The 121896-nt window shown below is 37.0% G+C and overlaps 23 protein-coding genes, 1 non-coding gene and 2 pseudogenes across 41 annotated transcripts in view; 11 read left to right on the top strand and 15 right to left on the bottom strand.

Moving 5' to 3' along the window:
• Nucleotides 1-297: 297 nt before the first annotated feature.
• On the bottom strand, nucleotides 298-6672 carry LOC105178887 (ATP-citrate synthase beta chain protein 2). Its single transcript, XM_011102458.3, has 17 exons — nucleotides 6498-6672; nucleotides 5107-5226; nucleotides 4886-4988; nucleotides 4249-4314; nucleotides 4047-4170; nucleotides 3798-3932; nucleotides 3454-3514; nucleotides 3283-3359; nucleotides 2536-2691; nucleotides 2291-2419; nucleotides 2064-2196; nucleotides 1847-1974; nucleotides 1626-1731; nucleotides 1383-1459; nucleotides 1164-1234; nucleotides 691-975; nucleotides 298-597 (listed from the first exon to the last, which is right to left on the bottom strand). Exons 2-17 carry the CDS (start codon nucleotides 5204-5206, stop codon nucleotides 522-524), a joined length of 1827 nt encoding a protein of 608 aa, XP_011100760.2. The 5' UTR covers nucleotides 5207-5226; nucleotides 6498-6672; the 3' UTR covers nucleotides 298-521.
• Nucleotides 6673-8537: 1865 nt separating this feature from the next.
• Nucleotides 8538-11869, bottom strand: LOC105178888 (uncharacterized). 2 transcript variants are annotated; one of them, XM_011102461.3, is made up of 13 exons: nucleotides 11713-11869; nucleotides 11439-11590; nucleotides 11263-11311; nucleotides 10743-10889; nucleotides 10571-10671; nucleotides 10425-10494; nucleotides 10220-10310; nucleotides 9962-10031; nucleotides 9736-9831; nucleotides 9534-9633; nucleotides 9316-9402; nucleotides 9152-9243; nucleotides 8538-9072 (listed from the first exon to the last, which is right to left on the bottom strand). In XM_011102461.3, the coding sequence occupies exons 1-13, from the start codon at nucleotides 11759-11761 to the stop codon at nucleotides 8935-8937; spliced, it is 1242 nt and encodes a 413-aa protein (XP_011100763.1). In that variant the 5' UTR covers nucleotides 11762-11869; the 3' UTR covers nucleotides 8538-8934. The 2 variants fall into 2 exon arrangements, with proteins under 2 accessions (XP_011100763.1, XP_011100761.1); XM_011102459.3 differs by having other exon boundaries at nucleotides 10425-10497; nucleotides 11713-11868.
• Nucleotides 11870-13160: 1291 nt separating this feature from the next.
• LOC105178889 (TPD1 protein homolog 1) lies at nucleotides 13161-14470 on the bottom strand. The gene is made up of 3 exons (XM_011102462.3): nucleotides 13868-14470; nucleotides 13685-13771; nucleotides 13161-13595 (listed from the first exon to the last, which is right to left on the bottom strand). The coding sequence occupies exons 1-3, from the start codon at nucleotides 13941-13943 to the stop codon at nucleotides 13294-13296; spliced, it is 465 nt and encodes a 154-aa protein (XP_011100764.1). The 5' UTR covers nucleotides 13944-14470; the 3' UTR covers nucleotides 13161-13293.
• Nucleotides 14471-16720: 2250 nt separating this feature from the next.
• LOC105178931 (uncharacterized) lies at nucleotides 16721-22491 on the top strand. 2 transcript variants are annotated; one of them, XM_020699449.2, is made up of 4 exons: nucleotides 16721-17437; nucleotides 17830-18017; nucleotides 18537-20397; nucleotides 21606-22491. In XM_020699449.2, the coding sequence occupies exons 1-4, from the start codon at nucleotides 16934-16936 to the stop codon at nucleotides 22146-22148; spliced, it is 3096 nt and encodes a 1031-aa protein (XP_020555108.2). In that variant the 5' UTR covers nucleotides 16721-16933; the 3' UTR covers nucleotides 22149-22491. The 2 variants fall into 2 exon arrangements, with proteins under 2 accessions (XP_020555108.2, XP_020555107.2); XM_020699448.2 differs by having other exon boundaries at nucleotides 21594-22491.
• Nucleotides 22492-23317: 826 nt separating this feature from the next.
• On the top strand, nucleotides 23318-26674 carry HCF107 (high chlorophyll fluorescent 107). Its single transcript, XM_011102463.3, has 8 exons — nucleotides 23318-24216; nucleotides 24347-24490; nucleotides 24570-24875; nucleotides 24956-25015; nucleotides 25127-25372; nucleotides 25600-25710; nucleotides 25877-26053; nucleotides 26153-26674. The coding sequence occupies exons 1-8, from the start codon at nucleotides 23629-23631 to the stop codon at nucleotides 26513-26515; spliced, it is 1995 nt and encodes a 664-aa protein (XP_011100765.1). The 5' UTR covers nucleotides 23318-23628; the 3' UTR covers nucleotides 26516-26674.
• A 582-nt stretch (nucleotides 26675-27256) lies between these two features.
• On the top strand, nucleotides 27257-32787 carry LOC105178892 (Nucleic acid-binding proteins superfamily). Of its 3 annotated transcripts, none has more exons than XM_011102466.3 (13): nucleotides 27257-27618; nucleotides 28072-28258; nucleotides 28553-28625; nucleotides 29209-29356; nucleotides 29696-29796; nucleotides 30208-30348; nucleotides 30476-30617; nucleotides 30709-30846; nucleotides 30980-31128; nucleotides 31362-31436; nucleotides 31609-31747; nucleotides 31962-32234; nucleotides 32389-32787. In XM_011102466.3, exons 1-13 carry the CDS (start codon nucleotides 27334-27336, stop codon nucleotides 32536-32538), a joined length of 2001 nt encoding a protein of 666 aa, XP_011100768.1. In that variant the 5' UTR covers nucleotides 27257-27333; the 3' UTR covers nucleotides 32539-32787. The 3 variants fall into 3 exon arrangements, with proteins under 3 accessions (XP_011100768.1, XP_011100769.1, XP_011100767.1); XM_011102465.3 differs by having other exon boundaries at nucleotides 27258-27618; nucleotides 29696-29805; XM_011102467.3 differs by lacking the exon at nucleotides 30208-30348 and having other exon boundaries at nucleotides 29696-29805.
• A 102-nt stretch (nucleotides 32788-32889) lies between these two features.
• ALDH22A1 (aldehyde dehydrogenase 22A1) lies at nucleotides 32890-38492 on the bottom strand. Its single transcript, XM_011102464.3, has 14 exons — nucleotides 38151-38492; nucleotides 37628-37671; nucleotides 36811-36903; nucleotides 36545-36672; nucleotides 36009-36131; nucleotides 35365-35518; nucleotides 35020-35123; nucleotides 34866-34944; nucleotides 34641-34736; nucleotides 34387-34524; nucleotides 33920-34135; nucleotides 33636-33827; nucleotides 33367-33510; nucleotides 32890-33292 (listed from the first exon to the last, which is right to left on the bottom strand). Exons 1-14 carry the CDS (start codon nucleotides 38260-38262, stop codon nucleotides 33140-33142), a joined length of 1776 nt encoding a protein of 591 aa, XP_011100766.1. The 5' UTR covers nucleotides 38263-38492; the 3' UTR covers nucleotides 32890-33139.
• A 955-nt stretch (nucleotides 38493-39447) lies between these two features.
• On the top strand, nucleotides 39448-40761 carry LOC148786785 (UPF0481 protein At3g47200-like; annotated as a pseudogene).
• An 889-nt stretch (nucleotides 40762-41650) lies between these two features.
• LOC105178893 (universal stress protein PHOS32) lies at nucleotides 41651-43226 on the top strand. Its single transcript, XM_011102468.3, has 4 exons — nucleotides 41651-41894; nucleotides 42491-42600; nucleotides 42703-42821; nucleotides 42902-43226. Exons 1-4 carry the CDS (start codon nucleotides 41717-41719, stop codon nucleotides 42978-42980), a joined length of 486 nt encoding a protein of 161 aa, XP_011100770.1. The 5' UTR covers nucleotides 41651-41716; the 3' UTR covers nucleotides 42981-43226.
• Nucleotides 43227-44194: 968 nt separating this feature from the next.
• LOC105178933 (uncharacterized) lies at nucleotides 44195-45130 on the top strand. The gene has a single exon (XM_020699476.2). It carries the CDS (start codon nucleotides 44195-44197, stop codon nucleotides 45128-45130), a length of 936 nt encoding a protein of 311 aa, XP_020555135.1.
• A 639-nt stretch (nucleotides 45131-45769) lies between these two features.
• Nucleotides 45770-47120, bottom strand: LOC105178895 (F-box/kelch-repeat protein At3g23880). Its single transcript, XM_020699475.2, has one exon. The coding sequence runs from the start codon at nucleotides 47015-47017 to the stop codon at nucleotides 45941-45943; it is 1077 nt and encodes a 358-aa protein (XP_020555134.1). The 5' UTR covers nucleotides 47018-47120; the 3' UTR covers nucleotides 45770-45940.
• A 1747-nt stretch (nucleotides 47121-48867) lies between these two features.
• On the bottom strand, nucleotides 48868-51478 carry LOC105178896 (ubiquitin-conjugating enzyme E2 32). Its single transcript, XM_011102470.3, has 5 exons — nucleotides 51248-51478; nucleotides 50215-50346; nucleotides 50016-50100; nucleotides 49685-49848; nucleotides 48868-49611 (listed from the first exon to the last, which is right to left on the bottom strand). The coding sequence occupies exons 1-5, from the start codon at nucleotides 51356-51358 to the stop codon at nucleotides 49213-49215; spliced, it is 891 nt and encodes a 296-aa protein (XP_011100772.1). The 5' UTR covers nucleotides 51359-51478; the 3' UTR covers nucleotides 48868-49212.
• Nucleotides 51479-52654: 1176 nt separating this feature from the next.
• On the top strand, nucleotides 52655-55441 carry LOC105178897 (scarecrow-like protein 18). The gene is made up of 2 exons (XM_011102471.3): nucleotides 52655-53027; nucleotides 53157-55441. Exon 2 carries the CDS (start codon nucleotides 53695-53697, stop codon nucleotides 55372-55374), a length of 1680 nt encoding a protein of 559 aa, XP_011100773.1. The 5' UTR covers nucleotides 52655-53027; nucleotides 53157-53694; the 3' UTR covers nucleotides 55375-55441.
• Nucleotides 55442-56744: 1303 nt separating this feature from the next.
• LOC105178935 (DELLA protein RGL1-like) lies at nucleotides 56745-59051 on the top strand. Its single transcript, XM_011102526.2, has one exon. The coding sequence runs from the start codon at nucleotides 57072-57074 to the stop codon at nucleotides 58578-58580; it is 1509 nt and encodes a 502-aa protein (XP_011100828.1). The 5' UTR covers nucleotides 56745-57071; the 3' UTR covers nucleotides 58581-59051.
• Nucleotides 59052-59228: 177 nt separating this feature from the next.
• On the bottom strand, nucleotides 59229-60262 carry LOC105178898 (bZIP transcription factor 53 pseudogene; annotated as a pseudogene).
• A 1632-nt stretch (nucleotides 60263-61894) lies between these two features.
• Nucleotides 61895-61966, bottom strand: TRNAH-GUG (transfer RNA histidin (anticodon GUG)). The gene has a single exon. It is a non-coding gene; the product is annotated as a tRNA-His (tRNA).
• Nucleotides 61967-62283: 317 nt separating this feature from the next.
• On the bottom strand, nucleotides 62284-65523 carry LOC105178899 (antigenic heat-stable protein). 4 transcript variants are annotated; one of them, XM_020699451.2, is made up of 4 exons: nucleotides 65337-65477; nucleotides 64610-64706; nucleotides 63391-63506; nucleotides 62284-62876 (listed from the first exon to the last, which is right to left on the bottom strand). In XM_020699451.2, the coding sequence occupies exons 2-4, from the start codon at nucleotides 64613-64615 to the stop codon at nucleotides 62558-62560; spliced, it is 441 nt and encodes a 146-aa protein (XP_020555110.1). In that variant the 5' UTR covers nucleotides 64616-64706; nucleotides 65337-65477; the 3' UTR covers nucleotides 62284-62557. The 4 variants fall into 4 exon arrangements, with proteins under 4 accessions (XP_020555110.1, XP_011100777.1, XP_011100776.1 ...); XM_011102475.3 differs by lacking the exon at nucleotides 65337-65477 and adding an exon at nucleotides 64825-65321; XM_011102474.3 differs by lacking the exon at nucleotides 64610-64706 and having other exon boundaries at nucleotides 65337-65523.
• Nucleotides 65524-67126: 1603 nt separating this feature from the next.
• On the top strand, nucleotides 67127-79949 carry LOC105178900 (WD40/YVTN repeat and Bromo-WDR9-I-like domain-containing protein). Its single transcript, XM_088885798.1, has 25 exons — nucleotides 67127-67438; nucleotides 67655-67732; nucleotides 68429-68780; nucleotides 68878-69032; nucleotides 69190-69429; nucleotides 69905-70014; nucleotides 70110-70187; nucleotides 70264-70370; nucleotides 70458-70552; nucleotides 70629-70744; nucleotides 70974-71077; nucleotides 71155-71232; nucleotides 71363-71441; nucleotides 71563-71731; nucleotides 72231-72301; nucleotides 73577-73657; nucleotides 73746-73816; nucleotides 75325-75421; nucleotides 75495-75554; nucleotides 75859-75913; nucleotides 76017-76408; nucleotides 76593-78440; nucleotides 78555-79127; nucleotides 79208-79266; nucleotides 79474-79949. The coding sequence occupies exons 3-25, from the start codon at nucleotides 68434-68436 to the stop codon at nucleotides 79667-79669; spliced, it is 5181 nt and encodes a 1726-aa protein (XP_088741924.1). The 5' UTR covers nucleotides 67127-67438; nucleotides 67655-67732; nucleotides 68429-68433; the 3' UTR covers nucleotides 79670-79949.
• A 303-nt stretch (nucleotides 79950-80252) lies between these two features.
• LOC105178901 (serine carboxypeptidase-like 50) lies at nucleotides 80253-81837 on the bottom strand. Its single transcript, XM_011102477.3, has one exon. The coding sequence runs from the start codon at nucleotides 81797-81799 to the stop codon at nucleotides 80492-80494; it is 1308 nt and encodes a 435-aa protein (XP_011100779.1). The 5' UTR covers nucleotides 81800-81837; the 3' UTR covers nucleotides 80253-80491.
• Nucleotides 81838-82781: 944 nt separating this feature from the next.
• Nucleotides 82782-85161, bottom strand: LOC105178902 (uncharacterized). 3 transcript variants are annotated; one of them, XM_088885720.1, is made up of 5 exons: nucleotides 84933-85161; nucleotides 84709-84844; nucleotides 84234-84438; nucleotides 83995-84059; nucleotides 82782-83075 (listed from the first exon to the last, which is right to left on the bottom strand). In XM_088885720.1, exons 2-5 carry the CDS (start codon nucleotides 84756-84758, stop codon nucleotides 83009-83011), a joined length of 387 nt encoding a protein of 128 aa, XP_088741846.1. In that variant the 5' UTR covers nucleotides 84759-84844; nucleotides 84933-85161; the 3' UTR covers nucleotides 82782-83008. The 3 variants fall into 3 exon arrangements, 2 of the variants coding, with proteins under 2 accessions (XP_088741846.1, XP_088741847.1); XM_088885721.1 differs by having other exon boundaries at nucleotides 84005-84059; nucleotides 84709-85161; XR_016067776.1 differs by lacking the exon at nucleotides 83995-84059 and having other exon boundaries at nucleotides 84709-85161.
• A 1688-nt stretch (nucleotides 85162-86849) lies between these two features.
• On the bottom strand, nucleotides 86850-88808 carry LOC105178903 (outer envelope pore protein 16-2, chloroplastic). The gene is made up of 7 exons (XM_011102482.3): nucleotides 88558-88808; nucleotides 88407-88458; nucleotides 88193-88279; nucleotides 87917-87948; nucleotides 87779-87812; nucleotides 87480-87547; nucleotides 86850-87239 (listed from the first exon to the last, which is right to left on the bottom strand). The coding sequence occupies exons 1-7, from the start codon at nucleotides 88684-88686 to the stop codon at nucleotides 87096-87098; spliced, it is 546 nt and encodes a 181-aa protein (XP_011100784.1). The 5' UTR covers nucleotides 88687-88808; the 3' UTR covers nucleotides 86850-87095.
• Nucleotides 88809-89253: 445 nt separating this feature from the next.
• LOC105178904 (binding protein) lies at nucleotides 89254-102174 on the bottom strand. Of its 2 annotated transcripts, XM_011102483.3 has the most exons (24): nucleotides 101749-102174; nucleotides 99857-99937; nucleotides 99652-99751; nucleotides 99487-99571; nucleotides 99325-99374; nucleotides 97721-97800; nucleotides 97439-97495; nucleotides 96973-97072; nucleotides 96808-96885; nucleotides 95894-95958; nucleotides 95660-95728; nucleotides 95497-95574; nucleotides 95324-95419; nucleotides 94115-94185; nucleotides 93862-93939; nucleotides 93631-93721; nucleotides 92940-93035; nucleotides 92182-92396; nucleotides 91981-92095; nucleotides 91272-91403; nucleotides 91065-91172; nucleotides 90882-90991; nucleotides 90650-90754; nucleotides 89254-90571 (listed from the first exon to the last, which is right to left on the bottom strand). In XM_011102483.3, the coding sequence occupies exons 1-24, from the start codon at nucleotides 101791-101793 to the stop codon at nucleotides 90061-90063; spliced, it is 2616 nt and encodes an 871-aa protein (XP_011100785.1). In that variant the 5' UTR covers nucleotides 101794-102174; the 3' UTR covers nucleotides 89254-90060. The 2 variants fall into 2 exon arrangements, with proteins under 2 accessions (XP_011100785.1, XP_088741860.1); XM_088885734.1 differs by lacking the exons at nucleotides 99652-99751; nucleotides 99857-99937; nucleotides 101749-102174 and having other exon boundaries at nucleotides 99471-99573.
• A 1609-nt stretch (nucleotides 102175-103783) lies between these two features.
• Nucleotides 103784-111103, top strand: LOC105178905 (dihydrolipoyl dehydrogenase 2, chloroplastic). Its single transcript, XM_011102484.3, has 15 exons — nucleotides 103784-104307; nucleotides 105356-105502; nucleotides 106019-106153; nucleotides 106331-106448; nucleotides 107221-107345; nucleotides 107472-107597; nucleotides 107671-107751; nucleotides 108420-108482; nucleotides 108809-108883; nucleotides 108966-109044; nucleotides 109128-109228; nucleotides 109619-109732; nucleotides 110203-110316; nucleotides 110437-110508; nucleotides 110695-111103. The coding sequence occupies exons 1-15, from the start codon at nucleotides 103993-103995 to the stop codon at nucleotides 110740-110742; spliced, it is 1713 nt and encodes a 570-aa protein (XP_011100786.1). The 5' UTR covers nucleotides 103784-103992; the 3' UTR covers nucleotides 110743-111103.
• Nucleotides 111104-114068: 2965 nt separating this feature from the next.
• Nucleotides 114069-114831, bottom strand: LOC105178937 (large ribosomal subunit protein eL29z). Of its 3 annotated transcripts, none has more exons than XM_088885673.1 (3): nucleotides 114696-114831; nucleotides 114458-114578; nucleotides 114069-114365 (listed from the first exon to the last, which is right to left on the bottom strand). In XM_088885673.1, the coding sequence occupies exons 2-3, from the start codon at nucleotides 114557-114559 to the stop codon at nucleotides 114282-114284; spliced, it is 186 nt and encodes a 61-aa protein (XP_088741799.1). In that variant the 5' UTR covers nucleotides 114560-114578; nucleotides 114696-114831; the 3' UTR covers nucleotides 114069-114281. The 3 variants fall into 3 exon arrangements, with proteins under 3 accessions (XP_088741799.1, XP_088741798.1, XP_020555125.2); XM_088885672.1 differs by having other exon boundaries at nucleotides 114665-114775; XM_020699466.2 differs by having other exon boundaries at nucleotides 114670-114744.
• Nucleotides 114832-116185: 1354 nt separating this feature from the next.
• Nucleotides 116186-118096, top strand: LOC105178906 (small COPII coat GTPase SAR1A). Its single transcript, XM_011102485.3, has 3 exons — nucleotides 116186-116455; nucleotides 116743-116874; nucleotides 117585-118096. The coding sequence occupies exons 1-3, from the start codon at nucleotides 116327-116329 to the stop codon at nucleotides 117903-117905; spliced, it is 582 nt and encodes a 193-aa protein (XP_011100787.1). The 5' UTR covers nucleotides 116186-116326; the 3' UTR covers nucleotides 117906-118096.
• Nucleotides 118097-118265: 169 nt separating this feature from the next.
• Nucleotides 118266-121896, bottom strand: part of LOC105178907 (calmodulin-binding transcription activator) — a 9062-nt gene continuing 5431 nt past the window's right edge. For all 6 annotated transcript variants that reach the window (XM_011102487.3, XM_011102486.3, XM_011102488.3 and 3 more), the window contains 5 exons: nucleotides 121372-121803; nucleotides 120252-120946; nucleotides 119391-119937; nucleotides 118812-119120; nucleotides 118266-118742 (listed from right to left, as the gene is read on the bottom strand). In XM_011102487.3, the coding sequence (XP_011100789.1) occupies nucleotides 118698-118742; nucleotides 118812-119120; nucleotides 119391-119937; nucleotides 120252-120946; nucleotides 121372-121803 (2028 nt within the window). In that variant the 3' untranslated portion in view covers nucleotides 118266-118697. The remainder of the gene's footprint in view (nucleotides 118743-118811; nucleotides 119121-119390; nucleotides 119938-120251; nucleotides 120947-121371; nucleotides 121804-121896) is intronic.

Raw genomic sequence — 121896 nt, 5'->3', positions numbered from 1 at the left:
GAAAAGTAGGGAAAGGTAGCAAGATGAGGTTATTAGTGGGGCAAGCTTGTCTATTTCCCCTTCCAGTTCCAGAATAGAGAATACATTCCTCCCCCACGTGAAATATGTACCATAATAGGCCCCACTCATCCTCTCCAATTATATCCACTCGATCATCTTATCTTAGCTCAACCACTCCTTGCACAAATTTACAGATTAATTAATATATGTACAATAGTAATTATTATAATATTTAAACAAAATAAATTTTGAAAATTTTGGTATGTATACGAGGAAGAATCAAAATTTAGACCAAAGTTCTTCATGAATCCAAACTAATTGTTGACTGGCACTTTTGCGAAAGAGTTCTCTTTTGGTCACTATGATTTAAACTTAAAGATAAGTACTCAATCTGCTTTCCAGCAGTACAAATAACCGAATTAACTGAAAAATTACACAACAAATTAACAAGAGGGAAATTTTGAAAAAGAATGCGCATTGTAAGATACGCAGAGATTAGCCTGTTGGTATCTATAAAAGTTTCACTTGGTGTAGAGAACATCTTCCCATGGGTGGCGGTAGAGTGGCTGCTTCAGTCTCTTTTGGTCGAATGTATGCCTGAATTTGGAAAAGACAAAGTCACCATGTTGTGGGTTGCGGATGATAAATGTGGGCATGCAAAAAGATTAAAAGGTTGAACATGAAACTCACCCGATGAGACCAACGGAACGAGCAAGCACAAAGAGACCATTCAGGTAGCCGATCTCAACAATCTCATCAATTTCTTGCTTGGTGAACATGCCACTGCCCGCAAGAAGATCCAAGAATAGGGACCCGATGGCACCATCAACATTGAGGACTAGGTTGTTTGCTTTCGAAAGGGTATAGGTTTCAACTTCAACAGCATATTCCATGTACTTAACAGACGGAAAATTGGAGCGTGCAAAACGTTGTAGTAGTTCGACCCTCTTATCTCTGTTGTCACCCCTCTTGATTCTTTTTGAAAGGAAAGAAATGGAGCATCCACATATCAAGATTTGATAAACTCAAACAAGTAAAAGATTACACGCAAGAAGCATAGAGAGTTCAAACAAGTTCTTCATTTTTATTGTTGAGGACATAAGGTACTATTAGTTGGACTGCCATTGAAAATCAAGTATCCAGAGAAAAGCATCACAAATTACCTGTGCCCAATACCAGGAACACGAATGCCCTTCTTTTTCATGCTTTCAACAAATTCATAAGGTGTAAGACCCTGAGAAGACACAGCACATTTAATATCCCAGAAAGGAAGGAGAAGAGACAAAGCATATTAACACACATAAAATGTCAAAAAGCCAGGAAAGATCTACTCTAAGGCTCTCTATTTTCTCAATGGATAATAAGAAATCACGGAAACTCACCCTATCATAAGCATCCTTGAAGTATCGAGCAGCATCATCAATAGCCCCACCAAATCGTGGACCAATTGTCAACAAACCTATTTTCCAATAAGTAGGGTCGTGTTACTCATTGATCATGAAAGGAACCTCAAAAGCCCATTCTTTTAACAATTCATTTGGAGATATCAATTAATTCATCCTTTTATCAGAAATCATATTCAGCTCGTATCAAATCAGAGCAACATGTTGGTCTGTGCTACCTACCTGAAACAAGACTAGAGACCAGGTCTTTTCCAGCCCTAGCCGTTACAATGGTGTTGTGAGCACCAGAGACACAGGGACCATGGTCAGCACACAACATGATGCAAATCTGACAAGTCGATAACAATGTTGAGAGAACAGGAATAAGTCCAAACAGTAAACAAATATGCAATGAACCCTCTTCATAGGGTCAATCGAAATGGTAGTCAGATAAATGATATCACCTCAATAAAACGTGTGCAATAACGCGGAAGGCTTCGTTTGAACCAGAGTAAAGAGATGACATCACCAACACCTAGTCCCTCTTCAACAATGGAGGACATTGGGACACCAGCATAAGTTGGCTCCTCACCTACCAATGGATAAAAGTCAACATAAGCATTTAGACACCTAAATATCCATTATATAGAATGTCACAAATGTAGAATATATAATCTGTACCCCTATCATCAGAGATTGTGGAAATAATGTGAGTTGGAGCTCGGACTTTTCCACTCTTGATAGCTGTGTTAAGATCCTCAGGTATTTGAGGGGGGGTTACCTCCTTCACTGGAGTAATTTTACCTGCCTCAACCTAATAGATCGGAACCAAGCACTTCAGCTCGGTGTTGCAGGAAAAAGCTAATAATCGAGCAACATGTAGGTTGTTGATATAACAAAATGCCTACCAATTTCTGGAATGTTTCTTTGATTGCACTTTCAAATGCTTCATAAGAAGTGGGAACAACGGCTCCAGCTTCTTTGAGTGCTTGATTCTTGGCCTGAGCAGATTCCATCTCTCCACCACTCTTGGCCCCCTGATAAAAAATAATACAGAAATGAGGGGGAGGGGAAAATTGAGATACAACCACATCAAGAGTTTTTTTTTAAGCGGGGTAGATGTAACCATGGAAAACGGAGGTATTGGGCTCACCGCATGACCAAATTGTACTTCTGATTTGAAGAGCCTAGCACAAGTTCCACTGACCCAGGCAACTACAGGCTTGTTGATCTTCCCCTGTTTAAGGGCCTCAACTAGGGAATATTCATCACGTCCACCAAGTTCCCCAAGAACAACAATCATTTTAACCTGGTTTTATTGAAAAAATAAGGAATGTTAACACCTACTCTTCATTCCTGTAGAAGCAGAAGTAAAAAAATAATGCTGATAGAAATGAATGTAGCAGAAGATCAAGTTAAATATTTCAGAAAGTCAGGTTTCTCTTGGAGAACTCCTTAATACGAAAGGTTTATAAAATTTAACCAAATGCAATGCATGAAATACCTGCATAAAAGCTTCATAAAAAGTTCTTGTCATCCAGGTCTCATGCACATAAAATTTGGTTTAAGCAAGATAAATTTGCCAGTTATGAGTTGACAAATAAAAACGGTTTGTTAACTGCTCCTAGTTTAAGACACTTGAAGGATAAAAATATCATTCAACATCAGGCCATCAACGGTCTACTTATCATGAAATAAATGGCCTTGACCACGACAAATTTTCTAACTTCTAAAACATTTTCATATTCCAAAACTGAGACTGAACTTCCCATAATTATGGACAGAATGTTCAGTTTGTCTGACTATAACAAGAAAAACGTAACCACCAAGCTCACTGTAGAGTAGAAGTAAAAAACATAAAAACAAGAAAACAACAAGAGCAGAGTATAAATTGATGTACCTGAGGGATATTGTTAAACCGTAGGACATGATCAGAAAGTGTCGATCCAGGAAACACATCTCCTCCAATTGCAATGCCTATAAAAATCATAAGGAACATAAGGATTATGCTTCAACCTCATAAATAGCAGCATAACTGACACTACACTAGGTAAGGAGTTATATATCCAACCTTCATAAAGTCCATCAGTCACACGAGCAATTGTGTTGTATAATTCGTTAGACATACCACCCTGTAGTCATATATAATACTATAAGTTAAAACCAATCCTGTGAGATAGAATTTGTACCACATGCTTAAATTGTGGCCAGGAAATGCAGCATAAGTAATGTATGATTGTGAAATTAAGAATCATTCTACACCTGCTTATAGTTTTATCTATAGACTATAGTAAAGGTGGTTCATATTTGTAACCTTGATCATTAAACTGGTTGACTCCAATGAGCATGGCATGTTTATACTTAAATAGCTACCGTAAGTATAAAGAAACCAGGATGCTTGCAACAATTACGTACAGATTTGGAGACAAAGCCAACAGATCCAGGCCTGTACAACTTGCATTGAATTATATTATCAATTGTTCCTGCAGTATCACCAATTTTAAAAGCTCCAGCTTGAATACCTCCAACAGTAGCCGGACCGATGACAACCTGAAACATGTTATTTTTAATCAACACATCTTTCATACTGCCTCTAAGGAGAAGCTCAGAAATTTTGTAAAATACAGTTCAAATGAAACTTAAGAAGACAATAATAGTAATTACCTTGTTGTTTGCTTTTGCATAAGCAATCAACTGCTTGGTGTCTGACTCAGGGACACCTTCAGCTATAATTGCCACAACTTTGATAGTTGGCTGCTTAAGAGCAGACATAGATGAAGCCGCAGCACTGCAAATGAAAGTACGGTTATCAGGCAGGAATCTGTGGATCTGAATATAAGGTACGTTTTAAATAGACAATACCAACCTTCTAAATGATGCAAAATTAATGAAAACATCAGCCTTAGGGTGTGCAGCACAAGCGGCTTCAATACTGCAAAGAAAGGAGAAAATTCAATTTCATATATTATTTGATGAAAAGTAGGGAAAAAAAAGCTTGAACATATAGACATCATAAAGGTTTCTTGAACTAATCATTATCAGAGTTTTATTATCTTTCATCACACAGTGAAGGTCATTGAATGCAATCCACGACTGAATTCAGGCAGCCATCACTCTCATCATTGTGATACGCAATCATGCTTTACTATGATACAAAGAGTTCTCTCTTTTGAGTGGCAAAGTTATGCTAATATTATTGGTTAAAAACCTGAACAGAATCTCAGTAAAGTGCCCAAAATAAGTCACCTGTCTCAAGGAAATGCAACCAGTAGAAATAAAAAACGTTTGAATAACTGTTCAATAATTTATGAAGAATACTTGAAGAATATAAAGTTTTCTAGGAACTATATCCAGAAAGATTCTTATGCCATTATGACGCTGCTTGATGCAACAACTCATAAGTTAAAAGATAGATTAATGCTTCGATAAAAAATGTGAGGCTTCTTTAACATTAAAGTAGAGGTGAGTAAGGGAAAACTGAGCAACAAAGCATAAAGATATACGTGGAATGAACTGGAATAGCTATTTCCTCTTGACCAAAAAATAGTTTCTGGAATCCCTCAGAACCAGGATTTATAATTCCAGCAACAGAAGGCGTTTCTCTGCCTGCATTGCAACAAAACAGAAATGTATATTACAAGAATCTGAAAACAATCATCTTCTGAAAATGCGATTGCTTGTAAGATGTCACATGAACACAATACTGCGGTTAATATATACTTACCACAAAGGAAATCAAAATCAAGCATCCGCTGAATTGGCAGCTGCTTGTAATTGTAAAATAGTGCTTGAGTGGTTTTGGAGAAAAGTTGTCCAGTCGCCATGACGTTTCCTGAAACACCTTCTGCATGTAAAGACAGCAGCAGCACACAGAGTTAAACAAATAAATTTTTTAATTCAGTTGTTACTAAAGCTGCAGGAAAAATTATTCCTCAACAGAACAACGCTTAAGAAAATCATTTATAATGTCAGGCAAACCACAGCATGATTCATTGCCTTTTCTAAACCTTTATAGCTAATCCTTGAAAAATAACCAGTTTTGAGTATTGAGCTCCTCCAATTGCCTCAGGTGAGGGGACCAGCCTCTTTCAGCCTTGTCCTATCTTGGTTAAACATGTTTATTTTTCAGCATCCATATGCTGTGCACACAACTCTTATTACTATAAATATCTTGATATACCGAGAGTACAATCTGAAGTAGGAATTATATGCCAATCAATTATTTTCACATCCTTACATACTAAAACTTTCATTAGCAATAGGTTATACTCCAGAAAAATGTGAGACAAGTAAGATCTGCCCCCAAATTTCATGATCAGCACTAGTTCTAAAATGATCACAGGTAATAATAGAAACAGACGTTTTCAAGTAGAAAATTACCCAAACTACACACAATCCTTTTCCAGGAGGGAACACCTTGGTCTAATGCTTTAGTGGGTTCTTAAATAAAATTATCTGCAATGGCCATGTGCGGTCTAGACATCCCTTCATTAAAGAAAGAATAAAAACATAACATACCCCAATGCTCTCATCCTAAACACAAAAGCATCTCTGGAAATGACTTGGATATCACTCCAATTCGCATGAATTGTCAATTTCCGGTGAAAGAAATATTCAAATCAAATAACTACTAATTTGCAAACGATCCATTGCATACTCAAGCAAGCATTTAACACAAGTATCAAGACCCCCAACTAAACAGATCTTAATGTATATACCAAAAGCCGGCAAAATGCACCGGTACTACAATTTCGAAAGCTTTCTTTCATCAGAACTGAAGTGAATCCCAGCAAGCAGAGAGATCTGCTTCCCCAACCGAAATCCAAAAAGCTCACTAAAAATAGAAAATCAGTTGTAATTTCCTCGTAAAAATACAAAAAAGGACAACTTAAACTAAACAGAGATCCAATAATCCAAAACTCCTTTCCCAATAACAGACACTGACAGGGATCATGGATCAATGCTAAAATGCGTAGAAAAACAGATCTACATCAGCCAAAGTTCCATTCAGCCCACAACTTCAACCAAGCGCATAATCAATACTCAACCAAATTCAACCCAAACGAAAGGAGAAAAACAAAACCGTAAAAGATCAACAAAATGCAATGCAACTACCTCTCAGACAATTACACCGTCAAACAACGAACCGAGAATCAGTAGAATAATCCTCTTATGGTGTGGGAGAAGGCAGCGCATAGAGCAGCGAACATATATACACAGAGGAAAGAGCAGTGGGTCGTTAGTTGTTGTTGAGTGTTAAGAGAAGGTGTGCTATCAATGAGAGAAATTTGATTTGATTTGATTTTTAAATTATATGTTAATTTATTTAGGGAGGGAGGGGCATCACGTGGCATTTGGCAGTTAGCAGTCCAAGTAATGGGGTTGGCCTACACACGCCGAGTGTGTGTGTGTGTGTATTGTATTTGTTATAGCTGTTGAGATTATTATTTTAAGAGGGAAAGCTTGAAAGAAACGGAAAGTATGGTGGGAGGATTGCTAGTTGCTGGTAGCGGAGTTAGGTAGATCCCCTACTGCCCTTGTCCTTCACTTTCCTGCAAACATACACCCTCACATCCAACTCAATTATACAATAATTAAAATATCAAATTTGTATATAATTTCAATAAATTAATTAATTACTATATGACATGCTGCTAACATGAAAACTCAATTTATGACTTATCGAGTTTGGTTAGAGCGAAATTAAATTTTACAATAAATATAATTAGCATACTAGTATATGAGTATACAATTCATAAAAAATAACTAATCACATGACAAATATATTATCACTTGCTATATGATCGAATCTTATTCGGATAAGTATTTTCCATTCATGACCTGCACTAAATCTGGAGTTTTCGGGATAATTTCTCAAATGCCACCGAATATTTTTCCATTTCATTTATTAATGTTTTGTTTTTTCTTTGTGTGTGAATATTTTTAAGCTATTATACGGTCTGTTTGTCTATATTTTTATTTTCAATTTTTAGTTTTTAAAATAATAATTAAAGTAAAAATATATTTATATATATTCTTATTGAAAATATTATATATATATATATATATACACATCAATCAAGGGGTATATTTGGTCCTTTGAGATTTAACAGTCTGTTGAGTTGGTAAGGTACAAAGCCATGATGATATGTGCAAGTCTACTTATAACAAGCAGACGTAATTGACCTCAAATAATAAACAAGTTGCCATAGCTAAGGAGTGTGAATGTCCACAAAGGAAATATTTATGTATTCATAGATTTAAAATCATTCTATATTTTGTTGACGTCAAAATAAAATATGAATGATTGTCACATGCTAGTTGTTTGAAAATTGTAACACATGAATTCAAAAATCATGAAAACACTTTTTGTGTATTTTAAAAATTATGCTATATTGATTTTATATAAGTTATTGTTTATTATTATTCTTAATATATTGATTGAATGTATGTAAAGCTGAAAAAGTAAAAAATAGAATGCCATGTTTGAATTTAAAAAGATATAGTTCAATTTTGACCACCACCACGCCCACATTCTTTGGTGTAGGAGTTTTACTTGGAGGTCAATTGGAATGGTACATTAAATGTGGCAGCAAAGTCCACCCATCTTTTTTTTTCAAATAATTAAAGCATCTGTTTGAAATAGCATCCTCAACATGGACAAGAACTCAGTTAGAAACAAAAGTTATGACAGTTACTTGAAGTTATATTATACCCAAAAACCCACCTACCTCTTATATTCAATTTTGGTGTGCTAATAGGAGTTATGACCTTATACTCCTAGGTTAGGGCCGCTCCCATTTTCCCATATTCACACCTTAATTTAATACTCTACTTTCTCAATATATTATAGGATTTAATTTAATACTCAACTTTCTCAATATATTATAGGATAAATACTGCATTTCATCTCTTAAGTTTTTTATTTTTAGTTATTCAAGTTCATTTATTAACTTTAGCATCCTTAAATTTTAATTTTTATCTTAATCTGATCCCTCTTATTATTTTTCAATGAAAATATGACCCGATTTTGATTATTTGGAGGGTGAAATAATCAATAGATTTTATTAAAGTGGTCAATAAATTAGTCAGAAAGATCAATTGAGACAAAAATTAAAGCTTAAAGACCAAATATAAGTGGTCACAGAGACCAAATTAAGACAAAGTTAAATTTTAAATAAATACTTAAGAAACCAAATATAGCATTTAACCTACATATATAACTATCCAATTACAGCCTTTTATATTGTGAGTTTGGGTTAGGCCCATGAGTGTGTGAAGGCCCATACAGCTAGAGATCTTAATGGGCCTTTCCCACATGGGCCCACAGGCCCAACATCAGATACCAATAAACTGCTAGCAATGCATTTACCAGCTGGCTATCCCAGTGCAGTACATATATTCTTACATTCAACGTGTGATACTTTCTCTGGTCATTTGTTCCAGTTCATTTCCTTGCATTTATCTTTATACGAACTTTCTTGTGGGGCTTCTATTCTTTGAACTCAAGGCTTGTATTGTCTGAATCAGAGTGCGCCTTGGCATTTCTGGACTATCTTTCATTATAGCGTTTAACGGTCCCAACTAAAGCAAGAGCTTGTATAACGGCGTCGAGAAGATGATGAGGGCAATCTTCAAGACGGGCATAACCGTGCTCCGATTGCAAACAACGTAGAACCCGGCCGACTATCTGGAGCATGACAATCACAAATAGGTGATTTTAGTTGGAAACAATTTAAGATGAGGTGAACTTGTTGTGGGGAGCTTACTTTTCGTGCATAGCCACCAAAAGCTACTCCACTGATCAAAGCGTGTGATGGCTCTAACGAGTTCAAAGGCGCCTCTTCCCCGTTTGATTTCTCTGCATGATAACCCAAATTCAGTGTCCTAGATGTATTATCGGATGATAAAAGACTGTCCAAAAGTCAAGTACCAGATATGGAGGTGGTTTGAAATAACCTCTCCCTTTTCAACCCCTCTACCGTATGAGCATTGGTACCACCCGCTAATTGAAGAAAACCTGTCATATGAATAGATGAAGCTCAGCTTTTCTTTTCTTTTTCACGACACCGAACTTCTTGTTGAGATTAACTATTCCATGGAGAATTATGAAAACGTGCAGCAAAGGTAGCGATTTTGGTGTCCACAAACCTTTGGGCTTGTCTTTGGCAGAGGCTAAATGTAGAGCGAATTTGATTGCTTCCCTTGTCGCGCCTCGTCCAATATCTCCACTCATTGGCCGGCCATCCAACTACATCTAGCACGAGCACGTAAAGTTCAGAACCTCCTTGGATTTTTTTTGAAAAAAACATATTCGGTACGGATCAGAATCTGCTGATTTCACGTGACTAACCTGCCATAAATTCAGGCATTGCTGGTTGAGTTTCATTGTCGCATACATAGATTTCATTGCAGGTACAGTTAACTCTCCCATATCAGGTAAGCTAACCTGCATAAAAGAGCAGCTAAATTTTTTACTCCAAAGAACTCAATGACCGATTTGACTTCTCACTCATATTCTGATAATATTCACAACAATCTCGTGCAATAATCTGCTCGTGAAAGAAAAATATACTTACTGCTACAAGCCTCAGCTTATTGATCGAATCTCCCAAACCATTCCAAAGTTGCTGGAAAGACTCTGCCTGCCTATGAATGATCGCTACATTAACTAAGTAAACTGAATTTAGATTAGAGTGAAGATTTGCGTAAAGGTTGAGATGTGAAAATATAATGATTAATTGCTCTTTCCACAGATACAAACAGGAGAGTATTCACCGACGTGTCAATAATCAGAGCACAGATTGAGTAAAGTACTTCAGCGCCTATGAAGTTACCTTCCGCTGGTGTGAATTTCAATGGCATCAACGTCGTCCTGTTTAAGAAGTTGCGCTGTAGCACCAACATCCCGTATGTATGTAATGGCTCCTGCATTAATAAAAATCATTTTTCCAGCAAATTCAGATGAAATAACAGCAAGAACAAGTTAATGTCCACATAGGAAAGAAGAAAATTTGTAAAAAAAGTAGCTCCTCAACTCACTTATTTTATCGTAAGGGCAAACAGGTAAGCAGCGGCCACAGCCATAGCATCGTTCAGCTAAGACCCCACCCTCCTTATGGATCATCAATGACAAGTATAAGAAAAATTAACAATGTAAAATAAATTAACAAAAACCGTAATTGAACCTTGGATACACCAGCTTTGCCTGAATGTGAGATTGCATCAGCTGGACAGACATTCTCACACGGCCTTGAGCAATCCGTTGGGCAATCATCTGGATCGAACTCTGACAACAAAGTAATGTACTATGTTAACGGTTCTTCTCTATATGTATTAAGCAAATCTCCAAATCATTACCAGCTTTACGAAAATGGAGATCTTCATTATCATTGACACTGATCATCACCCAAGGCCTCCGAATCGGAATGATACCTCTGGCTGCTTCAATTCCGTCGTTCACGGCATTGACAACCGATGCCTCAGCAGCACAATCAATGCAATCGACTATGATATTGGACACAAACATACACGTTATAATTAAGTCTGCAAATCATGTTCTTGTTTCCATATAATTTCTCAATAAGTGAAAGTATTTAAAGTTAGCCTACATCTACAAATTACAACATAAACATTAGTAAATCAAACTATGTGCCAACGAGACATTGCTGGAGCGGTAAGGTTGTGGGTTCAAATCACACGAACGTGTGCATTAAGTCTAGTTTTATCATAGTTTCTCGTTATTTGTTTCTTTTTAACATATTCGTTCATTTGAAAATATCAATTTTATTGAATTTGAGTGTAACTATCCATATAATGAACCGAATCTTATAAACTAATAACAGTAATAATAATAATAAACCAAAATAAATTATGGTACCTCCAGCAAGAGTGTAAACCAGAGAAAGATTTCTGATGTCAACCACATCCTACATTCAACCAAAATTGAATTGAACTAAAACTACATGCAGAAGTAGAATTATTTATATTGTAAAGTTTAAGTTTTATGTTAATTAAAATTAAAGAAATGGGAAATGGGTGGTTTTGAGAAGTAACCTCAAAGCTAGCACCGCAAATGAGTTTAACCCAATTGCCCTTTTGGAGGGAATCCAGTGGAGAGGTGATGGTTGCAGGTATTCCACTTCTTGCAATCAGATTTTTCACCTTCTCAACCCCTCCGATTCTGATGCTTCTTGCATGTACCTCATCTGTCAAAATTCAGAGCAACATAAATGAAAAATAATTTACTTCCACACATATAAGTGTGTGTGTGTGTATATATATATATATATATATATATAGAGAGAGAGAGAGAGAGAGAGAGAGAGACTTGGAAGTTGTTGGGGAAGAGAAGCAAAACAAGAGAAGATGAGAGACATGAATCGCAAGAGGAGATGAGAAAGGGGAAACAGTAAGTTAGTTTACGATGACAGCTAAAACAAGAAAAGCTAAACAAACAAAAGTCATGGAAGGAGATAGAGTTTTCAGGAAGGGTATTCTCGTCATTTAGTAAGTGAATTGCTTAATTTTTTTGTTACATCATTATTTTAGTTATCTCTTTCTTCTGATTTTTCTACAGTATTGCATGTACAGTTCTCCTCAAAAACGCATTTTTATATTCAGGATCCAACTGTAAAATCAGACGCCAGTCACCACACAAAAAAGAAGAAAGAAAATGATAATAATAGTTGAGGTACAATGCAAATGCTTATTAATTTGGAGTAATGGGTGTGGTGCCACAACTGACGCCACTGATGCCTATGCCAGAAAATGACTTTATTCATCTCTCCCCCATCAACAGTTACACTACCTCTAATTTATTGCCCCCATTAAATAACTTGCTAAAACTTACCAAAAATACCATATAACAAGCATTCTTAACAATTTTGCTTGAATCAGCTACTTTAACAATCAATTATACTTATTATGTGAATAATTATACTAATTGTGTGATTGATTATTCGATTAAAATAGATGATCAATGAGTTACCATTATTATATAGTTGATTAAATATGTTTAAATTTGAGTTGAACTATAATTTTAATGACAAGTGTTAAAGAAGAAGTATGACATATTTTCACTTTTGGAGCCAAGTGTTGGTGTGTGTATTCTGCCAATCCTCTGAGGAAGTTCCAGAACGGACAACCTTAAGTAATCAAGTGCCATCAATTTAAGATTGATTATTTTGTAGTGGTGTAGTAGGTTGAATTTGATTTTAGGAGTAGTGATTTACGTCAATCTTAAAAGGGTAGGAGCTAGCTAGGATTTCCTTCCTAGCTCCAACTCATCATATAATAATAGTACTACATTACTACTACCTGGTATCACCCACAACTGTGTTGTGTTGTTAACATCAAAGCTCACACCTCAAGAATCCAGAAAACGAACGTAGAGAAGAAAGAGTACATTCCCTCACACAATTCTCATACTGAAAATTTTCTCATGTCACTTTCTCTCAACTGCAAGCTCTATGGAAAAATGGCTGTCTATATTGGGCTATCATATAATGATACAATCAAAATGCGCACTCCTCCCATTCATGATCATTAGATAATTAAAAAGTGGGCGATGTATGCGTTTACATTTTCTTGTATGTTGTATTTTGGCGGATGGAGAAGAGACATTGCACTGAGAAAGTTGGAGCACACGCACTGCAAAAAGGAAACACTGATTTCCAGGCCTAGCCAAGAATCAAGAATCCCCCTTGCACCATGCAGCCTTCTAAACAAACAGTAGCTTTCCACCCTAAAAATTTACCAATCACAGTACAATTCATGTAATAAAAACACTCACAAAAATAAACTTAATTAACCCCATTACATTTACAACCATGTTTGCATGATGTAAGATCTTAGCTGGACCACATGTGGTAATAATTTTCTCCTCCAAATTATTTTGCTGCTTCCGGGCTCAACAGAAGTCGGCAGACTTGAATTGAAGTGGATACATGAACGAGTTTGCATAGGTGAATCTGATGCTCTGGCTGCTCTTCAATGGCTGTCCCCCATTAACAAGGCAGTCATCAAAAGATAGTCTTTTGAAGGTTCTTGGATTCACTATTCTTGCAGAGGCAAACCAGCCACAGTGGAGGTGAATGTTGGAAGGTGCACAGCCAGAAACACAGGTGTTCACAATCTGAACTATGTATTTTGGGATTCCTGGAGTTGGATATCTGCTCTGTGAAATGCTTATATCCCACTTTGTGCAAACCCCTGATGAATATATACATACATATTGAAACTCAGTTTTTCGAGGGAAGAAAAACAAAATTCAGAGCAAAGACTGGAGAAAAATTGTTCACCATGCAACATGAGTTTCCGGTGATTAAGATAAGCAAATTCTGGCTTCAGTGCTACAGTTGTGTTTTCATCTTCATTGCTAAAATTGCCTGACAGAAAGAGGAAAAAGAATGTAGAGTTAACCAAATAAAGGAAGTGAGAATCTTTGGAAGAGTAGTAGTTCAACAGAACCAATCAAGGGTTACCTGAGTAAAAACCAATATTGCATAGTACAATAATGACTATCAAGAAGTAGAAGAAAAGGTGAACAGTGTTCATCATGGTTCTTGAAACATCTAACTCATTAGAGTGAATGATCTTTGTTTGATGAAATGGGGTTTTAGCCTTTGAAATTGGAGGGTCGATTTGATGATTCTGGAGTTTTTGCAAAGTACTGCCCTTTAAAGAAATGACCCTACCTTCATTTTCATTCTAATGTCACTGCTTTTATACTTAACCAAGAGAGAGAGAGAGAGACAGAGATGGAGAGAAAGACAGAAATTTAATGCACCATGGCAAAAGGGTTCTTTTGCTGTGTGTCTGTGTGAAATTTCAACTGCTTTTTTACAGCCATGCTTGAAAGTCTCTTGGTCCAATGCAACCTAGGAAGATGAAATGAAAGTTAGACATAATGCAGCTAATTTCCACAGTAAAGTCACCTTGGAAGATGAAATGAAGATTAAGACATAATGCAATACAAAGTCTCCTTTGCTACAACCCTACAAAACAATTATCTAATGCAATAGCATCATGCTTTTGTTGTAGTAGCCCTCATATTTTCTGGGGCAAAGTTCAAATTCTTGGAGAGAAAGTAATAACTTTTGAGAACAAACTTCTCCAAGAAGACATTCTTGCAAGGTCAAAAAGAGTTGTTTGAACAAAGCAAACAATATTATTAATACATTATTCAAACGGATTTTGTTATTCTTGGGTCTATTTAGGAGTTAGGGTACGTAGGGGAGAGGATTTTTTTGGGTGCAATACACTGTCTTGTAACATCAAATCCTAAGTATGTACTTGTTGTATCCATTGAAAATCCAAAAGGAAAAGAGAATAAGAAAAGAAATTTCAAGTCAAGAAAAAAAAGCAGGTTTTGTTCAGCTTCTATTCCATAAACCTCTCATGAAATCACTCCAAGCAAAAGTGGTATCTTTTGAAAAGACAAAGCATAGACTTTTTCCTGAGAAGCAACAAGAAACAAATTTTGCAGGGAAACATTGACAGTAGGGACCCTTTGGGCCTTATTGGTCCCCAAAAAAGTATACCATAAATTACAAGATAAAAGTAGAGCAATTCCTACCTCCCCATGCCTTCCCCAACTTATTGCCTTTCTTTTTATGCCAATGCCTATGCCCTTTGACCCATCTCCAAAAACTACCTATTCATGCCTAAAAATGCCGCTTCTGTTACAGCATATTTTTGTGGTTCGCAACCAAATTAATCACACAATAATTGTGATAACTCACTTTTTCATAACTATATATCAATTGCACCGTAAAAATGTATGACATTTGACATCTAATTAATTCGGATTAGAATTTTCCTTTGTCACACACTTTTTATCATCTTTTTTCTTTTTTTAAAACCAGTCACATTTTGATGACCTTTATTCAACTTCTCACATGATTAATTCGAACTACTTTCCGGCTAAAAATGGAGTATTGGGCTGTTCACCGGTAGATATTTAAGTGGGCTGCACTTATTGGGCTCTGAAATCAAGTGCAGATGGATCAGTTGATAAATACTGACTGTTGGGCTGAAACTCACACTAATCATTTGAAAATGAGCTTCATATCAATTTAATTTAATTAAACCACATATGGCAGAATTTCTCAATCATGACCTCATCTACTTGCTCCGTTGACTTAAGATTTGGACTCTTGTAATAGTTATTGCAACAATCATTGAAACCAAGAAATGGACAGCCTAGTCTCATGCAATTCCCTTTACTTTCTCTCATTGACAAAAAAATGTTCCTCATTCTTGAGCAATATACTTCACTCATGCCCCCAATACCTCACCATCTTCCCTTCTTGTCCGTCTTCATCACCTCTTTCTCCATTTTCACCAATGGCAACTCCGTCCACCCACCACTCTCAACCTGCTCCCGTGCCTTGTACTGCGGCAACGGCCTCACTCCGCTACCCATTTTGGCGACAAACTCAACAACCAATACACTGTGGATACCCAAATATCTCCGTTTCATGCACTAACAATCAACCACTCCTCCACATAGCAAATAATCCCTTCCATATAAAAAACATCAACAATTCAGAAAACACACTGACCCTCGCCTACGATGAAGCAAACCAGCACGACGATGTGCCCAATCTTGACACGTGACTTCACGTTAGAGTCCACTCCTTCCTTAAACTACACCAAGGACAACAAGATCCTACGTTTTTATTACAACTGCACGGTGTGCCCTCCTTCCGTCCCTAACATAAAGTGCCTACAACGTGGCGCTAAGCATTCGTATGTGTTCGTAGACGGATTCATGCCAGAATTTGATTGGCCTCATCACTGTGAGTCTACCATAACTGTGCCTGTGATTGAGAAGGCTGTTGATGGGCTTGTGGCTAGTGGATCAGGAGATGGTCTAAGAGAAGGGTTCAAATTGACATGGAAAACAGTTGACAGTGAATGTCAATTGTGTGAGGCGAGTGGAGGATTTTGTGGATACAGCTCCAGTTATAGTACTAATGTTAATCACAACTCGTTTTGCTTTTGCAGTGATGGTCTGTATCTGAAGAATTGCCATGATCATAATGGTATACTTTCTTTCTTATATAACTTCAAGTGAGAAATGAAATTATCATATTTTTTTCGCAAGTTTTTGAGAAATATTTCTCAGGTGAAATTTCAATAAATTTCCCACCAAATTATTTAGCAATTGGTAAGCACACCTCAACAAGAAGAAAGTGGATTGAATTTTCTATTATAAAGTCTATTCCATCTTCTATTTCATTCAACATACGCATGACATGTATAAAAAAAATTAAAATAAAATACATGATATCATCTTTATACACATAATATATATATCAAAATTGCGTAAAGCTAATCTAATAAATGGTCGTATTCAATTCGATGTCAATGACTGTTTTGCCCACACCAAGCGATAAAGCTGCTATAATGCTCCACATATTTATAGCAAAATTGCGTCAACTAAAGACTAGTGCTAGGGTTTAGGGTTGATTTTATGTTCTTGTTGTTAGGGTTTAGCAGTAATTTGATAAAACCCGTTCAAACTCTTGCAATCTCCTCTGTTTATGCTCTACTCTATTATTGTTATGGAGGAATTCGATGACGATGACTTCAGCGACCTGTATGCCGACGTTGAGGTACAGGCGAGCTCGGCAATCAGCTCTTTGCGTGGGCTGAAGGAAATGTACCCGGGGGAGAATGGAATTTTCGACAATGACAACCGAGAGGAGGATGGATATGGATTCTATGAGCATGCGACTGGTGGTGAAAATGTTGAGCGGGCGGATGAGGAGGATGGTCGTGGATTGACTAAATTGCCCATGGAGAATGGCGATATATGCGAGAGCGGGAGCGGGGATTTGGATATACTTCCAAATGACGATGTTGATGGTAATAATCAAAAGTTGGATGGCGAATGTGATAACCGCTGCCGTAATATCGAGTTTGAAATTTCAAATGTGAGGAAGCATGAAGGAGGACAGGGGATCGAAGAAGATAGGAAGAAACATGGACCAAGTGATGGCAACAAGGAGAGTTTGAGTGGTGGGGATTATGATTCCCGGAGGAAGGTTGTGCCAATATGATACTATTATATGTTTGACTTGTTATATTATGAGGTTGATATGTTCAGCTTTGTGGTTTTTGCTTGATGAACTAAGGTTAAGAATTGACATTGGAGGAGAAAGAGAGTTAACAAGAATCGTTTGCTTATTTATTTATAACAGTGTTCAATTGTCTCAGCATGCAAAATTTGGCTTGTTTGCTTTTGCTGAGTGGAATTCAAATTTAGGTGAATGTTGTTTGTTTATTTACTAGTCGTCTTTTAACTGTTGTTTGGATGCAAATCTGTAGCATGTTTCTGATTGTGAATTGAAGTATGTAATTTATGATTGGTACGTATGATATAAGCTCCACCATCTCTGACTCATGCTTCTGATTAATTGCATGAGTTGCGTTGCAGAATTTCAAAGACAATTCCCTGAATTCTAAAAAGAGGAGAGTTGATGAAATGACTTGCCAAGTGCACAAGCCAAGCAAGAATGGCAACGATGATTTGGATGATGACAGAGATCTCTATTTTAGCAGTGGAAGTGAAGATGACTCACCTAACTTTGGAAGAAATGATGGAGGAGAAATTGCCTCTGAAAGGTTTTCCTTGAAAACTATTTCACTTGTGGCGCTATTTTCTCAATTAATTCCTCTGTTTTTTTTTTGTTAATGAGTTCTTATATGTTCTTCCGAATAATATTCTGTGGCAAGCTACTAATCTCAAGTGCCTTTTCTTTTGTGGATGAAGATGTGTTAATACGAGTAGATTATTCTTCAATAGGTGCGAATGGGATGCTTGTTTTATTAACTCATGCTTCTACAATCAAGACATCTTACATTCAAATTTTAGTTTTCTTTATCTGGTATGTCTTGTTACCAGTGCACCAAATGTTATGTGTAGTGAGAGAGAAACTGGGAATGGTTCCAAGATGGAAATATTCAAATGGATAAATAGGGTTACAAATTCTAAAGACTACCTCTTGTCGTGGACGCGAGAGAGCTCTGTTCCGTCTATTGGTTTTGATACGTCTATGTAATATAGTAGTATGTTTTGTTTCAACTTGATATTTTCTAATTTAAAACATTAAGAACTTCCCTGCCCCAACTTGCTATTACCAGGGTTTCTAGGCATCCACGTGCACGTGATCCTGTGTTTTTGGATATAGATAAGTACGGGAGTCTGCAGATTTCTGACTCAGGGGAGGATAATTATCATGAAGTGTCTGACTGTGAGTCAGATGGGATGACTGAAGCCACGGGAACTTCTGATGACATGAGTAGAAGAAGTACAAGCAGCATGTACAAGAAAGTGCAATCAGCCGTGGAACCAAGATCTTCCCAAAGGGCATGGATTCGACGTTGCCTGAGTTCCTCTCATTCTCCCAGTCCTTGTGCTGCACTTAGCGATCATGATACTGGAAAGAACTATAAACATCCAAAAAGGCCTTCATCAAGATTGGTTCATGAGTTAGAGGAGGTAACCACTCGCCGATGTCATTCTCCTGAAGATTCTAAAAGCCACAACACCAGACCAAGTACTAGAGGCGGTAGATCTTGTCGGAGACATCAAAGTCCTACCAAACTGCACAAGAGCTCTAATAATATGCCTGATGTGAAGAGCCATCTGACTGATGAGGATGCTCCTAATGCCATTGATGCCAAGGGTCTGTATGACAGACATAGTAGCCATGGAAGACGGAGGACAATGATTGACTTTGGTTATAAAAAGAAGGGCATGCCCCACTCCAACCACACAGAAGCGCTTTTCTCTTCCAGCAGTGGATTTGTTCCTGATTACCACTTGGGGTCGGCATACTCGAAAAACCAATACCGCAAAACTCATTCAAGTTTTGGATGTGAAACAGGCTGGTCTGATAGTGATAACATCTCTGGAAGACAAAATTTTCTTGAGAGAAAACGTAGTAAGATAAACTATGTAGCCTCGGAAGATGATTGGTTTCACAATAGGAGACACAATGTTTGGGGCGATATCGAGGACTCAAGGAAGTTAATACCGATATACTCCTCAGCTGCAGTTAACAGAAGAGATACTCCATTCAGTGTTAAAGGAGATAAAATGCAATTCAGCAGGAGAACAGAAAGAGACTATTTGTCACCGTTCCCTGATTATATTAACAGACCTCCAAAAGGAAAATATAGAAAATTTATGTCAAGTGGGGAGAGAGATAGAGATCATCTTGATTATAGATATGATCGAAATATAGCTTCTGATGGAAGAAAAATGGGGAGCTCCAGAACTGGCAAGAGAAGATGTAATAGTCCTTTTAATAGTTCAGACAACTTGCTGTATATTGAAAAGGAGGATAGTGATAGCAGATACATCAAACAGCGGCCTCTTCCCTTTCATGCTTATGAAGAGCCCACTGCTTCTGGCTGGGAACTATTTCAAAGAGTTGCTGGACCAGAAAATAGGGGTCCTAAAAGAAATGTGCGGTGCTCATGGAAAGAAATGCACATAAAAAGCCAGCGATATGGTACTAATATTGCCCCTTTCAATGACAGTGAAGGCCTCAGGTATCATCATCCTGAGGATCATCATGGTGGAACAATAGATCACCCTGGATCTACCAACACTTATGCCTGGAACAAAAGCATCAAAGGTCATCATAGTGAAGATTGTTTTGTTCAGAGAAGGCGCTATAAACAACATGAACTATTGAATTCGAGAGGAGAGATTTATAAATCAAGGCAGCAGGATGATACTATGTTCCACCATGAGGGGCCATCATATCACTTTGAAAGAATTTCAGGGAATAATCAGCCTGATTATAGACGTGCATATGATTGCGTTCCAGAATTTATTGATGAAGGAGATATGGGTAGAAATAGATTTAAAAGGACGCGAAAAGAAAATCGCAGAAATCAATCTGGCGGATGTCTTTTTGTTCAATCTGATAGTCGTGCCCAGATGCACCCGAGATCCCAGGTTGAACCTTGCTTGGTTGTTGTGGGCAAAGAGGTAAAATTGGGGAAATTGAGGTCAATAACCTGTATCATTTCATTAAATAGAGCAATTGCCCCACATTTTGTTGGGCAAATATATATTGTTAAGGTGGTGTATCTTGTGTTGTTCTCTTTATTTATCTGTGCATATGTTTGTTCTGTCTATTTCCTTTCTTTTTATTATTAATTTTCCTCTGCTGCAATTTATTAGCATTTGCACCAGATATCTACAATGCTGGCCCCATATTGTTGTGGGTGAAGAGCAATTTTCAGCAAATATGTATGATTTTTATCGCCATTAACTTTATTCCTAATGAAACCATGTAACCATCAATATAGTTTAAGGGAGAATTGCTTTGTGGATGTCTGGTGCTGACAGATTCTGTAATGCACACATTATTGATATTTTAAGTCACTTAGCCACTTTGTGGATGTCTCGTGAAAGATTGGATTTATTTTATGGGGTGAAGATGCCCAGCATTTATATTTACATGCTTCTACATGATATCAGATTTATAAAAACTTATGCAAGACTGTAGTCTACCCTGCTTGACCTTTTATTGTTCATTTTCTATTCTTAACTTGAAGCATTGTTCTTTTCTGATAATTTATTTTTAAATCATAACATTCACAGACCATAATGCTGTCAGGTCACATTTGTTGTACTGTTTCCCAGTGCAATTAGTTCAAGATGTTGCACTACTCTTTCTGTTTGTGACACTTGTTATAATTACTTGCATAATTGATGCCTATGCGTAATTATACATTTGATTTCAATGGTATATAATATACCCAATATAATTATCTCGACTTATCTAAGTTTTGATAATTGCTTTGCTTTGCTGTATACTTATATTGATAAGGTTTGTTGGCTCATTGAAGTCAAATTTATGAGGCCTCTAACCTTGTTCTGTTTCTGACAGGAGTTAGTCCTAATGGTCTTAGTTGTTTTTACTTTGATCTCTGTTGCACTCTTCAGATAAGAATTAGTTTGTGGAAACCGTCCTAGTCGTTGAGCAATTGTTTTCTCCTGTTGTATGTCAGATCATGTGAACAATCTGGCTGAACCTCTTACCCTGTAGTTTCCTTAATGTGTGCGGTGACAACTGTTTTTGTTTGTCTTATCTCTATTTACTTTTTTATTCTGACAATATGGTCGTTGTTCTTCATTAAGACTGTAGAACATTTGATTTTGATGTCCACTTTTGGCAGTGCACCTTGCAGTCCTTTAGAAGAACCCGTGAAGCTGGAGTGGATAAACATCATAGTAGGCGTGATTTCATGGAATGGAATGATAATCAGAAGCCCAAAAATTCTCATGACTTGGACAATTTTAACCTAGAGAAAGCTGTTTTAACAGGTGAAAGAAAGGTAGATACTGACATTAGTGACAAAAATTGGCACGATAAGACCTCCGGAAACCTGCAGAACGAATTTCTGGATATTGAGGAAGGTCAGATAATTACTGAAGAAATCAATGAGAGCTCCCTGAAATGTGTAGTTGCATCTGAATATATAACACAGGCCAATGAAATGGAGCACCCAGAATTTGCTTCAAAAGGTGATGCAGTTGTTAAAATACTTGGTGATCAGAAGATTCAGGAGATTATGGCTAAGATGGAAAGGCGACGACAGCGATTTAAGGAGCCCATTACCTCGAGCAGGTATTCTGGGAAGACTTCCAAGCATTTGCCTGATTTGGATGTTGAAACTGCTACAGATAAACTAGAAAGACCAGCAAGAAAAAGGAGGTGGCTTGGAAACTAGATAAGATTTACTGGTAATTTTCTTGCTACTCAGTAACATAGAATGGATGTGATCTTTACGTTTTCTTGGAGCTGGTTGTCCATTGTGGTTTGGCAGTCTGGTGCATCCGAATACGCAATGCAGTGCAGTCAATATAGTTCACAACTTTACTGGAGGAAGATTGAAGTTGATTTTTCCATTCTTTATGCTACTTATATGTAATAATTTTGGTCATGACATGTACTTATTTTCTTGGAATTGCTTAGAACCCAGCCTTCTTTGGTTTCCTTTGTTGGGAAGTAGTAATAGCTTTCCTGCATCAGTAGCATCTATTTATCCTTTTTATAAAAAACTCTTTGTTTCAGTGAGGTGTTTAGACCGTCTGGTTTAAAGCTGTTATTGCATAGCTGTTGGCTCTCACTCTGGATGAATTGCTAGGCAAAAGCTCATTGCTGAGAGTAGTAGTGCACAGGTAATATGCTGGCAAGGCAGAGGTGGCTGGCATTTGAACTCTGTACTGGTATCCCAGTTATTATTAAATGTTTACATCTTAAAAAGGGGCCCGCAGGGTAAGATAGGAGGTTCATATGATCATATTTTAGAAAAATGATGTAATATTTATGCACTTGGAATATTTTATGTTTTTGTTTGATATCTGTATGTTATGCATGTCAGATTTACATTATTTATATGCTTAGAAAGTATTTTATCTACATAACATATGTGTGTGTTAAATTAACTAAATTATAATTCTCTTTTATAATGAAAAAAATTGAACTTCCATTTATGCAACACTGTAACATAAAAGAACAAGGAGATGTCGAGTCAGATATGGTGTTGTAATATATTAAGTGGCAAGATGAATATTTAAGACGTCCAACAAAAGGCTTACATTTGGCAGAGAATCTAGTTGTGAGATAGAAGTATGAGCCACCCAATGTCTGGACGACTTGGCTAATTCCTGACCACTGCCTTCTTCTTACCAAATTACTTCAACACCCTCTTGCTGTGGGGAAGACCATCTAACATCCACCAGATACAACATTCTGCATTTGTTAATCAAAAGCAAAAAAGATGATATATAACATTCTTGCTAATCAATATATTAATTTATTGAAAAGCATCAAATTTTAAATATCTCTCTCTCTTACACACACACACACACACGACAAAGGCACAGAATTTGCTCTTACTGTTGTCAGCAGCAAATATCCTCATCTTCTTTGTGGTTAATATCTCAATCGAAACAATTTCTTTAAATTCCATATTATATTTGAGATGCAGAATCCACATAGTGTATAGTTATGCAACTATACTGTAGTTTATTACAAGCACCTGCGGGTTCCCATAAGAAACTATTTAAGGATGTTTTGGTCATTCAACGCATGAATTCCCCTGAACCTTCCCCGCCCAACTACTCTTCATTCCCTCCCTCCCCTGTAAAAGCATACAGTTTTTTTATCCGTTGAAAAAGAGTAGAGACAGAGAGAGAAAGAAAGAAATGAACATGTTCTCTTCTTCTCCTTCGTCAAGCTCTAAATTCACTCTCTTTTCCCCTTCTCAGAATCTCAACTCCTCAAGGTTCCATTTCATTATAAACTTGAAAACTCCTCATTCTTCCTCTAAACATCGTATTTTACCTCCCATACATTCTCATCATGAATCATCATCACCTGCTCTTCAAGAAAAGCCTCAGAATTCTGGATCACAAGGGGAAGACAATGAGATGGAAGATGGAGATGGTTTTGATGAAGAGATCATAAAAGCCAAGAAGTCTTTGGAGGAGTTGTTAGTCGTGCGTAGGCCAGTTATGGAGTTTTATGATGAAGAAGCTGCAGGAGTGACAGCATCCGCAGAAGCTCGAATTGGAAGTGGAAGTTCTGGTAAGCTGAAAGAGCTTACGCCATCCTCCGGTATCGATGAAGGGCTCTCGAGATTTGCTAAGAAGATGCCCATATTTGAGCCCCTGAGAGTTGAGTCCAGTTCTGAGGAGAAGCCCCTTTCGGTCAATTTGGATTTGGCTTTGTACAGAGCAAGGATTTTGGCGCGGAACTATCGGTATGAAGAAGCAGAGGAGATACTTAGGAAGGTAGATACTTGCGCAAAGGAATTTCTCTCTTCATATGCTGTTTTCTTCGTGCAGAGATTTTATTGATGTTTGGCGAAACTGAATGCTCATTATATTAATGATGTGTTTTTTTTTTTGTGATGTTTTCAAGTGTATAAGCTATTGGCCAGAAGATGGGAGGCCCTATGTGGCCTTAGGCAAGACCTTGAGTAAACAGTCAAAAATGAATGAAGCCAGAGCTGTTTATGAAAAGGGATGTCAGGCTACACAAGGGGAGAATTCATACATATGGCAGGTAGGTAATGTTAATGTTTCCCTCTGAAAACAGCTAGTTAATGTGATCCATGGAAATTCATACTTGGATTTTGTACTAGTGTTGGGCTGTTCTGGAAACTAAGGTGGGGAATACAAGGAGAGCTAGAGAATTATTTGATGCTGCCACAGTTGCTGACAAGCGGCACATTGCAGCCTGGCATGGATGGGCAGTCTTGGAGATGAAACAGGGGAATATTAAGAAAGCTAGGAATCTTCTTGGTAAGGGTCTAAAATTTTGTGGTGGGAATGAGTATATATACCAAACACTTGCACTCCTTGAAGTTAGAGCAAAGCGGTATGAACAAGCTCGATATTTATTCAGGCAAGCAACCAAGTGCAACCCAAGAAGCTGTGCGAGTTGGCTGGTAAGTTTCATGATTCACTATTGGCTGTTTCATTGAAATGATAACGATTACTTAGTATCCTACTCTTCATGTTGTGAAAGGCGTGGGCTCAGCTTGAGGCACAGCAGGAGAATAACCGTGCAGCCAGGAGGCTTTTTGAGGTTTGTTCCTTTGATGACTTTAATTGACTTCAAAACTATTTCATTCTCCGTCATGGACAGGGTCGTTTCATTGCTTTATTAGTAACTGTATGTCATCTTCTGTTGGAGCAGAAAGCCGTCCAGGCTAGTCCTAAGAATAGGTTTGCATGGCATGTATGGGGAGTTTTTGAAGCTAATCTAGGCAATGTTGAATTAGCAAGGAAGCTACTGAAAGTAGGCCATGCAGTGAATCCAAGAGATCCGGTGCTTCTGCAGTCACTCGCATTATTGGAATACAGATACTCTACAGCAAATCTAGCACGAGTGCTTTTCAGGCGGGCATCTGAACTGGATCCTAGGCATCAACCAGTGTGGATCGTAAGTAATTATTTTGAAATAGAATCTACGTTTTTAGTTTATTTGCACTGAGCTGTTACTTCTGTCTTTCTGAGCTGTGGTCAACAATCTTGATGAATGGGAGACATCTATGTGAACAGAGTTTCAAAACATTACTGCATTAGAAATCCCATCATAAATAATGCTTTTCTGTCAGATCTCAGATATAAGATTTTAACTAGCAATGATTTACTATTTGCTGATTTCAGGCTTGGGGTTGGATGGAGTGGAAAGAAGGAAACTTAGCCACAGCTAGGGACTTATACCAAAAGGCACTATCAATAGATTCGACAACTGAAAGCGCTGCACGTTGTCTTCAGGTGACGGATATCCACGTCTGATGAAGGATGCACTTTGTGAAATTACTTTATTTCTTGAACTATTTCTTATCAGTACTAAAAGAACTTGCTTTCTAACGAATTGTGGCTTGCCTTTTGATCGCCCTACTGTTTTCTCACACTGCCTGCCCGTTTTCTCACACTGCAGGCTTGGGGTGTTTTAGAACAAAGGGTTGGCAACCTATCAGCAGCTCGCAGATTATTTAGATCTTCACTCAACATTAATTCTCAAAGCTATGTAACGTGGATGACGTGGGCATCTCTGGAAGAAGACCAAGGAAATTCTGTCCGTGCAGAAGAAATTCGCAACCTCTACTTCCAGCAGGTATTTTTGACCAACAATAGCTTTTTAAATACAAACAAACAATCTAAATTTCAGTGTTTCTAATTTTTGACTGAGCCTGATTCTTGTTTCTTGCGACAGCGTACTGAGATAGTTGATGATGCATCATGGATAATGGGATTCTTGGACATTATTGATCCAGCCATCGACAGCATAAAGAGACTTTTGAACATAGAGAAAGCCAAGGGCTCTTCGGCTACTGATGATCGTGGCGAAAATGAGCAATCAGGAGGATATTCTAGTGATCCCGCCAGTGGTAGCACAACTGGGAGTGGTAGTGGTTTCAATTTAGATGAATTCATACGAGAAAAACTGTCGTTGGACCCTTCAAAACTCGAGGTTCAATTGGGACCATCTCGAGTGGCCTATTCAAAGAGCGCTAAATCTGCAGCCAACATGCGGAGATCAGACAACAAGAATGTAGCAGCAGCACCAAAGCTGTGACAGGTTCCGAGTTTTTGTTCATAGCAAAATTTAAAAACACAAACCAAAGTTGTAAATTTGTTCTTATACTGAACTTGTACTGTCATTTGTAGAGAAAATTTTCACGTCCTATTGTATGAACTGAAAATGAAGATACATGACTTTGCAAGTGCGACTCCTGATGCATGCCCCTCCTATGGACAAAATTAAAAAATTTCGACTACATGAAATTCTGTAGAATAACATGCATTTCCACTCTACAGATTATATATACTAGTAAGTGTGACACTCTGCATATTTTTTAAAATTATATTAAGTTAAAGATTATCTAAATATATACAAGATAAAAATGAATGAGGAAAAGAAAACTACCAAAAGGTAGTTATTTAAAATAATGATAAGTGGGCAAGTTAACAATAATTATTCAAATTTTTTAAAAATAAAAATTTAACATATCAATAAATTGAAAACACCAATAAGGTACACTTCAATTATATATAGTATAGATATATTCTTTTCTCTAAAATCGTAAAATTTACGTTGGAAATTATTATCAGTAATTTTAAGCAACTATTTTTAGGTTGCATATGGAAAGAGACGATCATGCTTGGGTTGGGTGAATTGAGGCTTATTTCAGCGAGGTCCAATGAGGCCCAAGCCCAACATCATCCTAGAATTGGGCCCTTAGCAGAGCCCAGACTCAAGACTTCGTCTTTCATATTTCAAATCGTTAAGAGCAGCAAAGAAAAATTTCCCGCGCGGAACCAGAATATAAAATCACGAACCCGCCATTTTAGCTAGGGTTTCAAACTCCTCTCTCTCTCTAGATCTGAGGAAAAATGGACTCTCCCAATGATCAGGTGCTTGGTGACTTCATGATCGACAATGAGACCGGAGCTATGGAAATACAACAGTCAGATGTTATAGAAGAAGAAGAGGAAAAGGATCCATTTCTCAAATTCATCAACTACGCCAAGTCGATTCTGTATCAGAATGCAGGTGATTTAGAAGAAGATTCGGTGCATTGTCCGGGTTGGAGCTGGATTACGAATCGGATTATCAAAACTTGCGTTGCTTACTCGAGTGGTGTAACCCCTGCTATTCTGCTCTCCGAACTTTCTCTGGTATTTTGGTTTTGCAATTTTAATAAGATGTCATTAAATTTTGATTAATTTTTCTGGATAAGAGCGTTTCGATAGTTAATTTCGAGAACCTGATTTTGTGTCTAGCTATGCTATCAGAGCTTTCTCGGGTATCTGCCATTTATTTTGCTTAAGGTTTTTTTGGTCAAATTCTAATTACAGGCTTTCAGTTAAGAGTGAATGGAGTATGTTTATCTAAAGGAGCTTCAGTGGTGTCCAGAATTTGCGATTTGTCATTACTTAACTTTTCTGATTGGCGTCTCTCTCTCTCTCTCTTCTTTGGTTTAATATTTTTTTCTTTAATCCGCATATAGATATTTTTGGGACTGATATCTCTAAAAACCGTGTTTCTGTTGCACACAACCAGATATAGACACTTAATCAATCTTCACGTTGTGGATATGTGATACTCCATGTTGACATGTGTATATCCAGGCCTGGAATGAGTACAATAGAAGTGGAGCTCCAAAAAAACAGCCAGACTTCATTGCCAAGTTAAAGAGGAAGCATAAGAGAGCAAAGCTCCCAAACACCATTACAATTGATTCAATATATGAGAAGAAGTTCTTGTCGTTGAGTAGTGTCATTGAAGCAGTTATAATTGATGCTTTCACTCTTCCAGGTATGAATGATGCAGGCCTTCTCATTTTTGGTGAATTTTAGTTTGACTGGAAACATTTGTTTGTCATATTATCCACACAGATTAAGTAATGCAACTTATTTAATGAATTAGCTTCATTACGTTGGATTTTTTGATTTCATGAGAAGTACGTGGACTATATCGCATCTATTAGCTTAGTTGACTATATTATGCTGAATTATCCTGTCTGGTGGTTGAGTAGTTTGCCATTGATTTTGTCAGAAGAATTCTTGCTTCCTAGTTTGATTAATTTGTTATTCATGAGCTAAATTTCAGGAACAAACATCTACATGCTGACTTTGGGGGATATTTGGAGCTCCAATACTATAGATCTTTATCTTCACAGGAGGTAAAACAAAAGGCATACTGTTCCTTTATTTTTTATTTTTTCTAAATTTTCTTGAAGTTTAAAAATAACTTCAGAAGTAACTGTTATGTCATGCAATAGTCATCTTCCTTTGTTTCAAATGCTGCTCCTTCTAACCACCCAAGTCCTTAATTATACCATCACATGTGAAATGATTCTTTTAGTAGTGTCATTTCGTGCTCATACTGTTGCATCTTGAAGGCACGCCACTTAATAGGATCTATTTTGTTGTAGTGTCATATAATTAATTAAAATGCTTGCAGAAGCTATTTATACCTTAGCTTTCTTTAGTTGGGTGCTTGGTCAATTCTGTTGCTCGTTTGTTTTCTCGATCCCACTGAAAGTGGTAATGGATTGGGTTGGCTGGGGTTTTGGAAGACTGAGGTTTTGACCATTGTCTAACAAAATTTTCAGGCTCAAATAGCAGATAAGTAAAAGAACTGTAGAAGTATGTGAAGCAATAAACAAAGCTTAAGTCTCTGTATAGAGTATGGGGTCTAAATATTACTATTTACTTGCATGAACTTGTGTCTATATGAATGATCTCACTTGCTCTCAAAGGCAGGTTTTACAGCATTGCTGATCCCAAAAATGGGATTCTGAGAAAAGGCCGTGAAGTTTTGTTAACGGGTTGCTATCTTCGGGTTGCCACAGGAAGTTCAGTGTTTGCACGTCTTTTACCAACTGAGTATTTTGTTGTACTGCTGGATGAGGTAGCTTCAACCTCCATTCGTTCTTGTTTATCAATGTTGGACTTTGTTACTTATTTTTTGTTTTCCCTGTGCTCTTTCACTGCATGTCTAATGTCTATGAAGTTCTAATAACTAATTCATCATTCATCTGTGATCACTGACCAAGTTCATTAGGTAGGCACAACAAATAAGATTAATGGAGTTCCTAATATCAATGGCAGAGAAGAATCTTGTTCTTACGTTTTACCTTCTATGATCTTAGCATTCAAATATCTAGTCTCATGCATTTCTCTGTATGCAATGCCACAAACTGTTTACTAATGCAAATGCCTTAGTAGATTCCATTAATTCTGGATACAGGATGAAGATGATGATGCCATGCTTCTCGGAGCACAGTTTTGTTCTGATTCCTTCTCTTCAATTTCTCTTGATGCGGTGAAGGAAGGGGCATCTTATTCATTGTATGCAAGGTGTTGTATTGTTCACTTCATGTGTTTTTGTTGAAACCAAACTAAACCAGTCCCAGTTGGGTTTTCCTTTCTTATTAGATAATCAATCTAATCTGGTCTTTCTGTGTATTAAAAAGGTTTTGGGATAATGGTGTTCTATTATTTGTCTTCCTTTTAAAAGATTTTCCTTATAAAAGATTGTTTTAAAATGTTTTAGGGAGCGCAAAAGAAAAACAAAAGAAAAAGAGAAAAATTACCTTGCATAGTATCCTTCCGTGAATCAATATGGCCAATAATGGTAATTAACCTTTAATTAGTCAAAACAAGCACATTCCTAGTCATCGATGAAACTGAAACTTTGCAGTATTTAGTTATATCTGCTGTCATGTCACCTGTAAGCCCATATTTCTCAATCGTGGACAGAATTGAGCATATAGGACCATTGGAAGTTCAGGGTAAATATGGCAGCTTACAGAGGAAACAAATTACACTTGTTGATAATGATGGAATTAGATTAAAGTTTTTTCTCTGGGGAGAGCAGGTCCTAGTTGCCAATCTGTTCAGGTATAAGGACTTATGAGTTAGTCCTTGCTAGTTATTTTATTTTATTTCTATTTTTTGTTTGTCATTGCCATTTCCTTTGCCTTTTTTCTGATCGTTATACATGCACATTTCCTCTCACTTCATGCAGTGTCGGAAGTATGCTTGCCATTGATAGGCCTTTTGTCGCTAGTGATATAGATAGTTCTGTTGAACTTTGCGATGAAATTTGCCTGGAATATGGTAGTGCAACCCAGTTATATTTGGTGCCTCTTATTCTGCACAAGGAACAAGTAAGATGTGAATAATTAATTGATGACCTATCTTAGAGATGTCATATGAGTTATAAGAGTACTGGTAACAAATAACTCATGTCTTTATCAGGTGTGCATTACACAGAACCATTATCCAGGATCGAGGTTGTCAACTGCCTCAAATCTGAGTCAGGGACCTATAGTTTCTCAAGTGACATTACCTTGTGATTCTCAAGGGTCCATTGACTTCAGCAATTACCCCTTCCGAGTAAGCTTGCTCTCCATCTGACAAAATAGAATTTAAGAACATTAAACCTTTTCTCCATATAGGCTAGCATATACTTCGATTTCATTCTTATTCTAAAATTTTATTAACCTTGTCCGTCTTTGAAGTCTTGCAGTCTTATGTTGTTGATCTACGGGACAAGATGACCGGCATTAGTCTCTATGGGATTGTTACAAGCATAAGAGCATCAGAGGGCATGTTTTCTTTGAGGATTGAAGATACATCTGGAGCAATATGGGCAAAGCTACATTTTGTTACATCTTGGTAATAATGTTGGCAATTCACTTGTGCCAGCTATACATAGCTATGCTTCTTATACTTGGCTATAAGAAATGACATGTTTGAGATGTGGAAGTTTCTAAAACTCAAAACAATTTGCAATCACAAATTTTCAGAACATTGACTGAAAATGGTTTGCTTGTTTGGTGAGATAGTTGATTTTAAGAAGCCAAGAGAAATGTCCTGAGCTAATTTGCACTTGAAAAATTGTGCTCTAGGTCGCTTGGAAGATTGGAGATGGGTCACACTGTCTACATATCTGGATTAAGCTCTTTGCTCACTCCACTAAAAAGGTAAACATGCTGGGACATAAGCTCCCATTTAGTCATGCAAACCATTTGCGTGGAGCACTAGTTTATTTATTTGAGACATTCTTCTCTGAGTTGTCATATTCTGTGTTTAGACTTTCTTCCTTCTATTCCAAAAAATAATTATTCAGCACATCAGCACTTATGATGATTGCAGCCTTGAACTATCTTGGTATGAGAATGGCACTGGATCGTCATTCTTCAATTTGAGTTGCTTGCCAGCTTTCCTCAATACATCTTGTCTTCACAGATTATTGTGTCTTTCTGATCTATCCATCCACACAAGCGGTGTACAGGTAGGTTTCCTTCATTTGCACTTGGCGAAACTAAGAAATAACACATGTTTTCGGTGATATCTTAATTTTCTTATATGTAACATGGTCTAAACTCTTGAACAAGGCTTTACCAATATCTTCTGGCTTTGAACTTGTATTTCTTGCATCAGTACTTGTTTCTTTTCCCCTACTTCCTATCTTGCTTTGTGATAACAGCATTTCCTATATTTTTCAGGTATGCCGTGTATGGCTGGATCAGATTGAACACTGTCATGTAGATACAGGATTTATGCATACCCTTTGTGGTCAACTTATTGATAAGAAGGCGCCTAGTGGAGATCCTGAATGCAAATTCTGCCATAGAATTTGCAATGGTGAAGTGGAGCGCACCTTCCATTTGAAGATTACTCTGGCAGATGACACAGCAAAGGTTTTTGCCTGGTGCATCGGCCAGACTGCTGCTGAGTTGCTGCAAATATCTCCCAATGAATTCTATGAACTACCCGAGGTAAGCAGAAATCCACCTAAAAACCTTCCCCTCAAAATAACAGTTACAAATTCAGCAGATGAAGCTAAAAGAGGGCTGTGAGTTGCGAATAGAAATTTCAAAGGTAGTGATAATTGGTTTGCTTTCTGGTAATTGCTTGCTTCGAATTCTTCAGGAAGAACAAATCATGTATCCATCATCCCTTGAGCATGAAAAGTTTATTGTAGCAATTGTGAACAGCAGAAGGCAGGAATGTGGAGCGTTTATGGAGCGAGATCATGACATGGTTGATTGGGAGGTCACTCGCGCAATCAAGTGTGAATGAATATAATTGGTCGGTGTGGGCTAGGGTTTCTTTATTTATCAAGTGTCAAATAGTAAATGAACAATGTACTTAAAACAATGCGGTCACAAGTGGAAGAAAGGGGTTGAAATCCTCTCCATTATATACAAATACTTTGGATTATGTCATATCAGTCAGATTTGTAAAAACAATATCTGGATGTGGGCATAAACGGATATTGTACCAAACCCATGTTTTGGAGAAAATAATGTAGGATTATTATTCCATTAATCCAGCTTTGACTTTTTTCCTCACCAAACTCAGTATCTTTGCATCCAACAGCCTGCAATAATAGTCCACATGTATATTCTCCAAAAGGAATCAACTAGGATGTGAAGAACAAAGAAGAAATTACTGCTCTACTGCTGTTCCATTTCATTATAGTTCTACATTAGTGAAGGTTCAAAGGTAAACCGGGCATGCCTAGCATTTGTAGTCTGTCTGAATGTACACATTGACTCAAAGTTAAATGAACCAAAACCGGGTAAAAGACCAGAGTTACAAGAAACCATTGATATTGGCTTTGCAGCGACCAAAACTTAAGAGAGATCGCCAGATTATGGGCAGCAGCTGGATGTCAGTTTTAGTCTGTTCTCTTACTGTTCTTAGTGGTGTTGGGTTCAGACAGGGTTTTCAGAACATCCACCAGTGCCCTTAGACGGTCGGTGACATTTAAACCATACAGTGCTTCCACCAGTGATTGCTGAAACTCAAACGCATTCTCCGATATGGGATACTGAATATTGGCAGAGAGATGTCAATACGAGGACCAAATTTACTTTTCAAGAAAAACAGGCTTCTGAATATCACCTGAATAGGTTTTGGTAACTTAGTTTTGATGAGTGGCCACCATCTGTCCTCCACTACGGATTTAACAAGACAGCAGGCTCTTAACCCTTCTACACCAGCAAATCTTCCAAATCCACTATCTTTTACACCACCAAATGGAAGGGACTGCAGTGCATGAAGAGATGATGTGCAAACACACACAAGAAAACAAAGGAAATATAATGGTGAAGGTTTATATTTGAGTATTATTTGTCTTTATTACTTGATATAATCATCTTCCATTGGATTACCTGACACATGTAGTTTGATGCAAAATCATTTATTGCAGCAATCCCGCAGTGTAATTGAGATGCTATTTCTCTTGCTCGCTTCTGGCTGCCTGAGAACACAGCACATCCAAGACCATACCTCGAGTCATTTGCAAGTTTGATTGCCTCTTCGTCGGTACTAAATTCCATTATTGGCATAATTGGTCCAAAAGCCTGCATGTGAATAATTTAAAAAAAAAATACATTAGTAGACTTCTATTTCAGCAAGTTCAATCATTGACTACTATAAAAGTAACAGTAAATACCTCCTCTTGCATCAACTTCATGGTATGGTTGACTTTTACAATAACTGTCGGAGGGAAGTACTGATCAACAGCCCCTTCACCAATATTCCCAACACTTCCTCGACCAACAATTTCAGCTCCTTTGTCAAGGGCATCATTTACCAGACTCTGAAGCTTTTCAGAATGCTCTTGCATGCATATAGCTCCCATGTCGTATTTTCCAACAAGTGGAGGGCCCTGCAAAAAATAGTCCAACCATATTAGATAATCACTCAAGTCAATAAATGCAAAGGGCATTTTTGGTTTCACAAAAATCGGGAGAAGCTAAAATATTTGCTGCTTTTGGACAGTGCTAATCAAATAAACTTATAATGAATGTAACTCAAGGAAAGCTAAACTTAAAGTTCAAGGGAGCATCCAAAGTTTGATATCAGACAGCCAAGGAAATTCAAATACTTATCACTGCAAAAGGTGAATATAAAACTTACAGCAGTAACAGATTTCACAATTTTGACAACTTCAGCAACAAATGAGGAATAAATGTCTTTGTGAACATAAAACCTCTCAGCTCCAGCACAATTCTGCCCACTTGACTGCAGACCACCCCTTACAGCAACTTGAGCAACCTGTAAGACTTATAATGTATTAGACGCCAGCAAACTACAATCAGAAGTTCAAAATATTCAAGTTATTAAGGGCATTAAACACTTTGGTCCAAGCTAATGCTAACTGCTCTTCATACATGCGGCACATCAACATCTTCACAGACAATAAAGGCATCTTTTCCGCCAAGCTCAAGAGTAACTGGTATTAATGTGTCTGCAGCATTCCTCATTATCTGTAATATCAAAATCACAAATGACAATGGTGCCAAAAAGAATTAAAAAAAAGTCTGTAGTTTAAGATTATATGGCTAAAGGAAGAGAGAATCTTTCTCAATGTAACAATTTTAAAAGACAGTTCTTACAATTTTACCAACACCCGGTGATCCAACAAAGATAATTTTGTCAACTGAAGACACTAGGGCCTCTCCAGTCTCTGCAAACCTGGCAGGAAACTGAAATTAGTATAAAATTAACCAAGAACAAGCTTGTAATACAAATTAAGGGATAAAAGCATACCCTGTTATAACTTCAACCAAATTTTCTGGAGCTCCTACAGCAGAAAGGGCAGCTTGGATTATGCGAAAATAGAAACATCCTGACCAACTTGCATGTTCTGAAACCTGCAGCAGAAAAAACCGGGTCCTCGTAACAAATACTTAGATAAGGATATCCTGTACCATCAAACTGGCAATTACCTCTATTTCCCACATACAAGTACTATATGTGGAAGGTAATTTACATAGTGGTGCTCTTGGCGAGAAAAGTGACTTTGTTGCAGGTATTGAAAAGTATATTGAAACTAGCATGAACTTTGAGAACATGCCATATAGGAAAACGTACTCTTCCAGAGCTCTAGATTACCTTAATCACAATGCTATTCCCTGAAAAGACTGCTGCTAACATTGGATTAAATATGTTGTGAAATGGATAGTTCCATGAAACAATGGCTCCAATAACGCCAAGGGGATGAAATTCCACTTTAGCTGTCTTGTGAAGCATTGATCTTCCACATGATCTGCATTGTAAGGTAATCATAATCAATTTACATTGATTGTCAGGCAAAGCAATTGGTGAAAACATGCGGACCAGAATTCAGGGTATTCATATAAAATGATTATGCATACAATTTGGCCACATTGAGTGAACATATGAGGATTCTGACGATAGGAGCAACTATGTGGTGGACTTAAACTACAAAAGAGATCCTATCTCTTGGTTGTCATTGAGTGAGCCAATGATAATGCAAATGCCTAGGACCTTAATTTTAGGCTCACCCAAGATCCAAATCTAGACTAGTAGAAAGCATTCATGCAGTGGATTCATCACAGTAATGACTGCAAATACATGACAAGCATCAATTGTTTGTAACAAAACTTACAACATCAAGAAGAGAAAGAGATCAAGCATAAAGCAACAAGGACTTTATTCAAGTTCAATACTTTGTTGTAAAAGAAAAGAGTTAAACTGACAAGATAATGATTCAAGAAAGCAAGAAACAAAAGTACCTGTACTCAGGTTTTAGCCACTTTTCACCTTCTGAGAGAAGCCAAGTGATTTTCTCACAGGTTGTCATAATTTCTCCTAAAGATGCATCAACCATGGTCTTCCCGGTATCACGTGAAGAAACCCTAAATGAAGTTCAAGACCAGTGTGTAATTAACTACATTTCATATATTATAGTATCAAAAAATAGGAATACACATATGATACAATCAGATTTTGACTTAAATGACAGAACATGTGAAAATAGAAAGAGAAAAATATAGTGCAGGAAATGATATATATTCAAGCTCCTCAGGGTGCTTGCACAAAATATGATTGGGCCTAACGAAATCACATGTCAACATCTACATGAACGAAGAAAATGTCCAACTTTTTTCTATACAGCAGAAATAGTTGTGGAAGGTATCCCATGCAAGTGACATCTGGGGATGCTAATCTGTTTTACAACTGTATGTACAATCCAGTTACTGCTCAGGCTCCACTTTATTTTTAAGCCATCACTACCCTATCTGTAAAAGTTGGCAGGAAAGGAGCTTACTCGCATATAAGATCCTGGTGCTCAATGATGTACTTCAGAAGTATTCTTAGAAACTGGCGCCTTTGCTTGAAGCTACTTTTTGCCCATACCTTTTGAGCCTTCCTTGCCTGTGCCACACGCTCCTTTACCTATGCATAGTTCATAGAGTGGGAATTAAACCCAAAGTTCAAATTAATCAATGAGAACATTAGAGAATATATGAACGTGAAGGTATTTGGATTGGATATTAGAGTTGATATCATCAACAGTATATAGCAAAAACGCACTTCATCTGGTTTCAGTGCAGGGAAGTAGCCCAAGTATTTCATTGTTGCAGGCTCATAGCATTGGACTTTATCTGTTTGTCTTCTGGAAGGTATCTGCAAGAAATTCCCAATTTCGATATGAGAAACGAGGTGTTTGACTGTGAACCATCATGCTACACAAAATGACTCAAACTTAACATCAGAGAATGGGCACAAGTGAGATGCATTGCATACTTAAAAAGACAAATAATATGGGATGCTATATTTGAACATAAAAAGAACTGGCGGTACTTCCTATGCAGTTCAGAATTCACAATGATGTAGAGAAATAAAATCAATAATGGCAATGAACACATTTCTTCTTTTACTAGTCAATTTGTAACAGAAACATTACTAGATTGTAGAGAGACATTTAGGTAATGCTTGATTGGGCAGTGGATATTTTGGTGTCTCACATTGCAAACTATGAGGCATATATGATGTTTATGTTATGCTGCATTTGAAAAGTAGAGGCTATTTGTATCAGCTCCTTTGAGCAGAGAAGTTACAAATTTTGTTCAACACAAGGTGAATTTGTTGAAAACTAAAATGCGCCTGGGGATATAGTTCTCCTATCTTCTGATCAAAAGATCTGTAACTTTTATTTTCTGATCTCCAAGATTGAGAAACTGAATTTTCCAAGATTTCTCATGAAACACCGAATCTGTCAAAAGTGAGAACATCGACAAGAAAATAAGAACACTAGGAAATGCGGCTGAAAAATACACAATTAAACAGAGTTATAATAAGTTGGTCAAAATCTCAAGAGAGAGGGAGAGAGCAAGATAGTAAATCTTACATAGATGAAGCTGTTTTCCTTAGTCTGATTCAGATCATCCAACACTGCCATCACAAAAATCATGCATGGTTAATTAGCTAAAAAAAAAAAAAAACATCACATTATCGTTAACCATCACATATATGGTGGTTGTAGACAGAGCTAAAATACACTCCACGATTTATGCATTTGCTGACTAGAATTACACAAAACTTTAAAAACAATAGCAAAATCAAGCCCAACTACGTACATGTTCGTACATATGCCTAGAGGTTTAAAAAATAATCCAGTCTCGCCTAACTTGAAATTACGTTGATTTTATTATTTATGGAAATACTCCAACCGAGCTTTAATTGAGCTCAGCACATGTCCGACGTCTTAGCTCATCAAGTCAAACTTAAAAAATTAGCAACTGAAACTAATCCAAAATACATCTAACGCCTCACATATTGTATGTACATACATCTACATATGCATGCCTGCATTTATATAAATCCGAAAAGAAAGATAAAATAAAAAAGCACACAAATACAGACATACATACCATCGGAGGTGTCAACGTCGATCGAAGGCACATTAGATGGAATGAACATAAAGAGTAATTTGCAGATCGCGAACGCGAATGCGACAACCACCAGCAGGAACCAAAACGCCATCGTTTTTGACGTTTCCAACCGATTCAGATGCTCAACGCTCCGAAATCAAACCCTAGAAAGATAAACAGAAACTGTAATATATTCGGTATTCAATTGAAGCGCAGTTCAGGAGTAAAAGATTTATAGAAGCTTTTCTGAAAAAAAATGCTGCGCTTCACTCTCTACTCTTTCTCTTCAGTTTTTAGTGCTGGGTTGTGCTGACTGACAGTATACAGTATAGTCCAGCAGTGCACTGTTATATAATCTGTTGTGTACGTGTGTGTGTGTGTGTGTTTTGCACGTACGTATACACATAACCAATTCAAAACTAACGAATTAATTTGTTTTTTCTTTTAATAATTCTTTTTTGAATGACTTGAATTAAAATCATTACCATGACTAAGACTGGACTATAACTAATTAATCAGTCTCAGTATATATATAAACATATATATTGTAATTTATATCTTTATATCATTAATGTGCCCCAAATTCTTAATTAATTGATGAAAATTATGATCAACTTGGGTTGCGTGACTGAAATGGGTAATTTTTTGGGGGACTGAAGACATTCAATATCGGGGCTCCACTTTTGACCCCATACATTCTAACTGTATTTTTGCCAATTAAATAATTCTTTTATTCTTATTTCAAAGGGTTGTTTGCTTGGTCTTTAACTCTAGAGTTTTTTTTTTTTTTAAATATAGCGATGATGTCTTTGAAGCAAGTAGTATACTATTACAACATTTAGTACACAGTATAATAATATTTTTAAATTAGTCAATAATTTCAGATGGAGCAAAAAAACCATACACATATTACTATAAAAATAAACTAACATCTACACACGTGGTATTGAAATTAATGATCTCTTTATTATGAGATCTTAAAATAGATATAAAATCTTCAATTTCCATTTATGCGTTATACCCTAACTCTGATTATCTTGAATCTCCTTTAAATCTTCAAAGCATCCTCAAGACTCGTCTTGCTAAAGTGGGGTAAAATGAAACTTCCAGCTAGAGATGGACTACTGAACTTCTCTTGCTAAACTCTCCAAACAACCTTTGATTCTCATCACTTTTGGGCTTTAAAATTGTCTCAGGACACAGACCCATGCATTCATTTTGAAGTGAGATCACAGTGAATCAGAGGGTAATGTCTTACACTGTCCATTTCTGGTACGTTTCTTTGGTCATCATTGGTTTTCTGTTCTTGCCTCAATCTTCCAGTCTTTGCACTCTTATGCTAAGGTTTTGCAGAATTCTTGAAAATCTGGATTTGGTGAAAAAGATGGAATTTGGCAGCAGATCACTGGAGAAAGACAGTACAGAAAGAGACCATGTCTCAATTGAATGATGAATGAAGATAATCTTGCATCCTCAATCAAAGAAAAGATGGAACTCATTTCTGTGTCACATAGTGTCTGCTGAGTTCCTGAAGAGCTTCTCAAGAGAACAAAATATTTCCCATCCTCAGTGTCAATCGGCCCTTTCCACCATGGCAAAGCCGTCCTCCGAGTCATGGAGGATCAAAAGTGGCGATACCTCAACGCATTGATCAGTCGAAAACCAAATTCAGAGGCAACTCTAGAAAGCTGCGTCAGGGCACTAAGGCATACCGAGCATAAGGCCAGAATCTTCTATAGTGAAAGAATCAACATGGGGAGAGTGATCAATTTGTTGAGATGATGTTACTTGATGGCTGTTTCATCATCGAGCTTTTTCTTGCGTACGCGATCAAGAGCTTGAGACGTAGAGATGATCCGTGCTTCAGCACAAACAACAGGCTCTTCCAGCTCAGATGTGACTTAATTCTATTCCAAAACCAGATTCCTTTTTTCATTCTTGAGCAACTATTTCACTTAGTCCCAATTCCCAAACACCGCCATATGTCCCTCATTGAGCTTGCCTTGTTTTTCTTCAAGAAATTGATTGATCACTCACAATTCCCTCCAGAAATCTTTCGCCCATTTGTTGGACCTAATCGGGCAACACTATCTGCCCACGTATCCACAAGTACCGTCAAGTGGTCGGCAGACACACATAGATCAGCCAACACATCTTCAATCTGCCGGGATTGGAGTCGAAAAGGCCATTTCCAAAATTCCATCCAACATAAACTTTTTCCAGGGAAAACTGAAGATCCCATCCCTGGAACTTCATGGTTATACAGAAATCTCATTGCAATGGAACTCAGTCTACCGAAATATTCTAAACACGTTACGTCTTACACGATCCTGACAGAACAACTACTGCTGACTAAAGAGGATGTGAGGTTACTTGGCAATAGGGATATCCTGATAGATGTGCATGAGAGGAGGGAGGAAGAGATCGTCCTTCTTTTCAAGAGCCTCCATGTGGATATGAATGTGAAGGAGTTTTGGTATGGAGGACTGTGTGAACAAATTAAGGTGTATCAAACAAAAAAGAGGCATATTTATGACACAACTCACGTGGGAATTGCAGGACTAGGTTGTTTCTGGTTTTCCTTTTCACAGCAGCTTTCATCTTAGCATGTTCTTTTCTGCTGCACCATTTTCAGTAGGATTTGTCATAACAACATTCTATTCTTTTAGCCATTTTAATTATCTTAATTACCCCTCTCCAACAATATATAATATTGATACACATTGAATGTGTATGCATAATATTCTCAATCAACCTTTGATGCACAGAAACCATATATTTACCTAGAAATTTAGAACTCAAGGTAAGACGATAACTTTTTGTTTTTCTTTCTTTCTTTTTTTTTTTAAATAAAAAGAAGTATTGGAAAATGCATGAGAAGAAATTGCTCTTACAATTTCGTTTGAATTTTCTATTCAAAATTTTATAACATCTTCTGTTTCATTAATTTATTATACATACACACTATATATAATTATTTAAAATATATATATATATTATACACTAAAAAAGTTCAAAAAGACTGGAAATAAAAAATCTAATTCGCTTACAATTTATATTATACCCAAAAAGTAAATAAATAAATAATTGGAGGGTGTGGGTGCATGCATGACTAAAATGCGAAAAATGGATCCTTCATCAAATTACAGCCTCCACCACTGACACACACACACCTCACCTTATCCTGTCTTTAAATTGTTTTCCGCAACAATATATTATAACAATAATCTCTTTATTTTTTTTTACGAAAAATTCTTATCTGAACTAAAATTAGTCGAATCAAATTATAAAATAACTGTACCATACTTATTATATGATTAGTCACTTTCTCGGTAGATCAATCACACATTAAGTATATTGTATTTATCATATGATTGGTTCAGCCCGCCAAAATTAGAATTTCTCATTTTTTTAACTTTTTTGTTTGTGTACAATTAATTCTGAATCTCAGTATGTTGCCTTGATTTTCGTCGATGTTGTATTAAAAGACGCGGACAGACACTTATTTCCATCATAATTTTTCGAGTGAGAAAGCACAAAAAATTCTAGAGAGAGAGAAAACAAAAATGGGAGGTTGCAGGAGAGTAGGCGTGGCAGTTGATTTCTCACCATGCAGCAAAAAAGCTCTGCAATGGGCTGTGGACAACCTGGTCCGAAAAGGGGATCACCTGATTCTCGTCAGCGTGCGCCCGGAAGGCTATTATGAGACTGGCGAGATGCAGCTATGGGAGACCACCGGTTCTCGTATGCACCCTATCTCACTCCCTGTTGGTGACTTTTACCGATCAATCTGAATTTGATCAGATCACTGATCTGAATCACTCTAATTTTCTGCTTTCTTTGAGAGTACTGTTTTATTAAATAACAGGTGATTTAGCATATAATTGATCTCACCGTTAATTTTATGTTGAAATGCTGAGCAGATTTTGATTTCTGTCTGTGGCACTTGAATGGTGCATGTTATGTTCTGTGGATCAACATTGTAACTGTATCTTAACTCTTGATCGAATAATAGACCTGATAAAGTTGTTATTCCCCCTCCTGTTTTCTTCTCATTGTGATTCATATCTTGGTAAATGATATTTGACAAAATGCGATTTTTCAATTGAAAAGGAGAGATTTTTCGTTTTGTGAATGAAAGAGGGATGTCTACTACAGTGGTCAGTGGATATATGATTATGTTTTTTATTTGAATCTCAACATATAATCTTGTTAGAATCGGACCACATGAATACTTACCAGTGATGATCATGAAGCTTTAATTCGGAGATATTAAGGCTGTGTGATTCTCTGTTGTTCTTCTTCATCTTAATCAATTGATTTCATCTACTCTTTGTTAGCTTTGATTCCTCTGAGCGATTTCTCAAACCGTGATAACATGAAGAAATATCAAGTCAGCCCTGATCCTGAAACACTGGATATAGTCTCAACTGCATCGAATCAGAAAGAGGTAGATCTTTTCCTATTTGTATACTCAACTTCAATTGAAATGATATCAATTACCACAATTGATGTCTGATAAGGACGGCCTGTGCCTGTTCCTGAAAACCAGATCGTTGTGCTCATGAAAATCTTCTGGGGAGATGCTCGAGAGAAGTTATGTGAATCAATCGACAGCATTCCCCTGGACTGCCTAGTTATTGGGAATAGAGGTCTTGGCAAAATCAAAAGGTTCGATTCTTGCAAAACGTGTGTGCTTCTGAGGTTTCCTGCTAGCTCATTAATAGACTACAATTTATGTAATTCTGCAGGGCTCTCATGGGCAGTGTTAGCAACTTTGTGGTGAACAACGCTTCTTGCCCGGTTACTGTAGTGAAGAGCCACGACTAGACGTGAAGTTGTTCGCGGGTGGAGCTTTATTCGTCTTGTTTCTGAAACTCCTTGAATTTTCTGGGCTCTAGAATTGATATGTAGTAAATAACTGAGGTTGTGTGTATTTCAAACTTGAAGTTTTGTTGCATTGCTCGTACGAGGATGCTGCTTGTTTGCTTGCCTTAGCTCTAGCAGTCAGAGTTCCCTGTAACTTTGAGCAGATCAAATAAAACTTATGGCCATCGCATGATGTTCCTATTATGAGATTATTAGTTCAAGTACATTTGAATATTTACTCTTTGAAGTTGATTGCCAGAACACATGATAACTGAACCTATTGTGAGTTGGACATAAAGCATAAAAGTTTGAAAGAACATGGCCATGACCATGAATTCAATTTCAACATAAAAAAACTTGATTCATAAAATATATATCACCATGAAGAAAAGATGGATTCATCATAAGATTAAGTATACATAATCATTATGTCATTTCAAAAAATAAATAATTATCCATCTTCAATCAAATAGTTAAATTCATGACCATCTCCACATTCTTCAGTAATTTATACTTTTGGAATACAAATGTCGTGTTCGAGACGGTGCCAAACACTGCATGTAGTAATTTTTTTAGTGTTTATGCATTATAAGTCGCAGCGGTTTCCTCCTTGTCGAACAATGAGAGAGTGTGTATGCAAAGCGTCATATTCCTTTAAAATTTCCGTACTATTTACTAAATTTCAAAGCCTTTATAGTAACCAACTTTGGTTGATATAAGGTGAATTGACTAAGATATACTTATTTCTTTCATAAATATTTATGCCTTTAATTAATTAGTTCTATTAATGATACAACCGGTAGTGTATACTCAATCTAAGCGACCCTTATTATCAAAAGAACAACCTTCTATACGCACTACACGCGTGCATGCATGAATGCTCTCGCTTCTTGTAATTGTTTGGTATGCGACACACATTGTGTCTGTTGAATTCTGAGGAATTTTCGGAGGTGATGCGAGTCCAAAAGGCAAATGTAGGACTCTCTTTGACAAGAAAATGAGGGCCACTGCTGAAATGCGTTAAACAAGCACAAGACAATCAGGTGGTCATCCTCTTTTCAAGACGGTAACAACCCCTCAAACTCAATCCTATTTCTCTACAAGCTCTTATACATACGGATCCCATAAAGTTATCAATCATTCCCATAGAACTGCAGACTAGCACCCCCGCAAAAATGGCACTCCATTACAATCTCAGGCTGCTCTTCGCCTCCTGCACTCTTTTCATCTCCTTCCGCTTGGCAGAATCCCAATTTTCCCCCAACTCTTCCCCCAACCTGCAGCCTGAGCCCTCCCCAGGATCGGCACCCATCCCCTCACGATTGCGAATGCCATTCAGAGGGATCTCACACGTGCTAACTCCAACACCAGCCCCCGGACCAGCTGACGTGCCATCACCAGGGCCCGTGCAACCGCCATTACAGGGACCTGCCTTTGCGCCATCACCATCGACATTGCTGGGACCAGCACCTGAGCCGATATCATCCCCCGGACCAGCACCAGTTCCAACACCATCTCCTGCAGCAGGCCCTCGTGCATCATACCCTCCATCAATCTCAGAACCACCATCTAACTCCATCTCGCCCATTGCAGCACCACCAACAGACTCCGATGGACCCTTCGATGTTGAGTCACCAACGACTCTTGCCCCATCAACTGAAGTTGATCCAAGAGTGAAGGAAATCTGTGACTCAACCCATTATTCCTCCCTTTGCCTAGCCACAGTTGTTCCCCACCTCAACGGCAAAACTGACGTTTCATCTGTCCTCGAGTTAGCCATCATGGCTGGTGCTAAACTCACAAAGCATGCCCTGTTGGTGGCCAAGAACGTTACTGAAGAACCAGGAATTAATCCGGAGCTCTTACAAACCCTCAAGGAATGCACCCGCAGTTACGAGATAGCAGTGAACAATTACCAGAACGCGGTTTATGCTTTTCCTAGAAGGGATAAAGGCACCATGAACAGCATGCTCAGTGCTGTCATAATAGATATTGGAGATTGCGAGGATGCAGTCTCAGCGCATGCAGTCGAGTCCCCGTTGTCTAGTATTGGTGGTAGGTTGACACACATGACAAGCAATTGTCTTGCTATTGTTTCCCTCTTGGATTGATAATCCTAATCCACTTGCGGTGGATGCACATATTGTCTGACCTACTATCAAACCTAATGTCCTTGAAAATTGCTTCAATATATTTGCATTATGAAGTTTTCTCTTTTTGTTGTGTGAGAAGCATGTCAAGGATTTTGGAGCATTGAGTAGCAGAATTTAAACTTACCTGATAGGATTCTTGTATAGGTAAAGAGTGCTTTTCAACCAACACCGCTGCAGCCGTCTAACATCTATTAAGATACAAAAGTATGCTCATATATACAAAAATATGGTATTGCTCACTTACGCTTGATATGAAGAATGGCTACATCCGAACATAATTTAACACAAACAACGAAGATTGAATTTGTATTAGATTACATTATACAGATTCCACGACATATTTTATCAAATGGGAACATGGTACTTCTGGTAATAATTCTTGGAAAGACTAGAAATTCCAGGAATACAAGACTTTAAACAGATAATATTTGCAACTTCACTTAATATCAACTTAGTAGGCAAATAACAGAAAAACTAGATTTTTAGTCTGAAAAGTATGCTACAAACAAATGAGACTATATGCTTCCAAGTCCTGGGTTTGATATAATCCCTAATTTCACAACACGGAAGCCAGCATCTTTGAATCAAAATCATAAGTTACGAAGCAGAAATCAATATAACATTACCATACTTAGATAAGATTACAGCCTCTGAGGAATAAACTTAATAGATTACAACCAAGAAAACTAGATTAGCAGTACATCTAACAAGAGTGTCGAAATTGAAAATACACCTTATCAAAACGTTAGACATGATTCTTCAACATCCCTAGAGTGGTGAAACTAAACTTTCAATATAAGTGTTGGCTGCAACCAATGCATCCGTGTCTCTAACCTTAGGAGACCTAAACGAGCGATCCTTTGGGTTAAAAATCACAAACTTCAAACCAGAAAGCAACACAACTTCACCATTCTCTAGCACGTACAATACTGACCTATAGGTGTGCGTAGTGAAATCAACAATGTAGGGAATGCTGGCCAACTTGGTCCACGTCCTTTTTCCTAGTCCATAATCATCCATAACCCACATATCTTCACCAGTTAAATGACTGCAGAGCAGATAAAGGCAATCCCCAGATGCCCCCAACTTTGAATACAAACCATTTTCTACATTATTCGGCATCTCTAGTACTCCATATTCCTCCGTCCCTAAATCAAGAGAAACAATCTTCCATCCAGATCTAAACTCCCAATCATAATTTGCAATCCAATGCAACTTCCCGTGAGCAAATGTAGCTGGCTTATCCAACAGCCAACGACCCTTAAAGTTCTCGATCCTTTTCCACTGATCACTCTTCAAACTATAAACTTTCACTGCCACCTCATAAGAATTTCTATCGCCTATAAAAACCCCCACAACCTTATAATCATCACTTGATTTATCAAAACCAAGTCCATAAGCAAAGTTACAAAAGTCTTCGTTGACACCAAAATCAGGCAGCTTTTTGCATACTCTTGTAGATGGGTTCCACAAAAACAGACCTTTCCTATCTACAGCAAGGCAAATCAGACCATCACAAGAACCCATAATCCAGACTGACTCCATTGGAAATCGGACTGAGTAATCCGTGTCAAATGCATCAATAATGGGTTCACGCAGCAGGGAGGGAACTGAACATTGCATGAGATCACCATGATAATTCAACATAATCCTGTGGTGTGTGTAATTGGGGTCTTGTTTGGTCTTTCGGAGGTGGGATCTAACGAATTGTGGGCTGGAAATTAAGGATAGCCATGATTTGCAAACGCACCTGCATCTCAAGACGGATATTACTGGGAGCCACGTGAGGATCTCAACGATCAGCTCGTCTGGAAGCCTCGGAATCGAATCGGTAGGGATCTCCATTCGAGCTTTTCAGATATGACGAGCTGAATATTCTTTGGTCTCGAGTTCAGATTATGAGGAATGAGAAGTGAACAGAAGAGAGTGAAACAAAAATGGTCCAGTCTAGTCCATATATGGACTTTGTGGAGAAAGAGACTTTGACCTTTGCTTCTACGCCAAGATTACTAATTTTTCTCAATTATTAGTGTTATTCGTTTTCAAAAATTAGAAATAATTATATTTACACTTATCAAGTATTCTATTTTTACACAAATCATTCTTATTTTTCAAAAAATTATAAAAATTACCCCTGACATCTTTTAAAATAAAAAAATACCCCTAATCAATTAGGTCAACTTTTAAAATAATTTTTCAAAAGCAGAAATGTCATTTGGTATGTTTCTGTAATTATAAAAATATAGAAGGGGTGTCAAAATAATATTTATGAAAATGAGTAATATGACCTCATATTTTTTTTTATTATTTATATTAATTTTTATACCTTCTAATAATTAAAATATCCAATTATTCAATTAATATATAAATAAAATTAGTAATAGATTATAAGTTTTAAATTATAACTCCTTCTACCTTCAATATTACCCAATTAAGAATGAAAAAAGAAAAAAAAAGACAAAGACCCTAACCATTTAGAACCTATAAAAATTCGAGTATATTGTAAAATCGGATTTGTGAAAATACATGAAAACTTTACAATATCAAAAATGAGGAAGACGGTGAATTATAATTGATTACTGACCTTCTTTCATTAACGATGAACTCGTCAGCTTATTGGCGATTTTGGAAGAAAAACTCGACCCCCACCCTCCTTTCAGTTGCGATTTTTGAGGGTATTTGACTAAATTTATAAGCTCCTCAAATATTTTATAATATGTTGGAAAGCTTATAAGCTCCAATAAAGTGTTTGGCTAATTTTTTTTAAAAAGCTTATAAAATCCAAAATTTGAAAAAAAAGTTCAAACTTTTCCAACTTTTTTTATAAAATTCTATAAACTATATAAAATTAATATATCATATGACAATTCATACAATTAAGCGCACACCCACATACACTATCATCTCTCTCTCTCACACACACACACTCTTTTTCTCTCTAGAATTTAGAAAATACTTTTTACTAGTAAATTTTTCTAACATTAAAAAAAATATTTTATTATTTAATAATAAATTATTATAGTTAAATAAAAATAAAAATAATATTGATATTATATTTACTGAAAAATATAAATTCAAAACATTATAAGTTATACGACTAGAATAATCTTTGCATTTATAAAGAAAATATCAATTATATATCTATATTTATATTCGAGTAGCATGAATGTACATATATATTATTTTTATTCAAAAGTTCAGGTAATAAATCGTCTTTTTTTTGTTTTTGTAAAAAAATTATCTATTAAGTTTTGATTTGGAATTAAATCAATGTGTACTATTTATAAAAGTGTCTTAAAATTTTTTAAAGCAAAACATGTCAAAAAATAACAACTTATTTGATTATAATGATAGCATGCCAATTTTAATTATTTTACCAATAAAAAACCTTATTATGCCAAACGCCCTAACATATTATAAGATGTTTTAATATCTTATAAGCTTTAACACCTATTTTATCCTAACACTTTTAAAAAAATTTAAATAAAATCCAATATCTTATAAGCTTTTAAAATATTTTATATGATATAAGAGCTTATAAGACATTTAAAAAAGTTTAGCCAAACACCCACTTAATATAAGATGGAGGCCTTAGATTCTAAAGATGTTATCCTAAGACTTTGATAATCCCACGACTTCTATAGAAACCAATTAAAAGGACATGAAGAGTAAAGAGTTCCATACGTTGGACACTGTTTCAGATGAATGCACCTCAATCGTGCTTAATAGGTGCAGACAATAAATTTGATTTAACTATAGAGAAATTACCTTCTGGCAATATAGTTCAGCTTCTTTACAAGGTTCAGAACTTTATGACGTAATCGTTATTTAATCTATACAATAATTGAAAAAGGATGTACATACAAGATGCATGTATACATATATATATATATATGTATATGTTTATATATCTCCCAACTGAGGCGTTGCAACTGCTTAGTTGCAGGTTTTTCTCCTATTTGCCGGGCAACAGAAAAGGGTAGCCCACTCTGTCACTTCCCGCATCAACTAATGCATGCTCAACAAATACTATATGACATTTACGACTCATTCATAAAGACAGCACCGTATCCACTAGCTTTCAAGAACTTCTTCAACAAAAGAACAACTATAGCAACAGAAAGCCCAAAAGCAGCCCATGTGAACAAACGATCATCCGCTGGTTTTGGAACCCTTGGTTCTGGCTTATGCAACAGTTGCTGTCCATTTGTGGGCGCGGTAGGAACAGATTGTGATGTCTCAGCAACATTTATATTTGCAGGGGTTTCATTTGGTTCTTCAATGATTCCATCATCTTCAGCGGGATGTGAGATTGCTTCTGTAGTTCCCTCGGCATCATTTTGGGGACTGTGCTGACATTCTCTATTATCAGTCTGTACTTCAGCAGTTTCGTTGCCCTGAGGCACCGGCGGTGCTTTGCTGAGCATGTAGTCATGAATCTAAGCAAGCCAAGTATTAGTTTAAGATGATGGAAAAAAATATAAAACGTCCAATCAAGCATGCACAACAAACCTCATCAATCAGCTTTTGGCGTTCAGGAGACCCAAAAGTCGGAGCCGCTTCACGAGATTTAATTGCAAAAGCTCTCCTCTCTTCTTTTGAGTAATCTAAGGATCCCAAGGCGCCGTTTGGGCTAGTAGGCATAAATGCAATTAATGCTACCAAAGCAGTGCGAACTGCCAAAAAAAAGACCAAACCCACTACTAGAATTATTAAAGAAACTCTTCCAAGAAAAAGGGTACAAGATACCAAAATATAACATATAAGTTTTTCGATGGACTAAAACTTGTGATGATATCCAAAAGAATCTGAGCTATCATAAATATCTCAGACATGATCATACCACTCCAAGATGGTTGCCAGTGCTCAGGGTGATGATTAGAAATGCTCAGGCATATCTTGGCTTGGGTTTCAAATCGACCATTGGGCTGTAAAACAAATGAAAAAAGAAGATCAGGTAAAATACCAACACAATTTTCAGAATCCACATGAAAATTGTTCCACTGATACTGATAAGCTACTTAAAAACAGTATTGCAATACCGTCAACAACATAAATGAAGGTGGTTTAAAAGGATATTCAGCAGGCAACTGAATTCGTCCGTGATATATCCCTCCCTCGAACTCCGTGTCTCTTGGCCCCCTAATTGCAAACTGCCATTCAAATATATTCTCCTGGAGAAGAAATATTGAATCACAGAGTAAATTACTTTTGGATTTTTCTTACAATAGTTTGGAGAAAAGATGAAGAGCAGCTAACATAGTATTTTTCTTCAAGTACAGAAGTCATCATAAAAGAAAAAGGTAAAGGTACTCTATTGTACATGGACAAAAAAAGAGTAAAGAGGAATTCAAGCAACATGTACACTGTAACAAAACAAAAAGTAAGCCAGTTTAAATCCATAACAGGCCAAAGAGATCTCAAACAGTACACAAATAAAAACCACTAGAGCAATAAGTTAACCCAGGCAATGTTAATTTTTCAATGACTAATTTTAAACTTACAAAAAAGGAGTTGATTGAATTCAACATCCAAACTATCTATTAACCAACTCTTCATGAAAATCAAATTCGATCAGCGTCATATCCGCAGCCAACATCATCAATCGGAAAATGAAAAATCACAACCGAATGCGAAACTAAAATGTTGTCAAGGTGATTACAGCATATCAACCAACAAGTATCTCAAAACCAGAACTTTATTCAGATCCAGCCTCGTAAAATGATTTTCCTTCCTGCAACGCTATACGGAACCACTGGAACAATTTCCCAAAAAATTCCATTAATCAATTTTTGCAAGCGTCGTTTTCTCAACGAGCAATCAGCTAAAAGTTCCAGGGAAGAATAATATCTCAAGGAACAAAACACGTAATAAATCTGATAATCTGTAATTATTTTGCTAAAGCTAAATGTCACCGACCTCAAATTGTTTTCCTAAAATTAAATCATCTAAAGATCATGTTCGCGGCGAGAAATTATCTTAAAGAACTCCGGTCAAAAACAAAACTCTTCGTACAAATTGCGAAATACAAACCCAAAAATCGAAAATTATATTTTCAGGAAAAACAATTAATACCTCAAGGGGAAGGCTCATGAAATCGTCGGACGGATTCGATTGCATCTCTTTCAACTCCTGCAAAATCCTCTTCACGGCGGGATTCTTCCGATTGTACTTATCTTGCGCCATTGTTTCCTCTTACGGTAGATCGCACGGCACCTGATTCTTCTCGCCTAGGACGACGATCAGAAATGTCCCATAAAATTATTACTTGGATAGAGAAGAGAGAGAGAGAGAGAGTGTGGGCGTTCCAGTGCGGGCAGGTATTATTTAATAAGTGTGACACGTCATTTGATGGAACCATACGCTGACGTGTTAAAGTTTAATTGGAAGTTTGCTTCCGCACTCTCCAGTATTGCATTTCCAAGCAATTTACGGTTTGAACTAAAGACGCTCGACACGGTGCACTAATCCTTGACTTAAACAACTCAACAGCACCGCACAGGGTAAGCTGCTGACCTATACCATGCGGTTCTGTGGGGTTAGTCGTTGCTAGGAGACAAGTTAAAATATCTATAAAGTGCTACAACAATTTTCTCTTTTGTTTCCTTGTTATGATTTTAGGATCAGATGATCCATCACATGCATACAATTTTCAAAGGAACAGGATAAGAACAACCCTTTTTCATATCACTCCCCTTAAGTTTTCACATTTTTATGATACTCCCCAAAGAAACATTATAATTGCTTGTAGCCCCCAAGATTAGCACAAGATTTCTAGATTGATGGAAAAGAAGTTTACTAAAGAACACTGTAAACCCATTTCCATAAGGTTGCATTTTGGACTGAATGCTTTCAAATCCATCCATCCAAATACATCTTTAAAAAAATAATGAAAATAGACGACATTTTTTTGGCTTATACATATTTACTAGATTGACCTTAAAACACAGCATATTGTCTATGTGTAAAGGGGGTAAAAGTGATATTTGCACTCCACATATTAAATGTTTTTAAGTAATATAAACAGACCCTCAGCCATTGTGAGAGGGAACTTTGGCTAAATAAAGAGAAGAGAATTTTGCTAGTTTGAGAATTACACGTATTTGAAATATGTTCACATTGCTTGTTTTCTATTTATATTCCATCATAGATGATTTTATGTTACCTGTCAATGTAGGTAGAGTGTGAACCGTTGAATAAAATATTAATAATATCACAACATAAAATAATATCATCTATAAATTAGACAATAATTTATATTTAAGTCGGGCTGCTACCAATTCAGCGTTTTAAATCTTTGGTACCTTGTGTATAAATTTGTGTCTGGACTCAAATTGAAAACATGAACAAATAGGATTAGATTTAGAAAAAGAAGAGTTGCCGTAGGAGATAAGTGACAACTAGCTGGAAAAAGAAATGAAAGGGACTAGAATGAAAAATCTTCGCCTTAGTAGTGAAGTGAGGAAAATATCTTTGTAATTTTAGTCATAAGCTCTTAATGAATAAATGATGTTGAATGCAAATAATTGTGTACCGTGTTACTAAAGTGAATACCAACAATTTTAATGAAAATAATACAAGTATCTGTGGATGTTCCACAGATATTATTCACTCTAACATCCTATGAAGTTCACAATCTTGCACTGAAAAGGCATCTCTCTAAGGAGAGAAAGGTCCATACTTATAAGCCGTTCGAATTCTTCGTTTACAACTATTGGAGAACGCTTGCCTACATCGTAGAGTTTCTTACTGTTGGAGAATGCTTGCCTACATCAGAGAGTTTCTTTCCTCTCACTAACGTCACTTGCACTCTGACACTGACATTCTTGGATTTGCCTTTACTTCATTTGTATAGGTGGAAAGCATTATCCTATATATCTACACTGACTCATGCACTGTATTAATGTTTCATTGGTCTCTGTCTCTTTCATTCTGTTTGTTTTTTCTAACTAATGATTTGATTTGCTTTGTGGTCATTGTTTAGATGCACCAGGGAAATGCAGAGGAGATTAAGAAAAGCCCTCTTGCTCTGTAAAAGTTTAAGTTATTGAATGGGGAGTTTTATGTATCTGATGCTTTCATTTTGAGCTAATAGAATAGTTGATGTCTTTTTCTTGTCACCGTCTTATCTGCTGAGCTGCCTGATAGGAAACTGATGGGTTCTTTGCGATTCTTGGGAGCTTCTGCTTGTGAAGTATTGGATTTCCCGCTTGATTGTGATGCCAATGAAAGGCCGGTAGAATTTAATAAACAATTAAATGCTAAGCCTCAGATTATGCAGGCCGGACTGAACTATTCGCTCGTATGTTGACATTCAAACTAATGTCTTTACCTAAGTGAACGTGTGTGTGCTCATTGTTAATAATGTCTAAATATAGTTAACTATCAACAAGCAGCATCATATAAGTTTCACTGAATAAATTGTATAATAATAGGATTGTAAGATATATACATTCTTGAACTGAATAAGATCAATTCAAGGGGGGAGAGAAGTAAGAAAAGTTGGGTTAGATATTATTAAGATGTTGAGCAACATTTCCCAAACTGAGCAATTCCATAGCTGTGGGGGATTAGATGAGTATGACTTGGAGAATTTAGAGAAGAAAAGTGGCTTTTGTGAAGGTGAAAAATGGGGAGAATTAGATATGGGCATGGATTCATTTGGTTGTGGTGTAGAGTTCTTTGGAGATTGCTCTGCCCAAATTGACCAACAACAGCAACAGTTTGCAGATTTTGGGAGTACGTGTGCTGATGAGTTTCTGAAGACTGTTCGTGTGGACTCCCAGAAATCAGAGCTGATCGAACCTGAGAAGAAGGGAGCTCACCTGTTTCCTTCAGCATCATTTGAGATTCTGAACAAGTATAGAAGCAGGTGCAGGAGATTAAACGGTGAATATATGAATATTCCGAGGTATGATGCAGAACGCAAAGTTAGCTGTGGCATGTCAGTGGTAACAATCATTCAGTTGGCTGCTGAAAAGTTCATCCAATCCAACGAAAGCTCTTTGCTTAGCCATCCGTATCTAAGTTCCATGTTGTGCCGCTCTGAGGAAGACTCTCAAGGAGTTCAACTTGTCCAGAATGTCCTCGCCTGTGCTGACAAAGTAGGCGAGAAGCAGTATGAACGAGCCCGAAACCTCTTGCTTGAATGCGATAGAATGAGTTCCCCTGGAGGGACTCCTGTTCAGAGGTTAGTGTTCTATTTCACTGAAGCACTATACGAGAAGATTGATAGAGAAACAGGAAGAATCACCCCCAAGGGTTTGGGGAAGAAGATTGAAGATCCTTTACAGGCATTGAAAACCCCAGACATGACTCTTATCACGTTTCACAAGAAGCTGCCTCTCTCCCAGATCACCAAATTTGCTGGGATTCAAGCTGTAGTAGATGACGTAGCCGAGGCAAGAAAGGTGCACTTTATTGATCTTGAGATCAGGAAAGGAATACAATGCACGATTTTGATGCAAGCTCTTGCAGCTAGATCTGAAAATCCTATAGAGCATCTCAAGATCACTGCTGTAGCAATAAAATCAAAAGCAAGTATAGAGGAGACGGGTCGACAACTGACGAGTTTTGCTCAGTCCTTGGACCTGAAGTTTTCTTTTAATGTAGTCATGGTAGAAGATATCTTTGGTCTCAAAGAAAACCTCTTTGATCTAGATGAGGATGAAGCTATTGCTGTCTACGCAGCATACACGTTAACGAACATGATTGGTCAGCCTGATCAGCTGGAACACTTAATCAGAATTATCAAAAGTATGAATCCTTGTATGATGGTTGTTACTGAAGTCGAGGCAAACTGTAATTCCCCTATTTTTGTGGAGAGATTTGTCGAAGCTCTCTTTTTCTATGGTGCTTGCTTTGAGTCAATGGCAGAATGTCTGAAGAATGATGAGAAGCACAGGTGCATTGCTGAAAGAACATGCTTCAGTTCAGCGATACGGAATATTGTCGCGGCTGAGGGAGACGACAGGAAGATTAGGCATGTTGGTATTAGCGTCTGGAGGGCATTTTTTACGCATTTTGGATTTGAAGAGACGGAGCTGAGTATGTCTGCTGTGTATCAAGCAAATCTTGTGGTCAAGAATTTCACCTCTGGAAGTTCCTATACCTTTGATATTGATGGTAAAAGCTTAATTATTGGTTGGAAAGGAGCACCAGTAAGTTCACTTTCTGCATGGAAGTTTCAGTGTCCTATGTAAATCTCATATATATAGGCCCTGGAGTTTGTTTTCTTCCATAGTGAAACGGAAGAAATTTCGCAGCGGATCTTTGTTTACTTTCTTTAACTAGTAAACATAAACGCTTCTAAAATATGCATATTGCATAAACGTCGTGTTCTTAATCCATGGTACAAATCAGAAGGTTTGTGCAATGAATTCTGGTCTCTACTAATACAGCTAATAACAAGATTTGAGGTCAATTTAGAATTACGTTTTGATCCGTGTTGCAGTCAAGCAATCCCAGAATGATAAGAACAATTGATGATGAAGCTTAGTTTATATTTCTACAAAACAAGTCCAGGGATCCTTGCTGGCCTAGGCACATAAAATAACGCCATTTTATAATCAAGCTCTGGTCCGCGAGTTTGATGGTAGACAGACATCGCTCACATCTTATTGTTCTTAAACCAAGAGTAGCTTTGTTCTTTATTTTAAATCAATATAGCAAAGTCTCTCCGTTTTCCTGAGGCTGTTTGACAGAGGTTTGGTATAAACCAGGGACAGATTAGTTTATAGAGAAAAACAGTGCCTGTCCAAGATTTTTCTATGTGTGTGGTATACATATTCATACATATATATAAATATAAATAAAAGGGACATGATTTGATAATGAACAATAGTTTTTGTCTCATACTAAACAACATCAAATATTCCATACTTATTTTATATTATCTCCAAAAACAAATCCAAACATACACACTATCTCTAACACATACTTGTTTATTTTTGTTTTTCTCTCTCTATCTCCATAAAAAACATCAAAACAAGTTAAAAATGAAACCAAAGGAGCTATGGTCATTTGTTGTCTCAATCGAATAAATCATACATCTGATAGATCTTCTAAGTTTGCTAGATGAGAGAAAAGCATAACAAGATGCTTCTTCCCCCGCCTTGAACAAAAGCTATATCTCTTCTTAATATAAAAATGATTAATATACGTCGGGGGAACTGTGAAGCGAGTTTCTGTGTTCACAGTGTTACCATATGCCTCTAAGACAAGCCCTGTAAAAGAGCTTGCCTGAACCTTAACTAAAAGCAACACTCTAACAATTTGAGCAAACATGGTTTTCCAATAGTGTCAGTTGAATTGGCCAAGATTCTCAGTGTCTCATTCTTAAATTCGTTTTTTTGTCATACATGACAATTACAGTGCTCTTTCTTGTTTATTGTTGTGCACCTATCATGATTTTCTCTGATCCATTAGTTAACAAAACTTTATGTCAATATCCAAGGAATATACAACGTGGTAACTAGCTGGTGTACAAAATAACAAGGTTCTGTTTACAATAACTAGTTTTATTTCCTTAGACTTTGCAGTTGATCATATATTTTTTACGGCTTAACGTTGTTGGACAAATGCTCTTTTCGCTAATGAGGCGGCTGCCAGATCATTGATCGTCCTGCTCGCATCCGGACAGGAATTTGTCTTGCTTTTGGCGTCTGGTAAAGGATCAAAGTCTTATCTGTGAGAGGATATCGGCAGCGAAAGAAAGCTTTAATAGAAAAGGTTGTAGTCTCCCTTCATTCAATGCCAGATACAGCTAATCCACTCACCAAATGATGGAAACTTCTCTTCATATTAATAGAATCTCCTCTCGAGGATCCTTGTTTTGTGTTTCTGTCTTTTTCCTCAGTTTTCATTAAACGCTCTCCTAAGTATCAGCATTCTGGAAAGGATGGCACCGCGCTCTGATGAAGCCATTCAGGACAATGAGCTTCCACTTACACTCTCATATGATGCTGAAGCTAAGAAAGGAGATCCATGCAATTTGCAGGCTCCATTTGAAATTCTGATCAAGTATGGGAGCCAAATGAAGCGTTTGAGAAGCGGTAAACGTTGTGGGCTGAGACAGCCCAAGCATTTTGAAACGGCGCGAAGAGACTGTCAAATTTCAGAAACGGGCGGCAGTGCCTCAAATTGTCAAGTATTATCTGCTGTAAGCATCATGAGAATGGCAACAACGGAACTAATTAAGTCCAGGTCTCGGATCACAAGTGACTCTTCCACTCTTGGAAACGCTTCTGCATTTGATTCTGGTGTAACTCACAAGCATGCAAAGCATTTGAAGCACGTGTTGTGTCTTCTTGATGCTGCGGAAAAGTTCTCCAACCAACAGTATGATGAAGCTGAAAAATTGCTCATCTTCTTACTTTCAGCTTCTCATGCTGATCATCCTATTGAGAGAGTCGTCACTTGGTTTGTTCGAGATTTACAAGAAAGAATTGACATGGAAAATGGAAAATTTGATCTGGAGAAAGAAGTAGTAGAAGTCGACGTGGAACAAGCACTAGCGGATCTAAAAGCTGCTATCTTTACAAGTGAACAACTCCTCCCCTTCACTCAAATCACACACTTCACTGCAATTCAAACGATTTTGGACAGTCTGGCATCAGCTGAAAAAATTCATGTTATTGATATCGGAACCAAACTCGGTTCGCACTGGATGATCATCGTGCATTCTCTTGCTAATCGAAAAAATTTCCCAGTGGAGCAGCTCAAGATCACTGTGGTTTGTACACCAAAAGACAATGTCGAAGAAAGAGTTGAGATGCTGTCTTCTTTTGCAGAGTCCATGAATGTGCCCCTTATATTTAAAATAGTGAACTCAGAAATGCACGAGTTCAAGCAAGATCAGTTCGAATTAGAGGCTGGTGAAGTAGTGGCTGTTTACATGGAGTTCTGTCTCACTGCTTTAGCGGCTTCTCCTAACAACATAGAAGCTTTAATAGGATGGGTCAAGAACCTGAATCCTCAACTGATGGTCGTCAATGAAATTGAGGCAAATGTATGTGCATCAGCCTTCGTCCCCCGGTTTCATGAGGCACTCTTTCTCTGTAGTGCAATGTTTGATTGCCTCGAGGATTGCCTGGAACAGGACAACCAGTGCAGGGAGATAATCGAGAAAGTCTACTTTCAGGAGATCATAAAAAACAGCGCTATGAGTGAGGATGATGGGAGTTTTAGGCGATGTCGTAAGATCAACTTCTGGAGGGAATATTTTGCCAAATTCGGTATTGTGGAAATGGAGCTGAGCCAGCCATCTATGGACCAAGCAAGCTTTCTGGTCAGAGAATCACCTTGCTGGAAGTCTTGCACTCTGAGTATGAACGGCAAATGTATGCTTCTCGGATGGAACGAGATCCCATTACGATCTGTGTCTGCTTGGAAGTTCCACAAAGACTGAAATATAGAGAGAGATTATGGAGGAAAGAGTACTGAATTCGTCACTGTTTCTGTACCTGGATGGATATAATAACTGAGAGAATAATGTCACCATCTATATACGATATACCAAATTCTCGCGGTCTTTCTGGTAATAAGATTACTGTTTTGCAGCAATAGCATTTTCGTTTCAGCAGAAGCAACTACAGCTTACCTAGTGATAGTTTCTTGTTGGTTTACAACCTGAAGAATTCATTTTTATGCTTGTGTATGTCTGAAATCACATGGTTGACCCAGATTGCAAGTTCTCTTTGTTTCAGCTTATGACAATGAATTTGTCTTATTGTTCACAAAACGATAAAAAGCTCCACAGAGAGCTTGAAATTCCAATACTTTCAATACACTAAGATAGGAACATCTTAGGCTGTGTTTTCATTTCATTTTCAAGAATTCGTTTTCGTTTTGGTGAAAATGAGATAAATCCAATTGTGTGGTGAGGACCCTCTATCATGATTATGCGGAGAAATGAAGATGTGTTTGGATTAAAGATTTTCAAGGTACATTTTTCCTATTGAGTTGGATAGAAAACCTCCATGACTATAGAGAAAAACAAACATGTTTCCAAGTGTATGGCCCTTAATGCATCCTCCAAATGAGTGGAAACAAAGGATTTCTAACCTTAAACAGGACTGAATAAAAAGAAACTTAACATTTACAATATATACAATCAAGTGCAACGACATGCACTTAATCTGCCATGGACATGCATGCATATCCACACACACACACAACACACTGAACATTCTTCAAAACTGGTAAATCCCATCAACAGTCTGAGACTGAAAAGTAGGCTGCAGCCATGGTTTTAGCAAAGGATCTTGCAAATATTCCATTACAGAAAATTCATCACTGCTTCCCATTTCATCAAACACATCATGACTGCCAGAACTCCGATAAGAAACCAGCACTTCTTCCATCAATTCCAGCCTCTTTTTCAGCTCCTCAGCTTGCATTCTGAGGATCCTGTTCTCTGATTCAACGGCCATGTACCGTCTTTCGATCTCGTTGATCTTCTGGACCGTTTCACTGCTTCTGGTCCTGAAATATGTGACTTGATCATTCAAATCCTTAATGTGCTGCTCCTTCTTCAACCTCGACCGCCGTGCTGATTCTCGGTTGGATATCATCCTCTTCCTCTTCTTCTCATCTGTGATCTTTGCATACCGGTTTTCGTCATCTTCCGAAGAACTTGAGTTGCATTTAAGCTTTCTTGATGACATTTCTCTTCAGTTTCTGGCTCTGGAGATTGTTTTGTTTTTCCTTCTTTTGTTGCAGATTAATGATAAAAAGATATGAGTACTGAAAAGGGATCAAGAAAAAACATAAAACCAGTACAGAAAAACAACTGAGAATGATTGAACAAGCCTAATTCTACACAGAAGTACTATAAAGACACTACTCATGTCAAAAACAAGATGAATTAAGCAAAAGTAATGACTCTTGCATGGAAATCATTGCTTTCATCAGCAAAAAATGATGACAAAATTTCAAACTCTTGAACCAAATAAATGCAAAGGGCCAAGTGGGATTTGATTCTTGAAATGTGAAGGAGTTTGTAGTTATCCTTTGGAGTATATATAAGGAAATATTATGGATGAGAAAATGGGAGAATTCCACAAGTTGAAGGAATCTTCCAAGAGCATACATTTGGAGAGAAATGGTGGACAAATATATGGATAATGATAGCACACCAATAGACACTTTCTTTATGTAATCCAGTGGAATATAGACTCCTGAATATGGATAAGGTTTTAATAAATTTCAAAAAGTGAAGCAACACAGTTTTATCTTTATCATGCCCTCTTAATGTTCAACTCTCCCACAGATTATAATCTATTAATCATTTTTCTGAAATAAAATAAAAATAAAAATACTCACCTTCATGATTGAGTTCAAGGGAAATTTCAGTCAAAATTAATCTTCGACATATCTGAACCAACCACATTATAAATATAATACCTTGAGTTCAAAATAAATGGCCGAGCGGCCACAACTTTATGTTTATATTTTCATTTTAAAATTTTGAAATAGTAATTAAAGTGACATATTTGTTTATATGTATCTATATTGAAAAAAAATTTTGACACCACAATCTAATTAAATATTTCACATATATTTTCATTTCACACAAAAATTTATACAAAACACATCTTTATTACTAGAAATTTAAAATAAAAACATAAACAAACAGAACTTCAGAGATGGGCAACTATTTTTACTATTTGTACAGTATAATTAAATATTTACAATTGAATTCTTTTTAAAAAATAATTACAATGGTTTTTCTTTTTTCTTTTTTTTTTTAAATTTCTACATTGATTGCTCACTGATATTGATATTAATTGTTTGTGAAAAAGTTGATGGGCATGGCAGACAAGTGGGGTCACGAAATTGAGTATTAATGTCTAAACAATTTTCCTCCTTTTCAATGTAATATATGTGAAAAAGGTTAGTAGCAGCCACACATAGTAATTAAAAGCTCCATTTTTCCTAAAGTTGAAAACCGTCCCGTTGTAATTAATTTGGATTGTTTGTCTTATCCGTTCGCCATCTTTAAACAAAATTTGAATTAACCCATCAATTTCTTCAATTAAAAAAAAAATAGTTCTATGTTGATTTTTATTAAAAAAAAAAAAAGTAAAACACCCACAATTACTAGTCTTTTTCATTTTTGTTGTCGTTTTCTCCCATGGGTCATAAGCATAAATGGACCATTCTTGACAGGTGAACTTCAATTTAATTATTCTGAAGAAGTTCGTATTATAGGTATTGAAATAATTATGAACTTGAAAAATTCTCATTAAAATCAAGTTTGAAAGAATTAAATAAATTATAAAATAAATGTGATATATTTATCATATTATACAATAAGTATACTGCACTGTCATATAATTAATTTTAATTCGGCCAAATATAATTCAAATTATAATCTTGAAGAACTTGTAGTCATTTGTCACTACAAAATAATAATTGATAATAAGGTTACGTTTCCAATTAGGAAAAGTATGTAGAGAGCAAGAAAACAACAAATTGGCTACCTCACCCTCACCCTCAAGATTGGGGGTAGCGGTAGGCATAGGTCAATGTTGGCGGACGCCAGTGCCATTCATATTTAATTTGAGAGATAAAAAGGTAACTAAAAATGGGATGATGTAAATAACTCTAGTAACATGCACAAATCCATGGCCTCAGCTTTTTACCTCTCTTTATCGGTATTGAAATTTTTAAGCCTAAAAAGAGTTTAATAAGTAAATGACGCAAAAGAAAAAGACTTGTTGTGGCTGCTGGGATTCGAGCCCAGGTCTCCACGGCCACAACGTGGAATTCTTACCACTAAACTACAGCCACTTGGTTGAAAGATTATGCTAATTAAGTATTAATCAACATCAATAACCACATTAACTACGAAGGTACTCACTCAACGACCCTGGACAGAATTTGGGCCTGCCGGAAGCTTTGCTGTAACTATCTAATGACTCCAAGTTTTACCTACATATAAGTGAGGAAGCCAAAAGACACGGTGAAAAAGGCATTACTGCCTCAGGAAATTTACAAATCCGTGAGTCAGAAGTAATGCAACTCCTCCTGTTAATCAAACCATCCTTGAGTTTCTACCTCGCATAGTTCCTCAACCAATTCCTTCAAATCGATCCAAGCAACATCAGTGCAACTAATTCATTGGAAAATATAAATAAATAAATTGGAGTCATCTTACAATACTGTCCTAATTAGCGAACAGCAAACAAGGGCTTAACAATAACAACTCTAATGAATATACATAACACAACACTGAAAAAGAAAGCCTCGAGTGTCGGGTTATTGCTTCTCTAGAAGAATTGTGTCATGACATTTCTTCCTTTAAGAGCACTCTTTGAGTTTGTGCCTGGTGGTTTAATGAAAGAAGCAAGTTAGCCAGATCAATGGATAATAAAGTACATCCTATTTTCTGGGATTGGGTGACGACACTGCAGTAATATTCTCAGGCACCAGCGGTCCATTGCCTGATTCTTGTGCAACTCCATCTGCATCGTCCTTGCTCATGTCGTTAAAACTTCTTTTCTTGGACGAGGTCGAGGGAGCAACCTCCTTTTCTTTCTCTGGCTGGGTTTCACTGCTCATTTTAGGAAGCAGTGGAGGTTCACGGCCACTCAGTTGACAAAAGACTCTCTCAACAGTGTCACTGATCTCCTTCCCCAAACCATTCTGATCCAAGATTAACTCCCAAACTGATATGGAAGCCTTCTCAAGTACAGGAGTTCTGCATATATTTGCCAACCACATCAACTCTTCTATTTTGTGTTCTGGTTTCCAATGAATAGGCAATGAGATATGCAAGTTTGTATATGCTACTGTCTCATCAACATAAATAAAGCAACATGCTGAATCTGGACATCACAAGCTCAACAAATCCACAGAAGTATGACAGGATAAAATTAGCAAGAGCCAGGAAGTAGATGAACTCACATGCAAGCCCACATAATACACCTGATACAAAAGATGGATAAACAAGAAAAACAAAGGAACTGGACAACGAAGATTTTTGGCTTTAGTTTGAGCAATGAACAACTGCATGACTAATTGCACCTAGCACCTATCATAAAACTATAGTTAACAAATAAATCAGATACACAGCAACCACACCTAGTGGACCAACAAACAGAAAGCAACACCATGGACACTTCATAATAACATATGCATCTCGCAAATAGTGTAATCACTCTTCTCACAAGCATAATCCTACAAAAAACGAGAAAAGAGCAGTAATCACTTACTCAAGCTCTTGTCGAAGTGCATCAAACAACTCTCGCTTTGTCTGTTTTTCAGCACCAGGAGTATTGAGAACCTTACTCTGCTCCACCATTTTAATGGTATTACTCTTCAACTCCTCCTGCAAAACATACAAGCCATTATTTTCTTTGCTTCTACTACTAATCCATACTTCACAAGTCAACTTAGAAAAAGCCATTCATTTCTAAATTCATGCACAAAATAACCAAACTTTCTAGAAACATGATTACATGAGCATCAAAACACACAAATGAAAAGGTTTTTTAAGAGGAAAAGGTAGCAACATAAAGACATGTCAAAGATATTGTTAATCATCACCAAGCATAGTGTTGAGGACCACAGCACAAGATCCGATAATTTATAAGATGATTTTTACAAAATTGTACACAAATTATGGAAGTATATGTGGCTTTTTTTATGACATAAGATGGTTAATTCCTCCTCTAGTTGTTTATATGTCCACCACATATACGCTAGTGGTGACTGTAATTCAAACTTAAGATGGAAAGCCCTTTGGCATGTTGTTTACTAATGTGAGCCAAATGGCCTCACTCTATAGGTGAAGGAAGGCAAAAGGGCTAAATCACGTTATTACCTGTCTACTTTCTCTTTCTCTTTTCAAGTTTTTCATTATAACCCTAATATGTCATAGGACATACCAACTCACGAACCGCACCCTTTTCCTTCTCAAATTATAGCAATTTATATGCTAGCAACATTATTATGACAAGAAATTATTTTGGTTGGGAAAGGTTGGAGGACCTTGATGGGACCCATAGGGAAATTCAAGCAACCAAATTACTCTCTTTGCATTCGTAATTCTTGTGGACACCGTAAAGCATTACCCAAACCTCACATAAACAGCAAGGTCATGCCACTCAAGATTCAGGTAACTAAAGAATCATTCTAACAAAGTGATACTCAAATTGATTTCTTCCCATTTCGAGAAGTGGGGAAAGCAGAAAAACATGAGAGAAAAGAAAGATAAAATGCCACACTTCTAGTGATTTCCTTCCCATCTTGAGGATGACGATGAAGGCAGAAAATTGTAATAAACTGAAAGATATGATCCCTTCTACAGAAGAAATGATAAAATCAAATCTAGATTCTCTTACTTGAAAGCAAAAAATAATAAAAACAACACCACACAAAGGGACCAACAGAATGATGCATATCACTCGTTACACGTGCTCAAAAGTTTACATGCATCAATGCTGCGCATCCAAATCTTTCGACGAACTATCAGCACGTTGTGAATAGATCAATCCTTAGCAACGAAATCACCTACAACTGCCATAAACTGCATGGAGCATTACTGAACTTAGGCATAATATCGCCAAAGCAGTTAAATTTAAACATATAAAGCCCACATTTTTATACCAAAATGTGCAAAATATTTCAATGCCATAAAAACCCACCAAAAAATTATATGCAATCATCCCTTGCAATAACTTCACCGAGCATGCAGATGCACCATCAAGTTCCATCTGAACTACCTGAACTTCAAAAAGAAAAAAGCCCCCCAGCAGCAACAACAAAAGCTACTCTCAACATATCCCGGCAGGTATAATCACATCAAGTCCACAAGAATTCCATCCGAAATTCTTAGGACTCACCAAAAAAAGGTGGGGAAAAGGAAACCTCTAAGAAAACAGAGGTCATGCACTAGAAGCTGCATATCTATACGGATAATCGTTGCCTCCAAAATTAGTTCCTCAAATCACAAAAAGAAAAAAAAAAATCTAAATTCCATAGGATTCACCAAAAAGGAAAGCGACGGAGTATATCAGTGGAGGAATATACTCATAGAAAAATCACTGGCGAAACATAATTCGTCAAAAGAGAAAGTATATTTGAAGGAAACAAATGAAAAATTAAAAACTATATACAATCTTAAAGACAAAAATAAATTACATGCAGAAGAACTCACATTGGCTTTGAGCTGATTTATTATTTTCAACCGGATGGCGTCGATTGTGCCGTCATTCATGAGAATTTCCAGTACATCCTCTGGGCTTATCACAGGCGATCCCATCTCGTACACTCCTCTCTGGGTTTTCTGAATTTTCGTTCTGATTTTCTGAGTTTTCGTTGAATTCAACTGAGTTTGGAGATACTAAATGGGAGTAATATAATAAGATTTAGTAGCATACGACGTCGTAACCGTAAAGGCGGCAAATGTGTCTGTTGGGTCAAGTCAATGTGGTGGAGTAGCGGGTCGGGTCTGGCCGGGTCCATGAGCAATTGGATTATAAAATAGTTGGTTTGCATATTGATTTGAAAATGAGTTAAATTGTACCAAAAGAAAATTAAAATGTGTTAGTTATTTGTTTAAAAAAACGACAATTGAACTAGTATTTTCACTCAAAATGCAAAAACATAAATTAAATAATACAATAAAGTAATTTAATAATTAATTATATTCAATGTTTGAATTGAACGCGACGACAATGACTTAATAAATCTCAACTTATATTTTCACCTTCATATAAACACAAATATTGTAGCAAGTCTGATGTATCAATTATCAGTTCTAGTACACATAAAAGATAGGTTTGATCAATTTTTTGTTGTGTTTATATTGTTGTATAGAGTATTATTTAAGTTGTTGGAAATTTAAATTTATTATCTTTTAAAGATGTAGTAATTATTGTGTAAATATTAGACAACGGTGTCTCCTATATATTTGTTGAAGTAATGTGCAGTACGTACTTAAAAGATTTCAATTAATATTGCCTCAAAGATAAAGTGGGAAATACAAAAAAGAAAATAATAATAATAACAGTAATAATTGCATGCAATTCGCGGGAATAATTAAAGAATTATAAGAAATATGAAATTTTACTTATTTATTCTTAAGGAAAAATGTAAACAACCCCCTTATGATATCGTAAATGAGCAATTTATCCCCTTATGAAAAAATAAATAGCGATTTACCTCCATATATTTTTTAAAATACAACAAATTACCTTTCTATGAATTTTAACATTTACCTCCTGGTATAAAAAGGTAAATTATTTCATTTTAAAAAGTATAAGAGGTATTTTACTATTTTTTTTTCAGAAGGGAGTAATGTACTCATTAACAATATCACAGGGGGATAAATTGCTATTCGCCTTTTATTTTATTTTTTAGTACAGTGAGGGTGGAATTAGAAGACAACTCAATTTTAAATTCAAGACTCTCTTCGTTTAAAAGGAAAGTGACGTCAACTCAATCAAATTATTAATAAAATTTAATTTTACAAAGAGATAAAAAAATCAATATATAATAAATAATGATGGCCTAAAGCTTCTAATTCATATTATTTTGATTCTTTACAAAGATAAGGGAATTTCAAGCTAATCTATTTAATAATGTGTGTTTGGCTACAAATTTATAATTAATATAACCAAACTTAAGAAATTCATTAAAATTGTAATAAAAGTTCTCAGATTTTAAATTATTTTAAAAATTATGGACCCATAACATTTTATTTTTGAATTGTATAAATTCATTCTTGAAAAATATAATTAATATTTTATAAATTTTCGAAAATCTTACAAGATGTTTTAGTTGTGTAGCTCACAAGTGGTTCCAAATACCAACTAAAAAAATCCCATGATTGAAATGTAATTTAAGAAAACGTTAAGGACTGAAATGCAAAAACCCAAATCTTCAAATATTTCCAAACTCAAGGTATCTCTTTTGGAAGAGTGGGCGTAAAGATATATAAACCCAAAAAAAGAAGAAGAAACGCATCGTTTCGCTTCTCTCTACAATTCTCTCCAACTCTCTCTCTCCTACAAAAACCGAACTACAGTGTGTATGCAAAAACTCAGAGCTCCCTCCAATATATCTAATGATAATTAGTTAAATTCAACCTCAATTCTCTCGTTTTCTTGTTATTTCTTTACCCCTTTTAAATTTCATGTAGAATAAGATATTAAATTATACTTTATTTCCCAAAATTTTGTTAAATTCGATCCCCATTCTCCTCTTTGCCTCAGTTGCAAACTCCATTGTTCCCTCGCTTGCAGCACTGCGTTACAGGTAAATATATAATTTTTTTAGAAGCCCTAGAGAAAGGGGGGCGCTTCAGTTTCCCACGTTCTTAGTGTCCAGAATTTTGTGGGTTTTATTGCATGCTGTAGATTAGATCTTAAATTGCCTGATTTTTCTTGTGTTATTATTGTATATTTATTTGTTTTGTGGCAGTATGAAGTGTGGAGAACTAAAATTTTAGGGTTTTGTTTCTCAATGCTACAGTGTGATGCGCATGGGAGATGTTTTGTCAGGGTTTTGGAATTTAAAGTCTTGGGTTGGCGTGGTCAGAGAACTCGAACGGTATGTACATTTCTTTTTACTTCGAAACCTTTGGAGTCTTGGGATATTTTAAGTTTTAGTGTTGTTCTTTTGATTTATTTATATGTTTGCAATCTTTAAACAATCATAGTTATTCATTTGGAATGTGTAATTTTGGTTATACAATTTCAAAGTGGCTTTGCATTCGTGTTGATGTAAGTGTTTCTTGGTTTATGTTGCTTTGATCGAGAGCCTCTGTAGTGTAGATTCATGAATGTGGTCAATGAACCAATTTGAGAAATTTATTTTAGGTTGTTTTGGGTTTATTCTTTAACTCTCCGTTGGGGTTGGAGGATTATGAACTGTGAGCTATATTTGGTTTGGCAAATGTTCCTGCCATATAGGATATTTTTGTGGTATTATTTCGTGTTGTTTAGCTTGGAGCTCTGCCTTCTCTTTATCATTTTCAGTTTTGGTAGTATATTACCATTGAAGATTTTGTTTCTGCTGATACCTCTTATATTTACTGGGATTATGGATTACCTCTCTTTGGTTAGCTACTATGGAGTTAATCTTAGCTTTGAAGTTCTTAGCATGGGGATGCATGATGCTACTTTGAAGTTAGTACATTACTAATTTTGGTGCATATTTGAAAATTTTCTCAAATCTAAATATTTGTAGATTATCCTATCCTTCTGAAGGAATATTTTGTTAACTGTAATGTATCAAACTGTTCAGGTTATATGGCTCTTCGGAAATACTCTAGCACTGGCAATGCAACTCCGGTCAATATTAAATCTTTGACTTTCTCTAGTAAGGAGAATGGGAAAGCCAATGAAGCAAATGTGCAAAAAAGGCCTACCGAAGCTGATGTTGATATTGACCTCAGGGAGGTATATTTTCTTATTATGCATTTTCTCTCAGCTGGACCGTGCCACAGGACATATGGACAGTTCTGGAATGAACTTCTGGAGCACCAACTTTTACCTAGAAGGTATCATGCATGGTATTCACGTAGTGGCATGCACAGTGGAGATGAAAATGATGACGGCATATCTTTCCCCTTAAGTTACAATAAGCTGGTGGAAAGGTAAAGGCAGGGATTATTACTACTTCTTACCCATACTTTCATTTTCTTCTTTGATTGGACTGTCATTGTTTGGTAATACAATTTGACTTGTTCATAGGCATCCCCATGTTGAAAAAGATCACCTGGTAAAGCTTCTGAAGCAATTAATGCTAGGTGCAACTGCTCCTTCACGAGGCTTGACTGGTGGAAATGTACTGAATGCAGCTACTGTTCCAACTCTCTTGGGAACTGGATCTTTTTCTCTTCTGGCCAGTATGTAATATTAGTTAGAAGATATATTTCTCTCTTCTGGCCTGTATGCTACTGTCTACAACTTAAAAGTAGATTGAATAGATATTACCCATTCCTGATTTATCCGTGTTTTAAGTTAGTTCCTCTGGAAGTTTCTGATAGCTCTCTCTTGCTCAAGGTGATCAAAATGAGAGGGACCACAAAGATAGACATCCCCCACGCTACATGCGCTGGCCTCACAGACTGGCAGATCAAGTGCGTGGATTAAGTTTAAGGGAAATTGGTGGTGGTTTTTCTAGACATCACCGTGCGCCATCTACTCGTGCTGCTTGTTATGCCATTGCAAAACCATCAACTATGGTACAGAAGATGCAGAATATTAAAAGAGTCAGAGGACATCGTAATGCTGTTTATTGCGGTAACATACACTTATATGTATTTCTCCTTTAACATTGCAAGTAAACATTTATGTTCATACTTAGATGGTCTTTTTATGTTTTTCTAGTATCATGGATTAGGATCATGTTGGTACTTGGTAGAAGCATATTTCCGTGCTATTTTGGGCTTGAACTGAGTAACTTTTGCCTTTTCGTTTTCTTTATATTTCTTTGATTTCTGCATGTAACCAACGCACTATGGAATCAAAAGCTTCCTTTTTAGAAATGATGATCTTGCAATATATATTAAGAGGGTTCTTCTCAATGTTGAATTGAAAGAATTAATGGTAGTTTCTGTTATTACATCTTCGCTCAGCCTGCATTTGATTGCTTCAGCAGTGGTGAAATTTTATTTTATATATACATGCTTTTAAAGCATTGATTCATGTCTCGAGATGTAATCCATTTGTGAGCAGTGATATTAGATATCAATCTAAAACATTTGCTTGGGTGCAGCCATATTTGATCGTTCTGGGAGATATGTCATTACTGGTTCTGATGATCGTCTTGTTAAAATTTGGTCGATGGAAACTGCTTATTGCTTGGCCAGCTGCCGAGGACATGAAGTGAGTAACATATCATATTAATTGTCTTGAGGCGTGCCCATTTCTCTTTCTTTTCTTGGTTCATTTGTCTAAATCTGTCAATATTTTGCGTCAAGGGTGACATCACTGACCTGGCTGTTAACTTCAACAACACTTTAGTGGCTTCTGCTTCAAACGACTGCGTAATCCGAGTTGTAAGATTCCTGAAAGCAATTCTTTCTCTTTATTTCCCTGATTGAGTATATGAGTAACCATTTTTCTTAATGACAGTGGCGCCTACCTGATGGGTTACCGATCTCTGTATTGAGAGGTCATACAGGAGCTGTCACGGCTATTGCTTTCAGTCCTAGACCAGGCGCTTTTTATCAACTTTTGTCGTGAGTCTTATTCTTTGGTTAATCATGTTGCTTGGTCGACTTAAATTCTAGTACCACTTGGTGATTGAGATATATCATCTATTGCAGATCCTCTGATGATGGAACTTGTCGAATTTGGGATGCTAGATATTCCCAGTTCAGTCCACGAATATATGTACCCAAACCTTCTGATTCTGTAGCTGGTTGGTTGCTGGTTCTATTGAATTATTTTCTTGTCAATTTTTTAATATTTCATATGGAGAAATTTCAATGCTTTAGGGAGGAATAATGTACCCTCATCCAGCACCAATCAACAGACCCACCAGATTTTCTGCTGTGCATTTAATGCTAGCGGAACTGTTTTTGTCACTGGCAGCTCGGACACTCTTGCCAGGGTACAGTCCATTTTCTGAGTTAACTTATGTTCTGTTCTTATCAAATTCATGTGTTCTCACATAAACATTTCCTGCAACATAATAAATACTATCAACTTTGGGGATATTTTATAATGAATACAAATCTGAATACAAGCTAAAATTGTTATTGGTATTGCATGCTCTTTCTACCCATTGTCCTTGTGCAATATAATATCTTTTTGTCTTGTGGTGTGTGCATCTTATTCAGGTTTGGAATGCTTGTAAGTCCAGCACGGATGATTCAGAGCAACCTAATCATGAGATAGACATTTTAGCTGGTCATGAGAATGATGTGAATTATGTGCAATTCAGGTTTGTCCGAGTTGATTTTTTTTCCTGTTCGGATTTGAGTTTTATGTGCTCATATGTTTTGCTCTGCTGGAATGCAGTGGCTGTGCAGTGGCCGCCCGTTTTTTCTCCACTGATGCCTCAAAGGAGGATGCTTTACCAAAATTCAAAAATACGTGGTTTGTCTGTTATCATCAGATCTTATGTTTCGTTTATTAACAAGTACTTGTATTTTTCCTGTCTTTATTCGAATTGTTTGCGAGTCACTTGTTCAGTAATAAGAATTTCTATATGTTGGTTGATCTTCAGGTTTAATCATGACAATATAGTGACGTGCTCTCGTGATGGCAGTGCAATCATTTGGATCCCAAGATCACGTAGATCACATGTGAGTTTTTGTCCTTGTCAAGCATACCAATTTCTTTAGCAGAACATTTGTCTTCCTGTGCTTATTGATCTATTACCTGATGTGGTCTGCGTCTTGGGCTTGGAATCTTATTTTCTCTTAGGGAAAGATGGGACGGTGGATAAGAGCATATCACCTTAAAGTTCCTCCACCTCCAATGCCACCTCAACCCCCTCGAGGAGGTCCACGTCAGAGAATTCTTCCCACCCCTCGTGGCGTAAATATGATAGCGTGGAGCTTGGACAATCGTTTTGTTCTTGCAGCTATCATGGGTATGTTGCTAATAATCATATATATCTCTAATTGATTTGGTGGGATCGACAGAAATTTGTGTTGGCCCAATTGGGCAATGTTAATTTTGGCATGTCTGATTTGAATTCTTTGGAACCACGCAATGAATTTTCTCTTCCGCTATGATGAAAATTATGGCTAATTATTTGAATGAATTAGCTTTGTGATTATACATTCATCGGAACAAACTTTTCCCTGTCTCTACATTTATTTGCATTTGTTCATGGAGTAGTGCTGCCTGTATGCTATTTGCTTTTGATCATATGTCCAATAGTTTAAGCTTACTTCCACGTGAAATATATATTAGGTTGAATTCAGAAAGATAGAAACTTTCTTGGCTGGGGTATTTCTTATTAATTAAGATGTGTCGCCACAAGTTTTCTCTGACAAGCTGCTTCCCTGTGTGTACTCAAAGCAAAGAGTGATACTTTTCTATCAATGTGTTATTTGATACTTACACTAGGTTTCATTTGTTTGCAGATTGCAGAATATGCGTGTGGAATGCTGTTGATGGTAGCTTAGTTCATTCTCTGACTGGTCATACTGATTCTGTAAGTTAGTTGAATGCTTCTCATGGCAATACAATTGGTGCTTATTTAGTTTTATTTTTTAAGCAAGTGAATAGGAACTTCTCAATTTTATTTTGTTTCCAGAAATTACTTAAGGAGTGGATACCTTGGCATCAAATTGGATCTTTCAACAGTCCATATTTACTACCTGCTTTCTGATGATGCAGAGAACTCATACTTATAGATGTCAAACGACCACCTTATTGAGAGAGGAAAATCATTTCATATTAATATCTTACCCCTTATTTGCACGTAAAACCTTTTTTTTAAGAAGCATTATGGGTTCGAACCCAGGACCCTCTTCTTTGGCCTAGCTCTGGTACCATGTATACCAACCACCTCATCTAAAAGCTTAAACTGTTGGAGAGGAAACATTTCGTATTAATCTGATTACATTGTCAATAATGAACAGATTAGTTCCTGATCATGATATGTAAATCCTTAACTGCTGGGAAGCTAATCTAGCACTGCTATATGTGTACATATTATGAGTTTGTAACCATGGATCTTTATAATGCCCCTTTGGTGGTAGTTGTATAACTTTTAATGTCTTCTTGATGCACCATTTCATTTTAAGTTAGAGAGGCTATTAACTCTTGGAACTCTAACAGGGAGATTATGTCTTAAAGTGAATATTTTGCTCCTGAATGCAGAAAACATTATTCTCAATATTGACTGCTTGCTTTTGTTTTTAATATATGGCTATGATGGTGCTTGCTTGGGTTCTTTTAACTCTACGGTAAAACCTTGTGGTTCTATTCTAGTGGTGTTGTTCCGAAACTCTTTCTGGGATACAGGATTTTGGTAGAACCTTCTTGAAATTGCAGTTAAATATAGACTTTTGTCCCCTGAAAAGGCCTTTAGGCTCTCAGAAAGTCTTTGCAGCGTTACCCTCGTCTAGTGATAGCTGCTTCCAGTTAGGGTGCTGACAGCTGGGCAAATGAGATCTTACCTCTACTCTTATGCGCCTCTGTTGTATTAGACAACTGTTGCTGTTGTCTTGTATATTTCCCATTCTTCAGATGTTATCTGCTAGTTTTACATGAAGACTTCTTAAGCTGCCACTCAGTCCCATTCATATTGTTAGAATTTTTTATTTCTCATTTGAAGACTCTCTCATGGCTCGTGCTATAAAAAATCCTGCTACCTTTATTGCACTGTATGATGTAAGAGACTTATGTGTATTTTTAATTTTTCGAGGTTAGTATACAATTTCACGGGCTTATGGCTTGCTTTGTGAAATCTTATTTTTTGTAGACTTATGTCCTGGATGTGCATCCTTTCAATCCTCGAATAGCCATGAGTGCAGGATATGATGGGAAAACAATAGTTTGGGATGTGAGTTCATATTTTTCTAATCCGTTGACAGACTGGTTATTTTATTGCAATACCTTCTAACCTTCACTTGCCCGCCTTACATTTGCAGATATGGGAAGGTACACCAATTCGGACGTATGAAATTGGTCCATTCAAGCTGGTTGATGGGAAGTTTTCACCGTGAGTTGTTCTTCCAATAAGACTTAATTTCTTTTTGTTTCTTGTTGTTACTCTCTTTTTCCTTGTCATATGTCATCTATAAAATAATTCTTTAGTCAGCCTTTTCATTCAATTTATGTCAGATTTTTTACAAGCAGTAGGGGTAAACTTCATTGCATAGTGTATTGAGGAGGTATCTTCATATTTGCATATTTTTTTCATAAATTCCATGACAACGGAAGTTGTGAAGCATAATTGATAAGGTAATTTGTACAATATGTGGTGTTATGTGTAAAATGTCTTGGGATAAGCATGATGAATTGATCAAGTAAAAATTGGTAGAAACTCTGAAAGTAACAGAAGTTAGACCATTATAATCTCCTAATGCCCATTACAATGTTGTGTGGAAGTTTGACGTCTATTCATGTTTGCTTTATGTCATTTGCTGCCTCTGCTGTGTGCCAGAACATGGTAAGTGTGAGATACCATACACTTGAAATTCAAATTTGAAGGAGATGCATTTAGGGCATGATTGGTATGTAGGAATGGAATTAAGTGGGAATCGAATGGAATAAAGAAAGGAAAGGAATCACATTTGAATAATATTCCTATGATTGATATACACAATAAATTAGAAGGTAATAAAATTGTCATTCCTTAGTTCATAGTTGATTCCATTAACATAATTGGTATTAGAAAATAATGATTAGTAATGAAATAAAATTATTTTTATGACATATTTGTTCTTTAATATTTTTTAAAAAAAAAATATTTATTCATGTTTTATTTAATATGATGAATACAATTATATAACAATAGTATTTCAAAATTACTTACAGAAGGTTATCAGCAATTTATAAAACATCTCATATTTTATTGAAAAGATATATATAACTTATTTATTTACGTAATAAATAGTTTATTGACTCATTAAACATATAGATAATATTTTCTGTTAAATTAAAAAAAAATTATTTGAACAATCAAATGGACTAATGTATTTAATCAGTGCATCTACCATTAATTATTCAGTACCTAGTGAAAGAAAATTTCTGAATTAATAAAATATTAAATATCAAAGTAATATCACTTTTTTCTTACCATGCATACATAATTATTTCTTAATACTAGATACAAAAAATACTCAAATTTAATAACAACTAAAACTAAATATTAAATTAATACAAGAAAAAGAAAAAAAATGAAGAAGAAGTAGAAAACTTCCATTCCCTACATGCTTGGAATAGCTAATACCATGTTGAAGGGAGGGAATGGCTAATCCCTTATCTAAGGGAATAAGAATTCCCATGGGAATAAGTAGTCCCAAACTTCTAGCATAATGGACTTGGGAATGCTCATTCCATTCCCACTCCATCTCTACATACCAACCACACCCTTAGACTTTTAGGATATCAAAACTGGACTTGCTATACAATGAAGAATGTGATTCTGTCTTTTGATGAAGTATTTTTATAATGAACTTTACAATAATCTGCAGCCATCTCTTATTTGTCTTCTTGATCATCCAGAGATGGGACATCCATTATTCTCTCCGATGATGTTGGCCAATTATATATTTTAAACACAGGGCAAGGTGAATCTCAGAGAGATGCTAAATACGATCAGGTATTGTAATGGAATAGCATTTCAGCTTATTTATTAATCAATTTTATTACTGATGTTGTGCTCTTGTTTACAGTTCTTTTTGGGGGACTATCGCCCTCTTATTCAAGACACACATGGAAATGTCCTTGACCAGGTTGGTTTCTTGGTGCTCTCGCTAATACATATTCTTTTATAATGGATCAATGACTCATTGATATTAATGCACAAGAGTCATCATTCTGGTTTTGAGTACACTGAATTCTCGCTGTGTGCTTTCTACCTTAGTGTTTCTATCTTAGGTGTCAGGGTACCTCAATTTGCTTTTTGTGCAGTCCATTTTGCGTAATTGCTTTATTGACTTCATTATATTATTAGATATAAGCTCCATTCTTAAGTCCAGTACTTCCTGAAGACTTCTTGAATCGGATCATGGGATGACATATGTATTATTAACACAGGAAACACAACTTGCTCCTTATCGGAGGAATATGCAAGATCTCCTCTGTGATTCTGGTACATTTTAGATCTCTATCTGCTGAACCTATGATAATATACTTGTCAGTCTTTTTTGATATCTTGTTCTTCCGCCATGTGATCTTTTGGTTGACAATTGCAGGGATGATTCCATATCCAGAACCTTATCAGAGTATGTACCAGCAGCGGCGGTTGGGAGCTCTTGGAATTGAGTGGCGCCCGTCATCTCTGAGATTTGCTGTTGGTGTAGATTTCAGTTTGGACCCGGATTATCATATGCTCCCCATAGTAGATTTGGATATGTTGATTGATCCACTACCTGAGTTTGTTGATGCAATGGACTGGGAACCAGAAATTGAGATACATAGTGATGATAATGATTCAGAGTATCACATAACAGAGGATTACTCATCTGGAGGTGAGCATGTAAGTGTGAGTTCTGATTCTGATGAGCCCGAGTGCAGTTCTGGGAACAGTGAGGTTGAGGACTCCCACAGAGATGGCCTTCGTAGATCAAAGAGAAAAAAGCAGAAGGTAATGGTGATCTCCTCTGTTAGTGTCTGTTCTTGATATTCTGCAGTCATTCTTTTGTTTTCCCATTTGTTTTTTCTTTCTTTTTGTGTTTTTGGAATGGGGTGTTTGAAAGGTTATGCTTAAACTGACATTGTCCGGTGGGTCAGTACGGCATCTTAACTGTATATTTATTTCAATCTTTTAGGTGGAGATCATGACATCTTCTGGACGGCGTGTGAAGAGGAAGAATCTGGATACATGTGATGACAGTTTAATTAGGAAAAATCGTAATAGAAAATCACGAAATGGTCGAAAAGCCTCGAGTATGAAGTCGTCATCAAAGTCAAGGCCACAGAGGGCTGCTGCTAGAAATGCACTTCATCTGTTCTCTCGAATCACAGGAACATCAACAGATGGAGATATAAATGGTTCTGAAGATGATTCATCTGGAAGCGGATCGACACTGCAAGACTCAAGCTTCGCAAGTGAAGAATCAGATGTATCTTTGCAAAAGGAATGGTATGAAAATTCTAAGGGAAAAGAAATATCCCTGGACTACTCTGTGGGTGTAGAACAGCTCCATTGGAATCCTGAGTCTCATTCAAATGCTGTGAGCAAGAAGAGATTGATTCTGAAATTGCCAAATCGTGATTCAAGTAAGTATGTTTCTCAGCAAACCTTGGGGTCAAAATGTGAAGCAGGCTCATCATCCGGAAATCCTCAGAACATTGATGAAACAGATAAAATTTATCTAAAGAATGAAGAATGTGGTGTTGATGGTCATAACAAGGAAAGAAGCAAGACAGAGCAGCCCACTATTGTTGAACGTCACTTGGATCTTCTTGGAGGATGCAAAAATGGTTCAATTACATGGGGAGGAGTCAAGACTCGCACCTCCAAGAGGTTGAAGGTTGGGGAACCTTTCTCAGCAGGTTTGCTTGTTGGATCCGGTTCAGTTCTTGATCAGCATCTCAAAGCAGAAAATACTGCTAATGGTGATTCAACTTTTACAAAGGAGCATGGAACTGAGTCTCCAGATTCAGGACTCCAAAATCAAGAAGTGATTGTGGAAGAAATTGGTTACAAGCAAGAGACTTCTTTTAGGACGAGTATGCCTGGAAGTCTAGAGAGAGAAAAAGATGTCGAGGAATACTTGGAAGTGGATCGGGCTCAGGATGATCATACCTCAAGTCAATTTAACGAGGTTTGCAATGGTACGATGGTGCCTTCTGTTTCCAGCGCAAATGGGGCTGAAAACAACTTTAAATCCAAAGAGAATGGTTATCAGATCCCGACAAAGTTAAGGATAAGATCTGGTACTCTGTCAAAGGACCATGATAACCCAAGCATTGTGTGCCCAGGTGAGGAGACTGCCAAATGTGTATGTGAAAACCCCAACACCGAGAAGAATTTAGATTTACAAAACTTTGAAGGCAGCGGAACACCATGCTCGGACAACAAAGATCTTTATGGAGTGCCAGAATCCGAGAGTCTGCTGAACGAAGATCCATCCAGGTCCGTGTTGGAAGACTCAATAAAGTTGGACTCAAATAAAAGGATGTTTACAGCTGTTTATAGAAGGTTGAAGCCTTCAAGAGGTAGAAACAATCCAGAAGGCGACAGTGCTAGCATGGAGGCAAGTACTTCCAATGGAAAACAAAATCGAGATGGAGATATTGAGATTCCGCCAGAAGGGATTCGTAGGGCCAGGTCTATTCGCTTGAGGTCAACTACCCGGGACCTAAACATGTCAGGAAGCAACTTCATATTTAAGGAACCCCGTGATCATTCAGAAGATAATTCAGTTGATGTTGACAAAGAGTCTCTGAGTAGAGGTGAAGAGAACTCCTGTGGAGAATGGAGATCAGCATCAAGGAGCACTATTCGATTAAGATCCACAAGAAGCAAAAAAGGAAGTAATTATATTCGGAATAGTAGTCCGCCAAGGAAATCAAATCAAACTGGAAAAAGCTCCTGGTTGATGTTGTCTGCACACGAGGAAGGATCCCGGTATATACCCCAACGAGGGGATGAAGTTGTGTATTTGCGACAGGTAGATGCAGACTTTTAGTTGATCTCTCTTGTTTATATAACTCTTTTTTTCCCCCTCCAGTTTTGTTCTTTTTGAAGTTCTCACATCATCTTATTGGCTTTATATTTCCTCCAGGGTCATGAGGAGTACATAAGTTACATCAACTCAAGGAATTTAGGTCCTTGGGAAACTATTAAGCGAAACATCAGAGCTGTGGAATTTTGTAGAGTTGAAGACCTTGAGTATTCAACACATCCAGGTTCTGGAGAGAGCTGCTGTAAAATGACACTTAAATTTGTAGATCCTTCGTCTGAAGTAGTGGGGAAATCATTTAAGTTGACTCTGCCAGAAGTGACTGGTTTCCCAGATTTTCTTGTTGAAAAAAGTAGGTATGATGCGTCTATGGCAAGAAATTGGACCTCCCGAGATAAATGTCAAGTCTGGTGGAAGAATGAGGGCGAGGAGGATGGGAGTTGGTGGGAAGGTCGAATTTTAAGTGTGAAGCCTAAATCTCATGAATTTCCAGACAGTCCATGGGAGAGGTATGTCGTAAAGTACAAAAGTGATCCCACTGAAACACATCATCACAGTCCCTGGGAACTTTATGATACGGGTAGTCAGTGGGAGCAGCCTCATATTGACGATGATATAAGAGAAAAGCTTATTCATACTTTAGCCAAGTTGGAGCAATCTGGTTACAAAGTCCAGGTAAAGAAAGATTTCTTCTGTGTAAAAGAATGCAGATTGTTTGAGCTGGAAATCAGGTCTGATAGTTGTTTCTCCTGCAGGATTACTATGGGGTTAACAAATTGAAGCAAGTTTCACAGAAGACAAATTTTATTAACAGGCATGTTTTTGCTTATCATCAAGTCTTGAGAGTTTCTCTGTACTTTCTGTTAAACAAAGCTCTATCCTATAATAAATATCTAGCGCTTGGTGTATATTATTTTATTTGTTTTATTCTGTTGCTTGATTCTAATTTTAGGTGCTTTGTGAAACCCCTGAATGGAAGTTGGACATGTCATCAGGCTTTTAACTATATTTAATTTTACAGGTTCCCTGTTCCCTTGTCTCTTGAAGTTATTCAGTTGAGGTTGGAGAATAACTACTACAGAAGTCTGGAGGCGATGAGGCACGATGTTGAAGTGATGCTGTCAAATGCTGAATCATACTTTGGAAAAAACGTGGAGCTCTCCTCAAAAATGAAACGTTTGTCTGAATGGTTCAGGAAGACGCTATCATCCTTATAGTTTTACCGAACACAATTTTGTAGACTAATTAGCCTACATCTTAATTGACACAAGGCTCCTGTTATCTTGTATATAATCCTTTTTTCTTTGGCTTTTGATTTTTATTTTTCACCGTAGAGAGTAGCCTGCCATTTTATTTTCAGGGATTTTTATAGAATGGAGGTACAGGATTACCAAAATTCACCGACGGCTGTGGGAAATCACCAGCAGAAATTCTTTCATGTATAGCTTAACGCTTAAAGAGCATCAATCAAAATCTTCTTAAAGTGGAATTCACACAGTTCTTCATATCTTGGATCAAATCTCAGTTTAGTTTATTACCATCTGGGCATTACATTGAGTTTGCAGTAGGACTCGGATCTGGGATTCAGTTTCTTTCACTTCAATTCACTATCTCTTGAACTAATCTTTCAGTCTTGCTGTATTCTGTAATTCACTCCAAAACACATACTGAGGTGGTACCTTATTTACAGAAATCCAACCATTACCCATTTTTATTTTAGTTGCTGCATCATAACACAAAACTCTGAACCTTATTCGTTGTGATTATTATAAAATCTTTCTTGTGCATTGAAGTGAAGCCTTTCTTCTTAAATATCACATTCTTCTAATAGAAGACAAAATGTGGGAACTTAAGAATAACACATTAATGTAGATTGTCAACAATCGCTATTGTTGTTTTAACTGCTGCTTATCTGCAGCAGTTTCTTCTTATATTCCTTCCCAAGCAACAGGCTTGATTCCTTGAGCATCCTTATGACCTGCAATTGGTCCCTACACTAGAATCAATTCATATTACAAGAAAAGGAGTAACTAAAAATATCAGTGTCCATTTTCAGTCTTCTCGGCAGCAAACAATCCCCTCTCCAAAAGCCAATCTTGTATCATAACTTGAGAATTCACAGGCTGATCAGTGGGAACAAGATGGCCAGCATTTAAGACCACAACATGACTCAAATTTTCCCATCTCTGCACGTAACCAGCCAGCATCCCATCCACCCTCCAAATTTTCCTCTCTGCCTCCAAGAACTCGTGGATCCCTTCCCATTTCATCTTCTTCACCCACGACAAAGTTGACATCACGCCATCTCTCAAGTCACACTGTCCTTGATATAACAACACCTTCGTCCTCTTAACCAAGAATTCCACCATATACCTCACACTCCTCATCACATCATTGTGCAAAGCGTCCCCCACCACCTTGCTACATAGCTCGAAAACCATGGATTCGTTCACTCCCAATGCCCTTTTCACCTCCACATCGTTCAAGAACTTAACCACTACTCTATTTGGGTAAGGAGTTAGCCTCCTAAAGTCATACAAGGTGGCTAAGCCAGTCATATTTGTCATTGTACCCAACACCCTATTTCTTGCATTGGTGGCCTCATTCCAATCACCTTTTCTGACATATCCAATAGCCTCCAACTGAATTTTCTCCAAAAGGATCGTTTGCTTTTCATTGATCAGACCCAAATTATAACAATTTGCAGCATGAGTTGCCACTTGAATCTCAGGATCAGTCAATCCATTTCCAATGGCAACACCAGCCAAATTCACTCTACTTCCACTTGGCAAAACAGCATTCTTCTTCAGAATGTAATATCCAAGTGCTGGAAGATACTTCCCAGCATAACTCTCACCAGTTATGTATATTGGCCTGGTTTTGAATGACTTATCCAAGGCAACAAACTTCTTGATTGCTATAAAGAGGTGTTTGGCAACATCATATTGGTTTCTTGGTATTTCTTCCGGTGAAGCAGCAATGCTAAATCCAGTGCCTATAGGATTATCAAGAAAAAGCAGGCCGAATATCTTGTTCCAAGAACTTGGATTGGGCTCAAGTGAAAGCTCTTGGTTCACTAGCCATGGTCCAATCTCAAATAAGTTGGCTAGCATGGAGGAACAGCCAGGCCCACCTTGTAGCCAAATGAGGATTGGAGTTTGGGAGAGTGTGGTGTTTTGAGCTTCATAGTATGTATAGAAAATGGCTGAGCCGGTGGTGGAGTTGACTGTTAAGTAGCCTGATTTAGTGGGCAGGGCTTCTTTGGGGTAGGATGTGGCGGCGGCCGAGTGGCGTAGGAGGGCGAGGATGGAGAGAAGGAGGAAGAGGTTGAGAAGTGCAGATCCCATTTTCTTGGCCTTCGGCGTGTGTTTGTGTTAACTGGTTTTGGACTTTTATAGGATGATGATAGAAAAGCGCAATTTGACCTGTCCTTTTCTGACTTTCATAAAACTTGCCCTTTTTCCTACTTTTGGTTTGGGCTTGGAAATTTTGTCTCTGCGCATGCCTTCATCATTTCTTTTGACATTCTCATTAATAAAAGGATTCTCTGCATCCATAAATCATGTGTACTCATTCATTGGTTGACCTTTGAAAACATTACGAGTTCACATGACCTTAATTAATTCAACTTGTGGTGATTCAAAGCAAATGGTTGCTTTTACTTCAAAAATCAACGTGGGTTGCATTAATAAGATCTCTTCAATCTATCAGTGAGATGGTGTAAAAATAGAAAATTAGGCTCTGATGCAACTGCTCACGCTTCTATCATCTCTACTTCTTTACTTGCTTAAACATTAATGAAAATGACAAACTGCGTATAATTTTTATACTTGGCGCCATGTTATTTATCGAAAATCACACTCAAACAACCAACACAAGAAACAAAAATGTTGGTGAAGTATGATTCCATCCCGCTTAGAAGGAACAAGTGGTAAACTCTGAAATTGACCTGCACAAACAAGGATAAGGAGGCTAGCATGAAGTTTTGACTTTTGGGACCATTCATTCTCTAGGAAAGCTCCATTAAACTCCCCTTTCTACTTTGTGGGTGGGGGACCGGGGGGTTGAGAACTCAACTGAAGCACAAGGTTTTCATTGATTTATTGCTTCACTTTATGTACAGTAATGGAGGCAGAACAAGTTGCTTGCCTACTCTACCCCACCCCACCAGAGCTGACTTTGAAAAGTTCAAATTTTACAAGCGGGTTTGGGGTATGGATCTGTGTTGCATTCCCCCTAACAAATTTGTGATAAGAGATCGAATTGATTGATTTATGCACATGCCAATTTTCTACCTTCTGAATAAAAATCTGTCTGTGGGAGTTGAAATAAGGGCCGTTCTAGAAACAATCGATTAATTAACTTGAAAAAGGTCTAAAAGAAATACAAAAAAATCTAGCATCAGCATTGAATGTGGTATGAGCCCAACTGCAATTTCAACAAAGCAGTTCATAAGTCTATTTTGTTTGCTTTAGTGAATGAATTCCTGGTCAGCATCTACGGTGTTTAAGTCAAATCCATCCAGTTGAATGAACTGCAAAGTTTCAATCCCTCCATCAGCGGCCACAATTTGGATTGCAGCAAGCGAAGAACAAAGTGATACCTTCTCCTCTTAGCAGTTGCCTGCACAATAATGGTAGAATTTTGAGTACAGAGAAATAATCAAATCCGTAACAATCTTTAGATCAAGGTTCACATGGATTAGAAATTTGAAAATGTAATAAAACATAACATGTAAGCATGTCAAAAAGATCACAGTGACTACTATGGGCCGTATAAGCATATAACATTACAAGGAATAACATAATGCATAACAAATAAGGCGATTCTCTTTTCTGTTGCAATGGCAAATGGTATTCTAAATGGAGCATTAGTTCCTTGTTATGATCCCAATAGAATACAAATTTGTTACATCATATATTGACTAGTTTAATATACTGACAATAACTATTTTATTTCGGACACCATCAAAGTAAGTCTTAAACTGTGCACAAGAAGAGTACAATATGAATGGAGCTTTGGCTTTATCCGAGAATGACCAAAGAGTAGCCACATGCATCTAAGTATTGATCCAGAGAATTTCATTGCCTTGAGAATATATGGGCTTCTTAGCGGGTTGAATGCAATTGAGAGCATAAGTTTGGGAAACGCTAAAGCCTAGACAGAGGCTTCGTACTTGCAACAAGGGCTCACCTCTTATTTTTTACAGTTGTTGGAACTAAAATACACTAGCTTAGCATATATGGCCAATGGGCCTAAACAAATGCATGTTTGGGGAGGAACTGGCGGTGTTCAGTGAAAGCCTTCCCGTACAACTTTTCTCTAAGATGGTCTCATCCGTTAATTCGAGTTGTGTAATATTTTAACTTAACCTCACAAGTGATACAGAGAAGATGGAGGCGCCCCTTTAACATTGAATCTAAGAACTTATGCTAAAACACTTTTTCCTCTTGGAAAAGTTGATGTCTCATTCAGTCTGAAGTCTGAACCAAGGAAAGGAAGTCTTCCTCTCATTCAACAAGAAAATTTCAGCTAACCATACATGTGCGTACTGATATCTAAGATGTGAGCAGAAGAAACATAATCATCATGAGAGAATTCCTCGGCCTGAAAAAATGAGAAAACAGAACAACTTAAACCAATATTTGAAAGGCCAGAAAACTAGCAACCAGGTTTACTTTGAGGGCAAAGTTCAATCCAAAAATACTCCCAGAACCAGGAGCAGCAAAACACCATGACAAAGTATAGTTAAATTTGCTGTTTAAGAGGCAGAAAGAGTACCTCAGACAAAACATCGTCCACGTGACCACAAGTTGGAACAGTAAATGATTTTCTACGCAGAAGGGCCAAACCTGCAGCTACATCTTGCAAGACTTGGTTGTGCGTCTCCAACAGAATGATGTATCTCATTTCCGTCCGAGTCAACACCCTTGTTATTAGCAACCTCCAGTAAGTTGACCCGCAGCCACAAGTCAAGAGCTCATCTCTGGGAAAAACACCCCCATTCGACCAAATTAAAGTGAAAAACCGAAGTGATTGATATTTTAAATGAACTCCAGCTGGTTTCTAATGGTTCATAGACAAAACAGTTCACTCGAACAGATTAAGAGATAGTCACAAGAAATGACATTAGTCTAAAAACAAATGCAAGCATCCTTGAAAATAGCACAGGTACATTTTCATACAGTTTGTTGGGAACACACTCTCACATTCATGTACCCTCTTACAGATGCTGGGAGCAGAAAAGAAATATCACCTTCGCCGTGCATGTATCATTTGACTGCCCAGCTGCATACAAGTATGCATATGTATCTCAAATTCATAACTTGACAAACAAGTAAAAAGTCAAGAATCATTCTTCTTAGTGAAACCTGAAGATGGAATCTCACAGCCTACACAAATCGAAAAGAATATAGAAAAAAGAACCCACATTAATCAATCAACCCCCCAAACACAAAAAGAAGTAGAAATAAAATCAACCCTCATTCATGGTCACAATGGCGGCCAGCATAAAGCTGAAATTTTTTGCTCTTTATCTTCTTCTGCGTACCAAATTTTTTGCTGCTTAGGAATGCATCACAAATGAAACACAAAATTATTCAACAGAGCATAAATTACACCCAGGAAAAATAAACACATTATGTAAGAAAACGTGAAAAAGCAAACAGTTCACGGCAAATTCATCGTACTCGTCCTCCTCCGCCGTCTATGCGCTGGCCTTTAATCGCTTTGGGCCCAATCAGGCTCCCATTCTTACCCCAACAGCCATCAGGTGGGCCTCAAATGGGCCATCAGTTACTTAGTTTTGGGCTCAGCAATTGACCATTCTTACTCCGCTGGCCCAACAAGAGGTCTGCCTGTTAATCAATTTGGGCCTCCCCATGTGCTAATTCATATTCTGGTAACCCAATGGGCTGCCTATTAGTCAGTTTGGGCCTCAGCTATATGGCTCTTTTACCCATCTAGCCCACTGGGCCATCAGTTAATGAGCTATACTGTGTAACAGCAGCCCAATGGGCTTTCATGTAATGGGCTGATCTACCCATTCATACCCACCGGCCCAATGGGCTTTCATGCGATGGGCTGCTCTCCACATGGCCCAACTATCTGTTTGTTGGTGGGCTCGCTTTATGTACCCATTCATACCCACCGGCCCAATGGGCTTCCATGCGATGGGCTGATCTCCACGTGGCCCAACTGTGTACTTGCTATGGGCTCCCTCCCTTATGTACCCATTCATACCCCACCGGTCCAATGGGCTTTCATGAAATGGGCTGATCTCCCACGGCCTAACTATCTATTTTGCTGGTGGGCTCACTTTATGTACCCATTGGTACCCAATGGGCTTTCATGCAATGGGCTGATCTCCCCATGGCGCAACTGTGTACTTGCTATGGGCTGCCTTTTGTACCCATTCATACCCCATACCGGCCCAATCGGCTTTCATGCAATGGGCTGATCTCGCATGGCCCAACTATCTATTTGCTAGTGGGCTCCCTTTATGTACCCATTCATACCCACCGCCCCAATGGCCTTTCGTGGAATGGGCTGACCTGTTTACACTCCTAACCCCTCAGCCCAATCATCTGAGCCCGGCACTATGAGCCTATTCTTACCCTAGCAGCCCAGTTAGCCATCTGTAGATCTTAATGGGCTTACAAGAGATATGGGCTTAAGACCAAGTCAGCTATAGGGCTTAATAATGACTATCTGTTAATCAATTTTGGGCCGTAGTTCAACACGGGAGCTTATATACTATATTTATATTTTATTATTAAGTAAAAATACCTTTTTGGTATCTCACTGGATTTTAATCTATCGTTTATTTTAAAATTTTAAATTAATTAATTAATTAATTTAGACTCTTTCATTTATCACAATTTTCATAATTACTTTTGGTAAAAAAGAAAATCATTCATGTTCTTTTTATTTCTCCAATTATCTTTGCTTGCTAATATTTTCTTATAAATTAAGATATTTCTCCACAAAAATTAATAATATAATTTATATGAATATTGTTTTAGATTCATTTTTTAAAATTGTGCTCATATGTCGCACTTACTAAAATATAATATTGGAAGTAATTATTATTGAGTAGCTTCTCCACCCCCCATGAAAATAATTTATCAAACCAAACTAATCGCATACACTAATACTTTTCTTAAATTACATTACTCTCGTTGTATAATCAATTTAAGTTTTACCCAGCGGCCATGAAAGAGAGTAGCTGCCCCAAAGTCCGCGCTTCAGTCTTTGTTCAGGAAATAACTTTCTAAAAGGTTTCAGTTGCTTCATAAATTAAATTGAATAAAAAATATGAGAATCCTCTTGGTTGCAATTTCGAGTTCGGTTTCTGTTCATACGAATATATAAAGATTTAGCACCAAAAACCCATAGTTTCCGTTATGTAAAATGAGTGCATTCTCTGAACAGAAACAGGTACACGAATACCATCCTTAATGCACTTGACCTTTAATCTTGGGCTTTAAGTGCTGATTTATATTTAATTTCTAAGTACATGAAAAACGACTTGGTATCAGCAAGATTGTCGCATCAATTACAGCTACAGAACCTGAAGTGGTTACTGTCTAAATTTTGAAGCAAAATATCCACCTTTCATCAGACGTCAACACAAGTGCATAACTAGAATATGCCCGTGAGAAGATTTGCAGCAGTGGATATGGCAGCTCCCGTTACAGCACATTGCACCACCTGCTCATGGGAGTGGTCATCTGTCATCAGAGCAAGTGCAGCTCCGGTGATCGCTCCAGCCAAGGCACTACTTTTCTGCAGCCAAGAAGAATGAAATGTTCTTCATGTATATCTAGCACAGCATCAAGAGAACCTCAGCGGTCCGTTGTGTATTGTATTCAAACTAAAACTATGTAAAGTTGGTCAACCGTGGGAACTCCCACCACAAAAAGAGCACTTGATTTGTGCCTTCCACGAAGCACAAATGGAAGATAAAGACAGATATGTCAATACCATGGTAATGTGGGGACAAGAAGATAAATCTAGGAAGGTTACCCAATCATGAACTCCTCTAGCCTCTTTCAGCCCATAAGTGAGACCTGAATACATTCCTGCAGCTATGCCTGCATTCAAGAATTACTACTAATCATATATCTCCCTGATTCCATAGCACAACTACGCGTAATGGTTATTGATAACTTGCGTGGAAGACGTCTATCAACTAAGTCCCACTAAAAGAGGTGAGAAGATTGAGGCCGGACTCAACCAAGTACTTCCGTTTGCAAAATCTCTCAACAACATTGACACCAAACTTCGTAGACGAAATTCTCTGGCCTGCAAACCGTCTTACTTACCCCATTGCAGAGATTCTTTCCCAGTGCTCTTGACCTACATAGTACAAAATCAACAATCATAGAATTCTTTATGCGCCAAAACAACTTATGTTATCCAAGAATATTGAGAATTCTGGTGGGGTAGGTATTTGTACTTACCAAGGCCTCAAGTGACTTCCGGTTATTTGCGCCTGCACATAGCCAAGAAACACGAGACATGAGATGTCACTAAACAACAATCCTTGTTGACGGCGCCAAATCTGTCTTTAAAAGCAATACTAGGAGAATCAATATTAATTACTATTAAGTTTGTGAAATATTGCAGTATCCCACAGTTCGATTAGCTGCTCGCACATCACAACTTCTGCCACCAGACAACTCTTCCGGATGAGCAGGGAATGAGTAATCCAATTTATCATTACCGAAGTTAAGTACCTTTAAGGTCCGGAAACCGATTACTCTTCTTAGGGGCTCCAACTCCAAGCTCCGGCGGGAGGCCGCTTGCTGTGTCTCCGCCCACACCTGATCAAAAACATCATACATCCAAAACTGCCCACTTCGCATACAACCATACATACAGATTCTTGGAAAGAAGAGAAAAAAGTAGTAATAATAACAATAATTGCAGATTTCTGAGAGGCAGGCTCACTTTCCACGGCAGTAAAATAGGCTTCCCGTGATACGGCTTGAACAGCTCCAATCTGCCATGAAAAGATTAACAGCATTTATAATAGGTCAGTGTATTAATAGGCCCTTTTGATCGTTCACGTAAACAAACAAGGAACCATGAGAAATTTTACCCCAGCAGCTCTCACAAAGCTTTCAGCAATGCGGTTAAGTAAGGGGTGGCCAAGATCAAAGAAAAACCCCTTCTCAAAGTGCCTCAGCTCATCGAGCAACGACCGAGTCTCTAGGTTACTACCACTCATGCTTTAACTTGTCCACAAAGTTGTAGAAGAGATTAGAACTCAGCTTAGATTTCAATGCAGAGAAATAGAGAAACCAAGAAATGTTCGCATTTACTCGACTGATGATGATGTTGCAAGTTTGGAGTACTTGTGAAGAGAATGCCGGAAGTAGATAGGCAACCGACACGTGTCCAGAGGGTATACACGCGTCAGTTGGCTACCAACTTCATTTCCGTGTATACGGTGGGTATGTGGACGTGTAGATTTTACCATTACCCTTCGGATCCGCTGGTCAACGTTTCTGTTTACAATAAATTATGAAGCAAGGCGTCGTTTACACCCTGGTTTCAAGATCAGGCACAATTCTTTTATGTGATAATTACACTCTCCTTTTTTTTAAAGTTGATGTCCAGTTCAAGTCATTCGGTAGGATTCGGAGCAGGGGTTAGACAGCAAATGTTGAAACTAACACAAGTGAGCAATCAATAAACGACTAGGCACAACCAGTTGGAAGCAGCGTAAAATGCCAACATTCTTTAATTCATAGAGGAAAAGGAAAATGAAAGCTGAAAATAGTCCCTCAAACGATTAGATTAGGAAATAAAATCATCGACATACATGAAACAAAGAGAGGTTTACAGGTATTCTTCTGCTATGAAAATGTTTACACTTTCTTTGGACAGGGGTCACACTATCTATCAAGTAAACAACATTCCTCCAGATTTCTAACTCATTCAAAATAGCAACTATGAGGATCGAAATGCTCTCTCACTGGCCTCTTAACAGATTTCTCAGAACAGCAAAATGTTAACTATAATATACTCTTGTCCAACATACATCTACATCGGAAAAGTACATCTGGTGGCTGATTAGAACACAGTTTTCCTCTGTATAATGTACATTTCCCTAATACTCAAATACAATACCATCAAAACACAAAATTTGGCCTTGATGAGGTCCCTATAACTTTTTCTTTTTCCCCAGTAACACTGACCCACAACTGCCTGAGAACGGAACACTATGCAAGGGAGCATTACTGCTCTATCCGTATCACATATAATTCAGACTATCTATATAGAACACAGAGGTAAACAGGAAAATCAAGCGAGGGCAAGATATTAGTAAAAGGCTACAATTGACGGAAATCTTACAATGACAACAATTACCCAGCTGAAATTGCGAGGAAACCTAAATAAGGAAAGCCTACAGGCAAGTCCTTTGCATCCTCACAATAGTACTGTACAGTATCCTCTCCCAGTATGAGGGGCTTTCATTTGTTCTCATCCCTCGTTCTGTCTGGGTGAGTTCTCTTAAATTTGGCCATATGTGCGGGATGACGACTCCACAAGCAGAAGCCAAGTATCTCAAAATGCAGAATTACTCATTTCAAATAACTCAAGATCCATTCACAGCCATTTCTGGTGAGGACTTTGGTGGCAACAAAGAACAATCATCCCCAAGCTTCCTATTATCAGCAGAATCATTCAACCCATCGGTAAAGCTTCTAGGAGAAACCTCTTCCTTATCACTGTTGTTTTCTGTTTCTGCATTCTGGGTGCGCTCAGATGAGTCAACAGACCCCTTCTCTTTCAGATTTGGTTCAACAGTGTTCTGGTTTACATTCGATGGAGGCATGTTTAGTGATGCAGTTCCTACTCTCTTACCAGGTAGTACCGCCTCACTTAGGGTTGAGCATAAGGCAGCAAAAACACCTTCTCTCGGCTTTAAGCCTTTTGGAGAACGATGTAACCTTTTTGGCTCAGGCTCCTCCTTTGAAACTAACTTGCGTTTCAGGGGGAACTCTGCCAGTCCCTCATCTTCATCAGATATGTCTGTCAACTTTTTAGGAGGGGGCCTGTAATCCTCATCATCTTCATCATCATCATAGTCAACAAGTCCACCAGCCCTTCAATTATAGATGTAATATTGAGTTAACATTATCTTCAGTAATTAGTGTCTACAACTCAGTATATTAATACAATACCTAGGGGATGGGTAGTTTGTTGTGGACCCATTAACTAATACAGAAGGTTGAGATTGGCCTTTGTTACTGCCAGCAGTATGTGCAGATGCTGAATCTTCTTCATCACTGGCAGAACCACACATCATTTGTACATGGTAAAACAAAATCCAGTAAGTAATTCCATTGAGCTCCAGCATAAGCTATGTGCAATTTATAAAATAAATTTGTAGCAAGGCCGTGAATAGACACCCACCTGTCTTCATTAAAGTAGTCCTCCTCCTCTTTCTCTAAAGCACGTTCATCCAATCGTTTCCTTTGGTCTAACACAGTAGCACTGCTTCTTGTACCCGCACTTTCTAGCAACTGCAAATAAATAGTGTTATATGTGCAAAAACAGAAAATTGAGGTGAATATACCATAGAAGAATGGAGAATACCTGTTCATATTTAACTTTGAGTGCGTGAATAGAAGATAAATTTTCAAATTTCACCAACTGATCCCAGAAAGTATCAACTAGATACCTGAGTAGTACTTTCAAGTTCTCCTGCAGAAAACATGTCTCAGATAACAGAAGAAAAGAAAAAAAGAGAATGCACATATCATCTAATAGAAGGACCAAGGAAAATATGAAAGGAATGAACACCTTCCGGATATATTCAAAGAGCTCAAGGACTGCAGAATTCAGAAGATTGTAACGATCCCCATTGGCAACAAATGCATCTATAATGGGTTTGAAAAGGTTGTTCTTTACAAAATGATTCATCAGATGCTCATCCTGCAAATATTCATTAATGAACGGTTGAGACGAAGAAAAGCAGAAAGTAAGGTCATGTCTCCAACCAGAAGAAAGTGAGGTTACACTGGGATAGACAAGCTCTAAAGGGGAAGGGAACATAGATACAGATGATTATCAAGGTTAGTCAGTATTAAATACAGAAATATTTCAAACAGGGAACAACCTCAATTTTTTATTAGAGGCATGTTATATGGATCAGGGTACCAGAAACATATGAGTAAGCAAACTGAACAGCTACTAATACTGTGATACATGACCTAACATTGTGTGCACATAAAATATAGCAAACGCGAAAATCATTTACTCAAGGACCATTAATACATGATCCACTAATGCAGCTAGTCAAGAAGAGAACAAATTAAAAAAAACGGTACAAACTTATTTACAGATTAGTCAAAAGAAGTTAAGTGTATACCTAAGATAGAATGAAACTTCTTCCGACATTCATTTGGGAAATTGAAAACATAACCATTATTTCCAGGCCAACTAAAATGCAAAATAAAGTCATCTCAATCACGTCTCTGTAGAGTCTCTAAAAGCAAAACAACCAACTTACACTGCGAGAAACAAGTGCTCGGATAAATCTAATAGCAGCAACTACAAGATACTTTTCTCTTCTTTTCGTCAGATACAAAACCTTATCAACCACATTGTTAAGAAGAAAATTGCATCTGCAGGACAAAATGGAAAGATCAATCCAAAATGACTCCAATTCATTTATACAAAGTAATTTGGTGACAAGGAGAGAAGAAATTACTTTATCCTATAAGGATGTTGCAAAACGCAGAAGGATAGCAGATCACAAACATTTAATAATATCTCCGGCTTCACATTACTTTGACTCCGGGATCCTCTATCGGAGCTCACAGATTTGCTGTCCATTTGACTACCATTATGTGGTGCACATGATGTTATTACATCAATTAATTGATCTAAGTGCTTGTCGTAGAAAATTTCCACTATGTTTTCTCTCTGCAACAAAAATCGAGACAATGAAGTACATGATTGGTACCAAATACATCTTAAAAGTAATGATAGCATAAGTAATACCAATAACAGATAGCATTTCACACAGATATTTAAATGTGTGTGTGGTGGGGCGTAAGAGAGAGGAGAGAACAAGTTGGTACTGTATCTTATGCAGAAAAAGTCAAAAACACAAATGAACCCTGAATTCCATGTGCTGCTTAAGGGAATATAATCCTAGAACAGCATTTTGTTGTACAATACTAAGGAAAACTCGAAAACATGAGATAAGAACGAAATATTGGCTAGAAAAGAGTGCTAGATTTTAGTGCATACAACTTATACATCACAGTATCACACCATACTACTATATAGTATTCTTGTCTCACTCTTAATAAGTTAAGCATGCTCAAACAAGATTACAGTGATCTGTCAACCATCCTACTTCATCAGTTATACAAAAATAAAAAGAAACATTCCTAAATTGTGAGAACAGTATCAAACGTAATTGGATATCCACATTACATAACAGTGACACAAGTAATGTACCTGCGATCCTGGAGTGAATGAATCTAAAAGACTTCGAATAATTTCAAGAAATTGGCAGTGCATATCATCTCCAAAATCTGTAAGCATATTCTTCACCTGCAAAATAAGGAATAACTTAGATTACCTTAATAGTACTAAAAGATCCATGCCACGTAACTTCCACCCCCAAAAGCCTGGGGGCTGGGGGGAACAGTAAAAGCAAAGATGAAAAAAACTAATGGTAGAGTAGCATCAAAATTGCCAGATAAAAACAATGAAGCACTCTGTAACTGGTATTCCTTACTTGGAAAGAGTTATTACAAGTTGTTTAGGTCTAGGCTGGAGTGTAACAATATCATATTTGGATTAGGATAGGTTTTAGACATTAAAGAAATGCTCAGCCATGATTATCTTCAATGAAGATTGTTCTTCCCCTTTTATGATTCCGTCATATTCATATCTGCTTATCTTCTAGACTAATTGTATGAAAATCATAGAGTTTAACAATTCTTTCACCCTTCACCTTTCAGTAACATTTTCTTGTGCAGTATGAACCTAACCTAAACACAGCACGAAGCAGGTCTTCCTAACATCACACGAATGCCTCAGGAACCAGCTACCTCTATCTTCAATTAAAGACAATTAACCTGTCCATGATATGCAGCAAACGCCATTGTAAACCCAAGGAAATACGGAATCCAAAATTGCTTACCAGAAGTTCAAACAGAACACCTTCCTGCCGAGCTACATAAGAACGCAATATATTTGAATCCAGATTCTGGAAAAGAATGAGGATGTCTGTCCTGCATCCATTATGACAAAATATCATGAAGAGGTGATTATATATAAACTGAAAACAACTGAATGAGAGATAAACTTAGATGCACATGAGCTTCTAGACTCATTACAAGTTCCTTGTTAACGTCACAGTTTATTTCATTACCCAGTCAAAATAAGCTTATGGTCTTCACTCTGCAAAACATCTGCAATGACGTCAAAAATGCCTTCATTCACAAGATCCCTACAGGATTAACAAATGTCTTAATACAGAATGATTTATAGAACCGCAAGAAAAAATCGGGGACAAGCATGACAGATCAACAATAATGTTTGAAGAGGAATTCTAAAAGGCACTGTAAATAATCTCCAGCATGTAAAGCAGGAGAAAGAAAAACAGATACGGCAGCTTCACGTACCTAAATAATCTGTGCTGATGTACCATCTGCAAGCTCTTACTTAAGGTACAGAACTCATGCACAAAGTGTACCTATTTCACATGCACGAAGGAGTTAGTTACTGAATTATTATTACGATCATACATGACAGGGTAACAAAGAGGCTCCCGCTTCTCCACTCAGAATTTTAAACATTGAGCACCAGAAAAGTATAAAGATAGACTTGATGCTATCAAGAAAGAAGCAAACTGGGCACAACATCATAATACGTACTTCCAAAGTAAAATCCAAAAGAAACACTATCTCAAAATGCATTGTTCAAAGGGAAAAGTGCAACAAAATCGTAGCGAAAACGATTAAGACTGCCACAGGCATATATGTCTCTCCAGTAAAGGAAAATCTAAGAGCTTAAATTGTGCACTCATTGTTAACAAGCAAGCATGTCCAACATAATCCTTCAAGAACACCAAATGATTAAGAATGCATTAATCCTCTCTGACTATATCCTTTAAGAGGCAACTGATGCCAACCCATAAAGTTTTGCGAGCTATGGACATCTATAGACGGCAACAGCAGATCATTCAGGAATGTGAAGCCCATGATTTTTAACTTATAACTCAAATAAAGTTTACATCAAATTCGGTTAATATATTTATTACTTACTTCTAAGAGACATTACATAATATTTGCAAAGATATCCATATCACAGCTGATTCACCGGACAGTTAGGGTTCATATTGCAGAAATTTCAAAAACATATTTGTCCACAGCAGATAATTTCAAGATGTAAACGACCAACTTTTTGCAGAAGCCATAGCATTCTCTCGAATGCATATCTCAGGCATGGTTCAGACAAGAATAACACTATCTTTCTTTTAGCTATTTTCTAAGGCAAGGAATCATATCAATACTAGCCTGCAGTACATAGGTAATAAATATAAACTCATGATAATTTCAGGGAACAAAAGCTCAGTGGAAAATATGATTAAATACCAAATATTTTGAACTACCAAAATAATTGTAAGCAGCTGAAGGTATACTTCACATAATGAAAGCAAAGATAGCATCCACAAAGTCGCAAACTTTTGTGCATAAGATGAACTAATTATAGTTACAGCACATGATTGTAGGGTCAACTTAATTCTGCTATTAAATGGTGCCGACAGCACGTGCAACAAACCAAATGCATGTGCCTTAATGAAAAAATTTCAAGCAAGGACCCATGTGTACCAGAGTTTTCTTTGATTCAGTGGAAATGTTGGGAGACTTCAGCCTAGCAAATAATTCCTTGATAAAGGTGCTATCATCTTTTAGCAAGGAAACAACCTACAAGGACAAACTAAAATTAGTTTTAGAACTAAAACAAGATAAGAAGCATTGAAACAACTAGAAATATATCTTACAATTGCATTATTTGAGTGAATAATAGAATTAAAATTTGCAATTATGGCCTCATCCAATGCTCGGGGTAAAATGACATCCTGGCATAAGCAATATGAGCATTAATTCCATTTTATCATACAGGTAAACAAAACCCGATTCGCAGTACTAAATAAAAAGTGATACCTTCAGATAGCCAACTCTATAACTTTGATGTATCTTTGAAAGGACTACAGGATCTTTAATGGGTATGGCCTGAAACATACCCACATAAGCAGAATTAGCAATAAAAGTGTAAATAGTATCGCAGTCCAGCAACTCCTTGAATCCTTAAAAACATCTCTCGTAGCAGAAACATTCACCATCTGCATTCACAGCATGGCAGCTATGGGATGGATATTGATGATACAGAAGTTTTACCTCCTTAAAAACCACATGCTCTTTTAGAAAGTTGCGATGATGGGAATGAGGTACCTCCGGATCATCTGCAAACCAAATTTGAAACCGTTCCATCACAACCCAGTAATTAAGATTAGCAAGCTAACTGTGGATACACCGGATATTGCAAGTAATAATGCCCAAATCACAGTCGGCATGCAGTTTCTGGTATGTCTTGCGGTCTCATAAGAAGTTTTGGTTGCTTGATGAGTATTTCTCTTTAAACTAAGACAGAATAATTCTACATAGCAAATGGAAACAATAAACTGGAAAGTGCAGGAAAACAATCATTCTCATAACCACTTGTTAAAGAGGTCTACGTTCATACTCATCCACACAATTTCCACAACGTCAAATACACACAACTTTGGCCCTTCTAAACTAGATCAAATGAAAAATGCAAACATCACCGTATGAGATTACACAGTAGATATTAGTAATTTGACAACAAGTGGTTATATATGGTGACGTTATGATGAGCAGAATGGTGACTAGCAACTAAATTAAACTACCACATCGAGCAGTGAGAGACCCTGAAAAAACAAACCGTCAATGTTGGAGCCCAACCTTCTTTCAGCAAAAAGAGAACAAAACAAACCTTTACACTTGGCTACCTCATAAAGAAAGGGAAATATGAATAACCAGTATATAGAGTTAGAAACTAGAAAGAAAATGAGAATATCATATTAGGTAAAAACACCCAGTGCAATAGACTGACAGATTGCCCCATGGTCCCAGTTTATAATAATACTATATACAGATGAGATGGGAAATGAAATGATGCAGTTAACAACCTAGCATGTAAGGAAGAGTAAAGGAAAGGTCCAGTTTCAAACTTTCAGTAGCCAATAGTTGAAGAAAAGAGATGGGGGGAGAAGAGAGGAAATGAGACTTACATTCTAGACACCCAATTACATCCATAATCAACTCATCCCCGAACATTTTCTCAAAGATCTGAGGGCTGTTTAGTAAAACTGCATGTAAGCATACATAAAGCATGTTTAGATAAACGCCAAAGCTCAAACACAGTAACATGAAAGTAGAATGGGAAGTCTACTCACTGATTCCCCTAACAATTTTGAAGATCAAGTGAAGACCATCTAAATTTTCCAAATCTTCACATACTCTAAACAGTTCCATCAGCTTCCGGAAAAAAACTTGCTGCATCAAATAAAATTCACTTCAATTAGCATGAACAAACAAACTGGCCAGAAGCAGAAGCAAAGAGAATTAGATAGCAAATACCAACAAAACAAGAGAGAGAAACAATTCCTTAGTCGAAAGTAAAGTATAACCAATTTGAAAGGGAAAACAGCAACAAGAAAATAAGGGAATAGGAGACCGCAGATAGACCAAGTATCAAAAAACTCCCACTAATATCAATACACAAAACAGGCTCCGCGGCCAGAGCAGGTTCAATAAAAGGTGTACATGCAGGCTACCATGACAATTCACCATGCTGGAGCATGTAAGCCTGTCCATAAATACAAAATATTCACTATTATCATACATGATGAGACTGCTTACATCATGTAAAATAAGTTCAGTCACACGCAACTGATCTGCAATGCCACTTTCAACAATCTGCAAAATATAAACGTGGGAATCATCTTTATATTTCATATATGTAAAAATTGAAGGGTAACAAGGGCGCCACAAAAGAGAGATAAACCGCCAGAGATTTAGAAGTGCAACGAAAGAGAACATCATTTCCCATGAATTACAGGGGAAAATAAAATCAAAAGCAACTCCAACATTGTCATATGCAGGAGATATGGTGGAGAGAGGTGGTGCAAACTAAGCTGGTACCTTTAATATCAAAGGAAGAGTAGACAGTTCAACTGGAGGCAACTCCCTCAACTCACTGTTGACGCTGTGGAATGTCTCACCTGAAGATTCAAAATATTGAAATATAAGCCACTATAGCTTCTGCCAGAGTATGCTGAAACAAAACTTTTCTACATAGGACAGGACAAAGTCGTCAAGTCTACTCCATGTATGATCCCAGTACGTGAAGATTTGCTTTCACCAATCTAAAGTGGCAGGGAAATAGAAAGAAAGAATGAATTGAAAAAAAAAAAACTAAGCAGTCATTAGATCAACAAGTAAACATATTGCTAGACAGCCTAGACCCAGATAAACACCAAGTCATAATACAACTATAAGAGTATTTGGAGTCAACCACAGAATTCTGTGAGGCTATAGTAATAGTCCAGGTACAAGTCAATCTGCATTACCACTGTATCTCCAAGAGCATGAGAAAATCAAATCATAACAGACTACCATCTATCTGTCATCAAAATATTGATGGCAGAACAGGGGCAAGGATAAAAGGCACAAGTTGCTTCGCCTTTCCCCTAATCACTCATTACCAAGAGTGAACATATTTCCTTCCCATTGTACTCCTAACCAAAGATAAAATATTCTTGCAATGCTCTAGTTCTTCACAAAAGTACAATTATTCTCTCTGATTTGAAACAAAAGTACCCAACATTTTTCTTGTCCCTATTCGCATGGCATAAAAATAGAGAATGCATTTAGTTACCAACTTTTTGAAGCTGGGGCCATTTTTTGATGCAATTCCACATCAATTGTAGGAGGAAAAATTGAATTAGCTTATAAGCATATAGGCGTTTTGCAACTTGGACCAACCATTTTCACAAAATGCACACAAATGCAAAATAGTTGCCAGGGAATCCCACTGTGCCAGAGTCCAGCTTCAGGCACCAACATAATGGGCCTCTGGCTGCAAATTCAGAGAAAATATCCTTGATTCCTAGAAATGAATCTCATTTTCTGAAGCATTTCTGGAAAAGTATGCAACTATATTAGGCTGGAGAAACTTTTTGTGGAACAATATGGTATTTCGTAAGAACGGGAGTGCTCTTACTGATAGTAATTCAACCAATATTATCTCTTATCTTGTAAATATAACAATTACATTAACAATGATAAACACCAATTATGTATATCTAATTCTATTAATGTCACTTCAGTATTATAACAATATTACATATTGCTAATGAATCATTCATCACTTTTCAAGAGATCAAATAAAATGAGTTATAGGATCAAGAAATATAAATAAAGAGTGGGGGTAAAAATATATCATCTACCACAAATAGCAACTATAGGCAAAAGTTTTTTTTGAAAAAAGGACCAGATCACAAAATTGAGACTAACAAACAGTTTCCATGTTAACATCAGATCAACATCTTCAACTCAGATCACTGACAAAAATCCAATTCTTCCCAGTTCCCTTCTCAGGAATATCTTTTCTGAATACATTTTAGAAAATATGACCAAAAGAGGCCCTAAATAGTGTAGCAAAAAGGCTGGGTATATTGATCTAGACACAATACATAGACATGCAGAATCAGTTATAGCTATGAATGAAACCCATAAGAACTTACTGGCTAGTGTGCTGAAATGCATATTCCTCTGCAAACTGCATATATGGTCCCTGCATGAAGCAAAATGGAGAAAATGTTAAATTTGAGCAGTACAAGTAAAATAGTAAAACAAAAGGAAGACAAATTTCATATAAAGAAAAACACACTATATTTGATACTAGCCATATGTAAGAGCAACCGGTTGTCTCTTGGAAGCTAAGAGCCAATTCAGTTGAGAACTCAGGATCCCTCCATGAAATAATTGTATCTGTAAGATGTAAAATATATATAAGAAACAGAAAATTGGAACAATCGGAAGTTCAGATAAATCTATGAATAACAGAATACCTTCTTGCTTACGGTAGATATCTTCCGAGCTGATCCGATGCAACAGTAGTGTCTCATTGTCCTCCTCGTCAATAACAAATAATCCCAAATCTTCTGATCTCTGTGCCACAAGTCACAAAATTTCAATTTCATACTACAAATCCAACTGATATGTAGCCATCATGCTAAGAGAAGCCTATTAAAAAAGAAGAAGACAAGGTCAGACCTCCAAATAATCAACAGTTACGTGGCCAGTTCCTTGATCATCCCATTTCCCATCCTCATTGAGACGGTATACTTTAACACGCTGGCAGAAAGAATAGAACATGTAAGAACTATGCATAGCAAGGAATTCATGTTAAAATGACTAGGAAGAGAACAAAGGTGTTCATTATATTATTAGTTCAAATATAAAAGGCAAACAGAAAAACGACTACAATAAGGGGAGAAGAGTGCAGGAATAGGAAAAGCTGAAACTAAATGTTGACATGCATGTACCAGCTGCATAGATGCCCGCTGAGGTACTGATACGGTTATACCACTTTCCATAAGATGAGTGACATGAAAGATACTTGCAATAATTGTTCAGTGCTTTCACAGGAGCTAGTTTCCTCTATCCTCAACAGTACGACCATTCACACCTTGAAGTACGGAGCACCGGTATCTCAGACTAATTACATATCCTACTCCATTCCCTTCCCTCTTTCCCCTTGCTCTATCTACTGAAATTCTTAGAGACTATTTTAGTAGCAGTAGGAGCACAGAAGAGAAACCACAATTTGGAATAAAGTGGTCACCCTCCTAAACAGCTTCATTATAGTTCTATAAGTAGAGGTGGTATTCAGACGAATGCTTCCATTACTTTTCTAGCTAAGATTCTAGGAACCTTAAATTGATATTGTTATACTAGGTACGAATTCGATAACAGCTTTTATAAAAATCCCAGTATTATCTAATGTCTTGCAGATTTAAGGGTTTATTCAAGGACTGTTGTCAAAGCCGAAGATCTTTCTTCCCACGAAAACACTCCAGATCCAATACTCTGAAGAATTGGGGAAACTCCAGCAATAAATCTCTAATTAGCTTTAGAATTTCTAAATCACTGATTTAAGTCAGATCAAACTCAAAGAAAAGAGTAAGGCAGTCGCAATTAATTTCTATAAAAAAGCCCCCAAGCTTCAGTCTCATCGTGAGTCCACAGTGTTGAGACTTTAGCAGATTTAGCCAGTTAGCTGAATGCAAAATAATGCAGAAGTACGCCCATGACTAATTAAAAGTGTGCGCATTACTTCAGGGCATTAACATGAGAATACAAGAGCTCATAATTTAATTCCTGTCAAAGAAGGCCTTGAACACTTCTGAGACAAAGCCTACATTTGTACACTTGAGACCTATTTTCCACTGATTCTCTTGCATTCCAGAATAATGTTCGTAAATTACACAACACTGCAGCACGACCACCAAGGATCAATGGTAGAATTGGTGCTTGGAGCTTCAAGGACCACTTCTAAAACTGAGGGACATCAACAATATAAATATCGGGGATACTTGGGCTTGTTATCACCACTTAGCAACATAAGGTAAAACCAGCGCATAAATGCCCATGGCATGTGTGTAAATTTTGCAATCAAAGTCAACCTCGAGTCCAATCAAGCATACACTTAAAGCAGGAATCAGATCTCAATGATCTTCTCCGAGCCTCTAACAACAAATTATTTCCATGTAGTCATTACATTTAAGCAACTATATCGATTACACAACAAAAGCTAATTCCATAAACCTTTACTCATGAAAAACAAGCACATAAAATAACAGTTAGAGCACGTGAGAAATACTGTTCTCAAAAGCGAAACCTCTTATGCGCTTATGATTGTAGCCAAAATTAAAATTAATTATATATATAAAATATACCTCAAGAAACCCAATTGAGTACTGAAACGTTCTAATAGACGACTAGAGAACTAGAGTCCAAAAATAAAAACACATAACTGAACCAGCTGGAGCTTCCAAAAAATCCCATAATCGAAAGCTGAAAAAGTTAAAGCAGTCTAATTCAATCCTGGGGCTAAGATACAACGACTTTCTTTCGAGTAGCTGGTGTTTGTTTTCTTTACTGACCTGCATGGAATTGCTAGCGTTCGGAGATTTATCTTGCGAGCCCATGGGAAATAACCAAAGAACTTAGCCTCGTCACAAAGTACACGAAATTCACTGCACGAACCGCACGGATAGAATATGCTGAACAGAAATTACCAAACCTTCGGATGCAAAATTAGGGTTTAGAAAAAGAGACAAAGAGGTTAAATTTCTGGACGAAAAAGGTCGAATTATGATTTACACGGGTCGGGCTACTGTATTCGGGTGAATTGCAAAACCCTAACCGCCATTGATATCAGAGTGAGTGAATAAGCTCCCCCCTCTCTCTCTTCCTCCTCTCCCTCTCTCTCTCACTACTTTTCTCTTTTCTTTCTTCTTTTTCTGCGTTGCCCGACCTTTGAAAACACAGTGGGAGCAGTGAAGGGAATATCGTTATTACCCTTGTTGAGAGGCTGAAGTTACGAGTTGTGCCACCCCGCCATTTTATCTTTGCTGTCTGCTTTTGAGATCACTTTACGCGCTTTCATTTTTGTCAAAGTCCAATCGCTTTAACTCATCTCATTGAATTTTTGTGTTCTATTTTCTCTTAATTCTATTTCTATTACTTCTAAAATTAACAAACATAATTAATGAATGAATATTAAGACCAAGAAAAACAAAATTGTTGTCAAAATATTCATTTCATTTTATCGGATTGTAGTAATCAAACGCAACAAAAAAGTGCACGCAAATACCAAAAATATTATTAAATCAACTTTTTTTTATAGATATAGTCAAACATCTCACGTTGGTTACAAATAACAAATTTGAGTGATTTATAAGTCTTGGGATTTTCTTTCCTTGACAATACGCATTTTCAAATAAAATTATAAAGCTCATAAGAATTTAAAATAGACAGTACTTTGCGTAATAGAACACCAATTGAGTGTAAGCCACATTATTCGACATTATACGTCGGAAGGTCCAAATCCCTCGCACATTTTCAGACAAAATTATGAGGTTCACACAAAATTAAATCAAAAAATACTTCGCATAATGGGACAAAAATCGTATCACAAGCCACATCAAAACACCAAATTTATTTTTCTTCATTATCATTTCTATTCAACAAGAATGTTGATTATTAAATTTTAGTTTTAAAAGTAAAAATGTATTCCGAAATAAAACATTATAGTATTTTTAAAATATTCATCATGTTGCTTACAAAACAACCCTGTCAAAAATTGAAATATCATGCAAAAACAATTAACTAATATAGTCATTCTAATATTCAACTGCAACAATATACGTTATTTACCTAATATAATAATTATATATTATTGATTATTAATCATAGACATCTTTTATTTATTCATGATGCATTTATACTATTAATCAATCATATGATGATATGGTTCTTGTAAAATGGTGAATTACAACAAAAAAGTATTCATACTCATAATATTTATTTATTAAAAAAAAAAAACTATCATAACAAAGGTGAAAATGTACCTTCTCATAAGTATTAGCGTGTGAAGATATATAATGGGAGTTTGGTTAGATAATTTTTTTTGTGTTAGAAAAATACTTATTTGGTTTACAATAAGTTAACCGGAAATAAATATGAATTTTCATTCATTCATTTTGTTAGTTTTAACAAATTTTGTGAACTTTTAATTACGAAATGAATCCATTTATAAAATGTAAACGACCGTCAAAGCCGCAATAAATAATTTCTGAAATTACTGAAACTTTATTTGTAATTAGATTTAAAAGATTGAGACGAGAACAGTGTAATTATCCTAAATAATATAATGCATCATATTTATGTCTATTAAAAAGAATTAGAGATGTGATTCGTAATTTTAGGTTTGTATGATGGAAGCCGGGAGGTATCAAAATAATCATAAACATATATTTACTGAGAGATTTTTTTTATTTAAATTAAATTTTTAATCGATTCAAATTCAATAAATTTGATTTTACTTAAAATTTTCTATTTATTTAGAATGGACATGGCATATGAATCCCGGACCTCTTAGGAACATTTTCCCTAGGTAGACCATGCGTAGGCTAACAACTCTCACCACTGGCCACATCAGCCTCAGGGGGGTTTATCCGCGGTTCTTCATCTCCATCTCTATTCTCTAACTCCTATCAACTGTCCCTTCGAACAGAAGCTCACATAGACATCATACACTTCCGTACTCACACTCTCCCCCACACAACATTACCATTCCACACTCTCACATCACACGCACACACATTTCCTTACATTACTCCGAAATGCAAGCTTCAGTTTCGCTACTCTGTATACCTCTCCCCCCGCAATTCACTACGCGATCAAATTCAAATCTCCGATTATGCGGCCTACGGAAAGAGGCCTTTGGATTTTGCTCAGTCTCGCAGTTCCAGAATCGCGGATCTCACTGGACTAGTGTTGTTTCAAGAAAGTCACGTTGGGGGAGGCAGTTGGTTTTTTCAGCTTCTGCTACAGTCGCTGACAATGGAAGCGTCCATCCGACGACGTTCGATTATGATCTCGTTATTATTGGAGCTGGTGTTGGAGGCCATGGAGCTGCACTTCATGCCGTCGAAAAGGTAGGAGCATTTATTTTATTGAATTGGTGGTTCTGATTAGTGGCTGATCTGATGGCTTTGTGAGATGATTTGAGCTAAAACTTCAACTCAATCACATGCAAAATTGTGATTTTGAGCTTTAGAAGAAATGAAATTATGTGAAAGTTGGGACTTGGGTTTTTTGGGACATCAAGTTGGGATTTTAGTATATTATATGTCGCGATAAGTTCTGAAGTTTAGGCCTTCAGCTGAATTATGGGGAAACTTAGCATCTCTGTGGTTAACCTAGTTAGTTATGTTACTTTTGGGTCCTTTGATGCGTTATGCTTGAATTTTAACCTTTTTACTTATTGGATTCATTATAGTTATCCGGATTGAGTTGTTGAGCTGAAATTTCTTTCAATTCTATTCATGCATTTTGCGGTATTGAGCTTGAAATCTAATTAAATCATGCAAACATATTCATCTTTCTAGGCGTTAGATTTGAACTTCATGAAGATATATTCTTGATAAGTTTGGAAGATGGAGCCTTTGAGCTTAAAATTTAGTTATATTTCATGATTAATTGCTTTATATTATTTCCGTGGCTTTAGGTTTTTGGGAGTTAGTAAGTTACATGAACATGTTATGTTGATTTTTGGCGTAATTAATTGGTTTTAATAATACATAGTTCTTGGATGATAGCACCGCTCTGCTGTAGTGGAGTGAGTGTATCATCTTTACTTCTTTACCCTGCACTTACATCATGCTGAGAAATGTTCAGATTTGGACTATTTCCAGGTCATTGAATTACTGAATGCTGTCTCTTCATTGAGTCTTGAATTAACTCTGGATTCCTGATGAATCTACTGTTGGTAAAATTTCAAGATTCAAGGAACGTTATGAAAGATGTGTTATTTTTCAAATTGTTCTTCATTACGGTTGCATCAGAAAATACTGTGTTAGGATCCTCCAGTGCTTTTATTAATGATATAATAAACCCCCCTTTTCATTAACCTGATACATTATCTTTGTGGAATCTATTAGCTGTTAAACTTTGGAAGCTCAAGAATTAAATTCTCACTTTCAGGGCCTTAAAACAGCTATTATCGAGGGTGACGTCATGGGTGGAACTTGCGTTAATAGGGGATGTGTTCCTTCTAAAGCCCTACTTGCAGTAAGTGGTAGGATGCGTGAACTTCAGGATGAGCATCACATGAAAGCTTTGGGTTTGCAGGTGTGTGATTTCCTCTACCCTAATCAAATCCATGAAGTTTTTAGTTGATATTTTATTTCATCAGTCAGTATGGAGCTTAATCTGGAAATCTGAACAAGCCTTAGGATTTTCTTTGACGGCCATTAATGTCACTGCTAACTTTCTAAGCTTTATAATATTAAACTACAGATATGCTTCTTAGTTCTTACTCATTTTTTTTATGCTTTTCATGTGTAGTTTGAATCACATGCCATCGTTCTGTTTGAACTTGATTTTCCACAACAATAATTCAAAGCATCAATTTAATTACAAAAATAGGGTTTGCATGATGAGGTATAGCCCAGAGTAAGACAACTCCTGATACTGCATCCTGCAATTGCTCTATGTCATAGGTTTGTAGGATCTGATTGTTTTATCATAGTAGCTGCTGACGACATTGCGCTCACTTCTGCAATACCTTCAAAAATCTGTTTCACTGTCTTTTTGTCTTTGAAAAAGCAACCTCCCTTGATATTCTCTTTCTACCACCAATGACAGATTGCGGCTGCTGCATACGACCGGCAGGCAGTGGCTGACCATGCTAATAATCTTGCTTCAAAGATTCGTGGTAATCTGACTAATTCATTGAAGGCACTTGGGGTAGACATTTTGACAGGATTTGGCACCATAGTGGTATGTCCTGAATGTTATCATTTGGATAAAGTTTAAATACAGACAGTCCTCTTATTACACTCTAAATTTTAAGACAATTCCACAACTTAATGCAGACTACTGTTTCGGTAGGAATATCCTAGAATGGGCATCAAATCCCTTATATTTCATCCTTATATATGTCTCAAATAATTTCAGGGTCCTCAGAAGGTCAAATATGGAAAGGTTGGTTTGTCTGACAATGTGGTTACTGCAAAAGACATCATTATTGCCACGGGTTCAGTTCCTTTTGTTCCCAAAGGAATTGAAGTTGATGGTAGATATTCTCTACTTTTAGTTATTATTTTTGAAAGTCAATTTTGCCTACAAAATTCTGCCATCTTAGGTATCCTATTGATGTCATAGCAGTGTATTCTGTGAGACTCATATTCCACATTGTTTGCTCATTGTCTAATTTTCCTTCAACTAAAAAGTTGCCGCTGAATGTACTTTATAAACCACATTCACATATTGTACAGATTCTTCATTGTAAACTATATCCCTGAAAGTCATATGGCTTGTCTCAGTTAATTATATGTGCAACTTTACTGACACCTAGGTTGCCCAAACTCCCTTTGAAATGTATGTGGATTAGGTTTCAATGGGAAGTCTAATCCCTTTAGTTATCAACCTGACATATGCCATAGTTGTTTTATATCCTTAGCAACTTGCCACTCATGTAAAGGAGAAAAACATTAGAGAAATAAAAGATACAAGTCGAATGAATAATAGGACAAATGTATCTTGGACCAGAATTATCTTTCCTTTTTTTCCCCCCAGTTCTCTATGAACAAATTGACTGGCATGACAGGGTTGGATTTTATATCATAGTTTCACTTTTAAATATGCATATTAGTAAAATATGAGACTCTACTCCAACATAAGCTTATTGGAGTTTGAAACATGTTTTATAAACCATTTATATTTTGATATAGTTTTTGCTGTTAAAGTTTGCAGCTCTTAGTAAGATAGTTTAACTATGGCTGTGCTTGCTACAGCTTTTTTGTTTTCTGCATATTCTGATATTTCTTCTTATCTCTATCCTTCAGGGAAGACTGTAATTACAAGTGATCATGCTCTTAAATTGGAATTTGTTCCAGACTGGATTGCCATAGTTGGAAGTGGTTATATTGGGCTCGAGTTTAGTGATGTATATACTGCTCTTGGTAGTGAGGTGTGCTAACAAGCTCTTCCCCTTTCCTTTATTTTTTAGTCGGAAGTATGTCTTGCCTTGCTGAGACTCAATGACCTCTCAAAAGTTGCTCCAGGAAGCAACTAATCACTCATTACTATTGCATAGGTTACGTTCATTGAAGCTCTGGATCAACTAATGCCTGGGTTTGATCCTGAGATAGGCAAGTTAGCTCAAAGGGTTCTGATAAATCCTCGGAAAATTGATTATCACACTGGAGTATTTGCAAGCAAGGTATTGAGCCATTACTTATTGTGCATCTATATACTCCCTATAAACATCACTGACTTTCTGATAATTTTGAAAGATAACTCCCGCAAAAGATGGGAAGCCGGTGATTATTGAGCTTATTGATGCCAAGACAAGAGAACCAAAAGATACAGTGGAGGTAATAAATTTTCCTCCTCCTGCCTTGCCTTCCCCAACAAAAATAAATGCACGGGGACGCCCGCCCAGCCCCGCCCCCACCCAAGTCATACACACGAAAAATAGAAAAAGAAAGTTACATAAAAGTCCCAGTTTGCTCAAGTTTATATCACATAACTGGTTGGACAAACAAGACAAGGATGTGCACTGGGTGTAATTTGGTTACTTCAGAAGCAGAACCCTTCAACAGGGCATTCCAAGGAGTTGTTGATCTCCTTCAGTCTAAGGTCTGAACTTTTAAAATGGCATCTTGGTATGTCTGATCGCAGCGAGCGCATTTAGCTTGTAACAGGCAGGGTTTGTTTTACATGGAAATTATGAATGGCAAAATGTAGTTAATCTATTGAGAAATAGCTAAAAAATTGATTAATTCCAATTGTTAGGCTAAAAACCTTTATGGCCATTTCAGTAGTAGATTTAGTCATTGCACCAGGTTGCATAAGATTGTCTCAGATAATCATCACTTAAAGTTGTCAAATTACAAATAAATTTAAGTTCTCTTGCACCTTTTTGCAGCCATTCAATTCACTCTTTGTACTTTATGGTAGGAGATGTGATCCATCATTATTAATTCATTTCTTTTAATTTTGTGGTTTTTAAAAGCAATCTAACACATTGTTTTTTCTGTAGGTTGATGCAGCATTAATTGCAACAGGAAGGGCTCCATTTACAAAAGGTCTAGGACTGGAGAACGTAAGTATAGAAAACTCAAGTTGAATTACATATTTGACCCGTGTGTAACAGTTTAGAATCAGGGATGAGGTTATTCGGTATGAAAGCAAGGAGAGTCATTGCCTCTCCCCCCCCCCCCCCCCACACACTACACACGCACTCAATTTTGATTATCATGCATGTGAGGCATTTGAAATAAATTAATCCCTGGATGCACCGTGGGCTTTATTGAAGACATCCACAACTGCATTTCAGTTGTTGGAAGTAAACTTTTCCATACTGCATATGAGTTTCAGCTCTGTTGGTTCAAATATATGAAAACCAACCTGCTTTCCATTTGCCTGCAGATTAATGTAGAGACACAACGTGGATTTGTCCCCGTTGATGAGCGCATGAGAGTTATTGATGCAGTTGGGAATCTGGTTTGTTGCTCACTCATCCCTTCTAACTTCAATTAATAATGACTTCTTGCAGTTGTTCTTGACACTATACTTTTATCATTAGGTTCCACACTTATATTGCATTGGTGATGCAAATGGTAAACTGATGCTCGCTCATGCAGCAAGTGCTCAAGGAATTTCGGGTAGGTGATTTTACCTAGTAAAATCAGTATGGAAGTATGTGAATTTACCTGTTTTATATGTTTCTTTTTCTTTTTTCTTACAGTTGTTGAACAACTTACTGGAAAAGATCATGTGCTTAACCATTTGAGCATCCCAGCAGCATGTTTCACTCATCCTGAAATCAGTATGGTTGGGTTAACTGAGGTAAATTTAAGCTACATATAACTGGGAACAAGTTCTTTTGCGTTCCTTAACTATATTGCAAACATGGAGATAAAAAGCCTGCTTCTGTAGCTACATACTCTAGTTATTGGCATTTCATCCTGCTAAGCAGGGTAGTGCTTCTTTCATGCTCTACCTTTATCGTCAAGGTCCTCCAGTTAGGCGTTGTTGTATGTATAGTCACTTCCTCAAAATCTGGGAGTAGCCAGCAATACACAATGGATTCTGTTACTTTATGTATGATGTTGGTCTATTCTGTTCTTTTGCCTTTCCCAGTGCTTACTCAGTTATGGGTCTGAATAGAAAAGTCTGGCATTATTAATTGTAGTGTATTAATATGTTTCTTGTTGGTTTGTCGTATTTGCTTTTCAGCCACAAGCAAGGGAAAAAGCTGAAAGAGAGGGATTTGAGATAAGTATTGCCAAAACGAGTTTCAAGGCCAACACCAAGGCCCTGGCTGAGAACGAAGGGGAAGGACTTGCAAAGGTTCAGTCTCCTTGCTCATATAAATACATGAGAAATGCTGTATAAGTAGTGGTGACCAGTATGCAATTGACTGCTGTATGTAAAATCTTGCCCCTGTCTGAAAATCAATGGGAAGGACTGACTAAAGTTTCATTTCCTCGCTTCTTTTCTCACCAATACTTTAATAGGGACTATGTACTATTCAGAAGAGCATTTGTGTAACAAATAAACATTTTGTTTCTTTTCCTTCCCTTTTTTTTTGGCAGTCACTTTGTTTTTACTGAATATTTCTCCACCTTTGCCTCTTATCCTCGCCTATTTGCTGTTATGTGCGGTCACGTTGTTGCTTTCCTACTGAGGATGCAACTGAATCCTGTCATGTTTCACATTTTCCATTTCTCTGCTGAAGTATGCTATCACATGTATACTGATAAGGTTCACTTTGAAGCATTCAGAAACATTTCTCAATTCTGAGGTGTTGTTTCTTGCAGTTGATATACAGACCTGACAATGGCGAGATTCTTGGAGTTCACATTTTTGGGATGCACGCTGCAGACCTCATACATGAAGCATCTAATGCTATAGCATTAGGCACGCGAGTTCAGGTATGTCGATATAGATCACCAATCATTTTTTACCTTATATTTTCCTCTGCTTCCAACACAGAAGTATTGTATGGACATATTATTCGGACATCACTTAATTTTGTACTCTGGACCTCACAGGACATAAAGTTTGCAGTTCATGCACATCCAACCTTGTCTGAAGTTCTTGACGAGCTATATAAATTGGCTAAGGTAAACTTCTGAGATAGTGATATTTATCAACGAAACAACTAAACCTTCAAAATACCACACATGATTATTCCCAGACATCTAATAAGACACAACCCACTGGTTATAACCTCGGACGTTCATAACCTATTTGCAAATATGTACGGATTACATCTAACAATTTGTTGCTTCCTGGACTTCGCGGTACAGGTAAATCCCCATGCTACAAAGCAACTTTGTGAACCAGTTGCCCTGTAGGCTTTCACTTTCATATGAGATTTTTGAGCAATTAGGTTGTAGTAGGGAGCTTTTGGAGATTACAGATGCTCTGGTAAGACAAGCAACCACCCCATGGTTACCACTGAATGACAAGACAGATGATATTGAAAGAATATGCCAGGTTACCAGAGCTAGAGTCCAGGTGTTCTTCATCAACTGATACTGGTTTCGCAAGATATTGGATGAAGGCAATTTAATTTATGTATTTGTCGGAAGTTGATTACGCAGTCATTTGTTTTTAACTTTTGGAATGTTCGTAACAGAATCTTTAGCCGAAAGCCAATTAGGCGTGTATGGAAGTTCCAAGTTGGTATAAATATCAATATCATCAGCTTGTGTACTTTTGAGATTTCTCATGGGCAGATTTTTTCTCCATTTCTAGTCAACAACAGTTAAAATGGGAGAAATCTCTAAGAACGGAAGAGCAATACTTCACCAGTTTACGTTGGTAAAATATCAACTTGCCACAATAAAATAGACCAAATGTGCCTTTCTTCTAAAAATTCACCAGAAGGAAAAATGGTCAAAAGTTAGATCCGTACTTCTGTACAGTTTAGTGAAGACGAATGCTTGAAGACAATTTCCCAAACAATGAGAATACCAACTAACCCCAAATCTACAACATCCCCTTTTTTTGTCAATTCGGATTCCTCATTCAAAAACCACGCCTTCAAACATAATCTGCCCCCTGAGCAGCCTGCATTTGAGGGAAAGCACCGGACAGCAGTGGACGTTGCCTATTCTGGGGTATTGGTGCCATGTTTGGCATATTATAAGACATTAGTGGCTCGCAATTGTTTGCTCCAACATTTTCCATTATCCCCCTCCCCAACCCACAATTCTGAGCAGAAATCTCATCACAACTATAGGCGTAATAATCAGGATTTTCATCGAAACCGAATGTATTCTGGCTGCATGATGCACCATTGTTCATCATCATCATCCGCCTCTGATCTGCTATATTAGCTTGGGCGTCATAATATGCCAAAGGCTGCTGCTGTTGCATGATATCTGTCCACATACTTGGCAAGGAAACTGCACTTGCAGGATTTAGACCAAAACTAAACGTATTCTGGCTACATGATGCACTATTGTTCATCATCATCATCCGCCTCTGATATGGTATAATAGCTTGGGCATCATAATATGCCAAAGGCTGCTGCAGTTCCATGATATCTGTCCACATACTTGGGTTGAAAACTGCATATTCTTGAACTGAAGGATCCATTGAAGCACCTGATTCTGTGTAGATGATTACAGAGCTCTTTACTGAGTTGATCCTTCCCCTCACAGCATCAATCTTCGTCGTTAGCAAGCTAACAATCTCTTTTAACTGATCTCCTGACAAACAGTTATACCTTCCGTCCCACTTAGGGTACTTGGCCTCTCTCATCTTTTTCCTCAACTTATTGAGTTCTTCTTCAGTTCTCTCCGTCTGATCCTTGAAAAAGGCTGACAAATTGTATGTCCTGGACCTGCAGTCACAACCTGATCTTGACTCGTAGGAATGGGTCAAGCTTGCTAACAGTTCATGGCCATTTTTCGGCCAGATTGTTGGCTCGTTTGCTTCATTATTTTGTGCTGGCAAGTAAACAATCATGCCAATGTCGACTCCACAGAGAGTAGAAAGTTCATCAGCCGCCTTCTCTAGACCTTTCTTTCTCCTTTCAAAGGCCGCAACTCGTGCTTTTTCACTGCTTATCAGTTCCAGGCGCAATTTTGCCCGCACCATCTTCGCACACACGAAATAATCAGTTTCTTACCTTTCTATCTTAGACAGTAAAACAGGATCACTTGGGAAAACTTGTACAATAAATTGTTCTACGTATTGAAGATTTGCAGAATTTTTGGCACAATGTTAAACAATGGAAGAAGAAAAAAGATAAAAAAGAAATAGGGTAAATCAATCCTCAACTCCTGAATTCTATCCCAAATATAAAGCCATGAAAACATAAACCAAGAAGATTGACAGATAACAGAAAGAAATATGTCAAAACTACACCTTTAGGATGATTTTAACTTTTATTTTTTCTCCAATTCAATGTAGAAAGTAGCTTATGACAATACGTGTACTTTTAGACAGGAGAGGTTTAAGGTTTCGTTGATAAGAAGACAGCCCAGAGACGAATTAAGATTCGACCTACCATATTTGTGCTCAATCTTTGAAGATTTGATTCACATGTCAATTTTCAAACTGTTAAGTATTTATTACCATATAATGGGAAAGATTGACTATTCACACAAGAAAAGGGACCTTTCAAAGTTGAGGAAAAAACCCAAGCAATTATTCTTTAACCCACCGGCCTCCATGTTGAAAATATATGTATATATATATATATATATCATTGTGTTTGATTTTGTTTTTTAAGTTTTTTGTTTTGAAAATAAAAAGAGAAAAATAGAGATTAATTAATATGTATATAGCATAAAATGTATGTCAGGAGTTGTTCTTAGAAGTAATTTAAAAATTTTAAAATAAGTGGGGTATATTTATTCTTGGGATTTAATAGACATAAGTGTTCATTCTCGAATCATATTTATTTTATATATTTATATATATGTATTGTTTGTGAGTGGAATAGATTAAATAGTATTTATGTTAATTAATTATATTTTAGATTTTTAATTTAATAAATAATTAAATGCACTATAACAATGTGTTAAAAATACTTTCATCATTCATTATATTCAGAGTGATAAATTTTAATAGATAATTCAACTAATAAATTATTTTACTTAACTGTGTAGTACTGGTATATTGTTATGTACTTTTTTTTAAAAATTTACAATTAGAAAATATTTGAGTACAAAATATTTAAATAGTTAAACTTAAATAATTTTTATAGTCAATTTTTTCTAATTTATTATCCTAGTCGGCACGATGCAGAGGAGAAGAAATAGGGCTGAATAAATTAAAAAAACAAAAAAGTTGAAAACACAATTTTGAAGGTGTAAAAAAATTAAAGCAAACGTATAGGGAATGGGCACATTCACAATGAAAGCCAAATAAACAAGAGAACTGACATCGGACTTGAAGATTACAGCATTGCACTGCCTCCCCTCCACAACAACACTTAACAGCAAACCAAAAGCGGGGAAACGCTCACAACCAAACAAGCATTCTAGGCCATACCCACATACACATAACTAGGACACAATAAGAATCTATTAACATTCAGATTTCATTTCTCTGCCACATGAACAAACATACTGAAATTAACCAACACAGCAGAACCCAAAGATGCACAGCTGAGATTTCAAATAATAATCTATCTAAATGAGAAGAAGAACCAGAAAAAGTAGTATTATAGGAAAGCTTCAAAGATTAGTCATTGGTAATTTCAGCTCAAAAAGGAGTCAAATATTACTATGATCCAATACAATGCAAATCAAAACCCTAAACCACAACATTAACTAAAAATATAAAAACCCAAACCCTTAACTCCTGAAAACACACAAAAAATTAATTCTTGCTCCATTTTCAGAAGATGGGGTTGGGTAAATAGAGAAATTCAAATCTACTCTTCCTCGCTGGCGCCCTCACCGCTCTTCTTGTTGTGCTTCCTTGCATACCTCTGGTTCCTCAAAAACTTGGGATCCATCTAACAAAATTCAGGAAAGAAGGAAAAGAAAACTCCCTATCAATACACACAACATAAACAAAAGAGATAAACAAGACACAAGTAAAAGGTACCCCTTTGGTGGAGGTGTGGCGATGGCGCTTGGGCTTCTTGATGCCGTTCTTGTGGGCCTTGTACGATTGGTTGTGCGCAGTGTGATTCTTCGACTTCGCCATTTCTGTTGTCTTCTCGGTTCTGATACAGAAAAACAGATACGGATTCAGAAAAAGAAATTCAATTCAAAGAGATCGAACAACATCGTGTACGCATACAACACACACATTACAGTGTTGATGCGTCGCTGAGTTTTACCAGGATGAAGCAGCTGGCGACGCAGTTGTGGAAGGACACTGATGAGTTTTGCTTTGTTTTATCAAGTTGTGTAACCCTAGCTATGTGGTGTCTGAAATGACGAATTTGTCCTACAATTTTGGGCTGGAACAGAATCCAAAATGGGCCTTGCCATCTGTGAAAGAATTGGGCTTTTCTTATTTTCATCAACCTAACTTCAAAGTAATGGGCTCATCGGATCTTAGATCTCCGAAGCCCAAATTCTTCTGTAATCTTGACGCCTGAGGCCCAAATCTGGCCCACGTAGAATTCAAAGCCTATAATTCTTACTTCATACCAAGTCAAAACTGAACAAGTAAAAACACAAAGACCCAAATAAGAGAACTATTTCATATTATATTTTATCAAGAAAAAGGCATAAAAGGAGAATCAAATCTCGAAATTTTTTATTTGGATCGAATTTGATTTCATCTAAATTAATTATACAATAATTATAATATATTTGTTGTATAATTTATAAAAAGAGATAATTATACTCTCTTTTCTAAGTTTTCGTGTAATTATACGTAAACTTTCTATGGTTTAAAAAATTACATCTAGCACCCTTTATGTTTGCTTCCATTTAACAAATAAGTTCCTTTTGTTAGACAAAATTCATCAAATTTATTGATGTCAACAAAAAAATAATTAAAAAAATATTGATATTTACCCCCAATTGACTTATTACTAACTTATTACAGATCAAATAAATCTTCTTATGACCAAAATATTTCACTGTGGAGGGACTTATTTATTAGACGGAAGCAAATTTCAGAGGTGTTAGATGTAATTTCCCAAAACACATGAATTCTACATGTAATTACACCAAATCTCAAGAAAGGGAAGTGTAATTAATCCTAAAAAAATTGACTAATGACAAATGTGATACCGAATATATCATATTTATTATATAATTAATTTGATCTGATTAAACATAACTTAAGTTATATATTTTCATTGAATTTTGAGATCCTAAATAAAAAATATAAAAAATTGATCCACGTGTAAGGCGTGGTCAAATTTGTCATAATCCAAGAAAGTAGAGTAGCCAATAACAATATGGACTTTTGTATTTTGACCACAAGTAGAAACATGAAGCCTTCTTGCAGTGTGAGTGCTTGCACCTTATACTTTTCTACAACTCTTGCCTCGAACATTGAATCAACCAATCACACAATAAATATATCATATTTATTATGTAGTTGTTTATTTTTTTTAATTATACATTAATTATATAATTGGTATTTTATATTTGTCATATGATCGATTTAAATTTATCCGAGTCAGGTCCGAGGTAGAATTACCCGGTCCATGACTATCCTCATCTTGCTATGACGCTTCTCATCCAATAACAATCCTCCACGTTGTTCAAAACCATTATAAACCGGCTGACTCTAGTTGTCCACCCCTCCACGTAGTCACTCCGCTACTTTTTCAGCCGGTAGTCAGTTCTTTGTCTCTTTTATTCTTCGGTTTGTTCTTTTCCATTTATGGTTTCTTCTTGTTCACCTACTGCTTTCAGAGCTAAGTTCTGTTGAATTCTCCAACTGGGTTTTCGTTGATTGATTTTCTTCTTAAAAGGGAGAGGAGAGAAAAAAGGGGCAAAAAGAAGAATGTTTCTTTTGGATTGGTTTTATGGAATATTAGCAACCTTGGGATTGTATAAGAAGGAGGCAAAGATTTTGTTTTTAGGTCTTGATAATGCTGGCAAAACCACCTTGCTTCAAATGTTGAAAGATGAGGTCACAATGCTATATTCTTCATTTAAATATATTGATTTTACTGTAATTTCAAGATTATGTATGCTGTTCAGCCTATCATGTAAGTTTGCATCATGATGCATGAATTTGAGAAGTCAGTACCCTGCTTTTTACTATTTGATTATGTATCTGAGCAGCTAAACTTTTCTTGGATGCAATAAGTGTTTGTTTTTTTGCTCAATTCTAGTTTATTTTTCTGAATCCTGGTATTTTCAAGCATGTTTCATGTTGTCTTCATGAATTATATGATGGTGTGAGTTCTGGTGCAGAGGCTGGTGCAACACCAACCAACTCAGTATCCAACGTCAGAGGAGCTGAGTATTGGGAAAATAAAATTCAAAGCTTTTGATTTGGGCGGTCACCGAATTGCTCGAAGAGTGTGGAAGGACTATTATGCTAAGGTTAATATTCCTAAATTATTCAAAACAAAATTCTAACTGCAGCTCCTGCCTCTTGATCATGGGGGGCTGAGGCATTCATGGCTTTGAATATGGCTCATAATCTTATCTGTGATGTAATGTTTATTGAAAGCACACTGTTTAGTATGTTCAGAAGTTGCCATGCTACTTGATGCTAGTTAGATTGTTTTCTGACCTTACATTAGTTGAATTATTAACTTTATCGGTAAACCATTGAAGCTTTTGTCATATGGTCTGTCTGGTGATTGGGATATTGTCAGAAGGGTAAATTTTATGAACATATACTCTGAAAGATATATGTTGTGGTGGTTTTATTGTATTTCATGCTTGGTTATTTTCATGGTTCAAGTATTGTAAATTTTTTTAGCTGACTTTCAAGAAGTTGGTAGAAGTTACTTCAAAATCCTTTTCTTCTTTACTTTTCAAAGAATGCTGTATAGCGTTGGAACTACCTATGGGAGAAGAAGGTCAATACCAATACACATCCCACTACCTACCCTTCAGCTCTCATCCCCACCAACCCAAAGACAGAAAAATTTTTCAGAGAAAAAAATAAGGACCCTCTGTCTTTGTTTTGTGTAACTACTTCTGGTGCGAAGTCTGAGTGATTTCCTTTCTTGTGCTTGTTTGTTGATTTCATTTCTTGATCTAGCAACTTATTCTGTGTATCCATTTCACGGTATATGTTTTAGGTTGATGCTGTGGTGTATATTGTTGATGCATACGACAAAGAACGTTTTGCTGAATCGAAGAAGGAACTGGATGCACTTCTATCGGATGAGGCATTAGTAAGCGTACCATTTCTCATTCTGGGGAACAAGATCGATATACCCTATGCTGCTTCAGAGGATGAGCTGCGTTATTACATGGGTCTGACTGGTCTCACCACCGGTAAAGGTAAGGTTAATCTGGCTGACACCAATGTTCGACCGATTGAGGTTTTCATGTGCAGCATTGTCCGCAAAATGGGGTATGGTGAGGGCTTCAGATGGGTGTCTCAGTACATTAAGTAGCCATGCGTAAAGAGAAGAACATATTGCCGTTGGAGGAAGGAGCTTTTCTTAGTCGTAACTGCAAGTTTGATGAATGTATGTGTTCAGTTTGTCTTGAAGTGGAGCTAACACACAGTTGAATGCTTTCTAGGAAATAGCGAAAAGTCAAGAACTAAATATTTTAATAAATTACTACATTGAAGTTTAGACAATTTTGAGTTTGGAAACATACAGATGTAGATGTTTGATGTGTATTTCCTGTTTTCTTTTAGTACATAGAAAAGAATTAACTGAAGAAATTGTTTAATATTCCAAGTTTATCCCCATCCATTTGTGAAAACTCCGGAGGCGCAGCATGCATGGCAATCAAGGGGCATATGATTCTAGGATTAACAAGGTCACAACTATTTATAGCTAAGAACTATATAGACATGTCTTCAATACATCACTGGCACCCATCAATACATAAGACCCCAGTAACAAATTGGACCAAGATTCGAACACAAAGATATATACTAAAAAGTAAAAACTACCAGGAATTTCAGGAAAACCTCAGATACTAGTGAAGAACAAGAGAAAATCAGTAGTAATCACCTCGCATTTTCATTGAACTTGTAGGAAGAGGTGAAAATCAAGCACCTACTTAAAACATAAAAAATTTACAAATTTACACAACCACCATGCTAAAACATATAAGCCTCCAGCGAAATCTTCTAGATATCCTAAATGGTGTCACTGTATACGAACGCAGCATCTTTAAGGAATGGCAGTTGAGCGAAGTTTCCATTAGAATAGTTCGTGCTTCCTTTTCTCTTATCCCATTTGGAGATCAGGATGGAGAAGTCCTTCATATTCCAGCTGCACAGATCATAAATTAGTGACAGACTTAACTTTGAAGAATGACATAATAATAGAAGAACCGTCTACCTTTGCTTTATTATGTTCTAACTTCATCCTTCTATAAGCTTCTTGTGCTTGCTTCGACCGAAACATCGCCTGAACCCTTACGACGGATTGCTCAACACGCTCTTCAGCTTGTTTCCTGCTAGCTTGGAAGAAGTCCTCTTCCACATCACTCTCTTCATTGGGCTCTCTGGGAGTTTCAGCAGGTTGAACCTGAAGCCCACGGAAGCCTTTTCTCTTCAGCCGCCATCGCAGTATTGCTTTCTCTAGGACCCCAACTGACCAAACAATTTTACGGTACTGCCTCCTGACTTGGAAACCTCTGAACATAGCCTGCAGTAGAGAACCCAAGTCAGACGCTTTCCAGCAGAAACTTGATATCCTTATATTCAAATTACAACTATGCCAAGTTCTTCAATCCAGATAATCTTCTTTTTATTGGATGAAAAAAGAAAAATGTTTTGGTTTATCCTGTACTACTAATTCTCATAGTATCCAGCAACCAAATCTCGACTATTGAGCCATGTGCTCGTGAAACATATCTGGAACCGAGTTACCCTGTAAAAGAAGAAAAAGAGAACCAACCATATTTAGCTCACTTACTTGAATTTTAATGGCCTGCCGACGCATGTTAAGGAATTCCTTCCTGATCTTCCAAGTACGAAATCTGTGCTGGATTCTAGCAGCAGCCACGATCTTTTTGCGTGTCTCATAATTGCGGAAAGCATGCTGGATCTTCATTGCTGCAACTATGTTTCGTGCTTCAAGCTCTGGATTTGAGGATTCAACTACTTTTGTCCGTATTTTGAGTGAGTGCTCCCTGAATGCAGTCTGTATCCGTGCAGCTGCATCAGCAGCTGTTCGGTAAGCCGCGAGGGTATCCTTCAGATACAACTCGTCCTCACTGAAATTTCCAGGGTTCACCGTCTCGTTTGTGGTAGTTTGCAGCGATCCGCTAACATTTCCAGCCAATGTCATATCATCAAATTGGGCAACTAAAGCTTTCTCAGCAAGATAAGCTGCCAAACCATCATAACCATTTTTAGAAGCAAGATCATGAGCACTGCACCCCCCAGGATTTTGTGAGGTCGGATCTGTGACTAAATTTGGCTTTGCTCCAGCAGATAAAAGGGTTGCCACCATTTTCTCCCTGAATATTTAAGATAACTTAATACATCAAAACATACAAAAAGAATTCACTGATTAATGATTAAGATTTTTAAACAATACACCAACAGTGCTGAAATTTCCAATTATTGGTCTTTTGTAATTAGACAAACTCAATCCCCAAGAAACCAACAATGAAGTTGCCTATACAATGCAGCATAGACCCAACAGAACCTGGGAATAGGGAAGATGAAACTTTTATAGATCCAAACAACAGACAATTGTTTTAAGATGTCAGCATAAAATAAAGTTTGGCAAATTAAGCATCGACGATTCCTTGAGAATTCAGTACTGTACCTTCCATAATACGCAGCCCAATGTAGAGCGGTCCATCCAAATTTGTCTCGATAATCCAATGATAAGCCAGACCATGAATATGGGTAAACAGCCCATGTATAGCCAAGGATGGAACACAAATGAATTACACCTAGACCTTGTTCATCACGTTCAGAAATTTTACACCCTGCTACCACTTTTTCTAGTAACCATTCTTGTAGTCTATTCTGTAAAGTCAACTCAAACAATTTATCTTTTGCCTGGGGAAAGGACATTTTGGTATCTTCAATCACTTTGGCCATATGCAACCAACCATCAGAGATATGTGAGGTCTTCTGAGCAAAAGCTTTGGCTTCCTTTAAAGCGGTTGGGGATAATTTAGTGGAATAAATACTCAGGCCCTTGGATGATGAAAACAATAAATGAGCAAGCCTCATCTGAAGTTGGAATTCTTCCCAATCAGTTTTATTCTCAAATGAAACTGTGCCAGGCTGTACAGGAGCACGGATTTCAAAAGTTAAGACCTGGCTGATAGGTTTATGCCCGTCAAAAGTGATATACAGATTCCCTAGTTTAGGAGCTTGCGGCGGAATTAAACAACGAAAGACTCCTGCTTGGACAACGTCTACCGGAAGTAAAGAATCTCCACATGCAAGATACAATTTGGATTCTGAGTAGGGTAGCTGTCCTTCATTAAAAAAGCCAACTACCAAGATCTGCATGACAATTACTGGGTCAACAAACTGTTATCTAAAATAATTTCTATATCCCGTCCCAGGTTATATTCCAAGTTGATTAATGCCACTACAGATAAAGTTTACATATTAACTGTTAAACAAGACAACTTTCTTACTTCCTTTTAGCGCAAGATGGCGCAACATGTATATAATCAAACAAAAATGTCTTTCTAGTCCTGAGAGATTTTCACACTGCATACAAATATCAACTCTATCTCATTGTTTGAACATTCCCATCAACCTTCATTTAGTGGCATGATTGTTGGTTTCCAAAACAGCTACTGTCCTTTTGACTCTTAGAGTTAATTATTCGTAAACAAGGCTGTATTTTCAAATGTAAATTATGGGAAGTATACCAACAGAAGAGAGCAAATAGTAAGGTAAACAGCAGTGGTGAAACAAACCTTTGTTTCTTCAGTTGAAAGAGCCCATGCAGGTGAGACATCTGTTATTGTGAATATCGGGCCCAGCGGAGATGAGTCATGACTATCCATCAGTGGATATGTGGAAGACTGGTGGCCAGCTAAATTTGAGGATTCCAGAGTGTGATCATCCACTGATTCTGGGGATTCAGCAATAATGTGTGTCACCCACCTTCCAAAACTGTCCTGTGATTGCAAACCGTCTTTGCCAAGATTATACAAAGAACCAGCTCCACCTGATGGCATAAGTCCAGAAACCATAGTCTCTGAATTGACAATCGTATCTTGTTCCACTGTCTGGTAGGACATATTGTTGGGAGAGGTATAATTAATGGAACTCCTCCCAGCAACTGGTTCAGAAAAACTGTTGGTAGAACATTCTGGGGACACCTTATTATTTGATGGGGCATCATCCTATAATCAAACAGTTACAGTAATTCTTTATCAAAAAAAGCAGGCATCAAGTAGTTCATTCTTGAAATTGACCAGGTATAGATCAGGCATATG

This window comes from Sesamum indicum, linkage group LG10 (assembly GCF_026168435.1).
Source record: "Sesamum indicum cultivar Baizhima isolate 11 linkage group LG10, ASM2616843v1, whole genome shotgun sequence".
In the NCBI taxonomy this organism is placed as follows: domain Eukaryota; kingdom Viridiplantae; phylum Streptophyta; class Magnoliopsida; order Lamiales; family Pedaliaceae; genus Sesamum; species Sesamum indicum.
The sequence above is the reverse complement of the archived record's forward strand: the minus strand, read 5'-3'. Positions and strand labels throughout refer to the sequence as shown.

Coding starts and splice junctions, on each gene's coding strand:
- LOC105178887 (XM_011102458.3), bottom strand. CDS start 5,206: ATGGCGACTGGACAACTTTTCTCCAAAACCACTCAAGCACTATTTTAC. Junction 3,933..4,046: donor ATGCAAAAGCAAACAACAAG/GTAATTACTATT, acceptor AACATGTTTCAG/GTTGTCATCGGTCCGGCTAC. Junction 1,732..1,846: donor ATTGCACACGTTTTATTGAG/GTGATATCATTT, acceptor TCGACTTGTCAG/ATTTGCATCATGTTGTGTGC.
- HCF107 (XM_011102463.3), top strand. CDS start 23,629: ATGAACATGTTCTCTTCTTCTCCTTCGTCAAGCTCTAAATTCACTCTC. Junction 24,876..24,955: donor GAAGCTGTGCGAGTTGGCTG/GTAAGTTTCATG, acceptor ATGTTGTGAAAG/GCGTGGGCTCAGCTTGAGGC. Junction 26,054..26,152: donor GCAACCTCTACTTCCAGCAG/GTATTTTTGACC, acceptor TTCTTGCGACAG/CGTACTGAGATAGTTGATGA.
- LOC105178888 (XM_011102459.3), bottom strand. CDS start 11,761: ATGTCTCTCATCTTCTCTTGTTTTGCTTCTCTTCCCCAACAACTTCCA. Junction 11,591..11,712: donor TCTTCCCCAACAACTTCCAA/GTCTCTCTCTCT, acceptor GAATTTTGACAG/ATGAGGTACATGCAAGAAGC. Junction 10,032..10,219: donor GAAATTCACACCAGCGGAAG/GTAACTTCATAG, acceptor GATCATTCATAG/GCAGGCAGAGTCTTTCCAGC.
- LOC105178900 (XM_088885798.1), top strand. CDS start 68,434: ATGGCTCTTCGGAAATACTCTAGCACTGGCAATGCAACTCCGGTCAAT. Junction 68,781..68,877: donor TACAATAAGCTGGTGGAAAG/GTAAAGGCAGGG, acceptor ACTTGTTCATAG/GCATCCCCATGTTGAAAAAG. Junction 70,745..70,973: donor GCTCGGACACTCTTGCCAGG/GTACAGTCCATT, acceptor CATCTTATTCAG/GTTTGGAATGCTTGTAAGTC.
- LOC105178904 (XM_011102483.3), bottom strand. CDS start 101,793: ATGGGCTCGCAAGATAAATCTCCGAACGCTAGCAATTCCATGCAG. Junction 93,036..93,630: donor GTGTTCTGTTTGAACTTCTG/GTAAGCAATTTT, acceptor CTTATTTTGCAG/GTGAAGAATATGCTTACAGA. Junction 92,397..92,939: donor CATTCACTCCAGGATCGCAG/GTACATTACTTG, acceptor TTTTTGTTGCAG/AGAGAAAACATAGTGGAAAT.
- ALDH22A1 (XM_011102464.3), bottom strand. CDS start 38,262: ATGGCGTTTTGGTTCCTGCTGGTGGTTGTCGCATTCGCGTTCGCGATC. Junction 37,672..38,150: donor CGACGTTGACACCTCCGATG/GTATGTATGTCT, acceptor TTGTGATGGCAG/TGTTGGATGATCTGAATCAG. Junction 36,132..36,544: donor CACCAGGATCTTATATGCGA/GTAAGCTCCTTT, acceptor AACTTCATTTAG/GGTTTCTTCACGTGATACCG.
- LOC105178933 (XM_020699476.2), top strand. CDS start 44,195: ATGGCACTCCATTACAATCTCAGGCTGCTCTTCGCCTCCTGCACTCTT.
- LOC105178899 (XM_011102474.3), bottom strand. CDS start 65,441: ATGGGATCGCCTGTGATAAGCCCAGAGGATGTACTGGAAATTCTCATG. Junction 63,507..65,336: donor TAAATCAGCTCAAAGCCAAT/GTGAGTTCTTCT, acceptor TATGTTTTGCAG/GAGGAGTTGAAGAGTAATAC. Junction 62,877..63,390: donor GCACTTCGACAAGAGCTTGA/GTAAGTGATTAC, acceptor AAATATATGCAG/AACTCCTGTACTTGAGAAGG.
- LOC105178903 (XM_011102482.3), bottom strand. CDS start 88,686: ATGAGTGGTAGTAACCTAGAGACTCGGTCGTTGCTCGATGAGCTGAGG. Junction 88,459..88,557: donor GCTTTGTGAGAGCTGCTGGG/GTAAAATTTCTC, acceptor TTTTCATGGCAG/ATTGGAGCTGTTCAAGCCGT. Junction 88,280..88,406: donor CTATTTTACTGCCGTGGAAA/GTGAGCCTGCCT, acceptor GTTTTTGATCAG/GTGTGGGCGGAGACACAGCA.
- LOC105178893 (XM_011102468.3), top strand. CDS start 41,717: ATGGGAGGTTGCAGGAGAGTAGGCGTGGCAGTTGATTTCTCACCATGC. Junction 41,895..42,490: donor ATGGGAGACCACCGGTTCTC/GTATGCACCCTA, acceptor ACTCTTTGTTAG/CTTTGATTCCTCTGAGCGAT. Junction 42,601..42,702: donor CTGCATCGAATCAGAAAGAG/GTAGATCTTTTC, acceptor CCTGAAAACCAG/ATCGTTGTGCTCATGAAAAT.
- LOC105178937 (XM_088885673.1), bottom strand. CDS start 114,559: ATGGCGAAGTCGAAGAATCACACTGCGCACAACCAATCGTACAAGGCC. Junction 114,366..114,457: donor GCCACACCTCCACCAAAGGG/GTACCTTTTACT, acceptor GAATTTTGTTAG/ATGGATCCCAAGTTTTTGAG.
- LOC105178889 (XM_011102462.3), bottom strand. CDS start 13,943: ATGATGAACACTGTTCACCTTTTCTTCTACTTCTTGATAGTCATTATT. Junction 13,772..13,867: donor CAATATTGGTTTTTACTCAG/GTAACCCTTGAT, acceptor TCTTTCTGTCAG/GCAATTTTAGCAATGAAGAT. Junction 13,596..13,684: donor CCGGAAACTCATGTTGCATG/GTGAACAATTTT, acceptor TATATTCATCAG/GGGTTTGCACAAAGTGGGAT.
- LOC105178935 (XM_011102526.2), top strand. CDS start 57,072: ATGGCACCGCGCTCTGATGAAGCCATTCAGGACAATGAGCTTCCACTT.
- LOC105178901 (XM_011102477.3), bottom strand. CDS start 81,799: ATGGGATCTGCACTTCTCAACCTCTTCCTCCTTCTCTCCATCCTCGCC.
- LOC105178906 (XM_011102485.3), top strand. CDS start 116,327: ATGTTTCTTTTGGATTGGTTTTATGGAATATTAGCAACCTTGGGATTG. Junction 116,456..116,742: donor TTCAAATGTTGAAAGATGAG/GTCACAATGCTA, acceptor GTTCTGGTGCAG/AGGCTGGTGCAACACCAACC. Junction 116,875..117,584: donor GGAAGGACTATTATGCTAAG/GTTAATATTCCT, acceptor TATATGTTTTAG/GTTGATGCTGTGGTGTATAT.
- LOC105178897 (XM_011102471.3), top strand. CDS start 53,695: ATGTTGAGCAACATTTCCCAAACTGAGCAATTCCATAGCTGTGGGGGA.
- LOC105178931 (XM_020699448.2), top strand. CDS start 16,934: ATGCTCTACTCTATTATTGTTATGGAGGAATTCGATGACGATGACTTC. Junction 17,438..17,829: donor ATTATGATTCCCGGAGGAAG/GTTGTGCCAATA, acceptor GTTGCGTTGCAG/AATTTCAAAGACAATTCCCT. Junction 20,398..21,593: donor TGGTTGTTGTGGGCAAAGAG/GTAAAATTGGGG, acceptor CACTTTTGGCAG/TGCACCTTGCAGTCCTTTAG.
- LOC105178892 (XM_011102465.3), top strand. CDS start 27,334: ATGGACTCTCCCAATGATCAGGTGCTTGGTGACTTCATGATCGACAAT. Junction 28,259..28,552: donor TGATGCTTTCACTCTTCCAG/GTATGAATGATG, acceptor GCTAAATTTCAG/GAACAAACATCTACATGCTG. Junction 31,748..31,961: donor TCCACACAAGCGGTGTACAG/GTAGGTTTCCTT, acceptor TATATTTTTCAG/GTATGCCGTGTATGGCTGGA.
- LOC105178902 (XM_088885720.1), bottom strand. CDS start 84,758: ATGCATACTTGTATGCAGCTGGGCAGTCAAATGATACATGCACGGCGA. Junction 84,060..84,233: donor TGGACGATGTTTTGTCTGAG/GTACTCTTTCTG, acceptor TCATTTTTTCAG/GCCGAGGAATTCTCTCATGA. Junction 83,076..83,994: donor TTAGATATCAGTACGCACAT/GTATGGTTAGCT, acceptor ATTATTGTGCAG/GCAACTGCTAAGAGGAGAAG.
- LOC105178905 (XM_011102484.3), top strand. CDS start 103,993: ATGCAAGCTTCAGTTTCGCTACTCTGTATACCTCTCCCCCCGCAATTC. Junction 107,598..107,670: donor CTGGAGTATTTGCAAGCAAG/GTATTGAGCCAT, acceptor TAATTTTGAAAG/ATAACTCCCGCAAAAGATGG. Junction 110,317..110,436: donor CATTAGGCACGCGAGTTCAG/GTATGTCGATAT, acceptor TGGACCTCACAG/GACATAAAGTTTGCAGTTCA.
- LOC105178896 (XM_011102470.3), bottom strand. CDS start 51,358: ATGGCGCAAGATAAGTACAATCGGAAGAATCCCGCCGTGAAGAGGATT. Junction 50,347..51,247: donor TCATGAGCCTTCCCCTTGAG/GTATTAATTGTT, acceptor TTTCTTCTCCAG/GAGAATATATTTGAATGGCA. Junction 49,612..49,684: donor GCCAAAAGCTGATTGATGAG/GTTTGTTGTGCA, acceptor TGGCTTGCTTAG/ATTCATGACTACATGCTCAG.
- LOC105178895 (XM_020699475.2), bottom strand. CDS start 47,017: ATGGAGATCCCTACCGATTCGATTCCGAGGCTTCCAGACGAGCTGATC.